General features: G+C 37.0%; 5 protein-coding genes and 1 long non-coding RNA gene across 6 annotated transcripts in view; 2 read left to right on the top strand and 4 right to left on the bottom strand.

The window, feature by feature from the left end:
• Window positions 1-64355: 64355 nt before the first annotated feature.
• On the top strand, window positions 64356-90650 carry LOC113106838 (potassium voltage-gated channel subfamily D member 3-like). Its single transcript, XM_026268854.1, has 8 exons — window positions 64356-64366; window positions 64459-64497; window positions 70030-70198; window positions 85780-85878; window positions 87652-87687; window positions 87794-87886; window positions 89301-89545; window positions 90446-90650. The coding sequence occupies exons 1-8, from the start codon at window positions 64356-64358 to the stop codon at window positions 90648-90650; spliced, it is 897 nt and encodes a 298-aa protein (XP_026124639.1).
• Window positions 90651-101542: 10892 nt separating this feature from the next.
• Window positions 101543-111050, bottom strand: LOC113107755 (probable ATP-dependent RNA helicase DDX20). Its single transcript, XM_026270453.1, has 11 exons — window positions 110858-111050; window positions 110549-110643; window positions 110180-110348; window positions 109769-109892; window positions 109541-109683; window positions 109310-109448; window positions 109088-109146; window positions 107919-108001; window positions 107716-107821; window positions 107256-107357; window positions 101543-102726 (listed from the first exon to the last, which is right to left on the bottom strand). The coding sequence occupies exons 1-11, from the start codon at window positions 111048-111050 to the stop codon at window positions 101636-101638; spliced, it is 2304 nt and encodes a 767-aa protein (XP_026126238.1). The 3' UTR covers window positions 101543-101635.
• A 4746-nt stretch (window positions 111051-115796) lies between these two features.
• Window positions 115797-120717, top strand: LOC113107753 (PAK4-inhibitor INKA2-like). The gene is made up of 2 exons (XM_026270451.1): window positions 115797-116119; window positions 118725-120717. Exons 1-2 carry the CDS (start codon window positions 116111-116113, stop codon window positions 119637-119639), a joined length of 924 nt encoding a protein of 307 aa, XP_026126236.1. The 5' UTR covers window positions 115797-116110; the 3' UTR covers window positions 119640-120717.
• A 791-nt stretch (window positions 120718-121508) lies between these two features.
• Window positions 121509-127374, bottom strand: LOC113107754 (ras-related protein Rap-1A). Its single transcript, XM_026270452.1, has 8 exons — window positions 127302-127374; window positions 125352-125429; window positions 125145-125213; window positions 124977-125033; window positions 124745-124885; window positions 122616-122759; window positions 122400-122522; window positions 121509-121811 (listed from the first exon to the last, which is right to left on the bottom strand). Exons 2-7 carry the CDS (start codon window positions 125406-125408, stop codon window positions 122433-122435), a joined length of 558 nt encoding a protein of 185 aa, XP_026126237.1. The 5' UTR covers window positions 125409-125429; window positions 127302-127374; the 3' UTR covers window positions 121509-121811; window positions 122400-122432.
• Window positions 127375-134720: 7346 nt separating this feature from the next.
• On the bottom strand, window positions 134721-135259 carry LOC113106789 (uncharacterized). The gene is made up of 2 exons (XR_003292576.1): window positions 135204-135259; window positions 134721-134986 (listed from the first exon to the last, which is right to left on the bottom strand). It is a non-coding gene; the product is annotated as an uncharacterized LOC113106789 (long non-coding RNA).
• A 6610-nt stretch (window positions 135260-141869) lies between these two features.
• The window catches only part of LOC113106788 (leiomodin-1-like), a 4111-nt gene continuing 1801 nt past the window's right edge, over window positions 141870-144179 (bottom strand). Inside the window, exon 2 of the mRNA XM_026268812.1 lies at window positions 141870-143702. Coding sequence (XP_026124597.1) covers window positions 141987-143702 — 1716 coding nt within the window. The 3' untranslated portion in view covers window positions 141870-141986. The remainder of the gene's footprint in view (window positions 143703-144179) is intronic.

Here is a 144179-nt window from a genome sequence, read left to right as displayed (position 1 = left end):
CAGGCTTGACTTTATTCATCCCTATTATGCACCAATTAATATTTAAGCGTGTGTGAAGCAAGCAGAAGAACATCCTTCAGCATTTCTCCCACACATTAACAACAGAAGGCAACTGCAGAGCTGTACAGCCCCATTTACTTCAACCCTGCCCCTCATAAATCACAGACCATTTATTTGTGTGTTCAAGACTGATGCGAATAGACGTTTGACACAGTTGGTTTTAAGAAAATGTGGAGGATTAATTTAGGTGACTATTTTGAGTGATTATAGTGTATGACTTGAGTAATCAGCTATATATATATGCTGCTACAGCTACTATCGTATTTACTATATGTAGCTGCTGTGTCACTGTGGCTTTGAAAGCATAGCTGAAGTCAAAACAGTCTTTGACTTTCTGTTTAGATGGATGATCATTGGCTGAAGCACCTGTGTGTGAGGTCGGTGAGCCCTGTGACCCCAAAACAACAAGATTAAGGACTTCACTTATTGTGGACAGTAACTCATGAATGTTACATTGCCAAATGGTTTGGTCATTGATGAATACAGTTGGGTCTGTGTTCAGGTGACTGTCTTTTTCTGAGGTGGAATTACAAATGGTTAGACACATAATTACTTATTTAGGCTTTCGTTTGAGAGCTATCTGTGTATATGTGCATGACCGAATCTCTTAACAGGTCATTGTGGGCATTATGTTGAACTATAACCCTATATATTGTCCTTATTGTTGTGTTAATGTGTTGGCTATTTTTACATGGATTTCAGGATAGCGCAGATCTCATTACACAATACTACATTCACACCAGAGATCCAGTCTCCACCCGCATCTGAGACTTGACCTGAGATGAGAGCGAGAGAGACTCTTCTCATCAATAAAACACGCTGCAGAAGTGTGTGTCAGTGTGACTAATGTTCTCAGGTACATGTGCTGAACAATGTAAACCACTATGACATTTCCAACCCCACTGACGTCATGTGTTCTCACTGCCTGTGTGTGGGAGTGTTTCCCATTCAGCTCAATCCAAATATGAGGGTTCATTTTCACATCCCAGCAGTTTTGCATAGTTGATTGTGCCAGCAGGTTCAGGTTTGTATCCCATCATAACACACCTGTTGATTCTGAGGCATCCTGTCTGTGCTCTTGACCAATGCGGTAGTGTTTTTTTCACGCCTGGTGCTTCTTTTATTCATTGATTCTTTCACACTGATGTGCACATTATTGCAGTCTCCAACTCACTCAGTCAGAGTGAAATACAGCACTGCAATTGAGCTTCTCTGGTTAGACTGAGACATTGCATTACCATATAAAACACGGACCTGCTGCCCTATGAACACTTAGCATGTCAGCTAGGAGAACTATTCCTCATCAGAGCAATAATCAAATCAGTTAATGAGAAATATCCAGCATATATTGTGAGTGAATGGTTAACTGTTCTTCTCTGTCCTGTTATCTGAAGTGTTTTCCTCCTCCTCTGTATTGTTTACACCAGTAACATTTCATTTAGCTGTTCTACTGTTGAATTTCATGGCTCTGTGTTTTCTCATTGCAAGACGGCTGGATAAGACTTGAAGTAAAACAAAAGAGTGCAAGAGAGAAGAGAGGGTGAAAGAAAATTGTATTGCTTGGACATTGCTCTTACTTATTTTAGGGATGCACGATAAGCTATATTTGAACCATATTGTTTATTAGTCAATTATTTAATGTGTATTTTATTTATTTAAAGAGGTCATATGATGTGATTTTAATTTTCCCCTTCTCTCTGGAGTGTTACAAGCTCTTGGTGCATGAAAAAGATCTGTAAAGTTGCAAAGACTAAAGTTTTTTTTATCAAAGTTAAGACTTGCCTAGCCATGCCCCTCTAAAACGGCTCATTCTGACACGCCCCCATATGTCTACATCACTATGTGGAAATATTTGCTTACACGCTGATAAGGCCCCGTCCACACGGAGACGCGTTTCTGTGAATACGCACACATTTTTTATCTGATAGGCGTTTCGTCCACACGGATCCAGCGTTTTCGCAAGGTGAAACCGCTATTTTTTGAAACCGGGTCCCAGAGTGGATAAATTTGAAAACGCCGTCTTTGCGTTTTCGTCTGGACGGCTAATCCGTATATTTTCTGAAACGATGATGTCATCAGCCCACGTCTCCCCCTAGTCAGACAGCTCTACATCACGTAACAGCAATAAAAACATGAACAAACACTGAACGATTGTCTTTTTATTAACTAACATTAACACTGATTAATAAATGTATTGTTCCATGTTTGTTTGTGTACCACGCGCAAGGTTTATGAGCATAGTCCAAGTCTTCTTCTCTGTTTTTAGTGTATCTCTGTGGCAGAATTACAGCGCCACATACTGGTCTGGCATGTATACTACATCATTTTGCGGTTTCGTGTGGACACGGATATTTCTTGAGACGAGGAAAAAAAAATAGATCGGATTGGGGTAAGCTCCGTCTCCGTGTGGACGGGGCCTAAATCTGCCCAAATGTTCACGCAAAGAAAGAAGGCGTGGTTTCAGTACCGCAGTTAGTGTTAAAGCACCCATGTCAGGGAGATGCTGTGTGTATCTAGGCAAAAGCAAAATCACTTTATTTAGCCTTCCTAAAGTATATGCATTTAGGAATCTTTAAGATTACTAACAACAGAACAGCAACGAATGTTATGGACGGCCATTTTGTGAACCTAGGAGAGGAGGTAATAAAATGACACATTTGAGAGAGGCGGGGCATAGAGGACATACAATAATGTACAGTATTTACAAACATTAATTTTGAACATTAAATAATGTCATCAAACTTATTATTTTAAACCAAATACACAAAATAATGATCTTTAAAAAAGCATCATATGACCCATTTAATGGTATATTGGATATTTAAAGGGTTAGGTAAAATTAGATTACCTTTGCTGACTAACACTCATGTAAAGTTAATCTTTAAAACACTAATAATTTAATAACACTGTTAAATGTTAAATAAATCTTTTACAAATATAAAAAAATAATTTCATACTGTGAATTATAATGTTGTGATGCCTAGATTGATGTTAAACCATTGATTTTAGTGTTTTTGTTTTTACTAGATGACACTGTATAGCATTTTACATTTGCATTTACGGGTTATCAACTATAACGTAAATAATTATAAGTTTAGTAATTATTAGCGAGAAGTATCAGTGCATCCCTAGGAAGTTTAGGGGAAACAAAGACAAAGCTGATATTTAAACACAAGCATTACTGAAAAATCAATTAAGTCTCTTAAAATTCCATAGAAGAAATTTTGAAAAAGTACAGTAAAGAGACTGTTGACATAGAATGAGAGTCCAGTGCAATAAAAATCAACGTGAAGTCTAATTCAAACAAACATGAAGAATTTGATAAATATTTGAAATCTTCATCTTGTTGATTGCAAACTTTGTTTGCCGATAACTAAGTTTTTTTTTTTTTTTTTTTTATAAAATACATTTCTACAGCAGGGGACTCTTGGCTCCATTTGCTCACCATATAATCACATTGCTATCCAAGAGAAACAACTGAGATATTAATGTCATCTCTTTTGTGATTTTTCTTTGCTACGGGATTAACCTTTGGCATATGAGTGAATGAGACCGAATGACTGCGAACCCTATATTGCGTGTCCTACAGTGAAACATTAGATTTTGTGTTGCATAAATTGTCCAAGCACTGATTCTGTTGCATCATGGTCCATTTGTTAATCTGGCCCTGAACACAGTGCTGGAACATCCACGTCAGATCCAGGCAGGGTTTTATCTGTGTTTTAATGCCGTTAAAGAGAGAGAGATTTGGACCGTATGAGGGCAGAGTCTGTTTTGAAATTACTTTGAGGTTTTACACTTGTGTTTCTTCTGTAAAAACAGGAGGCTGCTGGGGGATTGGGGATTTACAGAGAATGGATGTTTGTTTATTTATTTATTTATTTGTTTGTGTTAATAAGATGGTTTTGACCTTTAGGTGGAGTAGCATATTCAAAATGACCTTTAAAGAGAAACACAAATCTCTAGTGTGCTTTACAACACAACAGCTTATAAGAGATGCACCTGAAATATCATTTTCATTCCCCCTCTCTCTCTAATTCTGTGTATTGGTACCTTATTAGCCTTTTGCCTTGCAGTAGTAGTTTTTTTTTTTAGATATGCTCCCTATGTTACGGACCTATGCATTCTGCACGCTAATGTTGCTGTGAAGAAAATCACCCTGCTAATGAGGGCTTTCAGTTGTTACCACAAGCTGTAATTAACATGACACTCAAAATTCACGCCCTCGTTTGAATAGATCCAGACTCACCATTCTGCCCCAATACATGGTTGACTCTCTCGTGATTCAACATCGCTTCTCTTGCTCTGTTAGTAGGTGAACATGCTCTGTGGATACTGATCAGAAACATTGATTAAAGTGAACAAAGGATGAGGGAGAAGAGGATAAGGGACAGAAAGAGGAATGAGGTTAAATCCATTAGCCAGGGTGAATGATGATAATCACCCACAGCTGCAGGGTGTCAAACCGAAGTGTTTCGGATCGGTAAGGCAACATATGTCTCTGTGTGTGCGTGGGGGGTCACTGAGTTCAGAATAGCTGTTTCTCTCATGATGTTTGCTGTCAGGGGTTGTGTAGGAGCAGCAGAGTACAAAAATCAGTAGAAATCGACTTCCAGTCACACGAAGGAGACTTTTGTGTTGCTAATGCTCTTGATCTGCTGTGCAGTACATCGAGATGTGAAATTCTCAACATCATGCTCTGAAGCAGATACCGTGTGAGTGTGTTTAAATGGAAATATAGCCTATATATGTATGTATATGTATATGTAAAATTACTTCAGGGTCTTATAATCCCCCCCCCCCCAAAAAAAAAAATGAGACAGTACGATTTCTATGCATAGGCAAGCTACAGTAGGTGGTTGCCTAGGGTGCCACCAGATGGAGGGGGCACCAATGAGCGTGAATACTGGCGCTACATTTTAGCATTGTTGTGATAAAGAGTGGCACAGCCATCCTGAAAAATTATTGCTGACCCACTGAATCCCCCAACATCATTGGGCTAAAGTATTGTCAATCTGACGATGCCTTTATGCCATTGGATTAGAGTGCTGAAGAATATCAGTAAAGTAGCATAGACTAAAGTCTCAAATCCAAATAGATATTCTTTATAATTAAAAATTAATAATCAAGGTTGAACTGATGGTAAAACTATGGACAGAGAAGCGGGGCATAGAGGACGTACAATAATGTACAGTATTTTAAAAAAATAAAGTATTTTTTGAAAATTAAAGCATGTTATGATATTCTGTTACACCAAATACACAAAATAATGATCTTTAAAAAAAGCATCATATGACCCCTTTAGAACATTTGTACAGTAAAAAGTGCACAAAATTTGTATTTTGTTTAGGCAGTATTTGTGGCAATCGAGAAATCATGTTGTGCATTTGGTCCAAAAGGTGTGCAACCAATGCATTGTTAAAGAATCAGTGTGTCATTTAATATTCACATTTAAAAAAAATAAAAAATAAAAATTGGTGTGGTAAAATTTGCCATTTTAAAACATAGTTCCGGTCCTTGAATCTGATTGGCTGAGCCGAGTTCAAAGCGGTTGTAAATTACACTACAAACATACACCTGTGTGTTGCTTGGCAACCACTTCGTTGGAACTACACCATTTCGGAGGAACTACATTGTTTATTGGAAGAATACTGTTTTTATTTATATAATTACACTTTATTTGCTCTGTTTTACTCTGTGAAACCTTACTACTTCGATGGCATATGGAATAACCGTTTTATAAATACATTAAGCCATGTGAAGCCGTAATTTACAGTGATTTTATAACAGCTAAGAGAGTTTTAGGCACTCCCCTTTCATGCCGATAAATTCACTGTAAACCACAGCTTCTTGGGGCTTTTTGATTTAATTCACAAGATCAATACATCCTTTATTAAACCGCTTTGTCTAATTTAATGCATCCTTATGAAAGTGTTGAAATGATGAATTGATTATTTCGCTTCCAGTAGCACTTGATGGGAACAGCATCTTACACATAGAGGGCAGATCGTCATGTTATTTAAAGGGGAAGTTCACATGCTAATGAGTAACAAAGGAACAAGTAGCTGCATTCTGATTACTTTTATGCCACTGATCAGGCTTTTAAATGTACAGTAGTTTGAGGTAAAGAGTTTTATAGGTTTGACTCAAATAATAAAACAATAACTGACACAAGAACAACAAAACAATTGAACAAAAACAGATAAAGACAGCCATTGATGATATCTAAACATATCCAAATCTAAATGTAATAAAATAAATGTATGTGTGATGACAATTTCTTAGCAATACAGGCATCCAGTGGCTATAATTGTATTACATATAACAAATTGTGCAAAATGTATATCTTAACAGTCAATTTGCAAATAATGCGTTTCGATTTGTTGAACTCACAATGTGCTTAATCTCCACAAATTTCCATTTTACTTGTTTTTTTATCAAATAAATGCAGCCTAGTTGAACATAACTAACTTCATAAACATTAAAATAGTGCTTCTTTTTAAGAGCAATGTTGAATTAATCAATCATCAAATACTCATTACAAAATGAAAATCAATACTTAGGTCTTTTTTAGGTATCAGTATTTGTTTAATTTATCTATGATCAGTCATATCAATTACAGTTAATTTAATGAAAAAACAGGTTGCATCTTCTACACTACATATTGCAATACTTAATGACAAATCAGACAGTAGAAGACTTGCAATAGAGCGCACAAGTAGTATAAACCACTTTTATGATATTTTCATGTTGTTTCAAGTTTCTTGTTGTTCGTGTTTCATGTTTTTGAAGCTTCAGAGTTCCAGTGCCCATTGTAACTCCATGGGGGGGAACAATTTTTGCACAATTTTTCAGAAGGTATTCCATAGAAAAAAGAAAATCATATGGGTTTATGAAAATAATGACAGAAGTTTCATTTTTGGGAAAACTAATCCTTTAAAGCAGTAACAAATGGAAAAAAAAACTCAAGTATCCAATCAGTTCTCTCTAGCTGTTCTTCCCCCACGCATAGTGAATTCTAACCTTGAGCTCTCTTGATGCTACATTCATATCCCTATATCCATCTCTAAAAAGAAATAAATAAAATTAAGTCAATAGCAGCCTCTCTTTATCTGTACAATTTTCATGTGGTGCATTTCATCATGCAGCACAGAGAGAATCTATGAAATTCAAATGAGTAAAAAGAAAGATAAAGATTCATTTGTTTGTTTGGGCTTTTGCCTCTCTTCATTCAAAGGCTCTGTGTTCCGGGAGGTTTAGAGTTTCTATGATGGCCAAATTGCTGCCGTTTCATCCCATCAGCCTTCCATAAACACACACTTCCCCCATTAGCGATCAGATCTGATGACATGTAATGGGAGCATCAATGAAGGAAAGTATTGTTACCCTGCATCCAGTAAAAAGAGAATTAAATCCATTACCCGTGCATTTATTTCAACAAGCTTTCAACCCAATGTCAATTTCAGTTGATCTAGTGGTCACCGGTCATAGATGTCTGGATTTCGGAGGGTTTTATACCGATTTGCCGTGCCTTTGTTTGTGCTTTCTGCTCGTTTAAAGCTGTCGACAGAAGGTACGAGGAAAGATTACAGGTGTTAGGTCAAGCTCTCCACTTTAATGAAAGGTCTTGGGAGGAAAGTGACAGTCAAAGGAACATCTGACCTTTGAAATCTCAAAGAAATACCACTCAAAAAAATCCAAGTATGCTATCAACTCTGATGATCAACTCTGAGTTCAGAGATGTGAAAATATAAATGATACTGTGCTGTAAAATGTACACAGAGTTGGGATCCAAAAATAAAAACCCTACACATATATTTCTTCATTTTCTTTATATTATTTTGTTGTATTTTGAGCCTAAGCTTCATCTAAAATTAATATGTTTCTGTTGTGCTAGCTAAATACATAGGAATAAGATTAATAAATGCAATTAGAAATGTAAAAAATCCAAAGGATTATCAATAAAGTCACATTGATTCTTGCTGATACAGTGGTGTGAATGTCACTACAGACTGATAAAGGTTTCAAGTACCATTTCCTTTTTGTCGGGAAACAAGTTTGTGATAACCTTGACCTGTACTATATGCCGCTTTTATCATCTCTCTTCCATTTTAGGCTTCTAGCAGGTAAAGAGGCTTTTTTTTTCATGAGCACTTATCCTATTTCTATGGAACAGACACATAGCAGCCGAAGTAAGGGGGCAGTGAACTAAAGCCTAGGGAGCTGCTCAGAGAAAGATACCCACTAGGACACAATTCATTTTCAGTCCTGTCAAACTGCCCGAATATTTATCTCAAAGCTGTATGTGTGCACCCCTCGTCACCCTAGAGAACGCTACTGCTCTAGGTCACTCTGTACAGTATATCGCATATGCCAGGATCCGCCACTGCTCAAAGCAAATTCTTGCACAAATAATTTACTGATGCATTCATTTTGTAGAGGAGTCGCACACTGTGGCTATTAAATAGAGTAAAATGCATTGAGAAAGACATAATAGTTTGGTCAAATATGACATTTTGGATGGTATGGCTGAGGGAGCAATGCCTCTGGATGCCCTCCTGTAGCGCCGACCCTGATTGTATGCTGTATATAGAGTGCTTATGACAGGTATACAAATTGACATCCTTTTTCTCAGCACGGGAAATGATCATTGTTTCCTGCGGAAATTCCCATAAGCTGATATATCGAGGCTCTTGGAAGTCATATATGAGAGTATTCATTAACCCATAATGTATGTATGGAGAGAATCTATGTGTTCATTGTCATAAAAAGCTCATTAAAACTACATAGAGAATGAATGAATGATGCTGCTGCTGATGTTTTTTTGTGCCACTATGTGCAAATGACCGTGCTAAAGTTACACAGCTGTGTGATCATCTTAAATATGACAATAACAGTATTGTCCCGCTTTCATACAGACACTCACATTTTCCCCTGAGAGCCTTTCTGTGTGTGCTGTAAACGTATGATTTTGCTCTCTCCTGTGCTATTTTCGACTGTAATCTCTTCGCGTCTGGGTCTCTGTCTCTCTAGCTGATCTACACACTGAATCGCGAAGGTTTCAGAAGGTTATTTCTCACTCAAACACATAGAGTAGTTAAGAGCAGATGTCTGACAGATTAGTCTCACGACATGGAAAGACAGCATAGTGAATACATTTCAAAACTTCATTCATTGCCGGAAAAAGTGAATTTACAGAATACAGGTACTGTTTTTTTTATTGTATCCAAGTAAAATAACAACGAACTAAAAGTTTGTATATAGCACCTCTTAAAATATTGTTTTAAGGCTTTTATAAGGAATCAAGCTCCCCTTTATCCATGTGTGATGTTTAATACCTTTTTCAGACTCTCTGATGCCACAAAATCCCAAAATATGATGATCCCTTTGCAAGAGACCTCCTTCCTAAAATATAAAGACAGCTATATAATTTAATAAAATTGTAATACAAGTCTTTTTGTGATTTACTACATAAAATCTTATTTCATAAGGCAAAGACATTCTATGAAAATGTAACCTTAATATCTTTAATATAAGTAAGACCATATCAAAGACTGAAATCATAGTGAAATTAATGGTTGAAATCACACTTTGATGCTTGTTTTCTCATAATTAGGTTTTGAGACTTGAGCTTGGATTTCACAGATAGGATCACATTGTCTGGAAAGATTTTACTTTCAGATCACACTACGATTAAATATACATTTAAAAACCTGAATACCTAACAAGATAAATCTACAGCTGTCAGTAGATTGAAATAATTGTCTTAGTCTTATGATCCATTAACTATTTAGAATGAAACAAAAATAAATGTCAAATTTGGTAAATTTAGCTTATTTTAGAATAATAATTATTATAACAATAACAACAATGATAGTAATATTAACCCGCATGGGCCGACAGGGCGTGGCTGTGAATTTTAATAATATTTTATGCATTTAACTATTATTGTTATTGTTATTATTATTATTATTACATTCAGTTATTTGACATTTTTCTGGATCTTTGACATTTTGGTCTGAAGTGTAGGTGAGGCAACTTTTCTGATTAGGACAGATATTTGTATTAATAAAGAATAAGGATGAACAGCTAGGATAGCTTTTCTATTCAAATCTAAAAGAGAGTAAGAAGAAATGCACAGAGGAAGAGGAAGAGTCTGTGACTGACAGAAATAAACGTCTCTTCCTCTCAATGTTTCTGTTTAATGCACTTGGTCATTGACCACTGTCATCTTAACTGCTGGTAATGAATCTGCTACTGTCACACTGAATAATGATTTCACTCCAAACCACCACCAGCTGCTGCTGCTCGGGGCTGTGCATATGTTTCTGTGTGTGTGTGTGTGTGTGTGTGTGTGTGCGTGTGTGTGTGTGTGTGTGTGTGTGTGTGTTTTGTATGTGCATATGTGTGTGACAGGATCAAAACTTTGCTTGTGCTGCATTGAATAAACTGGGATAAATGTCTGTTGTTTTTGTCTTTGGGCTTCAGTTTAATCATCATTAGTGACTCGTTCAGAGACATGAAATGGATGGTTTGACAGTCACATGACTGCAGCAGCAGCAACACTTCATACATACTGATGCAGACGCACAAGCCAACACACACTCGCAGACACACATGCAAGCACACACATGTAGCTATACTTCTGTCTCCTGTGGATCCTTTTCGGCCCCAGCTGGTTGATGCTTGTGCTAGTGTCACTAAACAATCATCACTTCTGTGTGGTGTTTATGTTTACTCCTGATATTAGTTGCCCATGGCAACAAATTAATTAATGACTCTGCAGTGATAGCTCCTGCTGCTCTGAACTAGTGCTCATTAAAACAAATATCTAGTTTTAAACAGATGGACTCCACAGTGAAAATGCGGTTTGTTGCACCTACCAACCCTTTAGAGATCTTTAGAGAACATGGTAAAAAAAAAAAAGCTGAATATATCTTGAATTAAAGGGTTAGTTTAGTCAGAAATTATATTAAGCCATAAATGACTCCCCATGAAGTCATCCTAGGTGTATATGACTTTCTTTTTTCAGACGAATTCGGTAAGAGTTATTAAAAAATTGTCTTTGATCTTTCAAGCCGTTTGATGGAACTTATCAAGTGTTGCACTCCATCGGTCCATGAGAAGTTTAATATAATTAGAAGTACAGAACGAGGATTTGTAAAGAAGAATATCGGAGGATTTCTAGATATGCCAAGAGAAGACTGTTTTTTCTTTACTAAAATAAAGGAAACTGTGTTTCCTTTGCTCCTGTTAACAAACAGACTCACCGACGCATGCACAACACTGGCCTCACACGTCATTCCCCCGGAACTGCTTCCGTTTTACAAAAGTGAGTGCAAGCTAGATTAAAGTGATTATTACGTTTTTAATATGGACATTTTTCTTACAAAAACGCCTCAGTTTGCTACAAAAGGCCCTTGGTCACCGCCCGGAGTAGTGTGAGACACTTTTTTATTCCATAGATCCGCTAAATATTAAACTTATATATTAAAGGGTTGGTTTAAGATATTTTAGATTTACTCCAAGAGTTTTCAGTCCCTCCATTGAAACTGTGTGTACGGTATACTGTCCATGAAATTCTAACTGACCCTCTGATGTCACATGGACTAATTTAAAGATGTTTTTCTTACCTTTCTGGACATGGACAGTATACCGAACACACAGTTTCAATGGGTCAAAAGGGACTGAGATCTCTCGGACTAAATCTAAAATATCTTAAACTGTGTTCCGAAGAAAAATTTTACTGGTTTGGAATTTTACTGGTTTGGAACGACATGAAGGTGAGTTATTAATGACATAATTTTCATTTTTGGGTGAACTAACGCTTTAAACACCTGCTAAGTTGCATCAAACGGCTTGAAAGATCAAAGACAATTTTTTAAATAACTCCAGCCGAATTCGTCTGAAAGAAGAAAGTCATATACACCAAGGATGACTTCAGGGTGAGTAATTTATGAATTAATTTTCATTTTTGGCTGAACTAACCCTTTAAGTTTATTTTTATTACCCCACTGTCAAGTATAAATCTAAAAACCTTTAGTGTTCACAGCTAAATTTTGTATGCTGGAACATGTAGGTTGCTGCGAGTGTCATCTAGAGGACATATCTTTACTTATCGTCACCTTCATCTGAATGTGACAAAAATAAAGAGAGAGAGAGAGAGAGAGAGAGAAAGAGTATGTCAATACATCTAGTATGAAATACTAGCTGACTGTATTTTTAAACTAACGTTCAAAAATTTGGGGTTGGTAAGATTTTTTCATGTTTTTGAAAGAAATCTCAACTAGGCAGCATTTATTTTATACAAAAATACACTAAAAACTGCAAAATTGTGAAATATTATTAAAGTTTAAAATTTCTGTTTTATATTTTAATTTAATGCACAGCTGAGTTTAAAAAAATCTATTTCATATGCTCATAACAGTGCAATGCAAATTTTGCAAATGTAGTAGGTTATCCATACAGTCTATGCACACCAAATTCATTTGACTTTGTTTCATGCTACAGTATATATTGCAGAAACAGTAAGATAGTATGCAGAGTTTGGTAGTAAAATAAATATTTGAATAATGAAACATCACATTTGCATGTTCATGGTGCTCTGACCTTGGTTATGGTCACATGACATGCACGTAAACAAAGTTTAAGTGAGTTTCAGTAAGCGCTTTAATTTGATTCATTTTAGAACGATTTGTTTTACTTTGTTTTAAATTAGTTAACCTTTTTATGATTTAATTTATTATTAGCATTTCATTGAACTCATAACCCCCCTGCAGTTCCTACACAGACCCAGTCTGGGAAACTATGACATAATACATGTTTAATGCACTTCATGTTGTTAAAAACAAATGGAATATATTTTTTACTATTTGTATTCTTATATCAGTACGGTACAATATTATCCTATTTAAATTAATGTGAAAAATGAGATAGGTCAAAAGTAATCTAAAAGAATTACCTAAAATGTGTAATATAATGGATTCCCTTACTTACTACAATTTTGTCACGTAATTAGGAATCAGTAACAGATTGCAATTTGCTTTTGAGTTTATGAGATTGTGACTTTATGTAAGTGGTTTTATTTATTACTAAAACTGAGAGCAGTAAACACCAGTGTACTTCTCTCTCACCTGTGTTATTTTCCACAGTTTTTATCTTTATTTAAGCATTACGCAATTACACCACAGGACATCTGCACACAACATCCTGTTCTTTTTAACTGCATCTGTATCCATTGACCATGTTTTACACATTTATACTCCTTCTGTACAATCATCCTGTTCTCTCTCTCCATCAGTACAGTATCAGTAGCTGGACTGCGGTGAGTCAAGGTGAATCTGGTCAAACAAACTGAACATCAGTACCCCGGTGGGACCTCATCTCTCTGCGGTCACACCGCTGTCCTCTCAGGTGTCCCTGCTTCACACAAACGTGGTTAAACAGCTTGAAACAAACACACAAGGCCGGTCAGAATGCAGCCAATTCCACTGACACCTTCAGCAGAACCGCAACATCATCCCTGACGCACAGAGCTCGATCCAATCAAATGCACTCATGACACATCATCAGTCACGTGATGTTTTTGTTTTAGGTAAACGCTTGTTCAGAAACATTTAGGAAGGTTTCAGCACTCTGTCTTTCATCTCAGCCTCCCCAGAAATCTGTGATCACGGATTGGGAGTTAGGTATGCTGAAAACAGTTGCTACAATCATTAATAATACTATAGTTTGTTAAAGAAAAGGGTGGTTCACCCAAAAATGAAAATTAGTCTGTTTTACTCGCCCTCAAGGTATTCTATGTATATATGATTTTATTCTTTCAGAGAAATCCAGTCGGAGTAATATTTAAAAATAATAATAATAATTCCTTGCTCTTACAAGCTTTATAATGGCATGGGGGGGGGGGGGGGTTGTACAACAGTCCAAAATTAGTCAACAAATTGCATCCATCCATATTAAAACGTGCCTCACATGGTTCTGGGGGGTGAATAAAGGGGAGGGAATACATCCTACGTCATCCACCGGAAATTACATAAAACTTTTTATATTGTTTTAAATATGGATACTTTTTTTCTTTTTTTTTTACAAAAATGCATTAATTCGCTATTGGAGGCCTTATATATATATATATATATATATATATATATATATATATATATATATATATATATATATATATATATATATATATATATATATAACAACTAATAAAAATGGCAAATGCACATAATATAATAAAAAAATGTAACTAAATTTTAAAAATAAAAGCTAATTTAAAATACTATAGTAAAACTCTATAATAATATATAAATAATTCCAAGCACTGATCTGCTTCAGTGAAATCACAATTTAAAAGCAACCAAATTTGCTACCATTACTGATTCATCTACTGGCAAACAGATGCTTCTTTTAAATGTTTATTTAAAAAAATGTTGTCAGTTGAGCAAGTTTCAAGCCCTGCATTGACCTCACTGCAAAACAGCACACACACACATCCACATCCACAGAATGCACATTATAAACTCACTCTTGCCAAACTACAGATACTCAAATCACTCTCTCAGCCAAGCTGCTGCTATTTTAGCAGCCAAACTCATTCACAAACATGCACGTTCACTTACATAAACTTACAAACACACACACTCCAGGGCACCGAATGCGTTTGTAAACAGGCAGATGGGCCGCTTCTGCTCCTGATCTCGTGTCCATCTCCACAGCCAAAAACTGCTGATCCGGGTCACACACTCAAGGATAAATACTGAACAATCAAAGCAGATGCAGCACATCTGATCTCAGACCAGATTAATAATAATAAGTTTACACGCACTGTTATAATCTGTCTGTATACATGACACATAAGTATTTAAATATATGAAGGATTAAATACACATCGCTTGTAACATCGGTCTTTCAGAACACACAGACAAGGCCAATTTTTGTCTAATTAATAGCTATACATGCTGGACGAAGAATTGTCTTGGACCATAGTCTAACTTTACAAAAACCAGACTGGAATGATTTCAGTCAGACTGATTAAATAATTGATTTTTAGTTTGATTGATTTTAAACTTTTAAAGTGCATGTAAATGCACTTAATGGCCATCTGTTTGCATTTTTATTAGCAGGATATGTATTAGCAGGATATTTATTGCTGTGATAAAATAATATTATAATTTTAAAATGTTTGGGCTGTTGCTACACATCCTCTGAATGGACTTATATGCCTCAACTTCCACTTTTTTTCACTCACTTGTGGAAACATCTCTGACATCACTGGTTAACCCTTGATTGATTTTTTTTCTCCCTATTTATCTCTGCTTTAATCTCTGTAAACGCTTTTCCATTGACTCAAACTGATTAGATTTGACTGTCAGAATTAAATGTTGGTCTGCAGGAAATGGCGAGATGCTGAACATGTTAATCAATAGAAAATATATAACAACTTTCTCAAGGTAATATGCAGACCCTGTTTAGCAACATCAAATAAGGAGTTGAACCAGTAACATGTCCTATTAGTGTTAATCGCATTAAGTAGATTGCAAATGCATCGTAACATTGCAAATGTACAATATACTGAATAACAAACAGACGAATGATGAATTCTAGCCTAGTCAAATCCACAGACTATGGATTCTGAATGCAGGTTCCCAAACCACAGACTTCTCTTACTAATTGAGTTCGACTTCTGCTGGATAGTTCAGTAGCTGCAAGGTCAGATTTATTGACAAAACTTCAGTTATCTGACGCAGGTAAAACAAGTCTGGTGGATTTGAGATAGACTTCAGAATGACCATGCTTCTGGTTGAAGTTTTGTTAGTGATCAACACAGTCAACCGGCAACTTCTATACTAAAATATATTTGAAATATATTTATTTCATGCCAGGTACACTACAATTACATTTACATATTTATATAATTAAAAATACCCTGCAACACTTTTCGTATACTAAATTGGTATACTTAAAGTGTGGAAATAGTGCTGAAGTCCAACTAAAGATACATTATACTACTTAAATATATCTGATTGTGCTAAAGTGGAACTATTGCAAGTATACGTCAGGTACACTTTAAATATCTTGCATTTAAAGACCAATATTTTGCAAATATCATATAATCCTTATTAAAAGTGACATTAAAAGACGCTTTAGACTTAATATTAAGAAACTGTTCACAAGTAAAACTATACTTAGTATGAACATTTTACTTTTTTACTAGGGATGCTAAATCATGTCAGTTTTTTGGTTGCATGTTATGTCAACTTGCATTATTTTACTTAGGTATTTTTTTAAGGATGTATACATACTCAGACTGGAAATCAAGACAAAAAAACTGTGACAAAAATAATGATTTTTAACTGAAATAAAGCTGAAACAAAGTAGATTATAAATATTAGATCTATAAATATTAAAACTTAAAAACAAAAATAAAGCTACATAGAAATATATAAACTAATAAAAATGAGAAAAGCAGATAAAATTACTAATACTTGCAGTAAAATTATAAAACTATATATATAATAGCACTTCCCCAGCATAACAGCTAATGAATAATGCTGTGAGGTAAAGTAGCACACAGCCAATAATGAGTATGTGATGACAGAACACTTGCTTATGTTACCTTACACGACTGTGTAATTTAAAGGGACAGTTCGCTCAAAATATAAAATTCTGTCATTTACCCATGACGTAACTAACCTGAATGACTTAAGATATTTTGAAAATGTAGTTTCCATTCAGTGACAGTCGATTTAAACACTGAACACACATTCACAAATCTTCATAATAATTACACTCGGCTACATGCAGTCATACATCACTCTTACACATTTACTATGAACCAGCCGTTTGTGTTCGTGAGAGGGAAAGAGAATGAAAGGTGCTGCAACACAGAGAAGCAAAGAATAAACTCAATGCACCCAAACCCACTCGTCTCTCTTTGTGCCTCTCTTGCTCTCTCTATCGCTCCCTCTCTCTTTTTTCATCTCTTCTTGCCTGTGTGTCTCTAAGAGAGAGAGAGAAAGTGTGGGTAATCCAAACCCGGCTGTCAGTATTTAATTAGAAGAGGTCTGTGATAACATTGCAGCAGTCACAGCAAAGAGGACTGTGTGTGTGTGCGTGTGTGGACAGATACTTTGGCTAAGACGACGGCTGTTTTATACTATCATCTCACTGCTCTCTATTAAACATGGCAAAGTGAGGGCAGCACTGACAGGCGACTAAAATACACATACACTCGCTTGTATAAATACATACATACATAATCAGTTTTTTAGTATTCTAAATAGAAGGTCATTATGAATATGTTATAATTATTATTTTAGCCCTCTTATTTTGATTTAATAAATGATCTGGCCATGTTCGGTCAAAGTTAAGTTACAATAAATCCCAGCTGCAATAAATGGGGCTTTTAAATGAGGCTTTTAAGATTTAAAAGGATGTAAAGGCACCATAAAAGTATCTGAAAGTAGTCCACATGTCTTGTACAGTGTATTTGTGTCTTTTATTATTTTAATTATTTAATGTTATTAAAGGAAAGTAGAGTTTACTGACCATTAAATGTGTAAATTACACTTTGTTCAAGTTACATTTAAATTCTACAATAATGGTGCAGTGGCGACTGGAGGCTCTGTCATTGTTTTTCCCCCCATCGTTGCCTTGTTTTATATTATATAAATAAGAGATTAAAAAAGAACTTGATCAAGGCGGTAAAACATCTCCTGATTTTCCTCATAGAATATTCCAGAGAGATAAAACAGTCACCTGCAGCATAAAATGGTCATCAAATCAGCTTTGCAGTTTTTAATCTTTTTCATGGTGAGTCTCTAGTGCACACTTACACCTGGACCTAGTCTTATTAGCCTAATTACATTATCTTGAATGTATTATTTTTTCCTTTTTAAGTCTTTTATGGAATACTCACTGCATCGCATTCACATTTTTTCTTGCCTATTCTCTCTGTTTCATTCTCATCTCTCTTTCACTCTCACAGACACACACATTAGATGAGATCCAAGTAGGTTGGAGGTCCCTTTTTTGTCTCTATCTCCATCTCGCTGATTCTCTATCTCTCTTTTGCACACATGCTCTCGGCTCAGAATGATTGTTCTTTAGATGCTAAAAATAGTGTGGCAACCTCAGGCTTCACACGCAGCCGAGGTTAAAGGTCACATGCTGCTTTCATCAGCCCTGAAGATTCTATCTGCTCAATCTTCTGTCCATCACCTTCTCACCAGCCACCACACACACACACACACAAACATACATACATACTCAGAATCACCGCAAATATATTCAGACTCAGATAAAACAGAGAATTTGAAGGAAATTCTACTTCAGAGGATTTAGCACCTGGTGAAGCTGTATTGCAGATGCTAAATAAAATAATACTGCACTGCATACTGATATCTGTATATAATATTTAATTATTTGCTAATTTTCCACCTTTTCTACATTTAGATTACTTTTGCCATCTAATTCTCACTTAATCTTTAAAAACACTGCTAATTTAACAACACTGCTAAAATGTAAATTGATCAAATCTCAAAATAATTTCAGATTTAAAAATGTACAAATTAGTAAAAATGTTTTTATAATGTACAGTATAGCAATGCATAAATAGCATTTAAAATGACTGATCGTATAGTGTCTCTTTTTTGACAAATTATTCTAGAATTTTAATATCAGCCATTTATCAGTTATTGGCCATAAAATTTGAATAATTAATATCTTATCTTTCAGAATATTAAATGCAGCAATGCCTAAATTCACTTGTAGTAATTAAAATGACCGATTTAAAATTTTGTAGTGTTTTATTTTTTATACTATTATAGAATTTTTTCAGTTATTGGCCATAACTATGGCTCATATTTATGAGTTTATCAGACAATATCACATTTTTATATAAATTGTTGCAGTGCCTGAATTCCCTTGTAGCATCTAAAATTATCTATTTAATGTTTCATTTAAATTGTAAACATTATTACAAAGTTTTCATATGAACCATATGTTGTCCATAATATGAAAAGGAGAAAAAAAATCGGTTTATTGGTCAGATTTTTTATATCAGTGCATTGGTTTATTCACCCGTATGGAGTATGCCATAGATATTGAATATAATAGTAAATTTTTATATTGAAGCCATCTGTCCGAGCACTGGCCTGTCCTCCACTCTGAGCTAAATCCACCTTGGCTCTTTCCCAGTATTGATTTGTCCTGGCCTATTTCTCTTTTCCTCATTTAGACACCTGTATTCTTCTGTTAGGTCTCTGTTCTCTCTCTCCCTCACAGTGTCTCTCTCTTTGTCTTCTGAGTGTCTTAATTAATGTGTGTTAAAGACTCGGCGCATACACAGTGAAAGTTCACTGCTGTCGGTGCTTGTGCGTAACCTCTCATTCATATTCAATTAGAAACATTTTTAATATGAATATTAAATATCACAGTCAGCGGCGTAATTTGTGGTGGTGGAAGTTTCATCGTAATGTTTGAGGCAGGATTTCTTTTTAATTACATCAGCTGTACAAACGTCCTGCAAATACAGTGCGAATGTTATATTGCTACATAATCCTCTGCATATTTCATCAGACAGGAGAAACATCCTTACATTCATGACTTTGTCATAGTGTCACGCGCACAATAATAATGATGGATTATCCTGTCGTTCACTCTTGTTTTTCTCTCTCTCTCCCTCACTGAGAAAACGGACCAAGGGGACTCGTTTTTCTGTCTTCGCTGCGTTCATTGGAATGGGCAGGGTTTGCATTATTCAGTGCCTGATATACGGTTCACAGAGTGATGTAATACTCCTATCAAGCTCTGGCGAATTGGTCGGGTACCCTGAGGCTCCTGCGCTCTGATTGGTCAAACACCTTAATTTCCCAGAGCTCTGACTGGCTAAACACCCATGGGCTTCGTGATCTGATTCGATATCGCACAGCCTTCTGCATTTATATGCAGGGACTCAAACACTTGTAAAGTTTGGAGTGTGTATTCGTATGTACAGTCAGCTCAACTATGGCTGTCTGAGAGTTACTGCTCCACTTTTGTAAGTCTTCTCCAGTTAGAGGGAAAACAAGCAAGTGGCAAAGATGACAAGTCGTCACACTGCAACACACACGCCGTTCCTGCCAGCTCACATCATGACACATTATTCAGCACTGATTGAAAACACAAGAACTAGAGTATTTTTCCTATGCAATTCTTAGTTCTGTAGTTCTTTCGTAGTTTTAGTATTGTTTAGTAACATTTGGGAAAATTTGATAGAGTTTTGTTAACTATAATAATGCTGATAAAGTAATTTGTTTTAGTAGTTTGAGCTGATAATTCAGGCAAAAATTGAACTAATTAAAAAAGTAATTATTTTTACACTCTCTTTTACTTTCCTCTGTTAAACACATAAGGAGATGTTTAACAGGGTGTTCATGCTGTTCTCTTCCATATAATGAAAGTTAATGGTGAGTGACCAGGCCCATTAAGCTTCAAACATAATAAAAAAGCCACAAAAAAGTGTCATAAAAGTCATCAACCTTACTCAAGTAAATACAATAAAACAATAAAACTAAATGTAAGTATGTGCAAGCACAAAGTATGTTTATAAATATTCAAAGCAGAAATCCAACAAACTTTTTCCCACTAGACATTAGATGATCTATAAGAAAATATTCATGTTTTATTATAAAATATCATTCACATGAATATTAGGCCTAAACTTGATTCGCCTCATCAGAATCATTCAGTGTCTTTGAATGTGACAAAGGCTGAATGTAGGAAAGATGTTGAAAATGCACCTCATTGCTGCATTTTGCCTTGTGATGTTCTTGTTCCTTTGTGTTTCTTCACAGCCAAATAATAGAGTGTAATTTTTATCCACTAAAGTCTGACTTTTCCATTTCCCTAAGCATGCATCTTTAATGGGTTCCCATCTACTACAACCTGACACAAAGAGAGAGTCAGTATGATGAGAATCAGCCTGGTAAAATCAGCCACCTCCAACAATGAAGCACCTGGCAGAGGTAGAGTATCTGCAAAGACTTTTACCAACTGCATCAGAAATTGCTATATTAGATGCATTAGATTTATCAAGCTTACTTGCATTGTCCTAGTGAAATTCCCAGCCCAGCAAAAACATCCCTGTGATGACATATCTGAAAAAGGACATTGTGTTGCTTCTTGAATGTTTTATGACATTTTCAAAGTAAAATGTCCAGTGAGTGGTCCTAAAATGTGTTCAAGTTCACCAGCAGATGAACATGGAACTGACATCTTCTAGTGCATTTGTTGTGGTGCATATCATGTTGTTTAAAAATCAACTGTCCAGTGAATGGCTCTAAAAGGTTCATGCATTTCTTCTATAAGCATTTGAGCTCTTTAATCGAGACTTGTGTTTCACGGGACTCATGCACTGCAAGTGCAGTGCTGTACCAGGTGAACTATCAAGCAAGTTTACCATGTCAAAAAAAGTCAAGCTGGTTATGTGATGCAGTTAATAAATCATGCACTAGGAAATACTAAAACTGTTTTGAGTTCATAAAATAGCATTGTGCAAGGAACTGTGTAAAAATAGTCTTTATTAGTCGATAATCTGGCCCTGAAGTCATCATTTTACTGCCTCTAGTGTCCATTTTAGCTGGAAACTGTACTGAACTGTATGTTTAAATACATTTTTGGAGTTTTGCAGAAATGTAGATGCATGTTTTTTTCCAATGAGCCTATTATATAAAATAAAATTACACTCCACCCTTTCTCCTTAGCAACACTTGTCTGCGAGTAAGACAAAGAGACATATAAAGGGGATAATAGAAGCCAGTCCAGGATTTAACCATCACTGAACATTGTGGAGGGCATCACCTCTGAGTAAAGACCAGATCTATCTTCCCTAATACTGTCAGGGTAACAGCAAAACTAGTCTAATATCATTAGCAAAAGCACTCATCAAGCTAGCAGCAAAAAATATCTCTACTGCAGTGTCGGGGAGGTTTAGTTGAAAGTTGTAGCTTGCCAAGATGGCCTTAAGCCTCAGTGTCTTGGTCAGCTAGCCTGCTCTAAACTCGTTGTTTCAGGGCATAATTACATTTGACTCAATTCTGATATGGAACACCCAGTTCTCATGATTCAAACCATTTACACTTGATAAAATCCAACCCTGCCAATTTTTCCCCATTTAATATCCTGTTTCACTTGAAAATTCATCATATTACAGACATAAAATGGATGGTAACAATGTTTTATGTCGACTTTAAAGAATCAGCAGAGTATTTATCAGATACAAGGATTTTCTAAATTAGGGCGCCATCATCGAACCTGAACTAATAAAACTGAAGTCACCCAGTTTACATAAACAATGAGAAAACATAGTGGACAAAAATAACCATTTACCAAAGCACTTATTGGTGTATTTGTACATTTTGTAATTTTATACATTTGGGTATAGATGCTGAAATGTACAATACCTACCTGATCTTATGATAAAAACGTACCTGTGGGAACTTTCGCAAGACATGAAATATGTACCAATAGATACATATCACTGCAGTTTCCAACAAAAATTAACTCTAGAAGAGTTAAAACAGTGAGCACTTGTTATGATTACAACTACATACATTTCACTTTCCAAACGTAACAAGCTTTCGCAATGAAAGAGCTGCAAGATGAGAGATTTAAAAATAGGCAAAAATGATATGCTTGCGATTGCGTTTTTATGTCACATTTGCTTTTGCTCATACCATTGGATATGTTTAGGTTTAATGCAGATGGTACATTATTTTTAAACGTCACGGAGCATTACACATATAGCACCACTCAATGGACATTTCAACGTACAAAACCAACGTCGCATAAAACACACCACATGTATGTTCATCTGTTCCAGGGAAAAAACAAACACTCTTTTAGCACCAGTCAGTGGACATTTCACATCGAATATGGCGTGAAACTTACATGTAGCTACGTATTTCACGTCTTGTGATAAAGTTCCCACAGATAAATTGTTTGGTGATGAGATCAGGTTGTACAATACAAATATACTGACATCATCTAAACATAAGCAGTCTTAAATTTTTACAGATACTGGAACATAGAATATTAAATTATATCATAAATATATTTATTTACTTTTTTTACCATTTTTTATATATATATATATATATATACCTTTTACTTATTTATACATTCCTTAACCTTATCCTTAAATCTAAATATAACCTTTTTCCAATATAAAAAATAAAAAAAGGATGCAGAAAAAAATGTACAGCAACGATATGTTACAATGTACCATTATATAGATATTTTGGAGTCACTAATCCCTGTACTATCAATAACATAAACAATAACAATTTCATAAGAAGTATATACAGTATAAAGAAAAACAACTCAATACACTTATTTGACTTACTAAAAAAAATACTGGAGAAGCAGTATTTTACTACTGCCAAAAGAATCTCTACCTTTAGTTATTTATCATCAGCACTGCTTCACTTAATTGTTGATTAACTCCATTAATTTCCAGTCAAATTCAAGCCTTTTCTCTCAAAAACTCCACTCTCAGACTGACCTTCCAAGGGATACTATATTTAGAATCAGTACTTAAGAATCTGGCTACTGTGAGCGCAGGCTGAGTCCAAAGGCCCTAAAGGTTAATACTGACCTAAATGACTGAGTACAGGTTCATACAGCACAGCAAGCTTTTGGCAGGAAAGACTAAGACAGATGGTTCACAGACTTGATAGAAAAAGGAGACGGATAGGGAGATGAGAATAGTCATAGACAGTGAGGTCAACTGCTGTGTGAAACAGCATGAATAGAATTGAATCCCACTGATTGTAATAACGGGCTTGGAATGATCACAGAGTGTCACGCACAGAACAACACACTCAAACCGGGAGGAGTCGGGGGTCAGAGAGGAACAGATGGAAAGAAATGAGGTTCCGGGGGCTGATGTCACAAGGTTGATATGTTTAGAGGCTGTATTTGAGGCATCTAGTCGTCAACAGAGGACACTCAGCTGTGATGGAATATTTTGGTGGTTACATATGTAGCAGCAGCCCATGATGCCTTCTAGAGATGAGACATACCACTTATTTTCATGTCACCTACTTGCATTACTCTTAACATTTTAAACCTTAATTTAAAGTGTTAATTTCTGAAATCAATCAAAGAAAATAAGAATGATGTGAGGATATCAGCATTAAAGGGTGATCTGCTTACTGGCTTTTTGTTAGTGGCTGGGGTTCCTCGGAGGGGAATCCTGAACTCTTTTTAAGCTATGGGCAGCAATTACTTCTCTGCTTTTGTCACTTTATCCCAGTTTTGCTCTTTGGTACTAGAACATGACCCAATTCGCCTTAGGACTGCCTTGAGAAAGAGCAAAGACCTTAGGTGTGTGTGTGTGTGTGTGTGTGTGTGTGTGTGTGTCATTGAAGACTAGAGTTATGGCTGCTGAAAATTCAGGTTTGTCATCACAGGAATACATAACTTTTTTTAAAATATGCAATGCAATAATTAATTTTGAATATATTTTGATCAAATAAATGCAGCCTTAGTGAGCACTTTTTAAACTTTTGAGTGGAATCAATAAATAATCAATCAATAAATAATGAGAAAATTGTTCTGCTTTATTCCCGAAGCACTGTGCTGTAAACTCCTCTTCTTCCTTCATTCTATTCTGGTGATGGAGTAGCGAGTTCCAGAAGACTGCAGATTGTGTTCCTAATTCAGAGGAACTGTGAGGAATTGTGACTCCCTTCAGAGTTGCTACTTGGAAAGATGTATCGCTTTGTAGGAACTGTACCCATATATGTTCTGCCACCATGCCATTTGTTATAGCGGCGTGAGTTCTGGAGACATCTGGAGCTGAATTAAGTTCTGTGATGAGAGACCGAAGATCTTGCTGAGCTTTAGATGTTAGGTGTTAGGTGAGGCTTAGTGTATTGAGATGCTGCCGAGTGGAGCTGAACCACTGGTCCACCATTACGAGAAGATAAAGATACGCATTTCAGCCATGACTATTACTTTTCATTAAGCTTACCAGGTCTTTCACTCTCACCGTCTTCAGTGCATTCATGCAAGTCAGTCCATTGTCATTAAACACACGAAGGAACAGGGTGCCGCTTCAAGCAGTGCTGCAACAGACGCGTTTCATGTGTTGCACTGATCATCTTTAATTCTCTATTAACAGAGACAAGCTTGCCTCAGCCTTCATTAAAAATAGATAGAGACAAGCTCTCGAGCTAATGACACCTACCCTCTTGCGCGCACACACACACACACACACACACACACACACTATCGCTGAAGACCACTCTACTCTTTCAGTCTGTTTTTCCCTAAAAGAACAGAAATGTATTCATGTTCAGCACAGTTCTCTGCTCTTACTGTACAAGCATTGTGGTTAGAATATTTGAGGACACATTTAAAGAAATGCAACAGAAACAAAGAGACATAAAAAATCCCTTTAGGGCCCCAGAAGCTCAAGCCGATGTCACTGGCCACTGGACGCTCTGATTAATTACCAAACAATGCAGGTAATTACTGCCTGCGAGAGGACAGACAGAAATATGATCAGATTGTGTGTGTGTGTGTTTGTGTGCAGTGAGTATATATAGCTAGTCTTGAGTTCAAAATAATAAGCAAATATGATAACAGTTTTGATTGAATACTTCAGTTTACACTCTTAAAAGTAAAAGTAACTGGAACTAGTAATCTAAACAACTTCTAGGAAACTAGAATTTTTTTTTTTTTTTCCAAACCAAGACAAACTTTATTTTAAGAACTGTTTACTGAAAGGTTCTTTGAGGAACCCAAAATGGTTCTTTTATGGACATCCGCCTTTTCAATCCATACAGATCTGAGCTTTCTACACCTTTAAACCACCTTAAATGGATAGTATCCAAAAAACAATTTTCTGTCATTTTCTCATTTTTCTTTATTTTAAGAATGTGGTATAATAATGTAAGTGTTCAGTTTGCTTTGCACATGAAGCATCATGTTCCTCTACACCACATCTTTAAGATCTAAGCGGGGCTGAGTCCCCCTAAGGCTAAAATCTAGTGAAGCCTCTTGTATAGTGTGATTCATAAAGCAAATGCCACAATTCTCTCTCTCTCTTGCTGTAAATATGTACAATGAGTTTAATATCTTTGAGATGAACATTACGTTAATCCAAGTTGAAAATGAGTTGTTAAGAATACCTATTTATAATATTAAGCACTAACCCTGTCAACTAAGGTCAGCTAGGGGTCTAAGAAATTTGACTTGAATTTGTCAGATTGGAGAGTGCTCTTTTCATCTTATATTAAGGTTATCAAAATGTTCTGTTTTCATGTTTTTGTAGCAGCAGTTGATCAAAGTAACCAATCATAAGCATGCCGGTTTGTGTGCATTAATGCAAGGACCGATCTGAGGCTTCTGAACTAATTTTAGGCCTACCACTAAAGATAAACAAGTACTACTGATCCACAGATGCTTTATATTTCACATCCTTTTTCAGTGACACACAAACAGCAGTGCTGAAGAAATGTCACCTGTGGATTCACCAGCTGCCGTTCCATTCGCTTGCAGTGTAGACATTGTAACACCCAACAGACATGACAAGTGACACAGCAAAACTAAAACACTCCCATTATCTTACCAGGAAACAGTGTAAATATGACATTAGCTGTGAATTATTCACCGAACATTTGAAAGATCACTGAACTGAAGGCTCAAACTGTCATGTAAAACCGCTTCATTAATAACAATGGGATGGGATTCTAAAATAAAAATACCAAATGAAACACAGTATGTTTTTAAATAATGTTAAAGATTTTTTAATGTTATAATCGAACAACGTTTTTAATTTATTTTTATTTACACAATTAATAATTACAATAATAAAAAAATAGTGCTGCCATTATTACCTTTTTTTACTTAATAATAAAAACAATTATTGTGCAGTCATACCTCATAGTTTGAAAGAATACAACAAATTCCATGACCATAACACACAAATACACAGGGCAAAATCTGTTGTTTGTGAATGTGCGTGCGTGTCTGTTTGGGGTGTGTAAATGAGGTCAGAAAAATGACAGGGTTCCAGAAAAGAATCGTCATCTTTACCTGTGTGTTGTTGTCTTGTGGTCACCACCACAGGACCCGCAGGGAAGAGCGCTCTGCTGCTCAGCAGCATGTGTTTGCACAATCTGGACCCTTATGTTCAGACTGACATGTACAACAGCGAAGAAATGCTCTCACACTGGGCAGCTTCCGCTGGTGACTGTAAACCACCATCACCGTCTGATGCCACAGTGTCTGGCGCCATGCCCAACCACCCGGCAGCCATCCCAGAGTGGACACGACTAATTTATTACTGGATCACTGAGTCCCGCCCAGTGCATTAGAGAGTAATAAGAAATCAAGAGTGGACTGGAGCACATCCAGCTAATGTGCCATCGGGGTAACACTTAAACGCTAATGCTAGGTCTTCAATGCGCTTAACTACTGAAGCAATGTGCAGACACCAGCCTTTAGTTCTTCTTCTGTGTTTTCTCACTGTGAAAAGTTCATCCCTGCCTTTCTGACAACATCAGTGCCGGATATACAGGTATTTTTAGCAGATGTTTGCCATTAATTAGCACCTAATTAGCACTTAAATGTTTACAGACGCTGAGCTAACACAGTTACAATCAAAGTTCAAACTACTTTCAATCAAGCTGTTGAAGATTTGTTAAACAGAATGCTGTTAGAACGAAAATCCCAGGTGAGAAGAGTGTTGTTGTATTTATCTAATCTGAGCGGCCAATGAGGTTAAAAGGTTAAAAACACTCCAAAAAACACACCCACACGACTGTATCCCAAAATGCCTTGCAAGTCCACAAAAGGTTAATGAGGGAGAGCTGACTTTTGTCCTCAATCTCGCCTCCACACGACAAACAGGCTGAGGCTATCAGATCACACATGTGTGGGGGAGTGTGGGGTAAGCTGTGCCACTTTTTACAAGTTTCACTATTTGTACTTTATGAAAGGAAAAAGGGCAAGGTTTAAATTAATACATTATAGTTCAGAATGTCTCCTAGCCAGAGTTTAAAGAAAGCATGTTTATGTATAAAAACTGTCATGCCGAAAAACAAGTTGGGGGACTAGATGAATGAATCTGAAATAAAATTGTGAATATAAAATTATAATAATAATAAGTGTCTAAAGTATCAATCTAACAGAAAAAAAAATTGCTATATTAAATTATTATTTCATATAAAATAATCTCACTTTATTTTAAGGTCCAATTCTCACTTACAAACCATTAACAAAGACTTTTTATCTAATTTGCTGCATATTAATAGTTAGTAAGGTAGTTGCTAAGTTTATGTATTGGGTATGATTAGGGATGTTAAATATGGTCATGCAGAAGATGTGTTTTATAAGAACTAATAGACAGCCAATCTGTTTATAATAGGCATACTAATGAGCAACTAGTTAGTGAGAGTTGGTCTCTATACTAAAGTGTTACCAAAAGATTATAGATAGATAGATAGATAGATAGATAGATAATTTATTTAGTGAAATGTAATAAAAAAAGAATAAAAGAACAAGAAGTCATTATTATTCCACATTACAACATCAAAGATGAAGAAAAATATGAAAAATACTCCTTTCCTTACACTTTCTCCAACTTTATGAGTCTGAAGTAGTTTCAGACAAAACTTCATAGGAAAAGTCCTTGATCATTTTCTTTTAAAGTTTAGTTTTTCTTTGCCATTCCTATCTCTGATTCTTCAAAGAAATCTGGCACTCAAAATTATAGATCTATATTTTGTGTGTGTGTTATATGTGACCCTGGATCACAAAGTCTTAAAGTCGCTGGGGTATATTTTTAGCAATAGCCCAATTTAGTACATTTCCTACCATAAATATATCAAAACCTAATTTTTGATTCGTAATATGCATTGCTAAGAATTCATTTGGACAACTTCAAAGGCGATTATCTCAGATTCCAGATTTTCCAATAGTTGTATCTCTGCAAAATATTGTCTGATCCTAAAAACCATACATCAATAGAAAACGTATTTATTCGGCTTTCAGATGATGTATAAATCTCAATTTTGAAAATAATTTACACTTGTTTTGTGGTCCAGGGACACATATATTTAATAGAGCTGAAATATTTAAATAAATAAATATACCGGGATAACATGGAACCTTGGATAATTCTTTTTGATGCATCAAAACGAGATATAAGAATAACAAGTTGTTATCACTTGTCATGTGCAGCTCATGGTCGAAATTGGTGTATTTTTCTATATTAAGGTGCGACAGTTCACTAGCTGACACATCTTCCCCCAGTCTCCTTCTACACAGAGGCACACACATGCACACAGAGCCACATCTTGTTTTATGCATGAGCTTTTGTGCTAAAAGGCAGCCAAGGCATGTCCTGTGGTTTGTGCGGTCAGCATACTAAAGCCTGACCCCTGTGTTGAGACCCCTCACGGCGGGCGGGCATGGGCTTTTTGTGCCCTCATTCAAACCACTTCACCTCGGTTTCATGTTGTGAGCATAAATGACTGAACTGCCTTTCATTTTGTTTTATGTAGATTCAACATGACAGATACGAACATGGCATTATATCCTCTACTGCACATTAGCTCAGACATTGACTGCAGTACCATATGGCTCAAGTCAGAGGTTATAGTTGTTTGTGTTGGTTTTCTCTCTGATTATGGTATCATTCACTGAGTGGAGCTATTAGTTACAAGAGTCACATAATGATTGCTTTGTTTGGACACAAATGGCTGGTGTTATTTACTAATGCCAGATTGCGCTTATCTCAAGGGATTATATTCATGTGTGCTAAATTAATGCAGCTCAGCCACTGCCACACATTTAGAAATGTTATAAATATAGCAATATATGCAGCCAAGGATCATACAGTAGTAGCAATGTGCACAGACATCACATCACAACTATGACTAGTCTTAGACTCAACACCTACAGACCACCTACAGTTCGTCTGATGCATATTGCCAAGTGATCTGAGTGAATCTGAATCATTCACTCATCTAATGAATTCAAAACCATATTCAGGAATGAAAAAAAAAACCAACTTTGGCTGCATCCAAATGTGTACTACCCTTCTGTACAGTAGGTGAGGAACAGTATGTGAAAAGTGAATTCACATTATTTAAAAAATAATAGGCATAAATTGACTTACTGCTTCAAGCGAGTTTCTAAAGTGCTCATCTGTTGTATTTTGTTATCCCATGAGGCCATATGATAGGATTGGTAGGTCACATGACAATGACAACATGATGGATGAGTTTTGTCTGAGTTCTATTCATACAGTATATTCAAGTGATATAAAGTAATTCCTTACTCAAAAGAAGCACCCACTCAGAGAGTATGTGATTTTGGACACAACCTTTGTGTTTTTGTGGAGACGTGCACAGGTTATTTCTATTGTGGAACTATTTCTATTTTGTTAGGTAAGGTGCAGTGTGTTCACAGCTAACGAATGAAATGGCTACTGCACTAAAAATTCAAATGTTTTTCACAGTCATGTCTATCGAGGGTGTGGACACATTGGCCAATCAGCAGTGTTTGATAATCCGCTCAAAAGACTCAAATTCTAGCAGGAAATTTGTTTTTTCTTATTATTATTATTTCAGTATTGATTGGTACCAACGTCTGTAATTTTGAAAACAATACCTTTTGTTATTTTAGATTTAGTCACATGTTAATATGCCTCTGGTCATAGAGCTTTTTAGGTTGGGTAGAATTTGCGATCTCTAACACAGTTTGTTTTCTGACTTCCATGGCTACAATATACTGTTTTCCACAACCAGGCAACCTGGAGAGTTGAAATACTATTGTTTAAATTGGGAGTGGCAGGAATCATACAGTCTAAAACAGACATTCTGATACAAAGCAAACATTTCAAAGTCGAATTACTAGCTGTAACATTGTTTTCTGGAGAAGTATGTGAACTTTTGAAAATATCTGCAGACTTTTATTGTTTTCATATTACAAATGAAATTGCAAACAGCACCTTTAACTGACAATATTTTGTCTAAAATATACTTTTCTCAATATTAACTTCTTATTTATTATTAAGTTGTTGTATAATAGCAACATCACACTCACAATTGTTACATCAAAGAAGTTGTTAGATCCAGTAGAGAAACTAAGTAGTAGGATTTGATGCGTTTCTGCACCATTTCCAGTCTTTCCATGTCCTCTCATCATGATTATGAAGAACTCCACAGATTATAAGGCCAGAAAGATCACGTTGAGTGCCTGCATACACACGCACACTTTTTTTATTTGTCCCTCTTTTTCCATCAGGTCTCTGATATTTTGATGTACCCTTCAGATTTAAAGGGCACAGCAAGCTTAGTGCCATCTCTTCATCTCTCTGCTCCCGCCCATCATCTCCCATCTCTCTCTGTTTATTTTGTCCCTCTCTGTCTACTATTGCGCTTGTTTACTCCACATGAACTTTAGAGCCTGTATATTAGTGTGTACATGTGTGTACACTTGTTTTGTGTCCTCTTTTCTGTTTAACTGCTTTCAGCTTATTTATCTCCCCCTCATTTTGTATATTGCGTGCTCTGCCTTTATGGTTGCCAAGCAACCAATTCAATGTTGTACCAAGACGAGATGCAGTAGGTGTTAAAGCAGGGTGTTGTATTCTTCTTTTTTAGCACAGACACACTAGAGAAACAGTATTGTAAAATGCATATTCATGTTTGTGTATATTTCTGGGCTAGGGCTCTTCAGGATCTGATCCACCACTCATGTTTACTTAAATGAAGACATACATTAGACTTATTTTGTTTTACAAAGACTATAATAATAATACAAAAGCATATAAAATATGCAATAATACAAAAAATATATATGTATTTGCCAACCCAGTCTCATAAAAATACATACTCTGGGTAAGTTTCTGCAAGACCGTTTTTACGTACCTCACTGCACGTTTCGCAACATTTTCAAAGAGAAATATACACTGAGTGGCGCAAAAACACAGGTTTAATACGTGAACCCTGCCACATTTTGATTAAGTTAATCTAGTTGTGTTTTGCTATGTTTTTATTATGTTGCATCTGGTACATATTACGGCGGTTCAGAATTCAGATACCGGTGACCAGAGGGGGATACACAGGGTAGCAAAGGGTAGCAGCTGCCAGCCTTGGGATACAGTCTTGCCACCTCTGTTGCTCCCCCCCCCCCCCCCCCCGTTTATAAAACAGATAATATTTTTTTAAGTATATTTTATGTTCATAGCCTACACGTTGAAGGCCAAGGAGACCCGCACCAAACTCTTCTCAAACAGATATCGCCGATTTAGAATCCCCTCCCCCTCACAGTCACAATGGTTTCACCCATCACCAGCACAGCAGCAACCCCCGCGAAATTTCACCAGTCAATGGCAGCAGGGCAGCCCAGGCAGACTGCACAGTACATCTGTCTGCAGTAAACAGTGTCTCTGAGAAGACAGATTGATAAGCAGTTAGAGTTTAGAGGTAAGTTTGACACCAAGTCGAAAAAGTCCATAAGCAGACAGTTAACCCTGCCACAACCACATTGTTACGTTATTTACATCCGCAATACTTTATTGTCTCATCAAATTTTTCTATGATCGTCAGATAAGTGTCTAACGTTAGTCTAGCTCTTTGTGTGTAGTGTAGAGAACAAAACACATTCAATGAAAATTAAAACATTTTAACCCTTTTTAACGCGTACAATCGCACCGGTGTGATCGGTCTTGGCTGGTCCCTGAAGCGTACGATCACGCCGGTGTGATCAGTCTTGGCTGGTCCCTGAAGCGTACGATCACGCCGGTGTGATCAGTCTTGGCTGGTCCCTGAAGCGTACGATCACGCCGGTGTGATCAGTCTTGGCTGGTCCCTGAAGCGTACGATCACGCCGGTGTGATCAATCTTGGCTGGTCCCTGAAGCGTACGATCACGCCGGTGTGATCAATCTTGGCTGGTCCCTGAAGCGTACGATCACGCCGGTGGGATCAGTCTTGGCTGGTCCTTGAAGCATATGATCTTAGAACTTTCAGTGCGTCACAACATCAACTGCTGAATTCAAAACCGCTTTCGCGCTTTGACTGACGCAGAGCCAGATCGGACGCGCTAAGCACAGGTGATGATATCACAGATATTCAGTGTTTTCAACCATTTAATGCTTATTTAAATTTTAAGCCATTTAAATACACATGAGTAGCCTACTCGCAAAAACACATTTACAGTTTGTAAAATATTAGCAGATGTCTGTGGAAACGGCAATAATGTATAGCTGTAATCGAGCCATAAAAGTTAGGCCCGACAAAACACGAGCCCGACAACTACAGGCCAGAGCCTGTCAACTACATTTTGATTGACAGCTTTTTAAAAGCCCGAACCCATTCACAGCCCGACATTTGTTCAAATGTACGCACACACACATCTCTTTTGCCTTTTGTCAAGAATGAGTCATTTATACATGTTTTAAAATAATTTATTCAGAACTAACGTAAACTAGACCACTTGGAATTTGTAATAAAGAAATAAAATAAGTCCTCTGTGACATCTTAACATCTCGGCACTCTAAATCGACATGGGCTCATTTAGCCTATGAATAGACCAACGCACCAATAAAACGAGTCTCTTTAACAAATTAAATTAAGATAAATTTTGAATTAAGATGGGTATTTGGCAAATAACGAAATTAAGATAAAGGATCCGCCGGATTTGCTTCGCCACTAGCAGCTGACATTTAATAAAAGAATAATGCTAACATTAGTGTAAATACTTTGTCCACATTATGCATTTAAGACTTTTTCAAATTAGTTATAATTTGAAAAACCTTTACTCACAGAGATTAGGCTAAACCTACGTTTTTTTGAGGAAAATGATTGAATCCACTGTAGATGGCTTCAGAGCGTTCCTGCTCTCACTGATGGTGCGTCATTATTCACTCATTATTCTCATTATAAACATGGTCAAAACTTTTCCACACCTCAGACTTTGCTTTAGTTGCTGGTCCAACCTAAATGTAATCGTCAGAGGCAAGCCTCCATTACACCTACTCAAGCATCCATTTTCGCATATTTCTCGCGCTAATCGAAACACATCACATGACCACTCGTTTACTTCGCAAACCAGAGCGCAAGCCGAGCCCGTGTAAGATGATATAAATTAAGCCCGAACCCGTCGGGTCCCATCAGGTCCCGTCGGGTTCGGGCAAATATCTTCAGCTCTACAATAATGATCCTTACAAATATAATCTGACAATATGTTTTCATTGATATCATATACAGATTGTGTAGGTAACTAAAGTTTACTCTGCCCTTCTCTCAGTTTACGGCCGACTTCTTTTATGCATTTTCGGTAGGAGAGGATGAATGTGCGTGTTGAAAATCCCACAGCTCGGATTCAGCTACCAAATATATTTACTTGCACATATTTCAGAATTGGAATATCAGATATTTCATAATATAGTGAGCATGTTTTGAGAAACTTTTTAATAAAACAGGAAAAACGAAATAAAAGTGATTCATGCGTCATACAGATATATTGCGGCTGTGTTGTTATGTCGTCTAAAAAACTCACACCGGGGTCTCAGCTAGAATATTTTAAACTCGAAATATTAAATTATGGGTTAAATTATGAATAATGTCCATGCCCCCCCTCCTGAAACCTCATGCCACCCCTTTGCCACTCCAGGAAAAAATCTCTAGATCCGCCACTGCCGAGGACCGTCGCAAAAGTTATGCCCTACACCAAACCCAACCCCAAACCTACCCGATAGTGTTAACGGATGCAAAACTGATATAAAAACGCATTTGTTGATATAGTTTCAACTAACTTATATGCAGATTTGAACTGCTTTGTCTAACCGTAGTTACATGGGATTCGAAACAGAGCTCCTTGCCTCTGAAGTCTGACTCCGAACTCCGTGAGCTACCAAAAAAACCTACCGCCCCTGAAAACCCATAGATGTGAAGCTGGATATGTGTGATATTAATGTTCAAAGCATCAGTTTTCAAATCTCCCAGCATATTAATATTGTTTTGAAGTCACAACATGATATTCTTTCTTTGTCCAGAAGACAATCATTGACTCCCTTCAAAAGGAGGGTAAGCTAAAAAAAACATTCATTGCCAAAGAAGATGGCTGTTCACAGAGTGCTATATCCAAGTATGTTAACAGAAAGGAAGGAAAAAGTGTGGAAGAAAAAGATGCACAACCAACCGAGAGAAACTGCAGGATTGTCAAGCAAAATCAATTCAAGAATTTGAGTGAACTTCACAAGGAATGGACTGAGGCTGGGGTTAAGGCATCAAGAGCCACCACACACAGACATGTCAAGGAATTTGCTGAACCACAGACAACATCAGAGGCATCTTACCTGGGCTAAGGAGAAGAAGAACTGGACTGTTGCCCAATGGTCCAGAGTCCTCTTTTCAGATGAAAGCAAGTTTTGTATTTCATTTGAAAACCAAGGTCCTAGAGTCTGGAGGAAGGATGGAGAAGCTCATAGCCAAGTAGCTTGAAGTCCAGTGTTAAGTTTACACAGTCTGTGATGATTTGGGGTGCAATGTTATCTGCTGGTGTTGGTCCATTGTGAGAATGAGAAACAAGAGGCCAAAAAATGCAGATGAGCTGAAGGCCACTGTCAAAGAAACATGGGCTTCCAGACCACCTCAGCAGTGCCACAAACTGATCACCTCCATACCACGCTGAATTGAGGCAGTAATTAAAGCAAATGGAGCCCCTACCAAGTATTGAGTACATGTACAGTAAATGAACATACTTTCCAGAAAGCCAACAATTCACTAAAATGTTTTTTTTTTTTTTTTTTTTTTTTTTTTTTTTGATCTTATGAAGAATTCAAATTTGTTGAGATAGTGAATTTGTGGGGTTTTGTTAAATGTGAGACAAAATCATCACAATTAAAAGAACCAAAGACTTAAACTACTTCAGTCTGTGTGCATTGAATATATTTAATACACAAGTTTCACAATTTTAGTTAAATTACTGAAATAAATAAACTTTTTCACGACATGAAGCACCTGTAAATGCACACACAGCAATTGCGGCATGTCTGAAATAAAACTTCTTTAATATACTGTAACATGCAATACAGAAATGTCAAGAAAATGCATGAAAAATGCTGTTGTTCTTGACTAAGCAGTGTTCTTGGCTAGTCTTGATTTATTATCACAACACTTATGCATAAATACATATGCTTGAATGTGTTTACAGTACAATCTACTATAACACACTGAGTCAGATTCTTTTAGTTCACTGAAGTTCAGTATTTCTTATTTTTTTTATGCTGTATGAGTAACAAGTACATTTCCTCCTTGATTTAGTGATTTGGAAGACAGCCATTTGTAGTCAGGCCATAGCACTTCTTCTAGTCTGATGATTTAAAATGCTGTTAAATATCACCCCCAGACAGGCACTCGCACAAACGCCTGTTTCCAAAGATTTAACTTTCCTTATATGATTTGGAGTAATGAGCTTTTAGCTTCAGATGTGAGGAAACCAGCCAGAACCTAGAATGCTTTCAGGACAGCAATCTTTTTGCCATTTATAAGATTTTAGATCTCTTGAAGGTGTTTGAGTGAGTCCTACTTTTGGTCTTTTAATAATTTACTTATATAATTATTATTTAATTATATAATAATTTATTAATAATTTACAGTGTTTTGTGATTTTCTTTTTTATTTATTTATTTATTTAGAATTTTTGAAAGTCTTTTGCAAGTTTTGCGAATTTTAAAGAACAGTTCACCCAAATATGAAACTATGTCATCAATTACTCATCATCATGTTGTTTCAAATCAGTCTCAAACATAAATATTGGGGATTGGAGATTTAAAAAGGACACAAAGGTTGGAGGCAAATGCCTCATTGCACTTCAGGTGTTCCATGTTCAAATCCTAGCTCTCTCACCCACTTCGCTTCCTGTCTACAGTGTCCTATCCTATAATAAAGGCAAACAATAAATTGCTAAAGGGGTCATGTGATGCTTTTTTAAAGATCATTATTTTGTGTTTCTGTAACAGAATATGTTAATATGCTTTAATGTTGAAAAAAAAACACACTATTTTTCTAAATGAGTTTCTGTGGATCAAATAGTAGAGCATTGCGTTAGCAGCATAAGGTTGTGGGTTTGATTCCCGTGAACATATGTTAGGTAAAAAATGTTAGCCTGAATGCACTGTAAGTTGCTTTGGATAAAAGCGTCTGCTAAATGCATAAATTAAATTTTAATTTAAAATACTGTACATTATTGTATGTCCTCTGTGTCCCGCCTTTCTCAAATGTGTAGTTTTCTACAAAATCTCTCCTTCCGACAAGTGCAGCCTGTGCTGATTGGCCAACTGACCCAGTGCATTGTGATTAATTAAGTAATCTTAAAGATTCCTAAATGCATCTACTTTCGGAAGGCCAAATAAAGTGATTTTGCTTTCACCGAAATACACACAGCATCTCCCTGACATGGGTGCTTCAAGACTAACTGCGGATACTGAGACCACACTTTCTTTCTTTGCGTGAACATTTGAGCGGCATTATGCAAATATTTCCACATAGTGATGCAGACATGTGGGGCCGTGTTTGAATTAGCCATATTGGGGGGGGGGCAGGCAGAGTCTTAACTTTAATAAAGAATATCTTTTTGGGTTTGAGTCTTTGCAACTTTACAGATCTTCTTCATGCACCAAGAGCTTGTACCACTCCAGAAAGAAAGGGAAAATTGCAAACGCATCATATGACTCCTTTTAAAAGGACACAAAGGCACCATAAAAATATCATAAAAGCAGTCTATAAAACTTCAAGTCTTCTGAAGTCAAGTGAGGTGCGTGAGCAACAGAATACAATATAATTTAAGTCAAAGAATTTAAATAGTCATTGTTCATTGATCATCTTACAATTATGACTAATTGTGTCTAATTAACATCAAGTGCATTTAATTTCATCTCAACTTGTTTGTTTCTGTAAACTGTTTGATATAATTGTAAATGTCTCCTCCAGGCAGCTGTTAACAGCTGTCAACCTTGAGCTGAACTTGAGAACTGGATCAGCCTGATTTTCAGAAAAGTTTTGTGATTCAACTGATTCGTTGAAAAGATGTGAATCAAAAGAATGATTCTCTCCTGGAAAAGGGAAATAGCAAGGTGGATGTCCAAATGTTCAGTGAATAACAAATTAAACTGTGCCAATTTTTTTTTTTTTTTTTTTGCTTTCAAGCTTTAGTTCCCGTTTACTGTAACTGCATGATGAAGAAACACCAGTGCCTCGATCTTTGAGAAAAATGTGTTTTCATTTTCGGATGAACCATCCCTTTAATATGTTCTTACCTGGCATTTGAAATAGTCTCATTTTGTTACTAAATTATTATTATTATTATTTTGGACAGTTAAAGCTAGTTTCTTTCTCACTCACTTATTATGTTAATTTCCGAATGGCTGCTTATGAAGCTTGCATTGGCACTTGTGTATTGGTGTATGGCTATCTGGGTTCATTCAGACTGTTTGTGCATCAGGGATTAGATCATCTGATCCCAAGAAACTAGTAAGAACTGAAGCTCCCCAAAGGGTCTCGGCTGATCCTTTGATAATCGCGTGGAGACCTATATCAGCTCAGACTGGTGCCTAAACTCGTGGGGCTGTAGAGGATGTGTGAGGTATGATTGTCATCCTGTGGGTTTACAAGCTCTGACGGAGATCCATCTCATGCATTGCATCTTCTCTTAATAGCAAATCTCCCTCAAGACAGACAAATTGTCGTTTTTTTCCTCTCCCTGTCCCGCTCTCTCCGTCTCCTTTTATGTTTTTTTCTCCGCCATAAAGCTATTATGTCATTTTGTAAATCTGATTGCTTGGTAATCTCTCATGTCCTAGCAACAGGTGTTCCCAGAGGAGCTTTGGTCGTTTCCCGTGCTCTCCGAGAGGTGAGAAGTGTCTCTGTGTGTGTGTGTGTGTGTGTGTGTGTGTGTGTGTGTGCGGATCACATGCGTATACCTGTCTTTGTGCACGTCTGTCTGTGGTCTCGTAATGACTGGAGCCCTGCCGAGATCACATACCTCTGAGAAAAGATGTTGATCAAATGCCAAACGCTGCTTATTTATAGAGCGCACATTAACCCTGACCGCCAGACAGCTGCAGGGATCATACAGCTGGAGTACGTCTTGAAGCACTGATCCAGGGTCAGCCTCCTCTCTCCTGGCTTTGTGCTCCAGCATTATGAAGAGACATGTCACGCCACCCGCAGATCTGGAGCAATAACACTGTCTCTTTTTATCCATCTGTTTGCCGGATTCTCTTCCTTCATCCCTTTCTCATCTCTTCTTCTTATTGCCCTGGCTGCAAACTCTTTATCCCTGATTTCTCGGTTCATCTTCCCTACTGTTTTGTCATTATCTTCCACTCTCTAAAATATGATTGTAAACACGTGCCGCACATACATGAACACAAAACGGACGCACATAATGCACCCAACCAATGTGAGAACTGGTTGACACTCTTTGGATGGTTAACATGGACACCTCAGAAACATCACAAGTGCTTTCTCACTTTCTTTTATGCATTAAATCATTTTAAATAAATGAATATTAATTAATACAATTGATTATTTATATAAAAATAAAAAAAATAAAAATAAAAATAAACTCATGCATGGGTTTGTTTGTTTATTAAGTTTTTTACGCCATGTTAGCATCATGGCTATTTACGTGGCAAACAGGTTCAGTATCATCCATAAGATTTACATTATATAAAACATTTCAACTTGACATAAGATAGAAAATCTCAAATACATTTAGGTGGTACATTTTCAAATATTCCATACAAGCAAGTTTCTGAATAAAAGCATTTTCTAGCAGCATCATAAAAATTACAGTTCAACAAAATATGCTTGATAGTCAAAGGAACTTTACATGAAAGACATAAAGGAGGAACTTCGCCTATTAATAAAACCCATGGGTAATTCTTGAATGCCCCAGTCTACACCTAGTAAAGACAACTTGATCATGTCTTGATTTAAAATTGAACTAATATAGTTGAGCCACCAGAAGGTCGATGTATGTTTGGCATTAACAAACTTTTTCAAAGACAAAGGACTCTCTGGTGACAAATGAGTTTCTTGGAGGAAAAAGGCAAAAGGGTTGAGAATCATAACTAGTCGTTGGAAGTTCTGCAAAATTTGCCTTTGCTCCACGACAGTTCCACTGAATAATACTGGTATTAATTATGTTGGTAAAACCAGTATTTGGCCTTTACTTCTACTTTTAGGAGAGGAGCCCTGACTGCAGGAACTTGTGGGTTCCGCCATGTTTACATCCTTAAGGGAGTCAGCTTTCTGTAATCTATTCTCCTGGTTAAACTTTTGTTGTTGAGCTTCTTATGCATGGGTAATTCATACTGAAAATAATATAATTTACTAAAACTGAATTAATAATATAATAATATAATTTACTTCAACTTTGGATTTCATTCCATTTTACTTTTATAAATGTTTGAACAATACAGCCTATATGCTACCTGAATTCATATAAGTTAAATCAGGCTGTCAAACAATTAATTGCAGTTAATCGCATCCAAAATAACTAAAAAATAAATAAATAAACACACACACACATTTATTTTTAAATATGCATGTATGTGTGTGTATTTCTATGTATATATGACAAATAGACACAGTGCACACTCATTTATGTTAACACAGACTTTTCTTTTGGATGTGATTACTTGCAATTAAGCTTTTGAAAGCCTTATACCCAAACCTGTTTGACTTTCTTTAGTGGAACAAAAAAGAAGATATTTTGAAGAATGTTTAAACCGAAACCTTTTTGTTTAACATTGACCTCCATTTTAAGCCAATTTAAGTCAATGACAATGAGACATTTCTCAAAACATCTTTTATACTCCACAGAAGAAGTCACGCAGACTTGAAGAGATGTGAGGGTGAGTAAATGATGACAGGCTTTTAATTTTAGGGTAACTATTCCTTTAATTCAGTTTCTATATGGTGCACAGCCCTGTAAAAGAGGTCGGTCACATTGAAAAAAGTCATTTGGGCAGCATGTCCTCGGCTCTCCCTCTTGAGAAGCACTTGTGTCCCACCCCATAGCCTCTCAAACCGTGTGTCCCGCTACAGATTGATCTCTCTTCTAAGAGCTCAATAAGGTTGTATCATGTTATTTAATGCTGCTATTAGAAATGACATCTCATTTCTTCTTGCTCTGTTGATGTTCCTCAGCCAGCGCGCGTTTGCACAGTTGTAACATCGTGCTGTTTCTTGCTCATTTGTTCAGCAGAGATTCACAGAGGGGCTCACGTTTTTTCTCCATAGACGATTTCCTCTGCCTGTGTGTGTTTTCAGGGATGTTGATACTGCTGTTGCTAACAGTGATTTATGTTGTAAGGAAATGTAATAACTTTCTTATTAGATTATGGTAAATTCATTCTGCTCAAGGCAACTCCGGCTGTTTCAATGTCAGACACTGTGCTGTCTGATGGTGCACTTGACACGATTAGAACGAATCACATGTCTGTACTGCAGGAGGCTTATTTTTGACATTAACACAGATATCAAGGCCATTTTGCTTATTCCAAACACCCCAGAGAGGAGCCTATTACATAAATGTGTTTTCATTACAGTGATATAGATCTATAATTAAATTACACAATTTAGATTCATTAGCCACTGGCATTCAGTCATTTCTGACATACTGTCAAGCTACATTTTGACCTTTGACACAACAAAACAGGTACAAAAGGAAAAAAGTAGAAACATAAACAAGAGTCAATAGTAATAGAAATATGGACATTTCAAAGTGACTTTGAAAAATAGTACTGCTAGAAGGGGGGGAAACAGCAAAAAAGGTGTTTTATTTTCAGCCAATGTGTTATTCTTTTCTACTAAGGTGTGCAGCTCACGTATAAGACATGAAAGATGGATTGCACTGCAAACAAATATCTGAATTTTGCCAGATTTAGTGGAACAAATGTTAAAAATATGCAATTTTTAAATGTCATATTTTATGCTTTTAGAGCATTTCCTACACCTTTAAAAAAAAGTTAGGTTATAAGAACCTGCAAAACCAAAAATCGAAAAGTTTCATTTAAACTTTAAATATTAAATATAAAGGTTAAATCTGAATGCAAAACGACACATTTAGCAACATACTGTGCAACTGATGGTGCATGAAGTTGAATCAAGCTCTGACACAGCCAGCCATTCAGGAGACATTAGCATCATTAAAAGCTGCTTAACATGGATTCAGATGCAGACTGTTGAATTATTCCTGCAAGCTGTAGAACCTGAAAGAGGTTGACTGATGCTGGGTTATATTGTAGATATATTTTTTCCATAAATCGACCTACATGTAGTGCTAATTATTATTTTGTATTTAGTTTATTTTATAAATAATATTTAAATCATACTTTATTTTAAGGTCCAATTCTCGTTATATTAACAAACCATTAACTACGATTTTTTTCCTCAATAAGCTAACTTACTAACTATTAATAAGCAGCAAATCAGTAGTTGTTAAATTTAGGAATTGGGTAGGTTCAGGGAAAATAGTAAAGACGTTTACATTGTTGCTAGATAATTTCATTTAATAAATGCTGTTTATTTGATCTTTCTATTCATCAAATTAAGTGTTACAATTTGTGTTTTATATTTTTGTAATCACTGATAATATGAAATATTTTGAGTACCGAAAGAGAATAAATTACATTTTAAAATATATTAAAACAAATCAGTTCAATTGTAATAGTATTTTACAATTTTACAATACAACCGTTTATATTGTATTCTTGATTAAATAAATGCCTTGGTGAACTTTGTTTTATTTTTTATTTTACCGACCCCAAACTTCTGAGTGTACAGTCTATATATATATATATATATATATATATATATATATATATATATATATATATATAATTTAAATAATTTAAATACAATTCAAAACTCTACATTTATGTGCTGATGTGCAGTATTATGTATTTACCTTTAAGTAGTGATATCTGAAAACTGCGACACGATTTTTCATGTTTGCCGAAGCTTGTTGATGCAGCAGGATTTTTACATTCAATTCCCTATGTAGTACTGCAGGTTGCATGAAATCAGCTAAAAACTTCAGCACATTTAATCCTCTAAACCACTCATCCTTTCATCAGTCTCTGGGTTTGTTTGGTGTTTGGCCCCATTAAACAGCTCAGAGCAAACATACAGCACCTCTGTTACCAGTGTTGCAATATTCTTTGACTCCTCTGAACTTCCAAATTTCAAACCTCTCACTGTCACTCTCAGTCTTTATTCATAACAGAGCTCTTGATCTGCAGCAGAACCTGTCTGACTTCAAAACATTAGAAACTCCAATGTAGGATGATTGTTATTGAAAACCATAATGCACATTCAAAAGTTTTTATCGACAGCCAGTAGCAAAAGCGCAGAAAAGCATTTAATTGCACAGGCTGAACATAACAGAAAGCTCATCCATCCTACATGCACCATACGATGCTTTCACATATTGATCATGTTTTCCAAATGTTCTTGAGTTTAATCAGAAAAATCAGCAGACCATAAATGTCCTCTTTGACCAAGACACTGACTTTTTGTTTTCTATTCAAAGAAAAAAATTTCCACCAAGGCTTGCTTGGATTCACATGGTACCATTTCAGTTTCATGAGTAAATTAGGTTGTCTGTTACATGACACAATTGATCGCCCAGCCGACGGTGTCAATCGTGACCAAGGCCCTAAGATGTATATCGTACAGTCTGACACAATAGAGTATTAATGCGCAATAGTCTGCCTTGGCTCAGGTCATATCCTACAATCTGACAAGCGACATCCAGAAAAAGAAAGGGGGTGGGGGTGCACAGCGGACTTAGCTGAGGTCTTTTTTCTTTTTCTGTGAAGTATCTGATCTCCAGAGGGAGCTGGTAAGGTTTTGAGATGTTTATTTCAGACTCATGCTCTTTGAGAGTTAAGAACATGCTAATGATAGGGGAAGCTAAAAATAGCACACAGCTAGCCTGTTTCCCTTTTATATACCTCTTTCTTTCTTTCTTAGGAAAAAGGGAGGAGTGCTTCGCTAATACTTCTGACCTATTGTATATTTAGCTCCAAGCATTTTTACTAGATATTCATCTTTAAAATGAGGCTTGGGCACAGACAAAAGCTGAAAATGAAATGTGTCCTGGTAGACGGACGGATACATGCGACTATTATCGCAGCCTGACAGAGATCAGCACATACAACGCTTCATATTCACTAGCAGTAGGCCCGTGGGAGAAGATGGGTTCAGGAAATGGCACAGTCTGGAATTGTATTAACCTCATACTCAATACAAAGATAACTGTGTCTCATCCTATTTTCACTCCAAATACAGTTCTGTCTGGCAACGTTGTTAACATTAACATGGCTGGGATCAGATGCGTTCAGTCACAGTACTGAATTGGAGACGTGGCATTCTGTGTTCCTGTTTAGTATGTACACATACAGAGACACACTGAGTTCTAGTGTCATGATTGCGTCAAAACAGAAAACTCACACACATTCTGATTCATAATCGCTGTGTAAACATCTGCTCAACGCCATTCTCCCATCAACTGGGAGTGTCGTAGTGACGTATTGCAGATGAGAACATGCTCTAAAAATAGCATCTTTCAGATGAAAATGCACACTTCAGATAGACGTCTTTGTGTTTTTACGAGTGCTATCGGCGCTATTGACGCTCGTAACAGAGGTCTTTCAAGATGCCGGGTGTGTCTCAATCAACTCCCTAGTTCAATGGCAATTGCCCTGCCTGGGGAGTAGGCCATTTCTAGGGTCAAAAAGGTTTGTAGAAATTCCCAGAATGCACTATAAAAGCCAGTGAGTATCAGCTGCTCCCTGGATTCACTTACTGGAAATGTTGTCATGCCCTCTCAAGTCTCTCAAGTGCCCTGGAGGACGAGCTCAAGTTTGAATACATAAAGACCAAGTGTTTTCTTTCACATTATTCAGTTTTTAATGATCCTTTCTTATGTGCATAAAATGGAAACAATAGTGCAAGCTTTTAATTATTAAAGAGCAATTTGAGATTACAAGAAAATGTAAATAAATAAATAAATGTATTATTTCATATATGAATTGTATAATATAACATAATATAACATTTGTTTTGTAAGCAGTTTATTTCTTACTTAATTAATAGTAATATTTTTCTACTGTCTGAATCATTTTTACCCCAATATGTATGCAAACACAATCTTGCTAGTTTTTTTTTTTTTAAGAAGTAGATGAATTTGCAAGTATACCTGTATGTATGTTAATAATATAATATGATAATTACACTCATATAATGTCATCAGTGTCCCAGAATGTAGTAAATTAAAATCCACTAAATGGAGAGTTGTAAGAGGTATTAGCATGTTAGCGCTAGTTCTGTCTGTAGCATTCTCTTTTGGGAGGGCTAAAGAAATTCATTTTATTACTGAAATGGACAGCTTATGGTCTTAATAATCTGCAATTTAGCATACACTGCATGCAACTGAGACAAACTATTTCCCAGATCTGATTTTGATACAAAATACATAGATTTTAAGAGGGTCAAACAGGGTAAAACTCTTATGTCTTATGCAAAATCCACTCTGCCGCGTTAGAGGCTTTCCAGTTCTGATAAAAGCTTAGAAGAGACGAGAAGTGAATTTTAGCTGAATGTTATCTTTCACTTAATGCCAGGCTGTTACGAATATTCACAGAATTGTTTTTATAATGGGTACGTAGAATTAGGGGAAAAGTTTGTGTTTATTTATCTTTCATTAGAAAAAGTTAAGTCAGTTATGCTGAAGTGATTTCTCAGGATATTAGTCAAGCAGACAGCAAATGCCATAATCACATACTCAGACCTTCAGAATCTCTCTCATTTTTGTCCCAGACTTTTTCTGAGGATGTATTAAAAATCAGCTTGTGCTTGCATTGCTGGTACAAACTTCAGTGTGTGTGTGTGTGTGTGTGTGTAGTTCTGTAATGTGGGATAAGTCCAGTGTAAGTTATGTAACAGTGGGGATCAGAGGTATGTGTGGGATGAACACATACTTTCTGGATTTAAAGGAATATTGCAGGCTATACACAAGTTAAGCTCTATAATTCAATCTATATAATCATTTTGACTCTCTCAGTCCATAAAAAAGAACAATTCTCCTGTACCGTAATTGCACTTAAAATAGACATCCAAGACCACAAAAAGATCACTTGAAAGACCCAGCTTGAACACATTTTTTTATTCACACTTATAATTGTAAATAATGGATGAAAAATATTGATGACTCATCCTGCACCACTGTCCAATCAACTGCTTCTAAAATGATAATGTCCCTCACCTGCAACTCACTTGAAAATGATAGTTAATGACTGTGATGTAACTAAAAGCCTAAAAAAGGTACAGCGTCCCAATTCACATACTATCCGCCCTAAATAGTATCCGAGATTAGAATTACTGTGTCCCAAATGATAGTATGTTGAAATGAGTATTCCAAAGATACTCAGATGGTCTTCTTTTTCTGGTGGAGTTTCGGAGCGCAGATCCATGCACACTTACGGCTAATATTGGCCAAAACCCAATGCTTTGAAGGAGGATTCGGTTCAAAACCACAAACGTGAGAAAGTTCAAACCTGCCGTGTATTGTGGAATGTGTATATGAGGATGTTAACTGTGACAAGATGATTGACAGGCCAGTTTACTGTGACAGGATGCCTGTAATAATTCATCCTGTTTAAAAAAAAGTATAAATAGACGAATTGGGAAGCATCATGGGACAAGCCCTCCCCAAACCTAGTGTTTTTAAAATGAAATGCATCAACAGAGGGCAGGAATAATATTAAACTGTCAAAAATAACTGGTGTGATTGCCGGACTGTATGTTAAAAAATAGGAAGCTAAAAACTAGCAAAGCAGAAACGCATAACCAAATGTTTATCAAGCTAGAAAGATGGTCCCTCCTCAAAAGAACGAGTTCTAAAACTTTACAGAGCACTTACTTCCATTTGCCGGATGAAACCTTACAGTCTCTGTATTCTTTCTATGCTGTGTTTCATCTGAACCTCCATCCAGGTAAGTGCCGCTCTCACATTGTGCTAACAGCAGTGGTTCATTCAGAAAAGGAAGCAACACTTCTCTCTAAACAGAGAGAGAGTGTTTGAACCCATCATTTCATGTGCTTTTCCACAGCTGAACCTGAGAGTAGAAAGATCTTTGACAGTGTGGGTTTTGTTCACATAATCTTCCATGCTGAATCATCCTCTGGCCAGAGAGTCATACTTGAGGCTTGAACTGAACAGATGCCTGTAAAACGAATCCATCAGCCATTTACTGCCATCAGAAGAGTCATCATCATCTCCACTCTGTTCTTTCCCAGAGCCATTTTAATATTTTCAGGAAACTTCTCATGGGTGCTGTTTAGTTATAACTCGATTTCGAAGTCTGGGATATTAACTAAAGGTTCAACAGCTTATTGGAGTGCGCAGCCTCCTGGTTGGAGAGTATGTAGTACTGTCATACCGTAGGGCCATTGATTTGATTTACAGTGGCCTCAAAAATTATGTGGACACTTTCAGGCACTCAAGTCAAATTTAAAATGTATGAATTTCATTACATTACATAACAAAATATCAAGTGGCATCTGCAAATGAGTTATTCTAGACCTTTTCTGAGAATTAACATTCTTAGCCACTTTTAATGACTTTACACCAGCTTGTGGATGTCTACCTAACACGATGTAACTCAACATAACAATATATAGTTCTGGTTTCACAGACAGGGCTTAGACTAATCCAGGATTAGGACATAATTCAATGAGGACATTTAAGTCATTATTATTAACATGCCTTAAAAAAAGCACCACTGGTGTAATGCATCTTGAGACAAAAAAACAACTGATATACAGTATTTTAAAAATCAGTCAGTGCAAGTTTCTTTTAATTGAAATCGTTCAGAATTACATTTTAGTCAGGACTAGGCTTAAGAGATTGTCTATGGAACCAGGGCAAAATGTATTGGTTTTATCTAAAAAAAAAAAAAAAAAATGTATGTAAAATGTTTTATATTGGCAACTGATCTTTCGTGAAAAAGAAGTATACATACTTTCATATAATATAATATAATATTATTTGGTAAAACACTTTATTTTAAGGACCTATTCTTGCTATTACGGACGTTGCTACTAATCATTCATATTGCTAGCACATTGGCTGTTTATAAGTTTTTTATAAACCACATATTAATGCCTTAATTTGCATGACCATATTTTAGATCCCTTAGTCCTACCCCATACTTAAACTTAACAGCTACCTTACTAACTATTAATAATCAGCAAAAAAAAAGGAGTTTATTGAGGGGAAAGTCATAGTTAATAGTGAACATGTGTTCCCTATTCTAAAGTATTACCTATTATTTAAATAAAAGGCCACTTAAGTGTACCCAGACAAAAAAAATATATATATATATATATATATATAATAATTATTATTATTATTATTATTTCCATTAATGTGCTTAAAGTGCTCTATGTTTGTACACAAATTTTGTACTTAATATAATACAATTAATTATTTAGTACTTGTTAAGATAAAATTAAGATCATCTAAGTGTACTCAACTGCTATGCTGGGACACCATGATAATAAACTAAAATGAGCTTTTAACATACTCTCTTTGTATTTTAAAACATGTATTTAGTCACCACTTGTTGTAAACTTGAGTGTGAAAGATGGTTCAAGTGTACTACATGTAACTAAATAAAAAATTTTAAATACGGAGATAATACTATGTTAAAAGTACACTTGGGTGATCTTAAGTTTATTTTAAGAAGTAATCATTTTATGTATGTTAAGTTCAAAATTAGAGCGCAAAAATAGAGAACTTTAATAATGCTTTCCCTTAAAACAAAAGATTCTCTCTCTTTGCCTGTCTGAACACACACACACAAACGCACACGCACAAACATACATACATATACTATATCTATATATATATATATAGACACTCATAGCTGAGAATAATGATGTCATCTTGCTGATATTTCAGGCTGATCTCGTACCCACACCTGTAGACTCTCACATCTCTAACAAACATGATCTTCATTACGCATTTCTCACACGTACACAGCTCTCGCACGCATCGCTAATTTAAGTAATGTCTTGAGGAAAGGTGTGTTTTACTGTAATCTTCTGATCTGATAGAAAGTAAAAACCTTTTGGTGCGCAAATAAGAAGAAAAATCTAACGGAAACGCACTAACAGGCTAGAAACCGAAACTGTGAAATTCTCTCTCCCGTAGTGATTATCCTGACTTAAACCCTCCACCTGTTTTTGGCAGCTGTAAGCGGCGTGTGATTTATTTCAGTTCAGATTCTGTGCTTTGGTCCTCCCACACACACACACACTCCATTCATACAGCTAAAACAGGAAAATGCAGGGTCGCTCGAGTGTTTTCATCTGTTGGATTAATATTGAGCCATAGGCCATGATTTCCTACACAGCCACACACATTACTAGAGTGGTACAGCACTAAAAATAAAAAATAATCATACACGCCACAGAACAGCTCAGAGTTAAAGCCAAATTCAGAGAGAGAGAGGGAGATATGGATGAATAAAAAGGGTCAAAAAAAAAAAGTCAGTGCGGTCTAATCAAGATAAAAGAGCTGAGTGCTCAATTTGAAACTCAAACAGGGATTACTTTACTTTCATGCTAAATGCATGGTAGAAACAGTCAGAAAGAAAGAAACAGTCATCTGTAGGTTAGACAGAGAGAGCAGAGGTTATAGTGGCAATACTAATTAAAAGAAATCGGAGAAAGTTCAGAATCTCTATTAGCCTTATATTGCTCTCTATTATCTTGTCTGTCAGAGCAACGCAATCTCATTTGCATGCATAGGTACAGTATTTGCACATTAAGTGTTTTATTAGCATACATGCATTTTTATACATTTGGATAAACATTGAAACCTAGAATACCAAGGTATTAAAGGCATCTACAACAAATAGAACTGTATAAATGTTACAAGTTTTCTGAGGATCACAGAATGTTGATTTTGTTTTATTTACAGTAAATTACAGTAAATGTTTTATATTGCATTTATTTAATGCTGCTCACACATTTGCCCAATTCAACATTATAAAGATTTAATCTGTTCTGTATGATTGGCAAAAAAGTTGAAGCCACTGTGACAACACACAGAAATCAGTAAATGAGGGTGTGTTCACACTGTCATTTTTAACAACAAACCTAAATATACTAAACAACAGGCATAAGGGTAATATATTTTTATCATAATATAAATTGTTTGGAAGTGGACCAAGGCTCACCTTTTCAGGGGATCTTACATATAACAGAGCAATCACACCAAACCTGAGTAAAACAAGCTAAATTCAGCCATACAAAATAAAAAAAAATGCAAATGACTTCACTTTTATTAGTGCAATTTGGATTTCATTTAGAAAGTAATTTGGTCCTTTTTCTCTGTCACTGATAAATGAGAGTTGTGCTATGGGGATTGAGTGAGCACCTTAAATTTAAACCGAAGTATTCATAGGTATTAAAGTACATATAGCCATAAACGTTCTAAATGGAGGTAACTTTTCTAAAACTTGCCAGTAACTTTTTAAACTATGCAAAATAGAAAAATTCCCTTACTGTATTAAAAATACCCACACTGCGTACATAATCTCAAAGAGTGCATTCATAGTTTGTTTTCTAAACATATTAATTTTTCTGTCTTTAATGTTATTTCTTTTCATGCTTGTGAATATATTTATATGTACTTTATTTATTAAATTATTTCTGCTGTTTAATTCATAGATTACGCTACAGTGCTTTGCACTGCTGCGGTTTGACAGTCATACAAATAAAGCAGGATTGGACTTGAAAAAACTCAACCTGAGAGCTACAAAGAGAAAAAAAGCATTGAATGTGAATGTGTTTGTGTGTGTACCATCAGAGAACTATTTCTTGAAAACAGAGTTGCAGATAAACAGGTCTGCAGAATGCCCATCACTCAGAAAAGTACATGTTTGTTTACTTCAAACACTTTGACTTATTTAACTATGTTCAGCTGCAAATATATGTGCAAATTCTGACAAAAAAAAAGGTCCTATTGAAATTAATATAAACTGAAATTAATCTTTAAGAAGTCATATTTGTCAAAAAGATAAAAGAAAATAAAAAAACATTACCATTGAAATTCAAAATCATACATTATTAGTATATGGAATTAAATATGTACTTTAATAAAGTAGATATTTAAGTATAATTTATTTTAATTGCTATGCACAGATTATGTCTGAGTAATACAGAATCAGAGCACAACAATAAAAACAAAACTAAAAAAGAGCAGCAAAGAGCTAAAGATCATAAAGAATAATAAAGAATAATAAATAACAAACAGCAAGATTGATGAATGATTCAGAAGTGGGAGTCTGCTCATGGAAAAAAGAGAGAGAGAAAGAGAGAGACTGCTGAAAGGTCATGGCTTCCAGCAGAGAGACAGAGAGAAAGACTGTAACCGTAGTTCTGCTTTAGATTTCCTTTTTCATTCTGAGCTTATACTTTTGGACACTGGGCTTGTGTTGGATCTGACATTTTTCTCAGTCTGTTATCCAAGCATCTCTCTCTTACATTCTCTTTCTTTTTACATGCATAGGACATGTTGCTTTATTTCTCACATTTCTTCTTGTTTTTGTTTGCTATTTTGTTTTAATGCAAATATATAATTTAGATATAATTTTCCTATGATGTCATACATCTGCCTGTTGGTTGGAATGAATAAAAGGGATTTGTAAGACTTGTAGGAAAGTCAAAAACAAGACCAGAAATTGTATAATGACATAATGACATCAGTATTTATTATAGTTTTACTTGATAGACTGTAACCTCAAGCAAATGAAGATGACTGAATTCAGGCCACGCATACCTGTATGAAAACTTTTCAACTATTTTAAGATTCAAAGCGTCCGTGCCCTATGCAGATAACCTCTTACTGCTAAACCTCTCCAGCACTGGTCAGATTTATCAAAGCGAATCCGCTCCCTGACTGTTAATCTCCAGTGTAATCAGAAGATCACTGAGAAACTTTTACCCATAATTCATCGGTGGCCGGCAAGCAGATTTTTTTCATGAAAATCCTGGAAAACATCTTCCACTGCTCCCTTTCAGCTGCTGGGTTAATAAGGACAGGTTCTATCAGATTCTCTTAATGTCCCGATCTGTCTCGGCTCTGCGGTCCTGTGTGAGTCTGGTCCTCTGCCAGGCCCGTCTGGCCTCTCTAAAGCCCTTGACTGAATTAGCCAACACATTCTGGTTAAATGTCAGCAGTAATCTATTCTGAGCCGGCTGAAATCGTTTCATAGAAATATCACCTGGATGCAGCTGCTCACAAAATATATAAAAAGGATTAAACAGATTAAAAACCTGAGAGTGAGTAAAATTGTTTCTTGGTGTTTTTGAAGACCATTGAAATGGCCAGTATTTTGAGTTTCCAGCCGATGATACTGTGCTTTGCTTTCAGACCTTTTTCCTCTTGCAGGAAACATTAAACTTCCTCTGCTCCAAACACATCAGTTAAAGACCAGCGAGATGTGGAGTTTTGACACACATTTGTCTCATTTCTCTGTAAAGAGCCGAATCCGAACAGTGTTTTAGTTCCCACCTGGGCCTCATGAACCTTAAGAGCTGCTAGTTTTAGCTTCAGACTCTCACTTCAATGTCATTACATTCCACAGGAACATTCTGCTCTTTGTCCCGCATGTTAATGGATCTCTCAAAAGAAGGTTGAGAGGAGAGAGAGAAGGAGAGCAAGAGAGATGGAGGAAGAAAGATATAGATAGAAAGAGGAAATGGCAAAGTTATTTACAGCTGCTGGTATTGACTCCCTGTCACTAGATTTCCAACCTCTTGACATAAAGCGAACGTGCTGGAAGTGTTGCTGGACTCTTCTTTTTTCCCCTTTCCTCTCACCTTTCACCATGAAATAAGCTTCGTTTTTCCAGGGCTCCTCTCTAGTACAAGAACATTATAGGGGGGGTGAAATGCTCGTTTTCACTCAATATCCTGTTAATCTTGAGTACCCATAGAGTAGTATTGCATCCTTCATAACTCCAAAAAGTCTTTAGTTTTATTATATTCATAAGAGAAAGATAGTCTGTACCGATTTTTCGTTGGGACTGCATTATCCTTAAGAAATAAACGATGTGCAAATCCGGCGTCAAACTGGGCCTTGTTTGTAAAACAAGCATCTTCGAAATGCAGGGAACAAACACAAACACTTGCACAACTCCGTTGATGCTCTGTAAAAATAAACTCCATCCACTGGTCCCTTAATGCGGTTTCTCTTTTGGTAATCTGTGCAGGGTTGTCTTGCCCTGGCAACCAAAAACACACTTCTTTTGTGACATTTCGCGACGCTCTCGCTCTGATCAGTGATTGTCTCTGCTCTCAGTGCTCTGCTATACGGGAGCGCGCGCTCTTCCGTCAGAAGTGCCCTTAGGACCCATATAGGGAAATTCCGCTCCATCTAATGTCACACAGAGCCATACTTTGGGAACAAAAATACTCCTTCAAACGTACAACTTAATTTTTGAAACTTTGTCCATGTTAAGCATGGGAATCCAACTCTTTAACAGTGTAAAAAACTCAGTATGCATGAAATAGCATTTCACCCCCCCTTTAAGGGGAAATTCTGTGAATAAACTGAACCCACTGATAGTGTTGTACATTTGCACATGCTGTCTATGATGTTTTAATATTGTAAATGATTCACATTAATTATATACCAATGACTTATTTGGTGCAGAAACCAGTTTCTGGGTTATGGTTGGTAAGATATAAGAGCAAGATGCTGTTTTTGGGGGGCACAAAATCATAACAACAAAAAAGTAAGGATTTTCTTTTAAATAATTGAATTTTTTTATTATTCTATATAATTCTTAATATTTCTAAATTTTTATATAATAAAATACTGAAGTGACACACCCCAGCTTGTTACAACTTTAGGATGATCCCAGTATATTTTTGTGTTACGTTAAACTGTAGGATTTACTAAAACAAATATTATTAATTATATATGTATATACACATACATACAGTATACATACATTATTTTAAGTATTTTAAATATATTACTTTGGGACATGCTGAATTACATTTTAAATTTGAAGTAGAAAGACTGAAATACTATTTTCTTGTAAAAAATACTGAAATAATATGTTTATTATTATTACTTACAACTTCAAAAAAATATTTTTTACAGTTACAGTTGGAGTTTGAGTTTCATTTAGATGCTAGTGAACAACATAACAGAAAAAGTGAGCTAACTATTGCAATTTTTTAAAGAAGACTAACTTAAAAATGCTGCCTCACTCTCATCTTTTGATGTTTGCTGTTCATACGCCCTGATTCTCAGAGAAGACAGTGGCTAAATTATTTACTGCTCGCTGCACTTTCCATAGACGGTCAATATCCAGACAGAAAGAGAGCGAGAAAGAAAGTTCACACTGACACCTTTCTGAATGCACCACACCAGACAGACACAGAGACGGGACAAACACACTCACACAGTCAGTCTCTTGGGTTTCAAGGCGTAATGCTGAAATGTTTTGACAGCAGGTTGCTGTTTAATTACAGAGCTGTCCTCTCAATAGCTGTCTACAGTCAGGTTGTGTATATTTTTATGTTTTCCATCTATATAGTTTATAGTTTGTTAAGGGCTCAGGCTGTAGAATGTGCGTTGAATACATCATGGGTCAGGTTTGGTGATCTTTGTGGGAACCAGATTTCCCCACAATGATAGTCTGAAATAATCTACTGTGAAATGATCTACAATGACAAAATTGTGTTTTCTTTCCTTATACACATTACTGGTCTTAAATAACTCTCCTCTGTACGTTATTCGAAATATAAAAAGTTTATCAAAGTGAAATAAAATCACAAAAATATATATTTTTCAACTGCTCCCTTCCAATAACCATAACATAGACACAAAATAAATGTTGGCTTTAATAAAGAGACTAAATTATGGCTTCATTAAAATAAAATAAAAATGTTTCAAATTGGGCTACTGTAGCTGTGTTGTTAAAAAATTTAAAAATAAATAAAATTTTGCAATAATAATTAGCTTAATATGAAAAAAAAAACATCAATGAAAGCCCTTACCATTATATAACAACAAATGCATCTGTGTTTTTCTTCGGCACTTACATTGTCATACTAGAACACTGCAGATGAGATCAACTGCTGGACTAGTACAGTGTGAAGAGCTGTAGTCAGTGATAGAGGACTGATGGAACACTAATGGCACTAGATATTTTTCATATTTTCACATTACACTTAACACAAATCTGTCTGGGTCACATCCCACCCAGTCATCAGAATCAACATTTCTTGTCCATTATTGGTGTAGTATCATTTCTAAAGCATTAGTGTCATCAAGCAAACCTGCAGTAATAATGACCATTTCAAACAGCCGAGGTAGACAATGTAAAAAATGTAATGCATACTCTTGTATACACTATAGTTCACATTCATTGTAACATTCATTGTTGGTTTATATGCTAATGCAAGTAATGTTAATGAATGGGACTTTACTGTAATGTGTTACTTATGATTGTACAGTATAGCACCAGCTAACTGTGTTTGCTTTTGACGTCTCAGTTCTGTGTTCTGCTGGGCTTCTGAAGGACAGTTTTATGAGGGAGGAGATTTACATTTTTCACACAAAGGAGAGTTTCTCCTCACCGGGCTCTGATCCCGCTTTGGCCTCTATGCCACAGTTGTGGATGCTCTTTGTTGCATTATTAAAACCACATTCGTGCTCCCTCTTTTTCTTTCTTTCTTCCTGTCTCTCTCTATCAGTTGAGATCACAGACAGGGACATCAATGAACAGAGGGCAGAGAGGGGAGAAAGTGAAGGTGTTTGTGTGTTCAAGAGACTCCTTGTCCCATTGATTAGCTTTCAGTAACACACAAGCCTGGAAGAGGAATTGGAACAGAAAAATTACATTGTGAATGATCTGTAAAAGGGTGAACAGAGACAGATTTTCTCTCCCTTCATCACAGACTCACAGGGTCTCATACATGAAACATGTGGTTATTGGTGATTAGTATGAGAAATGTCTCTAGGTTACGAATGTAACCCTAGTTCCTCGAAGGAATGAGATGCTGCGTCGAGCTCTTTGGGGAAACGCCTTTGGCAAGATCAACTCTTAATATTGTGTGCAATCTGTTCAATGGAAGGGCGTGACATCACGGGCGGGGTGACGTAGCAACCAGGAAGCTATAAAGGCACCTGCCATGCAGCTGACTTCAGCTTCGAGTAAGGAAGCAAGCACTGGCAGGGGTGCCGGGAGTATGGCTCTGCGATGCATCATCTCATTCCTTCGAGGAACTAGGGTTACATTAGTAACCTAGAGACGTTCCTCTTCAGGAACTTGAGCTGTGTCGAGCACTTTGGGGAACGATGTGCCAATGCTGCCAGACTACCAAGAATCTGCCTAGCGTGTATCCAAGGAGCACAGCTAAGGCAAGAGAACAGAAGAGCCAGGAGCGGCATGCATATCAAGATTGTAAAATCTGGCAAATGTAGAGGACGTAGATCATCCCGCAGCGTAGCAGATGTCCAAGAGGGACACACCTTCTAAAAAGGCCTTAGAGGCAGCCATACCCCGAGTGGAGTGAGCCTTGGCTCCCAAAGGAAGGGGAAGACCAGAGGACTCATAGGAGACGTTGATAGCCTCAACTATCCAACGACTAAGGGTCTGCTTAGAGGCAGGAAAACCCTTTTTAGGAGGACAATAGCAAACAAGCAATTGGTCAGATTTTCTCCACAGGGCAGCTCTGTGGACGTATGCGTCCAGCGCTCGAACTGGACACATACAGTTTAGCTTCTCCTGGTCTGGCTCCCGAAAGGGAGGAGGGCAGAAGGCCTGCAGTACTATGGGTTGTGGCGTAACAGAGGGAACTTTAGGAACATAACCCACTCGAGGGTATAAGAATGCTTTGGCCATACCAGGGGCAAAGTCTAAGTAGGTAGGGGTCACCGAGAGGGCCTGAAGATCTCCAACTCTCTTTAGCAAAGTAATAGCCAGTAACAGGGCAATCTTAAGGGTCAGATGTCTATCTAAGATATCTTGTACTGGCTCAAATGGAGCTTTACAAAGAGCCTCTAACACCACAACCAAGTCCCACGGGGGAATATGGGTAGGGTGACCATATGCGCCGTTCATACGGGACACGTCTCAGCCGGGATTTTAATAATGCCTAAAACATCCAGAGCAGTTTTACCAATAACATGCAGGTATTGTACATAATCGACCAATCGTGGGGCTGCGTGTGAGGAGGTGAGATCAAGACAGGAAAGATCAAAGCGATGCAAATATGCGCACATGTTTGTTCGTTCGTTCGATAGACTTGAAGCGTCGCTGCGCACAAATCCAAAAAAAAAAAAAAAAGTGCGCCACAATGCTTCAAGTCAAACAAACGAACAAACACATGAAAGTGATTCGAAAGCATAAGTAGCCATCTGCTCTGCTCTTTATAGCTCTCATGAATGTTACACAACGATCAACCTGCACAGTGCAAATAGCCAAAACTTGGATATTTTAGGCAATATTAAAATCCCGTTGAAAGGGACGTGGTAAGCAGCTATGGCCGCCACGTACACCTTTAAGGTGGAGTGAGTTAACCCTGCAGAGATCCTAGCTTGGAGAAACTCGAGAACTGTACCAACTGGGCAGTTAACAGGGTCAAGCTGGCAGTCTCTGCACCATGAGGAGAAGAGTTTCTACCACAGGGTGTACAGTTTCCTCATAGAGGGAGCTCTGGATTGGAGGGGGGGTCTCAACAACATCGGATGAGAGACCGGAAGCTATGAGCAGTGCCCCCTCAGGGGCCACACTCACAACTTCCACAACTCTGGGCGAGGGTGAATTATTTTGCCCTGCACCTGAGAGAGTAGATCTGTCCTGATCGGAATCTCCCATGGAGAGCCGTCGAGGAGAGAGATCAGATCTGCGAGCCAAACTGTGCCCGGTCAGAACGGGGCTACTAATAGAAGATGGACCCTGTCCCGGTGTACTCTCGCCAGAACTCCCGGGAGCAGAGCGATAGGGAGAAAGGCATACAGATGAAGCCTGGTCTGTACTATAGCGTCCAGTCCCAGAGGAGCTGGATTAACTAGAGAGAAACAGAGGGGAAATTGCGATATCTCTTGAGTCACAAAGATGTCCAAAAACTCTCCATATCTACCTCACCACCTCGGGGTGAAGCATCTCTAGACAACTGGTATGCCATGTCAGATGGCAACCGCTCCTCAGACCGCGGGCAGGGTGGCCACTCATGACCGCACCCCAACTGGTGAGGGACGCATCTGTCGCTAGCATTACACGGCGACCAAGAGCTCCCAGCACCGGGCCCTGATTCAAGAACCAAGGTTTCTTCCACATGTCTAAGGCATGAAGGCATCGCCGCGTGACCTTGTTAGTACATAATGGATTCCCCCTCTGGGAAAATCCCTTGGTCTTGAGCCACCACTGTAGGGGTCTCACGTTGGATGCAATGGCCATAAGCCCAAACAGTCTCTGAAACTGCTTGACAGTGAGTGACTGGCCTTCTCTGACTCTCTTGACTGAAGCAAGGATTGACTCGATCCGAGCAGGAGAAATACGTGCCTGCATCATGGTCGAATCCCACACTACGCCTAGATAGGTGGTTCTCTGAACTGGAGAAAGTACACTCTTCTTGGCATTCAGTCTCAAACCAGACAAGTAAACATGGTCTGGACTGTGATACAATACACACTGAAGTGATATTGAACTTCTCAAAGTTAGATAACAGTATTAATCAGAATTTAATGCAATCCAACAATCAGACAATTAAACACGGTCTGGATTGTGAACAATACACATTGAAGTGATATATTAACTTCTCAAAGTCATTACATTTCTCAGAATTTAATGTAATCAAACAATCAGACAAGTAAACACGGTCTAGATTGTGATAAAGTACACAGTGAAGTGAAGTGATAAACTCCTCCTTTTTAAATGGAGTTTAAATAACCAGACAAGTGGTCGGGTATGGAAAAATTCTGTAATGAAAATGCTGTAATACACGCGTTGCCTCGACAGCGTGCGAATAGCTTAGTCACACAAACAATATTAATCCCCTCGGAGATTAAATAGCTGCTCATTAACGCTGCCCGTATAATGTTAGGCATAACACTGTATGTTGTATAGTAATAGATTAAAAAAAAGGTACTTGCAACTTTCTCACAGTTCTGACTTTTCCCTGCAATTGCAAGTTCTTTTTAAATTCTGACTTTTTTCTCAGAATTGCATGATATAAAAAAATTGTGATAAAAACTCAACTTTTTTCTCACAAATGCAGTTGCGAATTGTAAAGTCTTATTTTGAGGAGGAAAAAACTGCTATGTTCTCAGAATTGTGAGTTTATATCTCACAGTTCTGACAAAGAAGTCACAATTTTATTTCTCATTTTTGAGTTTATATAACACAACACCAGCTTTATAACTTATAACAACAGTGAGTTTAAATCATGCAATTCAAAAAAAAGTCAGACTTGCCCATTTATAATCTGCAATTCTGACTTTGCAATTGCAAGTTTATGCCTCACAATTCTGAGGGGAAATTGTCTAAATTACAATATGTGAACTAGGAATGGCCTTTTTTCTTTTTTGTTCAGTGGTGGAAACAGGCTTCCACGCATAAGTACTTTGGTAAATAAAAATAAAAAATGATATATATATAATTATAGAATTTCATAATTAGCTTATGGTAAATATTTTAGTAAATTGGGCAACTTGACCCAAGAGTTGTCTGTCTACACTATTATTAGATAAATTATTTTTTTAAGATTAAAAAATAAGGGGAAAAAAGAAAGAAAAAGCACAGATAGATAGATAGACAGACAGACAGATAGAATATTTCTTATGAATGTGAAAAAGAAATTTCACTTGGTGCCATTTTGCACCATAATTGCTGTTAAATATGTAAAACTGTCAATAGCAGCCTTTCACTTCTGACTGAAAAGTGCATTTCTGAGGCATTCATGACACTAAAATGCAGACACCAGTAAGTTGGCTGCATGGACATTCTCAAGTCGAGTTTGTTTTAAATAAATCCTAAGATGTATGTCGGAAATGGTGTATACACCCTTCACAGCCCTTTTTTATGTGTCCTCAATGTTACAGTATTCATAAAGCCCCATGATTCATTTAGATCAACACCTTCCGCTTAATGTAGTCATTATAGAAGTAGAAAGACAAAAAACACACACGTACGGAGACAGTTCATCCCGAGCGAAGTAAACCCAGTGAGTAGGCTGACTAGACGTGAGCTGAAAGGGAGAGAGACAGACAGACTTGGATAAGAATGAGGAGAAAGACAGACACAGATAAAGGACATCAGGTGCCAGCTTGCGGTGAAGTTGGAACGTTTTCCGTTCCGATCGATGAGAATCCATTAACAGGGCATCTGCTGTACCTTCGACTACTTTAAACACATATGTGCAGGCGAGCGCTTGTGGACACAGACACAAAGTAAGAATGGGTGAACGATAGAGGCCATCATTGATTATGGATGATGGTCGGCATAATAAGATGAAAGAGCAGGTTTCAGCTGAGGCCCCTGCTGTTTAAGTCACCATGGAGACACGTATTGATTGGCCCCGGTGTTTGAGACCCTGGGTATCGGAGTCATGGTAATGATTCCAGATGTCAAGAGGAATTGTCTTTAAGGAAACGGCAGACGGAGAGCGTTCCTCTGCCCCCGTTTCTTTCACGGTTAATGTCTCAAGCAGAGGTAGAAGATCAAAGAGAGAGACAAATGTTTCTAATATACTGCCGCTTCTGAAAGCATAACACAGCAGTCTTCCTTCAGTCTTATTCTGTCACCTTGGCAACTAATTGCATTGTTAAAAATTAACATATTCATTCACCAAATGTATCATGCCACATTGAGAGGCTGCGACACCATGTAAGTGGGATATGTATCTTGCAGTACACCACCAAAAGGCACCTCTCCTCTACAAACTCCCTTTATGGAGCACATAAAAGGGCATTCCTCAGACATCCTGGTTTGAGGTTTGAAGTTAAAAGGTGCTCCAAGTATGTTTTTCCTCATTAAGACAGTCTGATGCAAAAAGAAATGAAAAGTACTCTTTTAAAACTTTCAAATTATGAAAACTTGCCCACAATAAAACTTTCAAGACAGATCTACCATGCGCTCCAAGGTTAAGCAGTATGAAAGTGGATTCAAGCAGAAATATTATCATTAACTTAAAGTAGTTCAATATATATTTTAAATAACTAAAGAAAATGACAATCACAGAACATTAAAAATTACACAAGCAAAAAAAAATTATGAAAAGTAGTAGTAGTAGTAGTAGTAATAATAATAATAATAATAAAATTATTATTATTAAAATGATAAGTCCCAACAAAGGTTAGCAGCTACCGTCCTTCCCATAAATCATTGTGATTCGTGTCAGTTTCTTTACTCTTCTCTAAACAACGTATTTACTTGTATATATTTACACATGTTGCAATAAGCTTCAGATATATTGTATTATAAACTATGGGTCAACAGTTTTGTATTATACCAATGATTGTGTACCATTTGATTCCGTTACATCTTTCGCAATGCTCCATAGAATTTCACTGCCTCAAAAAAAGTCAAAGTGCACAGAACTGTACCTTTCTCAGATTTTTTTATACTTTTTTTTTTTTTTTGCTTCAAATCAAAGTTTGCAATGTTGTGATTCATCCCAGAGCTGGTAAAAAGACCTGTTTAAACCCCCTGTGGAGAAAATGAATGGAAAATACTTCCTGAACCAAGCGTTGGTCTGTTTTCAGCCTTGCAAACAGTATTTTCTTCAGGAAAAACACATCTAGTTTATTCATGTTCTCAGGTCATTTTGATTGCTGTACGGGACAGGAACAGGACAACTGCGGTGCTAAAACCTTCTGCCATGACATCATCAGCCTCGGACACATTTAATTCTGTGGGCCTGGCCGATTTTGGATCGTGTTATTGAGACCCGGTGTTCGTTCCATTGAGCCTGCCAGTTTTTCAAATATGCATGAAGGTGCACAATGTCTTAAATGGCCAACCCTGCTGTGAATAAGTGCAATCTGACTGACTGCTGATAAGATTTTGGCAGATGACAGGTGGCTGTCCTCACCAATTACATGCCAGTTTAAGAGTGCTGAAATCTGCTGCGAAACAAACAGAGGCATCAGGTGTGCGCCAGTGCACTAACTGCATATCTGTAGCTGTAACTGAAGCTGCTTTGATTAGGATCGATGACTGCCTGTGGTTTCATTAAAAGCCAATCAGTAAATTCGATCACTGTCTTAGAGCCGGGTTATGCTGCGCTCCTGCCTGGGTCAAAGATCAATTAGCGCTGCACATCTCTCTGGTGATTCCTGCGTTAACCCACATTTCCATTCTGAATGGCCCGAAAATGCATGTCCTAGGATATAAGCTTCCTTTCCAGCGTTTGCTGGACTGTGTATCATTTTACTGAGACCTGCATGTGTAACCGATCCTTCGCCAAAAAGAAACAGCACAGGTTCAGAGGGCAGCATTATTTAGCTGAGTGAAAGAAGACGGATGAATTAGTCATGATACTGCAGATCGGGACTGTGACGCAACTGCATTTGATAAGACACAGACGCTGCTGTCAGGACAGGGGGTGGTAGCCTTGATTATATTGACCATTGGAGATGAGTATTGATGATATGGATGAGGTTCTCACCTCAGACCTGGAATGGGACAAAAGATGACACAAACGATGGAGAAAATGTGTTTTCAGGCATTCATACAGCAAAAGAAGAAACAACTGCCACAAATTTCACAAGAAAAAAACTTCACAAGCAATGCAATGAAACTGAAAGTTGAAATTGTGAAGACGACCAAATGAAATAGCTGTTACTGTCTTGTAAACGTACTCCAATAACCTTTATATAAACCTTTACATCCTTATCCTTAATATTTCTTGAGTTATAGTTATGCAAACTTTGGAGAAGAATTTTTAAAAAAACTTGAAGATTCCCCTTAAAAAATAGTTGACTACTCCGTAAATATTAATATTTTATATTTAATATTATATATATTAATTTAATATTTTGTCTTTCCTCACTATACATGTTTTTCTTTATCTTAAGAAAAAAAATCTGAAATTTGAATTAAGGACCTCAGGTTGAGTTGACACGGAATGACCCGCTTACTTTTTTTTTTTTTACTATTATTGAACTAAACTTAAATCAACACTGAACTAACTTGAGCTGAAAATGTCAATATTATCTTCTTTTGAGCTGCTTTATAGTTGAACTGTGTTTGCTTCATAACTAATAAACTTTGCAATATTCATTAAATTAACAATCACTAACTAAAATGAGCTAGATAATGAAACTACTGTCTTTTTAGAGCTGCTTTACAGCTAAAATTTTATTCATTTAAGCATTCATACTGCTATTTTCTTGTTTATTATGTGAAGCTTCTATTGTATAAAGCACTATATAAATGTGATTTGACTTAAAATTGGGGTGGGGGGGTAATAAAATCAATATAATATAATATGAAAAATAAATAAATAGTTATTTTTACTGGGAAATTAAGCAAAATACTGATAAAGAAGATACAGGGTTGAGCAACAGGTCAAAGTTTCAGGTGGAATGTGTATTCAGATGTGTACAGGTGATTTTTTTTCTCTCATCCTGTATTGCAGGCATTTTCCATTTTCCAGGATGTCACATCTAAAGTAGATTGAGAGTGTTTATGTGTGTATTTGTGTAATGGGGTGAATAAAAACTGGGGTGGTAGGTCTCCTCGACGGAGGACACAGAAGGAAGAAAAATTGCGTCTGGAGCGCGGTGGTGGAGGAGGAGTGGCCTAGTTTCTTCAGCAACCTACTTACAAACTTCAAAACTTAAGCGGGCGGTGGAATTCAGATGAGCTGACGAGTCCTTTAGGAATGTTTGTGGCTGAATCTATGCCAAATGTTAGAGTGTGTGTATATGTGTGCATGTCTGAAATGAAGCCAATCGCCCCAGAAACTGACACTTTACTGGATCTGAGCAGGTGGCAAGTTTACATTTCTGGTGTGTGAGCTACCTTAGGGTTTAGATCCCTTTAGCCAGAGTATCAACATGATGAGTCTGTCAGGCCTGAGCCCAATCTTTCAGTTAATACTGAGCACTGACAGAATTCAGTATCTGTGCAGGAAATTTTTTCAAACTTTCTGATGCCAAGGATCCTCAAACATGGTCCCATTGTAAGGGGAAATAATATTATAAATGAAGCGGAATAATTAAGCATAATATTATAAAGACAGAGATATATTTTTGAGATAAACATTGTTTCTAGACAGTCTAACAAGGGTTTCAGTTGTCTGAAAGAGGCAAGGTAATGTGTCTGAAGTGAATGCAAACAAGCGAAACACAAAAATCCAATACATGTCAAAATATTAGATCTGTGCAACAAGTCTTGCAGTGTAAATGTAGCTTATTGACCTGCTACTGCCCGTTATGTTGTTTACATTAATCAAGAAAAATATCGATGAGAGAAAGAGAAAACCACTCACGCATGAGTCCAGATCACAACATTTAGGCCTAAAGAAAATAAAAGCAGCCTCTGAAAACACAGGAAATCATAAAATTTCACTGTTTTTGGTATGAACTGCTGAAATATTAGTACCGTGACAACAACCCTACTACAGACTCTTGCTAAAAAAGCTCAATAATGCATGTGAAGCCCCGCAGCCGGTCCAATTCCTCACAAAAGCGGAGGTTGTTTACATAGAGGCGATTGGTATGACTTCAGTTTATTCACTGGAATCCTTCTGTGCTCATACAGCAGATCTGCTGGTGAATGAACTGAGCTAATCTGCTGTCGAATTGTTGTTTCAGACATCACTGGGGCTCATGAATTTCGGATGGAATTGTGGCTCCAAGCGGGTCACACCGACTCACCGTGGGAGGCGGATCTGAAAGCGTGAGGGGGTGGGAAGAGGGAAAGAAAGGATTGAGGAGGATGGGACAGAGCTTGAGATGTGTGTGGGACGAGAGTTTGGGTTTTGGGAGTTTGCGTGTTGTGTAACAGCAGTCAGGCTGTAACGCACCGCTCGCTAACTGTGAGTCTGTGGCCCGCAGCGCTAAAAGGCTAACGACATCCCTCTCCTCATTACCACACCAGTGGAATCGCAGCGGCAATAAAAGCAGTCAAATCAAGCAGTCGTCAAGCATAACAGAAACTGTATGCGACTGCGTGTGTTAAAGAGAAGCTAACTCCATGTGACGTTCAGATTCTGTCCTTTATGACAACTGCATCAGATCCTGCGAGGTTTTGTAAAGCTAAAAGACTCATGAGACTCTAAAACCGAGAGTTTGGCATCAGATTTGTTTCACAATCCTCTGGTTTCTCCTTTGATATGCTATGCAGCTTCATGGACTGACTGTTTCAAGGGCAAGGAATGAATTTATAGATATGAACAGCTTGTGCAAGGGTTCAGCATTATATGTTTTTTTTTTGTTTTTTTTGGTTCTAAATCTGTCCTTTTTGCTGCACTATCATTGGTTTCAGTTCAAAATCATGAATAATGTGGCTGCTGTAACTTTGTTATAGAGAAACTGTCCTTCACCTGGGTGTTTAAATGCTGATTCCTGCATCTTAAACACTGTAATGCACACAGGGAGACCAAGGAGGTCTATAATAGCTGGAGGGAGCTGTCCTTGACTGTTACTCAGCAGGAAATATGAAGATAACTTTGCAAACTTTTTTTTAATAGTACAGGTGGGAGGTGCAGGTGTTTTTTTTTACCTGTAAATGCCATTTGATTATTCACCAGCAAGATAAAGATCAATAAATACCATATCCAAGTTCAAAAGTTAAGCTTTTAACCTTTTTACAACTATAAAGCTGTATATCTTCAAGAAAGTTGCACCTAGCCTGATTTCTATTTTTAAATAAATGCTATTCTTTCTATTCGTCAAAGAAAAATAACAGTTTTCACAAAAAAGCAGCACAACTGCACAACATGTTAATTATGTAAAATATATTAAAATAGAAAACAGCTTTTTTTTTTACATAATTTCATAATATTACTTTAACTGTATTTTTCATCAAATAAATGCAGCCTTGGTGAGCATTAGAGAGAAAAAGAGCTTGCCGACTGCAGGTTTTTTTTAACAGTAGTGTTTTTATATATCTACTACAACATAATCTTTACAATTTATATATTGCCTACAAAAAAAATTCCATCAGTGTACACCGTAACCTTTATGCCCCCATAATGGTGTAGTTATGGCATCTACCAGCTGGAGTCTGCACCAAACCCCATATTGTCTTTATACAGACACAATAAGCTATAATGTGAGCTACTTCTCTTCTGAATCAGTCCCCTGATGTCAAGAGGAGCGGAGCTCCTTATTAGCTCTATAAATGAAAGAAAACTTCAGTGAAATCTCTGAACAAACATCTAGCTCAGTGTAGCATGTGGATAACTTTGCTCTGACAGTCAAAACAACCAACACTCATTTGTTTCTCTCTTTTGTTTTCACTCTTCCATTAATATTCCACTTTCAGTCAGATCCAAAGCAGATAGGAAGGTGTAGAATAAATGGATAATATGGCATAAACCTCAGTAGGCTGATACACTTCAGGATCAGAGAAGAATGTAGAGAAAGCAGAGAAGAGAAAAAAAAAGATTACATGTGATGAGTTTTTTCTATGTGCACGAGCTAGTATTCTGCATACTGCATTTTGATTACAATCAATACATGGCTGAGGATCTAATCGTCTAATTCATCCATTTAAGATTCAGCTGAATGAATAAAGGTCAAAGCCTTGATTACAAACACCATTAAATCTCTTGCAACGGCCTAATCAGAAACCTCAAATACTTGAACCGTCTCTGCGTATGTATTAAGCGAGACATGGAAGGAACGGCGTACACAAGCGCATCAGCCGCCAGAGCCTGCACGTCTATTTTTCACATCAAAGCGCATTTGCTTTGAGCATATGCACTCCTACACAATGGCTTGCAAATGCATTGAAACCCTTAACCAATTTTCTCATTTAGCTGAATTACAAATGCCTCTTTGAAATGCAGTTCTCTGTGATATTATTTCTGAGCAATGGAATTCAAAATTAACGTTCAAAATATGACATTTATTTATGTTAGAAAATATGCCACTGAAATAAAAACTGAATTTTGCTGTCTGTGTTAACGTATCCAATCCCAGCTTCTGAATATTTCACACAGACACCATTTCAAACAATTACAGCTTTTGTCTTTTGGGGTAAACACACCGTTCAGGTGCGATTCTTCTCTCAAACTGTGATTCGCTCCAGGTTGTTCAGGTCCAAAATACACTTCCTGATAATTTGGAAAAGTGCTAGGCACACAGATACACACACATTTGCCTTCTTAGATCAAAGCAGAATGAGAATAGAATACATGGGGTTATTTAGAAGTAAGCCGTAATCCTTAACTCAGTCCAGAGGGAGCTTGTGTTGGGCGTCTAGTTGTGTAGTCTGGCCTGTTAAGCATTCAGTCCTGCTGGGTGTTTAGTTGTGTTTTTTTGTGTGTGTATCATCTTTGTGTCCCATATTGTATTGTCTTCATCGATGCTGCATGTGTAAAGTGTAAATTAGTTTAGATTCTATAACACACTATCACACGCTCAGATCTCTCACTCAGAAATATTCCCACATGGGCACGATCCAGTCCTGTTAGAAAGACACTCTAATCGACTTTTGAAATGAGTTTGGGAAAGTGTTAAATGAGTCTCCAAAAATAAGACAAATAATAGCACAGATTTGTGAATAAGCCCTTTCTTTGTCCTAGAGTTCTTTGAATTATCCCTCATCGGCCTACGGTGATTAACTTGTGTTCAACTGTCAGACTGGAGGGCTTTTATGTGAATGTGAACAGTAGCACCCTTATGTCAAGTGATATTCCAGGTTCAATTCGAGTTAAATTCAATCAGCATCACTTGTGGCATAATGTTGAATACCACAAAAATTCATTTAGACTTACCCCTCATTTTCTTTAAAAAAGCAGAATATCTGGGTTACAGTAAGTCAATTACAGTGGAAGTAAATGGGGCCAATATGTGAGGTTAAAATATTGTTTTAATAGTAAATCCACATAATGCTATTTTGTATAAATGTTTACTTTACAACTTGCTAATGGCAGCATGACTTCTAAAATGACCATAAAAATGCCAAGAATGTCTCTACAGGTCAAATACAGAAGAATAATTTCTATAACCTAAAACAATCTTGATGTTAGCATTTACCAAATTGTAAGCTTCACATTTCTGCCTTTAAAATCCTCCAAAAATGCCCTTAATTCATTCCCATTTGACTATAACCTTGATATTGTATGTCATTTGAGCTTAACTTGTACTGAACCCAGAATATTTCTTTCACTACTTTAATGACCCACAACAGCATTGCTTCCTAATGAGCTATTCTTATTATTTGAGACATTTAAAATCCAACTTTAGTGTCTCTTTACAAATTCTCGGCTGGCTGCATGTTTACTGATTGTGTTCGTTTGAAATGTGCCTCACTTGCACCAAGTTAATTTAATGAAGGAACAGGATTATCCATTGTTAATTAAATCCTCACTGGAAGTCACTGCATGGACTTGGATTAGCTGAAAAGAAAACTGTTTCAGTTCTAAGCATCTGTACATATGTATTTAAAACAATGCATATGTGTAAATTATGGTTGTTTACATTGTTTCCGTTCCACCAGGTGTCTGTCTTTTATTTTCTTGTTCGCTTTTTGCTAGTATTCTGTCAGTATCCAGTCTGTAGCTTTTTGAATTAATGTGTTCCTTTTTGCTAAAGCCACCTTGAACCAAATTTGTTTGAATAGACATTTGGTTAACCACTTTTTTATCTTAAAAAAAAACTCCTTCCACTTCTCACTGCCTTAATTCAGATGGTAAGCCAGAGGAAGATCTACAGTGGTGCGTGTAATTATAACTGTATCGAATTGTATTTGATGTCCTTGAAGTAGCCAGAGCACTGGATTGAGGGATTTAAATGCTCTAATTTAAACATCTTAAATGACTTTGTCATTCTCTGCTGGCTTTTGCTCCTGTTCTGTTCAGTTCATCCCATTTTTAAAAGATGTTCACAGCATGGTGATAGTATTGGCCTCATCTTGAGGGACATGTTATCCATCTATACTCCTCTCTCATTAGACAAAGATTTTGTTTGTAAAAAAAAATGGCTCTGGGACAGAGAACAAACAAATGACTCTGCAAACAAACAGCTTTCAAATGAAATAACTTTCCAAACAAATAGCTTTTGAAATAAAACACTTTGATCTCTAAAAAAAAAAAAAAAAACTAATTGATCTCTAAATAAAACAACTTTCCAAACAATGGCTTACTAACAAAACAAAAAATATCAAAACATTCTCCAGACAAACTGTTTTCAATACTCTCCAAACAAATTGTTTAGTAAATAAAAGACTTTCCAAATTCGCTGTCAAAATAAAGGACTTTCCAAACAAACAGCTTTGCAGACTAATGTCTCTTTAAACAAATGGATATTCCAATAAAAGTGTCGTCCCACGGATGCCTCTGTCACCTCCTGTTTCAATAATAATTCATTGCATTTAATATCTGGCACCTCTAATGTAAGTATCACACTAATTCTTCTGCTTTGTCTACAGGGTGGCATGTGGAAGTGCAAATTGTCAGTAAAACCATAGTCAGAGTTGGTGATAATTCATTACATTTGGAACGTAATAATAAAAACAGATGGAATATAATTAGTATGAGGAGCTACAGTTGTGTAGGTGTGATATAATGTATCTGTCTGCTTTTTATTGCTGCTAGCCTGAAAGAACATGTGTAAAAGCAGCTTGTGCATATTTTAGTTACTAATGTCTCTATTTCTTGCTATTTCTCTGCAGATACGGAGACATGGTCCCTAAGACCATAGCAGGAAAGATCTTTGGCTCCATCTGTTCTCTCAGTGGGGTGCTGGTCATCGCTCTGCCTGTTCCCGTCATCGTTTCCAACTTCAGCCGCATCTACCATCAGAACCAGAGAGCTGACAAGCGCCGGGCTCAGAAAGTTCAGGTTAGTGGTGCTCAAAACTTCCTGAGGGGGAATTGACTCCTCTGACCGAAACTGCTTTGGCTGAGAAGCAGGTCACTAATATTTACCTCTGTGTAATGCTCCTTTTAAATTACATTATATAATTTTCCATTTTATGATTAAATAAAGATAAGTGATTGCCTTAGAGTCCCAAGAGCAGTTTTGAAAGCTGCTAGTCCAGGGTGGAGAAATGACATGAGGTTTGTGGGTAAAATCAGGTGACAGATGTCATTTCCCTGTGGCGGCATTGGTAAAGTGATAGATAGACGGTATCAGACGGCACTCTAAAATACACTACCATTCAAAAGTTTGGGGTTACCAAGGATAGATAGATTAAATCAATCAAAGTGACATTAAAAACATTTATTTCTATTCATCAAAGAATCTCCACAAAAACCACCTGCTTTCAACACTGAAAGCAATAAGAAGCAAATCAGCATATTATAATGATTTTTGAAGGAGCATGTGACACTGAAGGCTGCAGTAATTGCTGCTGAAAATTCAGCTTTGCCATCACAGAATTAATTGCATTATAAAAGATATTACAATAGATTTTTTATTTTAAATTGTAATAATATTTCACATCAACGATTTAAATGCAGGAGACCTCTTCCAAAAACTTTTTTTTTAACAAACATTTTGAACGCTATTGTATATCCCATGGTAGTTAATGATGACCATATTCATTTGCCATGGTATTTATCAAGGTGAATCAAAAAATATAATGGTACTACCATGGCTTTTTTTTTATTGTTGCCAGGGCACTGATGATCTTATACCTGCTTCACAATAAAATACATAGTGCCTTGCAGAAAATCCCAAATCTACTTTTAGCTTGATAGTCTGAGCAGCTGAGGTGGGTTGAGGGAAATGTCTTCTCTTGCAATCGCCTTGTCTTACCACCAGTGTTTTATAGCTCTTTATTTCTTTTCTCAGTTGATATTCACTCAGCCATATTGCTGCTCTTTACCCTTGTCTGATGAATAAGGTTATTAAACTTGTTTGTTTCCGGGTGCATGAAGGATAATAGTACTACTCTGCCATCCTTTTCCGTCCTCATACGAAATAACACCTCAAACAAACAGCCTTAATGTTAAATTAAGCCTTTCTCTTCTCCCCTGGGGAATGAAGGGATGACCTGTCACTTGTTTAATGGCAGCATAGCGTCAAAAGATTGAGTCTAGACTCTGAATGAGATCCCAGCAGGGTTACATGCCCTGCATCTATCCATCTATCACTCCATCCCTCCCTGTCCTCCTCCGAAATGTCTCTATATCTCTCTCTGAAGGTTATTTAGTTTGGGCGTAATTATCTGTTAAATCACCACGGGCCTCTCAGCTTGCTTTTGCTATGCTAATAATTGCGAATGTTACTGGAGATTAGCTTGATCACAGAAAAACAACACCAAGCCAACTCCTATGACATCCCGCGTGTGCAAAGAGAGAGACGTCAGCTCCTGCACTCAGTGGTATGTTATGCTCGCAGTCATGGATTTAATATATGCAAATGAGGAATTAATGTATGCTAAGGTTTTGGGTGGGCTTAAAGGGCTGCCTTGTCTCCGCAGGCAAGATTCCCAGTGGCTTTAGCATTTTACTTAGTGTTAATTTAAACTTTATCCAGTATAGCAGATTATTACCCAGGATTCTTTGCTTTCACATTGCAGGAGTGCCAGGTCTGCACATTATCTCAACTTGGATCAGCCTAAACCGTGTTTTGAAGTGAAATATCCATCGCCAAACATTTCCTGTCCTTACTCTGCACAGCCGCAGGGGATGCGAGTTCAGTTTCAAGTCCAAACTAAAGCTGCCAGATGCGACCAAACCTCTTAGGACCATCTTCAAAAATGTGTTCTGTGTGTGTGGGTCGGTGTTTAAACACATCCCATGGTTAACTAATAAAAGAGTGGCCTAAGTGCACGAACCTGCCTCGAGCCCCGTGTTAACCTCCACCACAGGAACAGCTGTGCTTACTGTCCAAAGGGGATGTGAGAGAGACAGAGGAAGACATGGAGAGGGAAAGAGAGCCAGTAGGGATGTTCATCCTAATGACAGTCCTTCCACAAATAGCTCGCCCAGACGAGACCTGTGGGGAGGGGTTTGTTTATTTCAGCAGTCACTTTTGGGAGGTGACCTTCATCCTTCTCACCTGTCGCCCAGAAGCCAAAAAACAGCATGATACTGCACCAAAACCATGTATCTGTATTAATAAACCAAGTCAATAGACCATTATTACTGAAACATCCTCAAACTTTAATACTACAGATCCCATATTACTGGATGCACTATAGATTCATCCCAATCCGTATGTGATGAACTGAAGAACTGAATTAGCTCTCCTAATCATGTGCAGTTAAACAAAATATGCATATGTGGGGTTGTTAGAAGAAGTGCATTTATATGTATATGTGGGTGTGTTTACTATTACCATCTACTAATTGTTGTTATGGCAGCACTAAAACATTTACTGACCTATAATAGCATCACAATAATAACAACAACAACAGTTAAATATTTGGGTCACAATCTAGGCCAGATTTAAACCCATAAGGCTCCAAATGTTAAGCAACAGTCCAAATTACAATTCAAACGACTATGTGTCTACAAAGGAAAGTCAGCCATATTGGTTTGGAATGACTTGAAGGTGAGTAAATGATGTCAAAATATCATTGCATATTAGTACCTGTTGAAAGGGTACTGCCCCAGTGACCAGTGGTGTCAAAAGTACTGGCATTCATTACTCAAGTAGAAGTATAGATACTAGGGTTTAAAAAGACTTTTGTAGAAGTTGAAGTATCAACTCAAGCTTTTTACTCAAGTAAAAGTGCAAAAGTACTGGTTTAAAAAACTACTTAAAGTATAAAAGTAAAAGTAATGTAAGGGGAAAAAAATGCCATTAAGAACAAAAGCTTAGGCCGCACCACAGGGGCCTATTGTACACTACCCCACCTCCTCAAAAAGACATTTTTCTAAAGGCCATAGGCCATAATGACTATAATGTTATATTAAAATGTTCATGTTGAAAAATTTGGGATGCACTAGGCTTCCTGTTTCAGCCGCATATATGAAAATACAAAAATGGTGTGCACATCCCAAACATCCAATTAGGACACAGGTGCAAGACAACTGAATGATATAGGCTGTGTCCAAATTCAGGGTCTACATCCTTCGGAGTACTCATTTGAAGGATGTTACGTCATAGCGCCGCGACGAAGGCTGTCCAAATTCGTAGGATCCTTCAAATGTGGCCCACAAATACGTCCTCCTTTTCCCCGAATTGGAAGGATGGGTGTGGTGGATCCTTTCCCGTCCTACCTATCCCATAATACTTTTCGGTAGAGCATAATGGCGGACGAAGCGAGCGGAAGCGGAGTGGGAGAGGAGTATGCTTTTCGATGTTTCGAAGTTTTTTAAAAACTGGCTTTTCAAAAAAATATATTTTCAGTGGTTGTCTACTTAGGCATTTTGTTTTAGCGTTAAGCATTTTTTTTACATTTGTACGTTTATATGTAAAAAAAAAAAAAACTTTTACTTTTCGTAAACTAGTAAACTTACTTTCCTTACTGCCTGTGTGAATATCCCCTTACACACAGCTAATTTGTTAGTGATTGAAGTTGTTTTTAACGCTTCTAAGGACGAAAGAGCAGACAGAAGTGTTTATAAAGCTCCGGGGAGAGAACGATCAGCTCTTCACCCGCGTCTTGCTTAGCGCTGTCACGGTTGCTAGGCGACAGGATATGAGCAACGGCTAAGGGAGGGAACTGAAAGAAGGGTAGGCTTTCCCAATTCACAAACACCGACTTCCGGTTTTTGCGTTCGTCGGAGGACCCCTCCTCCTTCAACCGGGTAGGAAGGATCCTAAGGAGGATGCAGACCCTGAATTTGGAAACAGCCATAGACAAATAAACAAGTGAAGTCTGAACACTGAAAACTACTGCTCCAGAGGAATTTAATCAAGCAACGTTTCGACCTTCAGGTCTTCATCAGCCGCATATATGCCCATTTAAAATGAACGCACTTTAGTACAATGCAAATACATTAAAGGACTAGAGATATGATGACTAGTTGCGAATAAGTATTGTTATGGTGCAAAAAGTCAAACTTCAGAGGCATGTCATCAATAACCTTTAATGGAATGTAAATGTACATCCAAGATTAGCTGCAGGAATCTGTGATGGCAATGGACAAGAACATTGGTGCAGGCTTAGTAACAATTACTCTTGTATGGTTGTCTTACAATAAACATTATAGTGCTGTCAAAATGAATGATTAATCCAAGTGATTAATCAAAAACTAAAACTGAAAAAGAAGTCATAATCCTGATACCTTCTTGATTGATAGCCTCTTGTATTCGGTACATACATCTGCTATGTCCAGTATTTGGGGGGTAACGAGTTACAAAGTTGGTATAGCCTAGTTATCACAACATTGTCAATCGCATCGTCAATCGAAAACGCTAATTTATTCAAACGTCTCGCTACCGAACTACCTACAGTAGCTTAATTTGTGGAGGACGAAGAAAAAGCACTCATTTGGTAAACGTGAGAAATAATAACTTTTAAGTATGGTCCAGTGCCTTTTTAATACTTTTAAAACGGTCTTTTATCAGTTCTGTGAATTACTGTATGGTCATTCTTTATAAAGTAGCAACAATGTTGTTTTTAAAATACAGTACTGTGCAAAAGTCTTATGGAAAAATTTTTATTTTCACCCCAAAAAGGGTTTTAAGCCAGTTATTTATGTCTTTTGCTGTAGTTTGTCAGTAGGAAATATCAGTTTGCCATTAATTTTAATAATAATCTAGTGCGATTGTGAATGCACAAGCAGTTTGACAACAGGAAAATGAATGTTTGGAAATGTAAACTGATATTTTATACTGACACACTACAGCAAAATATATTTAAAATAACTGGCCGAACACCATTCTTTTAAGTGAAAATACTAACGTGTCTAAGACTTTTGCACAGTAGTGTACGTATAAAGTACGTATGATTAAATTAAGTATATTTAAATAAGTGTAATTAAAGTATGTGTTCGTTCATATGTGTTAAAGGCTAGATTTTCGCTGGAGGAAACGGCTGTGGTGTGACGAGCGAAAACTTTACAGATGAGAAACCGACTGCTACCTCGTGACCTTTTGCAAACTGTATTTATGACAAAGAACTGCACAGATATGGATATTCTAACAATCTATCGATAAACACATACCTTGTGTCCGCTGTTTGTTTAAGAGCGCATGCGCTGCTCCGCTCGCGGTCTGCGCCTCTGCGGATTGAAGAGCGCGCTGAAAGACGGGAGGAGACCGGTCTGACGCTGGTTTCATGTGAAATTTAAGGGGATTGACTCTGAGACGATCGGATACTGGTTCCATACCCAACCCTACTTTTAAGAAATATATCATTTTGATAAACGAACCCAAAACTGTCTATGTCCTGGCTGGAGTGTGATGTGATTTGTGTCATGTGCAGGTGCGATGGATCGCGTTCCAACCCTATTGGTGTCGGAATGGTATATGTTTATACTCATCCAACCACAATCAAATTCACTCCATCCGGATGGCGCGATTTATCTGGATAGGTTTTTTTTTTTTTTTTTTTTATTATGACAAGCCGGAATGAAAACAAGCCGAAATGAAATTCGAAGCTATTTTTAAAATGTAAGGAGTAAAAAGTACAGATACTTGCCTGAAAATGTAAGGAGTAGAAGTAAAAAGTCGGCTGAAAAATAATTACTCAAGTAAAGTATAGATACCCCAAATTTCTACTTAAGTACAGTAACGAAGTATTTGTACTTCGTTACTTGACACCTCTGCCAGTGACTGCGTTTGTCATTTTTTTTCAAACTTTGTCCAAATTTACTCACCATAATGTCATTCCAAAACTTTTTTCATACTGTCATTTTTTGGTGAACTACCTCTTTAACTATTTTTCCAGTGTTGCATAGACACCTGTTAGAGCGCAACATCATCGGTTTCTGCCCCATCTGTACTAGCCTGATGAGATTTGTTCAGTTCAAGGGCTTTAGCCTACTTCTAGAGTGCCCCAAGGCTTTCCAGAAGACTCTGAATTAAGAACACTGCAGACATGACAGCTGGGTTTGATGCAGAACCATCGAAGTGAGCATCAGCTTAATGAAACTTTGATCAAAGTGGGAAAGCTTCAGATTTGATACGCTGATTTAGTGTTCCTCTGGCTGATTGTGTCTCACCTCACGAACATGCTGCAGGTTTTTTTTTTTTTTAGGGACTACAGAAATCTACATATACCGGGGCAGCTTATTAATAACTAATGCAAAATTGCCCAGCCAGCAAACTAAAAAGAACAGACCATTTCCTAGACATCACACAATTCTTTCATGACTGATCACTCAATGGTCTCATTATGCTCAAACTCTCATGCTTGATACAAAGGTCTGAGTTTTGATCAAAGTTGGTCTAGTAATTGGGGCTGAATTATTAGTCCTGAGAATGGAAGTGTTAGCTGTGCTACTTCACTGCATGTTAATGACTTATTATTAATTCAGTACTTGCTTTACATGCACACACAGTGCAAATTATCTGTGATTTCATTTTAACAGCATTACATAGTGGTGAATGTTATGGCAAGGTTTTTCCACTCTTAATATTAAGCTTTGATTGACACGAAACTCGCCATGCTCTGTTTGAGCTACGGACATGAACAATGCTTCAAATCATTCTGCTTGTTAAGGAGAAGTGCTTTTGCTTCTCTAAGCCATCTTAAAACAGACAAAAAAATCCCACAGACTTGCACTAAAAAAAGAACCCAAGCAGTCTACAAAATAATCTAAACACTTTAGCAAGCACAACAACCCTCTCACAATATAATTTTCTTCAAAATTGTATTTACAGCACTGACATCTAACATATCTGCTCTTTGTTGTGGACTGAAATGCACTGAGCAAACACTGAGAGAGCATGGAGGGATTTTGTTTAATTGACATAAATAATCCACTTAAGCTTCCTGAGCTACCATTTCTGTCAATGTTCTTGTTCCACGGCTGTAGAAACTACGGTAAAGCAAAAGGATGTAGGTATTATGGACGTCATTGAACTGATTAATAGATTTGTTCAGGTCCTGCAGTTTTGTAATTATATTGCAGCTCTGGGTATCGTTCTTTTTGTAATATTTTTTAAGAACCTGCATGAGGTTGCCTAATTTCAAAAATGTGATTTTCTAGACTTGGTAAAGCCATGTAAATGCAATCATAATAATTAATTTATATTTTTCTAGTTATGCCAAGTCTTAAAATATTCTACTGTGAATACAACTTTTACAGAAGCTTATCCTTAAACCTTATCTAGAAAAGTCATGTTCACTCTTGTCTGGAAAAGTCAAATTAACTGGTTAAAAAACGTTTGAACCTTGAAGAACATTGAAGTTCTTAAATCTTTTGGAATGCTCACACGTAATTTACAGGAACTAGAAGTGTTGCATCATTGAATAATGTTGTGGGGGCTTTGGAGTCAAAAAGGTTGAGAACCAATTCCTCGCCCCAGTGACAAGCTAGAAGCATTTTATTTTTTAACATTTAAAAAAAATTGTTTCCTGACATTTATAGCAATAAAGTATTTGGTCACTACCTTCAACAGCGAAGTAAAATTATTAAAATAAAATTATACTCTTCACTGTATTCCCTATACTGTAAAAAATGAATAATAATAATAAATAAATGCCATTTAATTTTATATTTAAGTTGAAAGCATCTTGAGACTCTTGCAAATTGTGCAGAAAAACATATATGCTTAAGTACAGCATATAGAAATGGAGACACACTAGGCCCAGCGTGACTGTATAGGGTACAGCAAATGTACAGTTCGACAAGCACCGGCTTCTCACTCACTGTTGTTATTTCTCTACACTGCTGCCTGTCGTTTCACAGAATAGTGCAATGAAGGAAGCGCCTCTCAGCACCAGTCTTTGGTGGTTTGTACTAGAGCCAATGCTTCAGGCATAAACAACTTGTGCATGGCGCATGCTAGACAGCATCCCTAGTAACAATTTCATTTATAAAGGGAATTAAATACTGTGACACATGATCAAACCATCCAATCACAATCCAAGGTGTAAGATTCTGAAATCTGCCCTATTCACAGTGACGTCTATGTGTTTCAATTGTGTACACTCTTCCACTCCACAGAAATCTGATCCTGTGGGACTAAACAGCAACACTTGAGCACAAACTTTAATGAAAAACTCGGCTAATTCTGCTGGAGGGTAGAGATTGAATGTATACAGACAAAGTAACCCTTGTGAAGAAGAAGTGCACTTAAAATGATAGATCACCAAGGGCTAGATCTCTCACCCTTAAGGTTGTCCCAAACCTGTATGAGTTTCTTTTTCTGCTGAACACACACACAACTCTTTGACTTCCATAGTATTTTTTTTCCATATTATGAAAGTCAATGGGAACCAGCAATGGTTTTATTACCCACTCTTTTGTCCTCAGCAGAAGAAAGAAACAATGTGACGATGCGTATGGTGCACTGTATTTTATGAATTGCACTATTTTATGCACTCCAATTTTATTGCACTTATTCTTTAGTTTAATTCTCATTTAATGCACAAATCTAATATAAATGCACTGTTGTGTTGACGAAGATGCAATGCGGGCAGTGGAATAGGAAAAACATGCTAGAAGGTGGAACTTTTTTAACTTGAGTGCCACATTTTTAGAATGTCGTCTCATGTATGAGACACTACAAGAGATGCGAGCACAACAAAAAAACAATGGAAAAGTAGCACAATCAAATACAAAACCTGTGAAGAACTACTACTGTATGTCTGATATTTCATGTTTGCATCATGGTGACAGGCTGAAAGCTGCTGTTGTTTTTACAGAACATTTATTGTTATTGTTTTTTTAAGTATTTTCCTCACATTATTTCTGAACATATAATATAACAAGCTTGTACAAGATGTACAGGTCCTTCTAAAAAAAATAGCATATTGTGAAAAGGTTCATTATTTTCCATAATGTAATGATAAAAATTAAACTTTCATATATTTTAGATTAATTGCACACCAACTGAAATATTTCAAGTCTTTTATTGTTTTAATACTGATGATTTTGGCATACAGCTCATGAAAACCCAAAATTCCTATCTCAAAATATTAGCATATTTCATCCGACCAATAAAAGAAAAGTCTTTTTAAAACAAAAAAATGTCAACCTTCAGGTGCCAGGTCGTGCTGAAAAACAAAATCTTCATCTCCATAAAGCTTTTCAGCAGATGGAAGCATGAAGTGCTCCAAAATCTCCTGATAACTAGCTGCATTGACCCTGCCCTTGATAAAACACAGTGGACCAACACCAGCAGCTGACATGGCACCCCAGACCATCACTGACTGTGGGTACTTGACACTGGACTTCAGGCATTTTGGTATTTCCTTCTCCCTAGTCTTCCTCCAGACTCTGGCACCATGATTTCCAAATGACATGCAAAATTTGCTTTCATCCGAAAAAAGTACTTTGGACCACTGAGCAACAGTCCAGTGCTACTTCTCTGTAGCCCATTTCCTGCACACGCCTGTGCACGGTGGCTCTGGATGTTTCTACTCCAGACTCAGTCCACTGCTTCCGCAGGTCCCCCAAGGTCTGGAATCGGTCCTTCTCCACAATCTTCCTCAGGGTCCGGTCACCTCTTCTCGTTTTGCAGCGTTTTTTGCCACACTTTTTCCTTCCCACAGACTTCCCACTGAGGTGCCTTGATACAGCACTCTGGGAACAGCCTATTCGTTCAGAAATTTCTTTCTGTGTCTTAGCCTCTCGCTTGAGGGTGTCAATGATGGCCTTCTGGACAGCAGTCAGGTCGGCAGTCTTACCCATGATTGCGGTTTTGAGTAATGAACCAGGCTGGGAGTTTTTAAAAGCCTCAGGAATCTTTTGCAGGTGTTTAGAGTTAATTAATTGATTCAGATGATTAGGTTAATAGCTCGTTTAGAGAACCTTTTCATGATATGCTAATTCTTTGAGATAGGAATTTGGGGTTTTCATGAGCTGTATGCCAAAATCATCAGTATTAAAACAATAAAAGACCTGAAATATTTCAGTTGGTGTGCAATGAATCTAAAATATATGAAGGTTTAATTTTTATCATTACATTATGGAAAATAATGAACTTTTTCACAATATGCTAATTTTTTTAGAAGGACCTGTAGTTGTAGTTTATGCATCCTTTCTGCAAAGATATTTAACAAGTGATTGGTTTAAAGAGCCGCACAGATGGGAAATCAAAAATTACCTGTATTACTGTGTATGATGTAGCTGTCCATCAGTGTAAACAATGTGCAAAGTAATTAAACCAAAAAGTACACGATTTATAAAGTTATTGGCTTCTAAAGTAAGGAGTCGACTCTGAATCGCTGAAACGAGTCGTTATAGATTTCAAATCTTTTGCCCATCTCTATGTACGTCACTAGGAGCACTTTGCATAATAATCTCCGCCTACCGTCTTGGGAGAAACAAAACTATGACCTGCCCCACCCGCCCACACAGACGCTCTGGTTGGTGTGATAGCATCATGTCGAGGAGACGGTGTGTTTTTAATTTTAAAGGCAAGTTTGTTTTATTTTCACTGCCAAAGAATGAAGATCAGAAGAACCAATGGTTAAAATTCATTTTTACCACAATACCAGAGCAGTACAACAAATCCTTGTTGTATTCACAACATTTCACTGATGACTGCTTTTCTAATCTCGGTGAGTACAGCGGGATTTTCAAAGCGTTTGGCCATAAAACGCTTTGAACCCCCCCACCCGTTGAACGCGCTATTCAGATTCAAACTGAAGTGCGCGGTTTGAATACACCCACACAGAAGAAAAAACAGCAAGACTGTTCAAGTTTTTTATTTTACTGTTTGCTTCACGATGAGAGGAATAAGACATAATTCACCCCAAACAGATGCTAACGCATAGTTTACCGTGGAGGTGTGTGCGGAACAACCAATCAAACCTGATTATGTTAGTTGACCAATCAGAACACAGATCTCTGAGAATTGAGGTAATTTTAAAATGATATTTTGACAAAATGACAATGTTTTTTAACCTTGGATGGATTTAAACCTAATGTACAGGACTTACAAACAGTGATAGGAAGCTTAGAATTTTCATCTTACTGGCTCTTTAACATTTGCATCATGTTGACATCATGAGTAGTGTACTTGGAACAGAATTTTCTTTAATAAAGAAAACGTTACTCATATTGTAGTTACATTTTCAAGTTGACTATATAAAAAAATCTTAAAAAAAAAAGAGAGAGAGAGAATCGATCAGACATACAGTAAAAATTGATAATTACATTTTTTGCCATATTGCCCAGCCCTATTATAATCAAAACCAAACAGGTTTTTGGTGGAGTGTCTGACTTAAAAGCTGTAAAGACAGCCCTATTCTAGAAAAGGGGGCGAGTAGCAGCATCTCATTTGCATTTAAAGAGACATGCACGAAAACAGCATCCACTCAAAACAGCCATTTTCAAAATGCTATAATAAATGATCTGTGGGACATTTTGTGCTGAAAATTCACAAACACATTCTGGAGACTTATATTGACTTATATAGAGACTTATATCTTGAAAAAAAGGCCATAATAGTTGTCATTTAAATTAATTTAAAGTGTCTGAAAACACACAAGTATATTATTTAAAGCATATTAAAAGTAATTTAAAAGTGTGCTAAACAGGGCCCTTATTTTTCAAAAGGGAAGGAACACCATCTACCTGGACAAAAGTATTGTCTACCCAATCAAATCTACCCAAAAAACAATAGCTTGAAAATAAAATTAAGCTGCCTTTTATGGCCTTTTTATGTTTCTGTTGAATACATAGTGTGAAAATGTATTTTTAATTCAACAGGAACACTTTGATATGATTAGAGTGAATTGAAATTGGTCACAGGCCACAAATTTGCCTCATAAAGCCATTCACTTCAAAATATTCCTGATGAAATCAGAGAGAAGACTTCTGGCCTCACCACTGCCATGAGGTGTGCCACAGAGGGCCTTATGTGTATGACTGAAATGTAATCTGTGAATTTGCTGCATTGTTTGGCCTATCTGATCTCAGCACAGTGCGGGTAGCTTCAGCCTAGTCCTGAACAACATGCTAGTTCTCAGCAGCAATATTCTGTGTCACACTGATAAAGAACCTCAGCATTACTACGGCCGTCCCCCTTCTCACGTTCTGCAGGGGCAGATCCCCAGGAAAAATGTCCCTCATTTTTTTCCGCGATAGCCGAAAATTGTTGCAGCATTTGTTGGAAACACAAACGGTCTCAGAGGCCCAAACTGATTCCATTATGTGATGGCAATCTCTTGTGAAAAGAGCAGAGTTGGCACTCCACTCACCCACAGGGACTCGCGTGTGTGTTTGCGTGTGAGGGTTTTAATGATGGTGTATGCTCTTTCAATCCGTGTTCAAGTGTGTGTGAGAAATTAATGAACATCAGAATACCAGTTTGATCTCGGCGAGGTCTCTGATGCAATTGAGACACAATTTGTTCCTCTTCAATAATTTAAAAATGCACACAAGCATACAAACCCTCTTTGGGATGAAATGCATTTGTGTAACCGCATTCGAGAAAGAGCATCCAATTGGCCTAGAACAGTTGTGGTGGGTAAACCGATGACACCTAAGGGTGGACAAGAGGTGGTGTTGTTCACAACGTACTGTGACTATAGGTGTGCAAAACACTCGCAGTGTTTTGCTGTTATACCCATGAAGCTGAAATCCAGCATTTAGCTGTGCTATTAACAGTCCATGCCATGAACACTTAACACCTTTTTGTGAAGATGACAAGCTTCATGAACAAGAAAATCAAGCTACATGGTCGTATTACACACCTGATGGGGGCCACACAAAAGCGTCTTTGTGCTTGAGAGAATGAAAACACAGCTAGATTATTAAAACACTAATACCACCCTGCAGGAAATAAGAAAATCATTTTTATCATCTTCTCCGAGACATTCTTAAAGGAATAGTTCACCCAAAAATTACAATTCTGTCACCATTCACTCACCCTCATGTTGTTTCAAATCGATAGGAGTTTCTTTCTTCAGATGAACACTGAAGAAGATATATTTTGAAAAATAAACATATATAAGCAACATTCTTCTAAATATATTTTGAGTCCAGCAAAAGAAGGAAATTCAGCCTTGGAATAACCTAAAGGTGAGTAAATGATGACAGAATTTTCATTTTTGGGTGTACTATTCCTTTAAAACAATATATATTTGTATTTACATATAAGATATATTTACATATAAGATATTTATTTATATTTATACATAAGAATAAATCATATCTCAGATTACATGTAATATTCTATTTTGTCCTTCATAATTTAGCTTTAAATCAAGTTTTCTTTTTTCATTTCCTTTTAAGAATGATTTGATATTTCGATAATTATTCTTGCCTGACAAATGATAGCAAGATTTCTTTTTTTAGCTGCACATTTTTTTTTCTTGCTTTAGTTATAAACCTTGCTTAAGTTTTTTAGATTTATTTAAAAAATAATAATCTTAAAGATATCAAATTAATTACATTTATTATACTTTATATTATTGTGCATCATTCTGCTTGAAGTTAATTTAGTTAATTTTCTCTTTATTTAAATATAAGAATGTTTGAATACTTTTACTAATTATTCCTGCCTGGAGCCTGGATTACTGGCAGCAGCAATAAACGCTATTTACACTATGTAAAAATAGCAAATTTTCTTTGCAACATTAGGCCATACCTTCATGAAGCCAGAGCTTTCCCGATCCAACCTTTTTTGACTCGCCTCAAGAAATATCTGCATAAACACGAAACTGACTCAAAACAAAGTAGTATACATGCCAGACCAGTATGGGTACTGTTATTCTGCCACTGAGATACAATAAAAATGGAGAAGACGACAACTTGGAGCATGCGCATAAACCTTGCGCTCTGTATACAAACCCAACACAACAACAAGAAGATGAACATGGAACAATACATTAATTAATGTTAGTTCATAAAAAGACAATCGTTCAGTTTTTTTTTTTTTTTTTTCATGTTGTTGCTGCTGTTACGTGATGTAAAATATACTGATTGGCTGTACAGATGAAAACTCAAGGGTGTCTTTTTAAAAACGAATCCACTCTAGGACCCCGTTTAAAAAAACAGCAGTTTCAGGTTCCCAAAACACTGGATCGTTCTGGATAAAACACCATTACGAAACAAAAAAAAAAAAAAGTATACAGCTAAGCGCTTCTCCCTGTGGACAGGGCTTTAGTTCGATTAGTTAGACTTGACCTTGAACTTGTTTATACTATTTAGTACAAGAGGTAGATATTTGCACCTCAGTATTGTAGTGCATTAAAAAATAATAACGTATTGAGTATAAATTATCATTTTTATTAAACTTATTAAATGGATGCCTTCTTCTTTGGACAATAAAGCCCTCCCTATACCTACCCCTTACCCATAAACTCCTGCAAGGCACTTTATTTTCCACTTTTCAATTACTTCCTTCATTTTATTGAAAATAAATGCCTTTCTGATCTGATATGTGATGTGAAAAGGGAGAAGAATTATTTCGGAAAAAGGTGGATTCGTACTGTGTCGATCACATCAAAAAGTCTCTACTACGCATCTCTCCCAAAGCTAGTGTAAATAGTGTAAATATTAAGGAGCAACACAATCCACTAGAACGAGAATAAATTAAAGATTTAAATGGGCTCTTTTAAATTAACCTATAAATACCCAAGAAACTAACCACATTAATCTAGAAACTGCAAATTAATTCACTAAAATCCAGTCAGAAATCCTTAGTGACCACAAATAAACACCCTGACAATTAACAACCAGCCACAACACCCTAAAACATTCACACACACACAAAATCTAGTGTATACATCATATTTATTAATGCTTTGCCAACGTAAACCCTTTTTATCATGTCAATAAAGCTTCTTACATCTTAAGGGAGCCAAAATGAAAGAGAGGATCAGTTTTCTATGAGATGACGAGAGAATGAGAGTGCAAATCAGATCATCTGATGCCTCTGGATCTGAGGAGATTAAAATACTCTCATTCATTGTAAATATTAAAATTTGATGTTCTGCGGAGGATTTGACTGCTGGTTTCCACCCATCATCCATGCTGTGCCTATAAAAATGACATAGACTGAGGGAATGCGCACCGCTGCTCTATCATTTATCGTTACACAGCTGCTCTAACCGTAATTCAGCATTACACAAGACGTTTACTGTAATTAACCATTACACAGCTGCGTTTCTCAAAATTACCATTCTTTTATGCTTTGTAGAGCGAGCAAGCAACCGCTTTCTTCTCCCCTGATATGTGCACATTTCCACTGCATGGCTGTCAGGAATTGGTTCAGTAGTTTTTTGAAGCCACTTAAATTTTTCATCATCTCATGACGGACAGCAATCTATGTGAAAATCCATTTTGCTTCTTCAAGTACTTTGATCTGAATGGCTCTTTCGTCAGGGATCAGATTGAAACGCAGACCTTTGTGATGTGGACTGAGTTGTAACTTCCTTTGTGTATGTGTGTTGACAGAAAGCCCGACTGTCCCGAATGAGAATTACCAAGAGTGGCAGCTCTAGCGCCTTCCCGCATAGCAAACGGAATGGGCTCAACCAATCACTGGAGCTAACGGTAAGAAACACACACTCACACACATTGTTTCACAAATACAAACACACACACATTCATACTCATTTTTTCCCATATTTTGTTTCTGTTTGACTTCTTTTTTGTTTTCCATAAATTATGCATGGTTTTCAACAAGAACTCTTGCAGACAGTGCTTTAGTGCAGAGATAAAAGTGTCAGGTTGTTTTGCTTTAAAGATGTGTAAAAGCTAGAGATTCACATGGGGTGATCCAATTTTCAGCACTTAAGAGTGATTATGAGATTTCGTGTTTGTATATTTGCACAAGCATCAGCTAAATTAACTCAATGACATCCAATTTTATCAGGACAGAATGAAGAACTGATGTGAAAATGTCTTAATGTGTTGCTAAACACAGTCATCAGTGAGTAGGCTGTGAGCATGTGTGAGAGAAAGGGAGATCTGGTCTTTATTACTGCGGTTGTTTGAAGCTGTCCAGCTCCTATAAAATGCCTTCCTGGAAAAAGAAGGCAGCGATTCTATGAATGCGTTGAATTCATTTGAGGAGCGAGGAACATGCTGAGATTGAACAGCGAGTACGGAGACAGATTGCAGGCCGCTCCAAAGAGAGCTAACCAGTTTCACAGAACACCCTCAGAGAGGTCCAGAGAGAGAAGCACAAGGGAACCTGACAAAATTTAGCTTCATTATTGAGTCTGAAAGTCCTCCAAACTGTTATATATGTATAAATGCTTAATACTGGATGTAATTATATAAAAAAAAGATTTTTATGCAATTTATCCAACAACAAATTAGACATTTAATAATGCAATTAATATTAGACTAGTAATAGTCTACTGAGGCTGGATCAGATCAAGGGAACATATAAAAAAAAGAGAAAGGGCAATAATCAATCAAATTTTACACACATAACATAGTCTCCAAATATTTAAACAGAAAAATTGTTCCTTTCCTTTTCAGTAAATTTTTCAACAACAAAAAAAATAGGGTTCAAAATACACATCAGGATTTTCCTGTCCAAAAAAACGGGCTCTTGTGGGTGAATCACACAAGAACACTCAAAATGGTGGAAAATGTGCTTAACTGTCATGAAAATAATGTCACAATGGAAAAATTAGAAACGGCCCTAAAATAGGCTTTGTCTTCCTGATTTCTTGAAGTCCATTGATTTTGGGGTTAAATTGAGATTTCTTAATGTGATTCACACAAGACTGGTCTGACTTTGCACTAGCCTGAAGAAGCTGCTTCTAGGTTAGCCTGTCTGAATCGCTCATAAATACCACGCAGATCACATGCAAACACGCAGACTGCTCAGAATAAGAGTACTCGGGGTGTGTTACTGTAAGACGCCTAATTTTGCTCTCTCATTTCTATCAATATCTTTCCTATATTTTTCCTTGTGTCTCTCTCTCCTCCCACACATCACTCACTGACTCACTCACGTTATTTTGGTGCTCGCGTCGTGTTAAGATGTTGTGGAAGTGGTGAAAATGTGGAGCAGTGTATGTGCGTTCAGCCGGAGGGCCCAGTAAGCGAGCACAAGCTCCCAGGCAAAAGCTCTACAATAAAAGAGACAGATATGTGGAGTTTTAGTAACCGTACCAATGGATTTGTGAAACAGAAAAGTGGAATCACTCTGATTCCCCCAATCCTCTGAGGCCCCTCGTCCTTCCTTTCTCTCAAGCTTTGTTTATTTAAATTATGGATGATATATTGTGCTGCTCTGTTATGGATTAAGTTCCTTCCAAAAGCAGTAAACCACTCTCCATGTCTTTCCCTCCCACTCTTACACAACAGCAGCTCCCCTATTACAAGATGAAACTTTCACCACAGGTACTGAGCCAAACAACACACACTCTGTCCCTCTCTCCTCATTATTCACGCATGAAATGTGCTGATTCCTTCAAAATTTTGTGAATGTCTGTGTGTGTTTCTGCAGGGCTCCTTGGAGGAGGACCAACAACTGAAGAAGACCACATCTCTGCTGGAGAGTCAACATCACCATCTTCTGCACTGCCTGGAGAAGACCACGGTCAGTCAGAAGTAGTGTGTTTAAAACAGCGTTTCGTGAAATTTTACAAATCTTTTGCTTCGAATCAGTGGTTCAGAATGTGTTCAAACTCACCATGCCACAAAGTTTCAACAAACAAGGCTTCATAATATTGTTTTGACACTTGGTTTCAAATCATTTCAAAATTCATAGACTTCACACTAGATGCCATTGTGTTGGTGAACCCATTAGCAAGCATCTGGCTGATGTCAGGTCAGTTTTATAATGTAGTCTAGGTGTTTTTTTTTTATTACTTTAATGAATTTTATACTTAAGTGTGTATAATACTAAAAGGAGAAATATAGTTAATTGATTCGAATTGTCCTAGTTTTTTTTGTGTGTGTGTGTGTACAATCCAGTGTTTGTCAACTCGTGTGGGCCGGTATTTTCATCGCAACGCAGCAGAAGTGATGTACAAGCGGCTAAATAAACGAACGAACAAATGAATGAATAATAAACCTTTTCAAAAAAACAAACAGGCATTATAATTTTATGATAATCTAATAAATCCAAGCATCATACATTGAAAAAGACATAATAGCCTATAGAAAATAGCCTCTCACAAAAAAAAAAAAAAAATATATATATATATATATATATATATATATATATATATATATATATATATATATATATATATATATTATTATAAATAATAAATGAAACAAGTAAACGCAAATTATAGATAATTAAATAGGGATGAATTTTAGAGACTACTTTTTTCAGTAGCTTTAAGATTTGAAATAAATTTGTAACATTTTAAATGACACAGTACTTGGAGTTGAATTAATGTAAAGGTTAAATTAAAACCATGTCAATAAAACTATTTATAAATATTATTTATAAATAAAATATCTTTACACAAAACACAAGGTTGATATTTAAAGGTAGGTACGACATACAAAATGTAGCTAGGTGTTGCTCTAGAGACTATGCTTTATTGCGTCATGTCTAAGACAATAGAAAAAAGTTTGTTTTAATAATCTTTCATCAAAATGTAATAATTTTCTCTTCCTCTGCAATTCCCTTCATGTGGACATGAAAAAATATATGAACCAATATTATATCTAGTAGTTTCACACTTTGCCAATTCAATCAAATCAAGTCCCACCCTACAATAATAACCACTGAATATTCTCTTTAGAGATGCTTTTAATAATACATCCACAAACTCCTCTTATGTAACTGACATAAAAATGAATTGATTTGATTCTGATTTGTTCTCATTTGTTATGCAACACTGAAGTAAAAATGCATCAATGCTGTTTCATATTCTCTTTCTATTTAAGCGTTTAACATGCTTGCAAAGTCTTTGAATTAAAGGGAAAAAGAGAAAAATGCTTTTGACAGTAAATAAAACATCAGAAACCAATAATCTTTGTGTTTCTGTGAACAGAATCATGAGTTTGTGGACGAGCGGCTGTATGAACAAGGGTACCTGCAGACAGCACTACAGAACTTCCCATCGCAGAGTCCATCTCTCTCCAGTGAAGAGGGCATCACTGGCACCTGCTGCTCTCGGAGAACCAAGAAGAGCATGCAGCCTCTCAGTGCCACACACACACACTCACACACACACAACCTGCAGGAGCTCAGCGCATTACACATCCAGTGTGGGGAACAGCAACCACTAAACACCAGGTTAGAACTCATTTTATGCACAACATTGTTCAAATGATGGATGTTTATTAGAGCTAAAAGACTTCCATTTTTTTATATTTTCCACCTTGTTATTAGGTTTTTTTGTTTTCACATTAGATCAGATGTAGCCATTTGTGACTGCTGTACAAAAAACTGTTTGTTATTGCGGCTTAATGTTACAAACTGGTATTTGTTATCATATAATTTTAATGTATTATCATAATCATAAACACACAGTAATAAACAGAAGTCTCACTCATTCACAGAAGATATCTTACTTTTGCATTACAAAATAAGGTGACTATAAATGTCACATCACGTCTGTTATAAATAATAAAAACAAATAACTATGCCTTCATCATTTTTCTCCTTCCAAAATGCTTTTTAATGTATAATTGTAATTGCTTGCCATTTTCACAGATCCAGACTTTACATCTTACTTAAACTATGTGAAAATATTAATTTCTAAATGTAAAAAACTAGGACAGTCTAAACAGTGTAAAATAAACATAAACCATTTTAATATTATTATTAGGGTCTCATAGGGCCCAAAGCATAACATGTAAAGTCAGTCTCAACAGAAGGTGAGGGTTAAAATGTATATAACTGCATATTTGATGCATCATTTCCAATCAAGCTCAAATTTCTGTCAAATAAGGCAAAACGTGTGTTTATTATTGTTTATGATGAAATGCTACCTTTGAAATTAACCTTAGCAAATCTAAGGAATCTGCCATTTTATCAACGTTTCAAAATGTATAATTTACACCCACATTTTCAAATAACAATAATAATAAAATAGATAGTTTAATAAACAGTTAGCAGCCACATTAAATAAACAATAGAGAATGAAAAGAGTTTTAAGACCTCTGTCTCTTTCTTTCTCTCTCTCTGTCTCAGTCGTTCCAGTCTCAATCTGATGTCGGATGAATCAGGGAGTCTGAACTGCAAGAGCAGTGGACTGGTTACCACGGCAATCATCAGTATCCCAACCCCTCCCTCGAACAACTATCGAGCCAGTCCCGACGCCCCGCCCCCTCCCAACCCCGACGCTCCGCCTCTTCCGAACCCTGGCACTGATGTGGTGAAAATCTCTGCGCTGTAGGAGAAAACAGAACTCAGGAAGAGAAACTGATGAGTAGCCTGCCCCCTAGTGGGAGAAGGAGTGCACGGACTCGGACTCTGAAAAGAAATAGAAGATCAACAACGATGCGTCTGTGTAAATGAGAGAGAGACGGCGAAAGCAAAGCAGGACAGCCATGAGTATTCGATCACTCTCCATCAGGACTGATATAGATGAGGGTGTCACTGTGCATAAAACATTTTTTCTTCTTTTTCCTCTTAGTTTTCTGTTGGGTCATATAGCCTACTGTTTTTTTAATTATTATTTTGAATGTTTTCATCCGCGAGTACTGTTTGTTTATTATCAGTCCGTTAATCTGTTCCAACATCGCAGACAGCCTCTCAAAGCCTCAGCTTTCTTTATCCCAACTGAGTTGTATTTTGATCTAGAGTAAATTCCTAAAGGATAAGAGAAAATCTTCTTAGGTTGGAGACCGTATGAGTGTGACAGCATTTCTTAGACTGTGCTAAGTTTTTATTTTGGGAATATGTGTGATTGGTCAGAATAAGGTCTAACTTGAATGTTTCTGCCCCGTGTGTGTGTGTGTGAGCGTGTGTGTAAGAATTACTGAATTGTCCCTCAAACTCTCAGCCTCTCACACAGTTCGTGCCTCTCAGAGGAAGGAGAGTTTCCTTCTTCTTTAAGCCACTGTCTCTCCCTGAGTCCAAAACGTTGAGCCGACTTTGTAACGTTAGTTGTGACCTATCAGACATTACTATGTAATATAGAACCAAAAAAGAGAGAGAGAGAGAAGAAGAAACATGAGTGTTTTTCAAAACTCTGTGACTACAAGCACAAGGCATCGCTGAGATTTTGTGATTACAATGTGTATCAAGCCTTGGTTTAACTGTGAATATTGTTGATAGAATATTTTGTAACATTTAGCCATTGTTTGGCGAAACCAGAGCAGCTGCCTACCCCGCCCCCTTTTGGCCCGCCCCGCCCCTTTATGTCTGCCCCGCCCCTTTCCTCTGTCCACTGCTGGCCTGCTTCCTGTAGTTGTTCTGATCTAAGTGTTATTGTCATTATCGCTCAATGGGTATTTAAAAATGTGTCTAGTTTGCGTAAAACTACATGGGTAGGAAACTTTTGATGTTTGTGTTTTTCATTAACAGTGAATGTTTTTGTTATCTAGATTTCCAGTCATACGTTGCTGTTAGAGGAGAAACTGTCAACCGTGCGAATCAATTAGAGATATTCTCCACCTCTTTTCTCTCCCTCCTTTACTGTCTTTGTCCTTATTTGTCAGCCATGTTCACAAGAATGGCATTGCCAATGAGAAAACTTGTGGTTGTCAGTGGAAAATCCCTGTTTCATCTGTCGTTTACAACTCACTGCCAGCAAACCGCATGATCCCCAGAGCTCCACTTTCTGTACCATAACCCCCATCCCAGGACTTTAAACCCCACCCATCTCCTTCAACCCCACTCACTTGTGCCTCTTACACCAGCATACATAGAAAGTGCCCCCTCCATCCCTCCCTCCCCTCAGGACGTTATTGCTCCAGGGCCAGAGTTTTAGTGTTCAGTGCAATGAAACACACACTAGACCTCATATCCATATATTTAATCTTGTTTTGGCCCTTTTTAGATAGAATAAGCCATATTTTCCAGAAAGAAACATACGATTAAATAATTGCATAACAGATGCATATCCTATACTTGAATATTAAAGCCGAAGTGGAAGTCCAGTTACACAAACACGAGTTGGACATGACACCAGTATTACAGGGAAAAGCACATTGTGACGTTTAGGAATATCAGGGTATCCGGCCCACACCGTTCTTACCGAAATCTTCTTTGATGGCCCATGTGTTCATATGATGATTATCTTCCTGTTTGTTGTACATACAATCCATAGCAAATCTCTAATGATCTGATTTTATGGTCCAAATGATGTTTGGTCCCTTTGTGATTTACTGATTTCCATGTGTACATAATAGATAAAAAAATGATCTAATGTTTAATTAATGGGGGGAGAAGGCGTGGCCAATATATTCTAAATTTTAAGATAATAAATGTTGAGTATTGGATCACCTGTGGTCATTGGCGAGCAGTAATGTGTTGGAGTTTTTCTTTTGCTTTGTCTTTACTTCCAGCCCAGCAGGGGACACTACAGAACCATCGTGTAATAGAAGTGACTCTAGAATCCTAACGGCTTTGTAATAATTCATTTGTGCAGTTCCTTCAGATGAATTGGTTGTTTTAAATATATTAGCCTACCAAGTGGAGATCTGTATGTGCGCATCTACATACCTGTTGAGGGTCTTCTTTCTTCCTCTGTGTGTCTGTGCTTGTTTAACTCTTTTGCTTCCTTTTTTTTTTTTTTAGATAGTCTTGTTGTTCTATTCAGCAGATTCCTGTTCACTGTCAGATGTTAAATATTATTTATGATCTTGTCTTGTGTCACAGTTGTGAAACGCCTGATAAATGAATTGTATCTGCCACAAATACATCTGCTGTTTATTTCGTTCCTTCGACAATGCTGAACCACAAGCTAACAACAGTGATGAAATCATTCACTCATAACAATATTATGGAGATGAAATAAAGTTTAGATATAACATCACAGCAAATAGATAAGTTGGGGGACTGGGCCTTTCAGACTCCGTCATAAACATGAATTTATCTCAGCATCTCATATATATAAACCATTCCATATCAAAGCATAATTTGAAAACATTATTTGCCACAATACCATTTTGTCACTTTGGGTTTTGTATTATTAACATTAGCCACATGCAGCTCTGGTGGCATTAATATGAGGGTTTTAGATAGATTTTTTGTTATTTAGGGGGAAAAAAACATTTTTAACAATTACCCTCCATTCCGGACCTACGCTATGGGTAGGAAAAACCATTAGGAAAACCTCTTAGGCTTTATTCAACTGATATTTTCATCTAAATCTGTTTAAATTACTTTATATGCTGATAAAACTGTTGTAATGCAGTTTAAAGTTTATAGATTCACAGAAGATTGATATTTGTTTACTTAAAATTTAAATGATTGTGTTCTTAAAGTTACCAAGCCTTGTGAATCAGAAACTTCACCCAAAAATGACATTTCTGTCATCATTTACACACCCTCATGTCACTCCAAACCTGTATGACTTTCCTTCTTCTGTGGAAAAATAAGATATTTTGAAGATTATGTTGGTATCCAAACATTTTTGATTACCATTAACCTACATTCTTACAGGGAAAAAAACAGTGAAGGCATTTCTCTAAATATTTTATCCATGGGGTGAGCTGATGATAAAATTTTCATTTTCGGGTCATCTGTCCATTTATAACCTACATGTTTCATTTATCTTGCCCTTAAGTGACACATATTAAAAATTAATAAAGTTGACAAAGTAGTCAGATTATGTGGTGCTTAAGATATAAGTAGTATGTACATTCAATTATAGCCTATATTAATTTTACACATGTGACCATAACATTACAAATGAATTACCTGTATCACAAAAAAATAACATGTTTACAGGTGCCCACTGCTCAGGGTGTGTTCACTGTTTGTTTGTGTGTGTGTGTGCTTGTGTGTACACTTTGGATGGGTAAATGCAGAGCATGAATTCTGAGTATGGGTCACCATACTTGGCTGAATTTCACGTCAGTTTGTGGAGTTGAAGCAGCGTGTAAATGGCCTTTCCTTGGTTTTTTTATTGTTGTATTTTTGTTTTAACATAAATGGTTATTGTAGCTAGCTACTTTGTTTTACTAAATCTCTTGTATTTTTATAGTTTCTTCGCACATGTATCTCTCTGTAAAATAGGCTTTCCAAAAATATTTTAAGATCAGATTTCAAAGTTGAATCTGTAATTTCTTTACAATTTAATACTACTTAGTCATAATATTAGAAATGAATCAGGTGTTTGGATGTTTTGTAAACAACATTTAACCTTTAAACCCTTCTGAACAATTTATCTAAACAAACAAAAAAGCATATTATTCTCAAAACTAAAGTGGTCATATAGGCCTATATATATTGTGTACTTGGATTGATATAGTGGGGGGGGGGGTAAATTGCACTATTCCCTAAACCTATACTTAAGATTTGGAGACCAAATATATGACTATAACGAAATTTTCGTATTTGCCATAACATTACTACATTATATTATATGGGTTTAATACATTTGCAGACAATGTTAAATATCTATCATATCACTGTAGCCATTGAAGTGCCTTTGAATGTATTTCTAATATTAAGTGGATTTTCATTAACCTGTTAAATGTCACCCCGTCCCGTATACGGGACGCCTACGTTGACTATACTATATTACAATCAAATTTAATCTAATCTTGACAAACTATATATCGTTGGAAAGGTATAAGACTCCCAAATATATATTATACCAATATTTTTAGTTAAAAATTATGTAGGAAAAGTAATAGATCAATTTATGACAAGAGTGCACCCTCAGAAATATACATTACAAAAGGAGCTTTGACCTTTGTTTAAAAAAAAGACTTCCTCATTGCCTTTTTCTCTATCACATTTTAGAAATCATCAGAAGTTATATATCACTTGAAAACATAAAATCTACATTGCATTACCATGTAAATGGCACATCAAAATCATGTTACAAAATGTTTTCAGTCAAGAATTATATAAATTTAGGTTTGTATCATGCACATTCAAGTCTATCTTCAAAAACGTGAGTGACAGTTAACAGGTTAAAGGAAATCAGAACTGAAAACAAACACCAGATTAAAAATGTATAAAAAAAATTAAACAGCAAAGCTATTAGAGCATTTATTGTTATATCTTGCATCATTTACATATATTTGGTTTTGATTTGAGGAGTTTCTACTTATTATTGCCAACATACCAACTGAGAATTTGTTGCTATGATTTTAAATTAATTTGAGGTATCTATCTGACATGTTATGACATTACATTGATGTTTTATATAAATTGTTTTGGTTATTTTGTTTTTAGATAAACTGCTCAGAGACCAACCAGTTGGATGTTATGTACATGTTATGTACAAACCATCCAAGCACCCAATTCCTGGCCATTTCTATTTCATTAACATTGCTAAATTTGATAAATCTTGAAAGAAATTTAAGATCCATCTTTGACTGTCAAAAGAGGTTCAGTTCACTCAGCCAATAATATTTCACGTAGCATTTGCATTGGTCAGTTGTGGAGGTGTGATTGGTTAAAGCTTTATTTATAGTACCTTTTAAAACAGGGTTAACAAAGCAGCCTATTTTTACAGAGAGATGCATATCTCAGAGAGATATAGTAAAACAAAGTAGCTACAATAACCATTTTATGTTAAAACTAAAATACAACGATAAAAAAAAACAAGGAAAGGCCCTGCACAAATCTGTTTTGAGACTAAGTGCATAATGATAACCTTTGACAACATTTAATTCAGGTGGGAAAATAATTAACATCTAAAGCGCATGAGCCCCGATGATTTGAGCCTGCACAGGACCTAGTTTGAGTGAGAGGAGACACGTTTTAGGTGCGCGCAATCTCTCCAGGCGAGAACAGCATATATCTGAGTGGCGTGTCAGGTTTTGTGCTAGCAAAGGAAATACGTGCTCGAGCGGAGGGATTCACGCTGACGTATTGTATTAATGTGCTTTCGCACTACAATAACATATAAAAAACATAAAAATAAAAATAAGCCTAGTTTTGTCGTGAGAAAAAAAAAAGGATTAAATGATTAAAACATTTACTTAAAATGAATTTAAAAACAGTTATAAAGTGATTTTAATTTTTTTTTTTTTAAGTGAAAATATAGTGCAATCAGTTCAAACATAGCACAGTGCAATAAACAATAAATGCACAGCTAAACAGATGAGTTTTGAGTCTAGATTTAAATGTGACTAGTGTTTTAGCACATCTGATCTCTTCTGGAAGCTGATTCCAACTGCGGGCAGCATAGTAACTAAAGGAGGACTTCCCTTGTTTTGTGTGAACCCTTGGTATTTCTAACTGACTCGATCCTAGTGATCTGAGTGCTCTGTTAGGTTTATATTCAGTGAACATATCTGCAATATATTTCTGTCCTAGGTCATTTAGTGACTTATATACAAGTAAAAGTACTTTAAAATCAATCCTAAATGTAACTGGAAACCAGTGTAAGGACCTGAGGACTGGTGTGATATGCTAAGATTTTCTGGTTCTAGTCAGAATCCTGGCAGCAGAGTTCTGGATGAGCTGCAGCTGTCTAATGATCTTTTTGGTAAGGCCGGTGAGGAGCCCATTACAATAGTCCACCCTGCTGGTGATAAAGGCATGAACAAGTTTCTCTAAGTCTTGGCTGGAAACAAAACATCTAATTCTTGCAATGTTTTTTAAATGACGTTTTTATTAACAATATTCGGGAGGAGCGCATCAGATACTTAGCCTCCACACAGGTGGACCATAATCAAGTAATCAATCCCATAGTATAAATATCGCTGACTTACCTCTATCCATTGACAGTTTATCAGCATTTTGATCCGCACGTATAGCACCATGTCCCAAAACCGAGATTCCTCGTCCGAAGACCCATCTAGCTCTTCTCCAGCCCCATCACCGCAGCCAGCTGACTCCAAAGCCACCCCTTCCCGGCGTGACAACCAAATCGAGCCCCAGGCTCCAACCCGCGGGCGCGGTACGACGCGAGCAGCCACTCGCCTCCCAAGACGCCTAGGCCTACCTTCGCCGCCTCCGGCAAGAACTGCGGCTGACTTCCCCGCGTCCTCCTACCGCTCGGCCAGGCCTACGATTTCGCCAATCGAGAAAAGGACGGTGTCGAGTCTGAGGCAGACCCTGTCTAAAACCGACGTGATACTTTCAAGCAAGTTGAATAAGTCCGAACTTTACGACTTGTACACAAACTTTCTAAATAATAACATTTCTTCTCAAAAAACACCAATCCCAAAGAAAGGAAAAAAGTAAGGAGTACCTCGAAATACACCTCAAAGCACCCCACCATCCTCCGCCGCAAGGCCTAGCTCCCAGCGCCTATCAAGCCGCAGCAACAGGCCTTCAGCAAAGCCTGGGCCGCGCCCCGATTCCGACCGCTTTCATCTTGATTACTTTCCTTCTCCGAATTCACCATCGAATTCAACCGTTTCACAGAGATAATCTGTTCAGCCTTCGCCCACAGGTGATGCGAACTCAACAACTATTTGTCTATAATAGCCGAGCTCTCGTTGTCCTATGGAGGGGGGCACTTTTACACATACCACAAGCTTTTTTCCGCTAAGTGCGCTATCCGAATTGCTCAGTGGAACCAGTGCCCTTATTGGGGAGCCCTCGACTCAGACTTGCACAGCCGCGTATTTCTAGGCTGTAGGAGCATTTATTGCGCAGTCTGCAGATCATATTTGTTCCCCTTGCTGGGAGTGGTCTACTGATGAACGACTGAACTTTGAGTCTTCTAAGTGTTTTAAAGAGTTCACTTCTTAAGTCCTTCTTAAGGAGTTCTGACTGCTCTTTCCGAATATCATTCTTTCCCACATGGATGATGATTCGATTTGCAGTCCTGTGCTTCATCAGAATGTTCTTAATTTCCTTGTTGACATCAGAGACCATTGCTTGAGGAAGGCAGCATGTTGTTGTAGTCCTGCTATGGATGTTTCTGATAACGGAGTCACCCACTATCAGAGTCCTGGGCTCGGCTGCGCTCTTAGCTGAATGCCACTGTCTGCTCGTCCTTTAGAGCCTGTTAGTAGCGGTGTTAGCTGTTGGCTGATCTGATCCATGTTGAATCACATTTGGGGGTTCCTCACCCGCATTCATAAATGCTTGAAATCTGTTCTCAAGATGTATAGGGGGTGGTAGAATACCAGTATTTACAAGCCTTGTCATAGTCGAATCTGGGGTAGAGGAAGCTATGGCAGCAATACGAGAAACTCGTGACAATCTGATGTCTCGTGTTCCTTTGGGTCTCGCTCCCTGTTTGAGCCATCGATTAGTGTGGCAATCAGTTTTGGCTTGTTCCTCTACACTTGGTATAAAGTGTTGAGATTCAGAAGATTCATGGGACTCACCAGCTGTATGCTGAGGGGGTCCATGATGATGATCTGCTGAGTGCTCTGTCTGTTTTGGAAGTCCAGAAAGTAACTTTGGCTACATTCACACTGCAGGGCTTAATGCTCAATTCCGATTTTTTTTTTAAATTCGAAATTCACATTTCCAATTAAATGCAACCTTTTGGAATCTCCTGTGTGAACGTGAAATGACCCAGAAGTGACCCCCATGCGCAGAAGAGTACTCAATGGTGAACGACGTCACTCGTTGTTTGCGGAAGTAGCTAACATTAAACATGGATGTCAACAACAGTGTAGTCAACAGCGGAGCTCTTTTTGCAATATTAAAGTTATTTTCCCAACAGAGCCAGCACAATTACAATCTTCTTGTTTTAAGAAAATTAAAAAGAAGTTTTTTGGCCATGGCGTTTTGTGGAGCAGTGTTAGCAACGTCGGTACAGAGAAACATGTGGGTGCGGAGTCGCAGGCAGGAGTGGTGAGATACTGATGTGAGTGGCACTTCTCGTTCCCGCCTACTTCAACGCAGAATTATGACGTTTGTAGCGTATCAATGACGTACGGGTTCGCATTTCAAAAGATCGGATACGTATTGGATTCAGGACCACATACCCAAGTGGCCTGGGTCACATTTGAAAAGATCGGATCTGTGTCGTTCAGACTGTCATGAAAAGATCAGATACAGGTCGCATTGGCAAAAAAATCGGAATTGGGTCGTTTCAGCCTGCTTCAAGAATCACAATCCTTTGTAGAAGTTTGCAGCAGTTCATGCAACAAATAGATCCAACAGGAGGCATTTTCTTTCTCTTCTGTTTGAATGTAGGCAGTTGTTATCCCGTCTCAGGAATGTAAGCTGTTAGCACTGGGAGACAAAGTCTTCTTTTTGTAGTATTATTCCAGTCCCAATGTTTTTAGTTTTAGCGTTTGTGCCAAAAATCTGTTGTTTGAGCACTGTGCTGATCTGCTGAAGTAATAATCTTAGAAAAATCAGAGAAAAGTACAGAAATAAAAAGCAAAGTCTTGTATTGAGTTAATTTCTTTAGCAAAAATGGCGGGTTCACATCATTAGGGTGAATTGCCCTAAAGTGGGACACTGCCTTATGTGGGACACTTAAGGTTTCTTGTCTGTATCTCCCCCATAAATACATTAATTCCAGTGAAAGTCTGGGTTACCAAAGCTGTGGTGATCAAAATCACATCACCTCTCAAATGAGGGTGGAGGAATAATCAAACTGGAAGCACATTGTGTGAAGACCGCCCAAAGTTCAGTGACATAGAGTTTTGACAACAGTGAGTACATTCATTTTAAACAAAACAATCCTGCAACTTTTTGGCCTAATGTGCTTATTAAATGGTTGTCCTTCAAAAAATAGCATAAATTTGTAATTACACAATAAAGTATGTATTTTATATTTTAATCAAATTTACTGACCCATTTTAGGAAATATGGTTTCGACAAGTGGGACAGTACTTCAGTCAGTCAAAAATATGTGGAGGGGCATGGTTTGTGGGGCAAAAATGATTATTTACAGGGTTTTAGTGTTGTTATACAACATTAGAATGCTGGTTATGCAGATGGGATTATAGATGGTATTGTCTCGACATGCAAAGGACTGTTGTGTTTGATCTAGACTAAAATTAAACTTAACCTAAAGCCTCAACTGTGGCTGTATATTTTGCCTTCAAATTGCCTTAGTTTATGCCTGCTGTGGTTGTATGTGTTTGTTGAATAGAGAACAGTCCAGAATTCTATCTACATAACATAACAGTATATGATAACAGTTGCTTAATGTCTTAATAATAAATGCATCAAAACAATAATATCGTATTATTTGTCTGACGATGTTTGATTATTTTATCCATCCATAACTAAGAGAAATACTAACATTTAAGATTTGACTATTCTACATGAAAGGTGATTTTGGTAAATATCGACTTGCACGAAGAGCACTAATAGGTCTATAATTTATTTTATGAATGTCTTATCTGCATTTTCTCTTTTGATTTATTTAGGACACATCCTGGGGTTTTTGAAATGGTATTAGGTGGGGATTTAATGTTTTGGCTACACATCGCAATGTCACAGAAATCTGAAATGTCCAGCAATTCACCCCTACGTTTATTACACTGCTACTTGCTAAAAAATACATACATACAATATATATTTATAAGTGTATATATATAAACTCTTAATTTGAGCTGAAATTATGTGAGAAGAAAACACTTCTTCCAAAAAAATGCTTAAATAACCCTAATGTCGAAAACTGACAATGACTGAATGACAAATGATCTGCTTACCAAATAAATAAATGAACATAAAAGACTAACTTGATTTGACTCTATTATTTTATAAGTTGACAAAAGAGACCACACTGAGTCAGAACACAAACACATATATATTTGGGAAAACTATGCCTAAGAGGACTACTTTGGTCATTATTTTTTCAAACATTATTTATTATACATAACATTTTTATTAATATATAACAAATTGTATATAATTATCATTACAGAAATGATGGGCTTCCGTAATTGACCAGTCAGTATCAAATATTGCAGAGAGCCATGCACTATCAACAGCTCAAAGACCCTTGTCTTTTCGTGAACTGGTATAGAAAGGCCACCTAGCCTTTATTCTTGTTATTACTAGAAGATAATTAGGAGAGCACTGATTTATTTCTACTTATCAGTGCTATTATGCAACAGGATGTTCAGATGGCTGGGCTTGGTTTCTCTGACTGCAAAAAAACACTGAAGGTTTTGTTTCCATATGAGATGTTTATGTAAAATGTTCATTATGTTCTCATAATTATAGTTACAGATATTTTGATAAAACTCCAGTTAGATGTAACAAAATATTTCCAATGACTGCAAGTAACATCTTAAGAATTATTTTTATTAGAGAACATCACATGCACAATGCAAACGAGAACATTACCAAACTCAAGTCATATACATGGCAACTTTTTTAGTGCTTCATCATTTCTTTTATGTAGACAGAATTCATATAAAACGCAGTCATCCAGTTATAGGGTGAGCGATGATAATATGAATTGTAATATTCAACCCAGGCTCTGTATGAACTCCAATAATCCTGCCCGGCCACTTCCTCTTCCAGTTCATCAGTCTCTCTTTTTCCCCTTTTCTGTCCTGCCGAGGCAGCCTTCCTGCTGGAAGCAGGCTGATGTTTCTGGGAATGGCTATGGTGGTTAGCAGGATTCTGGCATTGAAGTTTACTAGGCCTTTGCTTGTTTCTGCTAGTCTGTTGTGATACTCTGCCTGAAGATAAAGAGGATTCTTTCAATTCTGAGACTCTTCTGTCTGGAGGAGCCGGTGTGTGATGTGAAGACTGAGCAGGGACAGAAGAGCTTGATTGACTCTCCTCCTCCATCTCACACTCTGAAGAATCTTCATCAGATAACACCGAACGAGTCTTCTGCTCAGAGGACAACTCTGAAACCTCCTGTGGTGGAGGAAGATCTTGATGGGAGTGCGATTCTTCACGAGCATATGATTTATAAGCCTTAACATTATCTTCCCCATCATCATGAACATTATGCAATCCATTAACTGCATCTCGACTCCTGTTGAATCCTTCATATTGGCGAATGATTTCGACAGATCTTCCTGGACCTTCTGTTATGAAATTCTCATAATCTGCCACAGCCTCACTGAAAGTCATAGGTTTCCGCGCATGCAACTTAAAAGACGATAGTGGAGGAATTCTGGGAAGGGTGTCATTCTGTTCATTTGGAGTAAGAGTTGAGTCATGCTGGAGGTTTGTAGTTGACTGTATTGGTTTTTGCCTTGCAGGTTTGGTTGAGTGCTTTTTAACTTTGGTTTCAGCTCCACTGTAGGATTCATCACCTGTTGTCCTTTCTGGGATGACTTTCGAGATGTGAGGCTCCCTGGAGGGTTTCAATGTCGGCTTTTCAGATTTAGCTTGTTTCTTCTTCTCTGGTTTGGGAATGTCAGGAATTTTCTGAGTGGGTTTTGAAGGTGGTTCAATTATCACATCCCAGTCACAAGCCTCTTCCATGATCCCTGGAGGGATTGGATCTGTAACACAAGGTAAGAAAACCCGCATAACATCCTTCAGGTCAAGTTAAAGGAACATTATAGGTTCACTGAAAGTTCAACCAGAACTTTATTCATTTTTACAGCCATTTTAGGGTTCACAGTATTGTGTTGCCAAGGCAACAAAGTTAAATTCAGAGGAAAAAGTCAAGGCCAGGATACATTTCTTTTCTGGGCATCCGGGGATATTCCTGATGATGAACATGAAATCACAAGGACAGCGCACAGACCGTCCCAGAACACAGGCAGCCAATTAATACTTTGGGTGTCAGGACATAATAAAAAAAAAAAAAAAAAAATTATATATATATATATATATATATATATATATATATATATATATATATATACAGTATTGTTCAAAATAATAGCAGTACAATGTGACTAACCAGAATAATCAAGGTTTTTAGTATATTTTTTATTGCTACGTGGCAAACAAGTTACCAGTAGGTTCAGTAGATTGTCAGAAAACAAACAAGACCCAGCATTCATGATATGCACGCTCTTAAGGCTGTGCAATTGGGCAATTAGTTGAAAGGGGTGTGTTCAAAAAAATAGCAGTGTCTACCTTTGACTGTACAAACTCAAAACTATTTTGTACAAACATTTTTTTTTTCTGGGATTTAGCAATCCTGTGAATCACTAAACTAATATTTAGTTGTATGACCACAGTTTTTTAAAACTGCTTGACATCTGTGTGGCATGGAGTCAACCAACTTGTGGCACCTCTCAGCTGTTATTCCACTCCATGATTCTTTAACAACATTCCACAATTCATTCACATTTCTTGGTTTTGCTTCAGAAACAGCATTTTTGATATCACCCCACAAGTTCTCAATTGGATTAAGGTCTGGAGATTGGGCTGGCCACTCCATAACATTAATTTTGTTGGTTTGGAACCAAGACTTTGCCCGTTTACTAGTGTGTTTTGGGTCATTGTCTTGTTGAAACAACCATTTCAAGGGCATGTCCTCTTCAGCATAGGGCAACATGACCTCTTCAAGTATTTTAACATATGCAAACTGATCCATGATCCCTGGTATGCGATAAATAGGCCCAACACCATAGTAGGAGAAACATGCCCATATCATGATGCTTGCACCTCCATGCTTCACTGTCTTCACTGTGTACTGTGGCTTGAATTCAGAGTTTGGGGGTCGTCTCACAAACTGCCTGTGGCCCTTGGACCCAAAAAGAACAATTTTACTCTCATCAGTCCACAAAATGTTCCTCCATTTCTCTTTAGGCCAGTTGATGTGTTCTTTGGCAAATTGTAACCTCTTCTGCACATGCCTTTTTTTTAACAGAGGGACTTTGCGGGGGATTCTTGAAAATAGATTAGCTTCACACAGACGTCTTCTAACTGTCACAGTACTTACAGGTAACTCCAGACTGTCTTTGATCATCCTGGAGGTGATCATTGGCTGAGCCTTTGCCATTCTGGTTATTCTTCTATCCATTTTGATGGTTGTCTTCCGTTTTCTTCCACGTCTCTCTGGTTTTGCTCTCCATTTTAAGGCATTGGAGATCATTTTAGCTGAACAGCCTATCATTTTTTGCACCTCTTTATAGGTTTTCCCCTCTCTAATCAACTTTTTAATCAAAGTACGCTGTTCTTCTGAACAATGTCTTGAACGACCCATTTTCCTCAGCTTTCAAATGCATGTTCAACAAGTGTTGGCTTCATCCTTAAATAGGGGCCACCTGATTCACACCTGTTTCTTCACAAAATTGATGACCTCAGTGATTGAATGCCACACTGCTATTTTTTTGAACACACACCTTTTAACTAATTCAACTAATTGCCCAATTGCACAGCCTCAAGAGCGTGCTTATCATGAATGCTGGGTCTCATTTGTTTTCTGAGAATCTACTGAACCTACTGGTAACTTGTTTGCCACGTAGCAATAAAAAATATACGAAAAACCTTGATTATTCTGGTTAGTCACATTGTACTGCTATTATTTTGAACAAGACTGTATATATATATATATATATATATATATATATATATATATATATATATATATATATATATATTGTATTTACTAGCCAAAGTTCATCTGAGAAACTTTGCATTCTAGCAAAAGTTTTGTGTTTATTCGCAAAAGCACTGAAACATAGTTTTCCCCCTACCTCATTCTTCAAAATCAAAAAGGTGTTGTGTGGAAACAAGGTTCTTGGGGGATGCAAAAGTGAACGCAAATTATTTGTGAGAGACTGCAAGCTTTAAAATATAATTTTTCCTCCCATCTCATTTTGTTTACCTTCACCATGGCTCTTGAAGGACTCTGCAAGTAATTGTTTTTTTTTTTCAAGTTTAACCAACACGTCTTGTGACTATGTTTAAGTTAGTATTTGAGTGTATATTTATTTTATTTACACCTTTTATATAGAAACTTGGATATATTTATATACATTATTTTTTTAAAGAGGTCTTTGGATGCAAAATTAACTTTTACATGTTGTTTGAACTGAAATGTGTTGGCAGTATGTGTTCACAACCACCCTATCATGATAAAAATCCACACAGTGCCTGTTTTTAATTCCCATAAATAATAATCCCTTTCTCAGATCAAGGCATTCAGATTCTTCACTGACATTTCAGCACAGACTGTCATCAACAGCCCACCTTTGTTTCGACGCTGGAGCAGGTGTAGACAAGAATGTCTCCTAAGTGACTGAAGTGATCTGTTGTTGGATGTAATAAAGAACACAGCAGTTGTCATTTACTCCTCACATCTTAGCTGCTGAAGACTATTGGATTGTGTTTGGTTTTGAAGGGAATGTGCCCCTGATCTACCTAAATGTCTATGTTTGTGCAAATCATTCGTGATCCTGCTTCACCTACAGAAATAGTGAATATATTTTTTTTTTATATGAATCTTTGTAAAATGCCTTTCCAAATAATATGCGATTTAGAAAGATCTACAATGAATGTGGCTAAAGTAAACAGCTGTTAACAGAAAAGTTCACATCGCCCCCTCCCCAAGTACGCTAATTCCACTCACACCCCCCATACTGTATTCACACCGGGCTACTTTATTAACATTAATATAAATGCAAATTACTTACATAAGAAGTGCATGGATCCGTTATACTGATGTACATTTGATATTTTCTTTACGGTTTGGATTCACATAAAACAACTGACTGTGCAATGCAAGTATATTTGTCAAGACAGCCATATTCACTGGCAGTCTGAGAAGGTTATCGGTTTGTACACTTCAGGTGTGCAGTGGCACGCATAGAGACGCTCTATAAGAGCACGTAAGTACCGCATCTTGGGCTTTAATGGCTTAAAAATTCTTTCATGTTTAAAACGACAAGACTTAAAACACGTGAAAATGATAAAAGCACTGGCCTGATCATTAATACAGTTTTGGGGATAAGGTGACAGATGGGGGGCTGAAACCCACCTAAAAAGGGTTTAGAAGCCCCCCTGGTATAGCGTGCGTAATTATATGGAAAATAAATATATAACCATTTTACCTCATACAATGTGATGTCTGAGCCTGTTTCTGAGATAACAAAATGCCAAATCCATGGTTGGATTTCAGACACGACTAACAATAAATCATCTTACACGGTCAAAAAACTAATACTGTAGCCAACTCAGATTGTCAGATTGCCCCCCAGTGGATGGCTAAATATTTGCTAACTCAGATTCATAAAACCTCAAAGGAATATCTCTGAATTAACTGATGCCCCCCTTTCTTCAGACTTTTGTTCTATTTGAACGCAAGTGCCCTGTGAAGTGGACATCACAGGATATTTCTCCATGATTCCAGTTCGAAGCGAACGTACTTGTTCCATACAAAGTGCATTGAAGTGTGCAAGACGTGTATTTAAATTGTATTTATTTACCGTGGTATATGATGTCACACTTGTCTGTGTGTGAAAATGTTGTGCAGCACAAATCCATGAATTAATGTTCCAAAGTGAGGTAAACTTCAACAGAATTCCCCTGCTCAGGGAGTAGGGAGCAATAAACACCATGTAGGGACCATGTCAAGGGAACACAGTTCATGCACGGAGCTCACTTCTAATGAGCTGATTATCTGAATCAGGTGTGTTAACAAAGAGAGACATACAAAATGTTAAGAGCATGGTGTCATGAGGACTGGAATTGAGAAGCGCTGGTCTGTACTCTAGAGAACTCCTTGTCAAGAGGGGGTGAGGTGAGCAGAGCTCATTAGCATTTAAAGAGACAGGCATCGAAACGGGTCACTGTGAAGGTAAAAAGGGTGCTGTTTTACACAACCACTGAGAAGTAATTTTAACCAAAATGTTATAGACTTTTTATTTATTAAATGGGCATTCGATGAACCCTTTAATTGATATTTGTATTATGATTTAATGCCTTTACAGACCCTTCTCGCTTCCATTGTGAGTGCATCACTGTTTTCCTAAATTTAAGATTAAATTTTTTCACCATTATGCCACAAACACTGTCGATTCAGTTTAACTGGCACAGAACCCAGGAATATCCTTCGACTTTTTAGAAGTACCTGGTAAATGAATGAGATTCAGAGAACATTTCTGAGCGATGGCCATCATTTTGTTCTCCTCTTCTCCATGGCAACAGTAGGTCACAGCTACCCCCAGAGTGCCTGAAACACAACAGACAGAGGTCACGGTCAGAGGAAAGACACTGCTGATCGCATCCATTACTAGAATTCTAATGAGAATGAAGATTAAATTCGTCCACAACAACATCATGCTCAAGTTCCAATTATGAATTCTGATTTTGGAGTGCGGCGGTCATTAAAAAGCTCTTGATGAGTTTGTGTTTAGCAGCCAATTATGAAACTGATTACTGTAGTCTCCCTATCAGACTCTGACCTGTCTCAGAGCAGATGATCTCTGATTAAGTACTCTCATTTAAATGCCCAAGACACACATTAATTAAAACCATAGAGTAGAGGCTTCACATATATTGGTGCTTAATTGTTTTCTAATTGGACACACCAAATCGTCCAGCACGACCAATACGGTGCATGTAGGTCTCCCAGTCCTTAGGAACATCCAGATTGATCACCAAGTTCACCTTCTCAGCATCAATACCACGTGAGGTCTGTGGAAGAGAGAGATTTAACACAAATGAAATGTTATTTGGTATTAAACGGTGGGTATTTTCCCGTGTAGGTGTTATAATGGGTTCAGAGACTCACCAGATCAGTGGATATTAAAACTCGACACTGATACTGTTTCAGCTTCCACATCGCCTCTAACCTCTGATCCTGACTTAAACCACCTACATGCAAAACAAACATTAAGGGGTTTAAACATAATAACCATTAATAAGGGCTTTCATATATGTTGGGCCTTCATTTAAATGCCCAGTTCTAAATTATATCCTTTTTATCTAAAACCTTGTGAGCTGCTAACAGTTACAGTTGCATTGTAAGGTATTATATGCACACACACACAGTATCAAAAGATGGCATAGATCTTCCATGATGAGATGCCTTCTTTTATTTGAAGTCAAGCAGCACTGCATATATCTTTCATGGAGAAGGCCATTCTAGACTGCAATGCATGGAGTTGTGAAATGTTACCTGATGTAATTTACTGGATTCATGCTTTGATAAATGTACTGAATATTTTCCAGATGTAGTTTTTCATAAAAATTAGATTTTCTCAACTTTTTAGGAAACAAACCTATATTCAAGGGTTTGCTTTTTTGTTTAAAAGTAGAAGCTTTGATCTTTATTTTGGTGTATTGCATAATCAAGTATTCATACAGCAAAATATACTGTAGGCAATTACATTTTTGTGAAAATCATCAAAATAGCTGGCGGTGGCCATCATCTTTTTTCTAAAATGCTTGCGGGGAAAGAGTTAAGTTTAACTTTTTAAAAACATCAAGACTTTGCAGGGGATTTTCTTTCAATCTACATGTTCTGTGTGAATGCCCTTATGCAATCTATTACTTGGTTACAGTTCTTTTCCTTTTTTTTTAAGGACAGAATTAAGAAAAAAAAAAATTGTAATCTTATTTTTGAAGAACATATTTGTAAAAATTAAAGAAAAAAAATTCTAGTGACCTTTAACTTAAAAGATATCATTGAGATCAGTTACAACAATACATTTAATACTCTTTCATTCACTTGAGACCAAACCCACAGAATCAGGCCGCTGACATTTTACAAAGTTTCAAAAGTATGATGCAGAAAAGCACTCATAGGAAACAAAGGATTAGTAAATGTTTCTGAGTGACAAAGCAGAGTTTTTTTAATATGCTCATCATTACAAATAATTTACTTACCATTAGAAAGGTGTCAAATTAATAGTCTGTTCACTATACAGCAATATATAAGAGATCTAAGGTGACGCTTACCTGAGATGCAGACCGCAGGTAAACCTGTAGAGGAGAGGATATCAGCCAGGTGCTGAGCTCTGCAGAACAACAGATCAACTCAGTTCTTCGTTACTTTCAATAAACATCACAATTATTTTCTTGAAAGCCTATGAATAATAATAACAGTATCTGTTTTCTAACTGCACACATCAGCATGTTTTCAGAATAATGAAAGTAGTTGAAAAGTGTGTCAGCTCTTGCCTTGTATGGAGATTTGAGAATACCAGCGCTTGGTTAAATGGGATTTTGCTGAAGAGTTCAAAGAGACTCTGAACCTTCTCCTCAAAGACTTTATGAGGTAATGAATGAGACGGCACAATTTTATAGTATTGCTTTAGCCCTGGAAGAGAGAACATATCATTTCAACTCAGATTTGAAAGGGTATTCACATAGAACAAATACATCACCAAACAGACAGGACTGCAGACTGACCGAGGAGTCCAGGGTCTGTCGGGTTCAGTCGCACAAACGTCGGCTCTCTCATGTATCTCGACAGATATTGTGCTAAAGATTCTGGGTAGGTGGCAGAGAGGGCCAACATTTGTTTGTTTGCTGGTAGAGAGGAGAAGATCCAGCTAAGACAGACAGAGAGAAAATAAACTCAAACCTGCTGAATTACAATACAGAAGTCTGAATCTAAATCACCCATTCAGCTCTTACTTGATCTGCTCCTGAAAGCTGCTGCTGCTATCATCCTCCAGCAGCTTATCGGCCTCATCCAAGACAAACAAGCGAACGGAGGATGTAGTCAGGACTCCCATCTCAATTAGCTGCTTAATACGACCTAGAAATACAACAAAACCAGAAGTCTGTCATTTCTCCTGGAAGACAGAATCTAGACATTTTGTGTTCAGTGAAAAAAGTTTTATTATCACTTCCAGTTGGTGACGGTAATGGTAAAAAAAAAAAAACACAAATCAACTTTAAATATGTATTAATAAAGCCAAAAGATTATCAAGCCTACACATGAAGACATCTAAACATGTAATTTTAGCAAACCTAAACTAAGTTACAGTTATAAATATAATCCGTCTAACATTTCGGTCTAAACAAATTTTAACTAGCTCATACCTGGTGAACCAATGGCAATGTGGCATTTCTTCAGGTGCAGTTTGTCTTGACTGACAGGTGTGCCACCGATGAACACGTGACACTCCAAGCCCTCCATAGCGCTGCCTATTGCCATGACAACAGCATGAATCTGCACCGCAATCTCCCGAGTTGGGGCCAGAACCAGCACCTGATGGGACAGGAGAAGGGCACATCACTGTCAAAACAGGCACACACTCGTGTTTAAGGTGCTTATATGTAACATCAAAAGATAAACAAGTCTTTCAAACCTTCATAGTTCATTTATTCCGTTTTACAATTATTATAAATTATGACATTATTTAGTAAACCATTACATTGCATTCCGTTGCATATCGGAAAAAGTAATACCTGTGTGGTTGTGTTTTCCAATATAAGAGAGTCCAAAGCGATGGTGGTGAACACGCAGGTTTTTCCTGTACCAGACTTGGCTTGAACAATAAGATCTGGACAGAAGAAAACGACAATAAAATAATTTCCTTCTAACGGAGCATGAAGTACAGGCACAACGTTTTCACTCATGCACTATAATTATGAATGTCACAGCACACTCCTTTCATTAAAAAGCAGTCGGTTTTGTTATGTGAATAATGTCAAGACTGTTGGTTTAGGTTTGTTTTGGTGCTGCTCTCGAGTACTTGAGGATTTCGGGTCTCGTACCGAGTCCACATCTTCCCAGCGGGATTGCCTTCAGCTGGATGGGGGACGGTCTCTGAAAGCCAGAGGCAGATAACCCCTCAAGCACAGGTTTTGACAGGAGTAACGAGCTGAAGTCGACACCCCCGTTATTTAGAACATCTTCTGTCCGGGTTCTGGATTGCAGCTCATGTGCTCCTTTCACGGATGCCGCCATATTTCTATTACGACTTAGTTCAGTTCTTCGACGATGAATAAATGAGTCACGCAGTGACTCACGTCGCCCTCTTGCGCACAGACATAGAAACGCCGCTTGAAATATCAGCAATATCCTACAGAGGGCGATAAACACACTTGGTTGACGCAAGCGATTCAATTTAAATGGAAATTGCAAACATGTTGGCATAAAAAAATACGTTCGGCTTCAGTAGGGTTGAAATTAAAGCCAACTTTGAACCATGAACTCATGCATTCTTGATGGTTGGTGGTTTTCCCTGTTGGGAAGAGGTATAATTTGTAATTTTTATGGTTGATCAGGTGCGACCATTAAACCCTTTAGATAGGCCTGTGCAAAAAAATCTTAATTTCTGACTTGTACTGTATATGGAGCTATATGGAGTATAACAGCATATTATATAGTGTGTGTGCGTGAGATAAAGAAAGAGTGTGTGAGAGAGACCTACGCGCACTTACCTTGATGTATTTGAGAAAATCAAAATGTACACCTCAGCTCTCAGTAACCTAGAGGAAACAAAAACAAAGTGTATTTATGCACCTACTGCCTTTTAATGGTGGTGACAAGTACAGACTAAACAAAAACAAGGTACGTGGATTTAAACACTTGCAAGAGCAGCAAGCAACACAAGAAAGGGCTTGACTTGTACCAAAGTTTTAGAAATGAATTTGCAGCTTGACCCCTCTAGTGAGCTACAGTTTATTTTAAGTTGGTGTTGCATTTTGGTTCATGATAAATTATATTCATAAATCTGATGCAAAGTAGATTTGTTTACAGAAAGTCTAAAAATTTTGGCTTTACCATCAAGAAAAGATAAGCAATTCACACATAGGCCATCCGTACTTCTCAACATCAAAAGGCAGCAGGTTCATAAAACACTGTTTACTCCATGTAGTTCTGAGAGCTGAGGTGCACGTTTAGATTTTTCAGTTACATAATTTCCCTCTCTCTCTCTCTCTCTCACACACACACACACACACACACACACACACACTTCTGGACCCTTGCGATGGCATAACGAGTCGTACCCGAAGTCACGCCTCTGGCAGGCTGAAGGAAGTGAGTTGTCTCCATGTTGGTGGAAAAACACACTTTACCGTTTCTCCCAATCCACCCTGATACAGGATCCTCTGAATCCTCCTCGCCTTCAGTGGATGCTTGAGAGGATGATAAGGGTGCCACAACAAAATCAGGATCTGACTCTCCTCAGTCTGTGGTGTCAGAGGGAGAAGACAATACATCCTGCAGCTCGCTGGAGGGGTCAAGCTGTACGATCATTTCTAAAAATTCAGTACAAGTCATGCCCTTTCTCATGTTGCTTGCTGCTGTTCTCACCATCAAATGACCTGCAGGATGGCATGCAAGTGTTTAAATCCACTTGTTTTTCTTTGGTCTGTACTTTTTACCATCAAAAGGCAGCATTGTGCATGAACACACTTCTTTTTTTATTGTTTACTTCATTTAGTTCTGAGAGCTGAGGTGCTTATTTTGATTTTTTCAGATACATCAAGGTAAGTGTGCAAAGATCTCTCTCACACACTCTCTCTCTCTCTCTCTCTCTCTCACACACACACACACACACACACACTATAATTTGCTGTTATACTCCATATAACTCCATAAACAAGCCAGAAACTAAGCTTTTTTTATTTTTTGCACAGGCCTATCTAAAGGGTTTAATGGTCACACCTAGTGATCAACCATAAAAATTACAAATTTTACCTCTTCCCAACAGGGAAAACCCCCAACAATCAAGAGTCTCTCACGCACACACCCTATAATTTGCTGTATGTGTCAAAATAAGATTTGTCACCAAAAACCATTCCATTTGCTCAAACACAAAGTTGTGGCCAAAATAAGACTCAACTTTACCCCCTAGTGGTGAAAAAGTCCCCAACAACGCAAAACGGTTAAAGGGATAGTTCACGCAAAAAAATAATTATGTCATTAATAACTCACCCTCATGTCGTTCCAAACTAGTAAGACCTCCATTTATCTTCGGAACACAGTTTAAGATATTTTAGATTTAGTTGAAAATGTGTGTACGGTATCCTCTCCATGTCCAGAAAGGTAAGAAAAACATCATCAAAGTAGTCCATGTGACATCAGAGGGTCAGTTAGAATTTTTTGAAGCAGCGAAAATACATTTTGGTCCAAAAATAGCTAAAACTATGACTTTATTCAGCATTGTCTTCTCTTCCGTGTCTGTTGTGAGAGAGTTCAAATCAAAGCAGTTTGTCATATCCGGTTCGCGAACGAATCATTCGATGTAACCGGATCTTTTTGAACCAGTTCACCAAATCGAACTGAATCGTTTTAAACGGTTCGCGTCTCCAATACGCATTAATCCACAAATGACTTAAAGGTCCCGTTTTTCGCGTTTTTTTGAAGCTTTGATTGTGTTTACAGTGTGCAATATAACATGTGTTCATGTTTCGCGTGTAAAAAAACACAGTATTTTTCACACAATTCACCTATCTGTATACCGCTGTTTTCACTGTCACAAAAACGGGCTGATGTCTTCCTTGTTTTATAAAGTCCTTCCTTCAGAAATACGTAACGAGTTCTGATTGGGCCAGCTGTTCCTGTGTTGTGATTCGACACCAGCGTAGAGCAGGTTGCCCTCCTGGTAACGTGATTGGACTAGTTTTGAGAAGCAAATAGGCAGGAGCATGTACTGCAGATGTACTTATAATCACAGGAGCGTTTTTTACTAACGAGATGCGCATGAAAATCGCATTCATTTTTTTGCACAGCCCTACCATCTAGTTAACAAAGCTAAACAGTGTTGCCCTTTGTGTTGTAAGTAACAGAAACTGTTAAACGCACCAACTTAAATAATAAAATACACTTACTGGTTGTGGTCCATAAACAACGCCTTCTCCAGACAAAGAGAGAACTGCTCCATCTTTCAAGAATAATCTTTTTGCGAATCCGGCATTAAACTGATTGAGATTGAGGAAGTTGTCCTCAGCAAGCTGTCCTCAGCAAAATGTGCAGCACATAGTTTTACATGTGGATAATAATTTTCGGGAACCGAGTTAAACATAAATTGTAACCATTAATCTCCAAGTACAGTGTTCCTGGGAAGCCCAAACAAAGACGACTGGACTCCGAGATGAAAATAACAGCATTTCGATGACATGGCAAACACAAATGCAGCTCTTCTTTCTTCTCCGTCGAAGCACAAAAAGACCACTCCCCCCTTTTTGTGAATTCATGTGGGCGGAGGTTAGTCAAAAAACTGTTTTAGTGACGTCATTACTGCAGGAATTAGAGGGCTGTAGTCCAAATGGGTCGTTTTTTGTAGGCGAATTCTGTTAAATAAAATATCTCGCTTGGCACTGAACTTTGAGCTTTTGAATTTTACAGATATTATTTATACTCTAACAACAACATTACACACTAACTAAAGTTTAAAACATGGGATCACGAAGAAGGGGTCCTTTAAGCTGTTAACTTTTTAAATTTGGCTGACACTCCCTCTGAGTTAAAACAAACCAATATCCTGGAGTAATTCATTTACTCAAACAGTACACTGACTGAACTGATGTGAAGAGAGAGATGAACATCGAGCCGAGCCAGATAATGACTCGTTCACGAGTCAAGAACCGGTTGCATCGGTTTTCGGATCACCAGTAGTTCTTGCGTCATTGGATGATGAATGCCTTTGATTCAAGCCTTTGGTTTATTAGCACAGAATCAGTTCAGAATCAATCACCAAAAGAATCAGTTCGGTTCAGATGCTCTGTGTGTCGGTCTGCTTCATGCTTAATCACACATGCGCAGTATCCTCGGTTCTCGAATCGGACGCGTCCGACAGAAACGGTTCTTGACTCGTGAACGAGTCATTATCTGGCTCGGCTCGGTGTTCATCTTCAGTTCTCTCTTCACAGCAGTTCAGTCAGTTTACAGTTTGAGTATATGAATTACTCCTGGATATTGGTTTTTTTGAACTCGGAGGGAGTGTTAGCCACATTAAAAAAGTTAACAGCTTAAGTCTTTTGTGGATTAATGCGTATTGTAGACGCAAACCGTATAAAATGATTCAGTTCGATTTGGTGAACTGGATGTGACAAACTGCTTTGTTTTGAACTCTCTCACAACAGACACGGAAGAGAAGACAATGCTGAATAAAGTCGCAGTTTTTGCTATTTTTGGACCAAAATGTATTTTCGATGCTTCAAAATATTCTAACTGACCCTCTGGTGATGTCACATGGACTACTTTAAAAGTTGCTAGTACTTTGACTACTTTTTTCTTACCGTTCTAGACATGGAGAGCATACACACAGTTTCAATTGAGGGACTGAGAGCTCTCGGACTAAATCTTAAATATCTTAAACTGTGTACCGAAGATAAATGGAGGTCTTACTGGTTTGGAATGACATGAGGGTGAGTTATTAATAACATAATTATGATTTTTGGGTGAACTATCCCTTTAAGACGATTTAACATGTGCCCAGTAATTAAATTGTATATTATTGTTAAATGGACTAAGGCTCTCCCTTTTCTAATATCCAATCAGAGTGAATCTTTAAATCTGAGTTAAAGCTTTACAATTGTAGCTCTGTTGTTATGCATGAAGCCTCCATTCATTGATGAACTGACCACTGGTGTGAAAGCGTGACGCTTTTGTTGACGATCAGCCGTTAGTAAATCCTATTCAGGAACTTTCCCTTCAAATCAACGTGAATTAAGCCACATGACACCACACACTTCAGTGGCTTGGCAGTACTTCCTCGCCTGTGCTGAGCTGTATGTCATCTGAATATCTAACCAGCAGTGTTTCAGAGGCGAGAGGAATATTATATTTATATTATATTATATATATTATAGCAAACACCGCTGGTCCTACCTCACGAATGAGCATTAAACACCAAGGCGGAAAAAACAAATAACACAGCGGACAGCGACATCTCAGGAACTAAAGTCTTCACGAATTAACCTGCGTTTAGTATTTTAATTTTGTAATTTAGCAGTTGTTGAGGGAAGACCAAACGGAGCTCAGTGACATGGACAGCAACCTTCGGCGTCTAAAACATGGAACTGGTGAGATTTTCCTGCTCTTTTTTTTTTCTCTTCACCTACATTTACAAGACATGTGTGTTTCTTATCGCAAGAATATTCTTATATTTTTACAGTTAATAATTAGTTTTTCACGGAATTATAATGTTTTCATCAACCATTTTAATGTCTCGGCTTTCTCAAGTGAAGTGTGTTGTTGATGTTTATCCAGTTGTCGTTTGGGCGCTGGAGAAAAGGTGCAACCTGATTGGCAGCGCATTTTTTGAAAAGGAGGCCGCTGATTGGCCGATACTCGCCCTTCTGTAATGATTTAAAATTTAAGTGCAGCTTGTGATCATCATATTAAAACACTTTAACTGATCTACATAATAGATAAATATATATGTAATATACATTATACAGTCAGACAAAAAACATTTCAGACACCAGATATAATTTTTGATACGTTTAAACTAGTTGGCGAGGATAGCAGAATAAAGTAAATTGTGACTCAATTATACCCGAAAATTATTCATACAGTGGACTATCAGTTAAACTGATTTGGGACCAAAAATAATTCAGACACTTTGACTTGACCACATTTTGCTTAAGTGTTTTTTCTTTAATTGCCATTAAGAACTTTTTACACCACAGACTGAACAAAACTAAGCATTGCTTGGTAACTGGTTTGCCATAAATTGGTATTTTCTAATTGTGTACTTAAATTGCACAGCTGACAGCTATTCAGCTTAATTTATTACATATCTTTCTTTCAAAGTTATCTGACATTATCAAGGTGAATTTGTTCTGACACAGTTAAACTCCGAGTTCTTGTCATATTTATTACTATTTTCTTAACTATAGCGAATAAACTGTAATAAAGTGAAAAATGTTGAAGGTTTCTGAATCATTTTTGAGTTGACTGTATGATCAGTGAACACATCCCACACTGCAGTAGAAGAAACCTGCAATAAACCCTTATGACAGAAAATTGTATTTATATATATTTATTTATATTTAAATAACCCTTATTTGTATGGTTTAGACTGAAAATGAATGAGTGAGCGAAAAAAGAGGCTTGCCAAATGAGGAAACAGGGCCACAAGGATGTTACTCCACAACATCAATCACTTGTTGGTGGGGTCAGTGATGTCTGATTAATACTGCTGCCCGTCTGGGCACATCCCACCGGAAACTGACACGGGAGAAGTCAGTGACATCACAAAATGAGAAATAGGACCTACGGGTGAATCTGATGAAATAGCAAACACGGAACATGCCATAAACTAGCAAACAGGGCAAGTTATAGACAGACGTTATTGATAACTTGCTAATTTGCCTCTTTAAACTGAATTCTCATTGTAAAAGATGACCTTATGGCTCTACTGCCTACATAAGCAGCCAATATAACATCCTATTTGAATATCAAATTCAGAGTGAATGAAATGTGTTAGGTAAAGTACAAGCTAAGCGCTACGTTTCCCTACACCTGCATTTATGACCAACCCAGTAAAATACATGCCTCAGCTGTTCGCCCATGACTCACAGTCTAGTCATTTCACCCACATGCCCATGACCTCCTACATCTCCCATCATGCCTTGAGACACAACACTACGGTAGAAAAGCATCAGTGGTGTGCTGCTGTGCACAGACTGGCTGCTGATCAATCACACTGGTAAGGAAAGGGAAGGAACAGAAACAAGGAGTGAAACGAGAAAATAAAAAGATAGGGAAACAGAGAGACTGCAGGGTGAAAGAAGGTAAGATGACAGTGGTTTTATTCGGTAATAGAAGAAAAAGGGCATTTATTTGTAGTGTACAGAGATGGAATTTGCTTGAATGTATTCATTTATAGTAAATACTAATAAATACAACTAATTATTTAATATAATAAATAATAAATACAAATAATACTCAAATACTCCATACAGCATGGGATATCAAAAGTTGATATAAAGATTTTGGCTCATAACCATGTATAAAGACATTCATTGTGTTTTTCTGTCTAGGCCATGTTTTCTGTCTACAACATTTAAATGTTTTAACAACCTTTTTTACAATTTGTAGGTATGCTTACAACTTTGTATATTCATAATCGTCAAAAAAAATAACATTAATAAACATGCAATAAAACATGATCCCTTGGAAATAATTATAATATGCTGGTTTGATGCTCGGTAAACATTTTTTATTATTATTAATAATGTTGAAAACAGTTGTGCTGCTCAATGTGTAAAACGTGATCAAAGGACAGCATTTATTTTAAAATTTATAGTAGTTAAACAAATGTCTAGATTGTCACTTCTGATCAATGTAATGCATCCTTGCTTACTAAAAATCTCAATACCCCCAGTTTTTTTAAGTGGTTTCAAATCAGCTTTAAAGAAAATCATGCCTTAATCCTCCAAGTAAGCAATTAATTGGAGTCTGTGACAAGAACAAAAAAATCTGCATTCTCTTGAAGCAGATGCTGAGCCAGGTGTCTGTGATGACACAGTGGGCAGAAAATGCAGACTATTTGGTGTAATATTGATTTTTGATAATTACTGTGAAGTGAGTGTGAGATAAGCGTTACTCATCAGTCACAACAGATTTCACTGATGATAGCTTCGTGTCATAGTTATTGCTCTCTTGCTTTTCCCATTATAGGATTCTTTGTGGCAGTCGGATGAGGGTCTCCAAGCTCAGATGAATTCTGTTATCGGTGCCCTCCAGGAGCTCAAACTCTTGCAGGTCCAGACTGCGCTGGAGGAGCTGGAGTTCTCCAGTAAAACAAGCCAGGCCTCTTCATACACTGGCAAAATGCTCGATCAGATAAACTACAGTTCGAGAATAACCCACTTGAACCAAACACAGAATCCAGAAAAAAGTATTTCACAAGAAAGTTTCAGGACTGAGCTTACCATTGAACCATCTTTGTTCCTCACTAGTTCTCCAGCAGAGAACCGCCATATTCCCAGGAGGGTTTACGGAGGAAGTCTAAGCACTTCTTCCTCTTTTTCCTCTCAGGAAGACTCAACTGACAACAGTTTCTCCTCATACGATATTGATGACTCTACTGACTGGACAGCCTCATTGATGAACCATAGTAGAAACAGACAGCCATTGGTATTGGGCGACAATGTTTTTGCTGATTTGGTTGGAAACTGGCTGGACCTGCCTGATGTTGGAGGCCAGGCGGCAGGTGAGGATCAGAATGACTCGAGTCTTAAAGAAACGCTTTCAGAGTCATCAACTAGCGGTCACTCTCAGGATCTCTCCAGGAAACTCTCACTAACAGCTAACATCTTCAAGCGAGTCCTACGCCGCGTTCGGCCACGGCATCACCAAGAAAGTGAAGGAATGGATGTGTGTAAACAACCAAAAATCACATGCAGAAAGCCAAAGTCAGATATCAGCAAGCCATTCTGGGTGAGAACAAGAGGAATGAAGAAGAAAACCACACCCACCAAACAAAAGGGCATGACTTATCAGGGCTCAGAGGGTTTGACTGACAGAGGATGGGTGGAGATTATAGAGAAACGTCCATCTGTGTTTGATTACAGCTCAGCTGTGTGGGTCTAATATAATTATTAACGAAAGACACCGTTACACATGTTGTTAGACATAATTAGTGGACTTTATGATCAAAATTGTTGTAACAAGATGCTGAAGTGCACCTAGTTGGCAATTCGTTATTCCAATATTTCATATTCAAGTCAAAAACATACAGTAATATGGAAGTAGTCTAAACAAAATAATTCAGAACGATGAAATACATTAATTTATATCACTTCATCGTGGTATCACAACTAAATATGAAGCAAACCCATAAAAGTTAAGCAATAAACACCATTCACTACAGATTGCGATGTTGAGGTAATATCGTCCTTCTTTCTCAAGTGAGAGGAGTAGCACTACAGAAGCTATTAATTCCAAAGTTATGTTAGGTAAACATCTCTGGAATGCATTTTGTATGTATGTTTTTTGTTATTTAGTTTTTTGAGATGTGTGCATGGTAGAGTGATGCTAACAGGAAAAAAATATGAGCCTAATGCGGTTTCTGCTGATATCCATCTGTTTAGGTTTAGGCCTAACTGTCAATCATTCTATCAAAAAGTCCTGACTTGTGCTTTTTCACAAATGTCTTACTCATTTCTTAGCTTTGCAAGCATAAACCTGCTTTGTATTGGTCAGAAAATCTATGCAATGATGCTAAACTCTTATGCAAAAAATGAAAACTGAGCAAATGCAAATGCCTGTCTTTTTTATTAGCACCTTCATGTTATCTGTAATAAATAAATGCCTGTGGGTGCTGCTATAGTCTGTATACCCGAGCTATGGTAATTACAAAAAAAATCTACTTTAAGTTCCTGCAAACCTATAGGAGTACATTTTGTAAAAGGGATATTCCATTCAAGTCTTGTGCATCATGAAAATCTGCTTTTGTCACACCTAATCAATGAATGTTTATGAATTAAGAGACACTGTTTGCATTTAATGCACCATGTAATCTGGTGTGCAACAAAAATAAATTTGTAACGTTTATGTTTGTTGCATTCCATGTCTGCAAAAAGCTTTGTAGAAAAATGTAAGAGAAGTGAAATTATATGGCTTTGTCCCATATTTGTAACTACAGTACATAAAGTGAGCCACACTGAAACACTGTATCTGTATAATGGTCTATGTTGGTGAGGAATGGTAATCTATAAATACACAAAAGAACACATCAATATGAAATACATTTATTTAAATCTATGTCCAAAAAACAAAAAAAAACAAATCAAAGCACACATTACTTTAAAAACAAATCAAAAAGCCAGCCAGTGTTTGAAATGCTCAACAAAACCATGGAGCAGAACAATGAAAAAAAAATAAAAAAATATGACACATCAAGACCGATTTAACATGGCAAATGAAGTGTCAAGGACTGACTATTGATTATTGGTTTAGCGCTTATCGGAGGAGAAGTCATCTCTGCATTTTAGATCTGATTTCATCCTTCTCCTGCTCAGGCACAAAACGGTTGATATTTATCCCAGGCTGAGCTACAGCCTACCGCAAAATACAACCAAGGGAAAAAAGGAAGAAAATACTAAAATGTAATTACCTTTAAAAGCTGGAAAAATTGATCTAATTTTGATTGTGAAAAAACAAATGCATTGACTTCAGTACAATATATCTTAATCTTCAAGATAGACAGATCCACATTTCTTATTTTAACCTTACCACCAAAAGAAATTTTCACAGTTTGTTTAGATAAAAGGAAATAAGAACCTAAGCATATTATGGGGAACATGAAAAGAGTGAGTGTTCCAAGTCACTCAGAAAATGTTTTGATGAATAAAGGACACAGCTTTTTCTCTGTACAAATGATAGTCCAAACATTATGAGGAAAAAAATGAAACATTTCTGATCGTTTTACAAACATGAGCATGTTTTTGAAATGTCCCCATTCTCTCTGTAGGACACATGGAGAAAGCCCTGAACCCTCTCCCAGACTGTCTAACCCCCACTTTACTATGTCACAGACGGAGCTTCATCTCCAGACTCAGATCCTTAGTGAGGAAAAGATGGGGGCAGAAAAATGTCAAGACTGCTCTGGAAGAAAAGACAGAGGCTGCATCTCTCTTTTTCTGTCAAGTCTGTGTATTAGTTGAGGAGTCTGGTGTTCAGCCTTATTAATTGTTTGGCCAATCACTGTAGAGAGGAACAGGAATGTTGGCCAGCTGGGCAACAGTTCTTCATTTCGGCAATCTGAAAAGAATGGGGGGAGAGGGTTGTCATGAAATCCATCTCAAGTTAGTCTTGTCCTAAAAGCAAAATGCTAAAGCTCCAAGTGGTGCTGTTTTAATGATACAACAAGATGCAAATAATGTCATTACGATGACTGGGAATGCTTATTAACAGCTTTCTCCGGGTATTACTGATATCAAATAGGTCATGATATGACAAATTTATTTTTAAAGATACAGGTGTTCTCTGTAACAATTAAAACAATTAGAAAGAGACTTTTAACCATTTAATCATACATGCATCATTTAATAAACTGTATTTTGTGGATCCCCTAGTAAAAAAAAAAAAAACAGGGTGAAATCTTTATCATTGGTCATGCATGAAAGGAGTTCTTAAAGGGGTCATGTGATGTCTAACACAGTACTAGTGAGTAATAGTCATTATAATCAATAATTATGTCCCCACTGGATGCAGCAAACACTTCATTTGTAAACACACTCCATTACACCAAATACACTAAATAATGTTCTGTTTAGCCGCATCATATGACCCCTTTAATAGGGCATGTACTGATTCCTAATGTATTTCTGAGTACTTCTGGTCGACTACCTGGCTCAGAGCTGCTGCAGTGATGCAGTTGTGTTACAGCAGGATGCAGTTTGACTTCTTTTTAGCTCTCTTCTTCTCCACCGGTGTCTTTCTGTTTATCTGTCTTACCAGATCATAAAAGATCTGACACACACAGACAATAACACAAAGGACTTCCATTAGAGGACTGTCTTTATGTGACCTGGTGCATGTGTTTTTTTTAAAACTGTGACTCACCTCATTGACGTTGATCTTTGATTTGGCAGAAGATTCTAGAAAGGCACAATTACTCCACTGACGAGCGAGATTCTGGCCCTGCTCCTTCCCAACCACCCTCTCATCTTCTAAATCACACTTATTCCCAACCAAGATCATTGGCACCTATACAAACAGAGAGAGACATCTGATGAGTGTGTTTACTATGTTTGAATCTGCCTTAAATTAGAAACCACACTCACTGAGAGTTCAAAGAAACATGGTTTTGTTATAGGCTAGACTGATTTTTAAAAGATCAGCGTCTTATTTAGACGCACAAAATATATCCTGTGCTCATGTAACATGGATTCATATACACATTACTGATCAAATATTTGTGGTCAACACAATAAAAAAAAATAGTTAATGATTTTATTCAGCAAGGATGCATTAAATTGTCAATAATTATCCATGTGTGTGTGTGTATGTTTAATGCTTAGAGCAGCGTTCTTAATTCCAGTCCTCGCGCCCCACTGCTCTGCACATTTTGAACGTTTCTCTTAGCGCTTCAGACATTTGTTCTATTCGAACATAAATCAGTGAATGAATGTTTCGATGTGAGGTAAACTTCAACAGATTTCCCCTGCTCAGGGAGTAGGGAGCAATGAACAATTGGAACAAAGTTCATGCACGGAGTTCATCTCTAACGAGCTGGTTATCTGAGTGTGGTTAACTAAGAGAAAGGTGCAAAATATGCAGAGCAGTAGGGCGCGAGGACTGGAATTGAGAACCGCTGGCTTAGAGAACTAAGGCCCCATCCACACTGAGATGCGTTTTGCTGTATAGACGGTTTCATCAGGCGAACGCGCCTGGACCTAAGTTAACTTCCGGTCTGTGTTGTGTATATCGGTCTGGCTGCGGTGCCATCTACAAACGCAGTTAAAGTCAAGGTGCTGAGTAGACTGAAGTTGGGCTCAGGTGGTTGTGCTGCGGGATGTTTTTCCCATACATTTATTTATTTTTGGAGACTCGCCACAATTTTAAAACTGATCGCTTTTCAAAAAGGTTTCATTAAATAAACATGAGTAACGTAACGTTACGTACTGCACGTTTAATAATAATAATTCCTTACATTTATATGTTTAAATATCAAAACGAGGCACGGGTGTTTTTATATCGCTGTATTTCTGAAAGAGGACTTGCATGTTATTTGCCTGATAAGCAGCGTGTGAGCGTACCAGCTCTGCTTTGTTTACAGCTGTTATTGGGGAAACCTCTATTTCTCGCGCTTTATGTCTATGCTTTAAAACATCTCCTGCTGCAAAGAATGAATTAGCATTTTCATTAAGTCCGCCTGATCCACGCTGCAAACATATTTTGTTTGTTATCAAAAAATATCTACTCTAGAGGGACTTGGCTGTTGTTATTGATTCTATTTAGAGTCTACCGGAAGTTAAGTTAGGTCCACAAAAGCGCGTACGCGCAGTAACGTTTGTTTATGTTGATGCCGTTGAAACCATCTATACGCATAAATTTTGTATTATATAGGTGTTTCGTCAACACTGTCAGGTAATAGGTAAAACAAAAACATGAACAAACACTGAACGATTGTCTTTTTATTAACTAACATTAACAGATTAATAAATGTATTGTTCCATGTTCGTTTGTATTCCGCACACAAGGTTTATGTGACAAGTCTTCATCTCCGTTTTAAGTGCATCTCTGTGGCAGAACTACAGCGCCATGTACTAGTCTGGCATGTATACTACATCATTTGAGTGATGCGGTTTTGTGGTTTCGTGTAGATGCAGACATTTCTTGAGACTAGAAAAAAAAAAAAAGGATTTGATAGGGAAAGCTCTGGCTTCGTATGGACGTAGCCTGAAACTGAAATGCCTGAGGAACTGTACATAAGAGCAGTAAAAAAAGAGAGTGGATAATCTGGTCATCAGTGTGGTGTGCCAAAGTGTGAATACAGCTTCTGCTAATTTGTCTCAAAGCTCTTGCTTCAGTAAAATCAAATACGTTTTGTGCTTTATTTGTTTTGCCTTTGCTGGTTTAAACTTGCTAGAGCTGCTGACAGATAATAAAAATAAAAATAATGATTTGCCAAGGCAGACACCACTAATAATAATAATGTATCTCATGAATTATTATTCAAAGCGACTCACATCCTCTGTGTCCTTCACTCTCAGAATCTGCTCCCGTAGGTCCTGCAGATCATTAAAGGTGGACTGTGCTGTGATGGAGTAAACCAGAGCAAAACCCTGCCCGTTCTTCATGTACAGGTCCCGCATCGCTGTGAACTGCTCCTGTAGGCAAACAATCAATAATCTATTGAGTTCACACTGAAGACTAATTAACTAATTTGCCAGTTGAGTCTATGCATCATATTAAACTCACTGTGCCTGCAGTGTCTAGGATCTCTAGCATACATTGCTGCCCATCAACCTCAACTTGCTTTAAAAAAAAAAAAAAAAAAAAAAAAAACAGAGAGAGGGTGTCAGTACTGCATTAAAGCATTGCCCTATATTTTGTATTAATTCAGCTATAACAAAGTGGTTTACTTACCTTTCTATAGGAGTCTTCTATTGTGGGATCATATTTTTCAACAAATATTCCCTGTACAAACTGAACAGTCTGTAAAAGACCAGAATATCATTCAATACAAATAAAGACCTGAATAAATATTACAGTAGAGAAAAACACTATAAATACTGTATACAATGCCCATTTTATAATACAATAAAGTGTGGACTTTAAAAATGCTGAAGTTACCAGTGCAGACTTCCCCACGCCTCCAGAGCCCAGGACCACAAGCTTATATTCACGCATGATAGGTCTCTCTGTTGAGGCCTGTAAGATTCAATCACAGCACGCACACACACACTTATCATTCATCAGTGCAAGGTTTGAAGCTTAAAACAGGTTTCTGGTTTTCTGAGGAAGTGGTTAGCACACTAAGGATTCCAGAAAAAAAAAATAATAGCATATTTATACCACTTTTTCAAAGATTTTCATGACTTACTAGGTACGCAGCGGCCTGTCACCTACATTAATTTAAATCTAGAATTTTTTAAGTGTTTCTCTGAAGCTACTTTAAAATCTAAATCCTTTTCGCTGATTACATTATGTCAGCATGATGGGGGTGATCCTCCCGCCTCTTCCAGAAAATGTCAAGACCCACCCTCATCATACTAAAGAAAAGACTTCTGCACCTTTCGTTTCACGTAGAGTTAGCATGCTTTAATTATAAAGTTTGCACGGTAAAAAAAAACAACTCTGAGTTTTCTTTAAAGCACCGTCATTACAGCTGTGCTGTCCACATTCCCAACAAATGTTTACAGGGCTATCTGAGGTCATTCAGAGTGCACTTTAAATTCCACAGTGATCAAGAATGCAAATGCATCCAAATGACCAAACAAACAGCTTATCTACTGCATGCAGATCCAACTGATGCCATGCTAATGCACCAGTTCATTTAGCCTGAAGCAACTAAATCTAGAAAAAAGTGGCTCAAGTAAAACATTCTGAACACTAAGGAAAGTCAAAGTTAGCATGAAATGAAAATTTTGATTGTTAAACCTCTTTCCTCTTCTCCGGTGATGCATATCAGATAAAAAAACAGCTTCTTGAATGAGGAAAATGTGAGGCAGAACTTGATTTTGTATATCTGGAATAGCTTGAATCGTTGCCTTTTCCTAATTGCTGCAATCTCATATGAGTGGCAGGTCGCTGGAAGAGAAGAATGACTGCCTTGTCATCCTATCCGAACCTCCTCAGATCCCATTTTGTTAAGTAAATAAGCAAATCAGTTAATGGTATGTACAGCAATATTTTCAGTGGTTGTGATTAACTTATAAACCTAATTATATATATATATATATATATATATATATATATATATATATATATATATATATATATATATATATAAATAAGGAAATAAATACCCATGAGTAAATTAAGAAGAATTTCACCATTTAATGTCAATCACTGTAAGCAATAAAGGCACAGACAAAACTTTGTCATTCTCCAAACCAGTTTTTGTTATTAATCTATTCGTTTTTTCCTGATCACACCTTTGAATGTCTTCAGACTAAACTAAATATCACAAATACAGATTAAACTCATTGCAACAATTGTATAGATGACCACGGTCTCCCCTAAACGGTTCAATAACATTATGGTGTCACCAGGACTGTAATCATAACGTAACACAAGACTAACGTGTATTCAGTCTGGACGAAGCATTCCTCTATACTACCAGCTGTAATCTAATTTTTTGTCACTTGTCGAGTAAGGCTGTAAGTGTGGACATTGGGAGTTCATATATGAATCAAAACGCAGGTTAATACAAACACACAAGAGTTTAACCAGCACATAGTAATCCGATTTAACGCGCACAGATCAAATATTTCACCCTTAACAAGCGGACATGTGTTTGTTTTCGTCTGCTCGCAGGAGAGACCGTGGCCTGTAAACGCACCGGTGTTTCCTGTGAACTCCGAAAGAAAGCAGAGCTGCTGTGCGGGATAATTCTGCTCAGTCAGCCGCCCTGCTGCTCGTTAGCTCGAGTTAGCATTAGCATGTTCGTTACGTCAAGTTTTATGGAGCGACATTAACCCAAACCCGGCGCTCGCTGTATAGTGCGCGAGCTGGTGAGTGTAACTGTGAACTACCGTGCCGGGTCGCGGTGGTTCGAGGATTCGTTAACAGTTTACTCACCGTATCCCGCCGCTCCGCCGCGCGCTCAGACTCCGGTCACTCTCGCGGATGCAAACGTCACTGAAGCGCGCGGAAGGCTGGCCTGACACAATACAGTCACGAACGGGTTAAAGAGACATAATAAATAAGTGCTTCCATTTATTTGTGATATATAAATCTAAAATATGTAAACTTCTACAAATTATTTTTTTTCTTATTTATTAATAAATTTGAATACGTGATATAAAGTTACACATACATAAATTTTACTTTGTTGCATATAAAGAAGAAAGCGTTCACACAAACACACACACACACATACACAAACATTTCACAATATTAGTAGTCTGACAATAACAAGTCATCAAAAATTTAACTTTTTTGCTAATCCTGTAATCGAGGTCAGGCAGCTGTGAAATTTACCGGACCGGAAAAAAATGTTATGTTCAACATAATAATAATAATAATAATAATAAATGTATGAAAAAATACGTAATTTAAGTTGCCAAGTGGTCAAGTGCAAAGTCCGCAAGTCTTGGACAAGGCTAGAGTTCTGAGCGAGTGCGAGGGCAAAGCTTATTTGTTGCCAGATCCAACTATTACTCCTATACTCCTTTTGGACCTGCCTTTATCACTTAATTTGAAACTTTAGAAAGTTAATATAGTAGGAGGTTTCCGTTTAGGGTCAGCAATATTTTTTTCGTATCATATTTGCAAAGGATTTGAAACATTTGTTTCTTTTTTTATTTTTGTGTTTTGTTTTTATTTGTTTTTATAGCAATATCCTGCAACACCGCATCGCCTGCATTTGAACTGACGAAAATCAAGAAAAGCCCATGACAGGATAACACAATTGGTATGGGGAACACAAAATCATGATAAACAAGTGCTGGTCATATAATTAGAATATCATCAAAAAGTTGATTTATTTCACTAAGTCCATTCATAAAGTGAATTCAATATTCATAAAGTGAAATCAAATTCATTACACACAGACTGATATATTTCAAATGTTTATTAGAAATTATTAGCTAATTAACTGAAATCACCTGCAAAGGCCTTTAAATTGTCTCATTGGGAAGACTGCTGACTTGACAGTTGTCCGAAAGACGACCATTGACACCTTGCACAAGGAGGGTAAGACACAAAAGGTAATTGCAAAAGAGGCAGGCTGTTCACAGAGCTCTGTGTCCAAGCACATTAATAGAGAGGTGAAGGGAAGGAAAAGATGTGGTAGAAAAAAGTGTACAAGCAATAGGGATAACCGCACCCTGGAGAGGATTGTGAAACAAAACCCATTCAAAAATGTGGGGGAGATTCACAAAGAGTGGACTGCAACTGGAATCAGTGCTTCAAAAACCACTACGCACAGACGTATGCAAGACATGGGTTTCAGCTGTCGCATTCCTTGTGTCAAGCCCCTCTTGAACAACAGACAGTGTCAGAAGCGTCTAAAGATGAAAAGGACTGGACTGCTGCTGAGTAGTCCAAAGTTATGTTCTCTTATGAAAGTAAATTTTGCATTTTCTTTGGAAATCAGGGTCCCAGAGTCTGGAGGAAGAGAAGAGAGGCACACAATCCACGTTGCTTGAGGTCCAGTGTAAAGTTTCCACAATCAGTGATGGCTTGGGGTGCCATGTCATCTGCTGGTGTTGGTCTACTGTGTTTTCTGAGGTCCAAGGTCAATGCAGTCGTATACCAGGAAGTTTTAGAGAACTTCATGCTTCCTGCTGCTGATAAAGTTTATGGAGATGCAGATTATATTTTCCAACAGGACTTGGCACCTGCACACAGTGACAAAGCTACCAGTACCTGGTTTAAGGACTATCCCTGTTCTTAATTGGTCAGCAAACTCGCCTGACCTTAACCCCATAGAAAATCTATGGGGTATTGTGAAGAGGAAGATGCGTTATGCCAGACCCAATAATGCAGAAGGGCTGAAGGACACTATCAGATTAACCTGGGCTCTCATAAAACATGAGCAGTGCCACAGACTGATCGACTCCATGCCACGCCACATTGCTGCAGTAATTCAGGCAAAAGGAGCCCCAACGAAGTATTGAGTGCAGTAGATGCTCATACTTTTCATGTTCATACTTTTCATTTGGCCAAGATTTCTAAAAATCCTTTCTTTGTATTTATCTTAAGTTATATTCTAATTTTCTGACATACTGAATTTGGGATTTTCCTTTGTTGCCAGTTATAATCATCAAAAGTAAAAGAAGTAAACATTTGAAATATATCAGTCTGTGTGTAATGAATTAATATACTATACAAGTTTCACTTTTTGAATGAAATTGGTGAAATAAATCAACCTTTTGATGATATTCTAATTATATGACCAGCAAGCATATTAGATTCAATAATAATTCACACAAAAGACACAATGCACATGCGTATCCCAATTCACATGCATGAAACCCAATTCATGTGCACAAAAAAATACATATTCGCAAAAGAACTATTCACATGCACATAATAAGAATAGGCTATACATTCAAGATTTTTATTTGTCACGTACATAGTTATATGGAGAGTATATCACCAGCAGTGAAATGTAAGACAGGTCCGCTCAATGAACGGTGCAATTATTAAAGAATACAAACACAAGAAAAATTATACAAAAAATTAAATATGGAAAAAGATAAGAATAAATATAATAAAAATAAGAATAAAATAAAAAACTTGTAAAATAAATTGGCAAGACAGTATACTCTACACTTAATAAATATTAAGATGAGCAGGAATGTTCAAGTGGAGAATGTGCAAACAGGTTGTACAGGGTATTTACATTACAGCAATAGAGATAAAAAAGTAAATAAATAAAAATTATAGAAATTGCTGTTCGCAAGTGTCAATGTCAGTATATTCAGTAAGTATCTTACTGATAATTAAGTCATGTATAGGTTAAGAGACTGAGTTTGAGTTTAGGATCCTGATGGCCTGGGGGAAGAAGCTTCCCTGGCAGTGATCAGAGGTTTGTGCAGTTGATCGTTTAATTTCATTTAACTATAGGGTTGCCACCCATCCCTTAAAACGTTTTTTTTTTGCCATTTAAAATGGTTTGTTTACGAGAAATGCATTCCCTCAATATACTGTAGGCCACCTTGAGGCCATGACATAATGTCGTTACCTCAACAAAATGATCTTGTGGCCACAACATGTTACCACCAGTTAATACGATGTTCCCACAAATTAAAATGTTGTGGCCACTACAAAACTAAGTCAACCAACCATGTCACCAAAGTGAACTGGGTTTTGCATTTGTGAAACGTATGAATACTTATTCTTATTTTGTGTACGTGAATTGGTTTTTGTTATTCATTCATTCATTCATTTTTTTTTGTGCATGTGGAATGGGTTTCATGCATGTGGACTGGGATACGCAAGTGTGCATCATGTCTTTTGCATTAATTATTAGTATAATCTGCTTTCATATGATAATATCTGTCAGAAACATTATCAACATTGCCAAAATACTAGATCTGTGGAACAAGCAGGTTACATAATTAAATTAAATAGCCTACCCAAACACTAAGAAATATATGCTGTGTCATTAGTACAATTTTTACAAATCATGCTAAAACATTCATAAGAGTACTAGACAAAGTTATCATCTATATAGCAATGATTATTAATGAAAACTATAACAGTAATATTGCATGATTACATTACATTAGGCTACATTTAGTCATTTAGCAGACACTTTTTTTCTAAATCCACTTTTATACAAATGAGGAAATAAACAACTGATAACATGATCCAATATAGATGTTAACAAATATTAACAAATGTTGATGCATTCATTTTACAGTGTTCATCCCTCTAAAACAGAAAAATTATCTTTCACAAACATCTAGATTTCTGTCTCTTAAATGTTAGTATTGAGTTGTATTTGTGGGGGTTATTATAGCACATTCCCTCCACCCCAGACCTCCCTAATTTTCCAACCCTTGCTATGGCCATGAGTTTAGAGCTCATAATAATTCAACACAGGATATAACAATGGCCACAGGATATGAGCAACCAAACACATCAAAGCTAAGGGGCATTTCCTTATTTTGTTTGCAACAGACATTGCAAAATGTTCAATTCTTTGACCACATACAACCACAAATGCTCTGCAACAGTGTAAAAATAGAATGCAGCACAGAGACTGATCTGCCATACAGGAAATGATGAACTAAAGTTAATTGGGTCATCCGACTGATGGATGATAGCTAAAGTTACTCTGCAAACAATATCCTTTATTTTTTTTTACTTATTACAGAAATTGTGTTATCATAGAGATAAAAAGAGAGATGCTGCTGCTGCTGCTGCTGCTCATGATGATGATGAGATTATGATAAGGTCTAAATATGGAGTAATTATTATAGTAAATAATTTGTTCCACATTCCAGAATGACTCTTCTCCTAAGTCACGTGCAGTAATATACTGTATAGTATATATATTGAATAGTTTAGACAAGAACAGTCTTCTTTTGGTGGGTCCAAACTATACTACCATTGTACAGACATCGTCCACAGCCTGACAGAGAGCAAAACAGAATGACTGTTCAACTACTCAAGCATTCATTGATGATCATTTTTATATTTTTTTTTATACTACTACATTTTTTAGATAAGTTTGGTGCAAAATGTTCCTGCTGGCACACAGAAAGGTTTCCATACCTGGTGGATCTTGAGTGGACCTTAAGCTGTATCTTCAGTATAAGGTTTTTAAAGCATCAATAGCCTATGTGAATAATATAAACAATGTTAGATTTAATTTATCATTTAAGGTCAGAATTAATTTGAAGAAATTAAGACCTGAGTAATATGAGACTTGATTGAAGATGACATTTGGAAGCATCATGCTAGTGTAAAAGAGTACATTGATGTTCATGATCTTATATCTGGACTTTGCATCTGATCTTCTGCTGTAGATACACAGTAAAGCCACAGTGATCCCGAAAACCAGGAATAACACAACAAAAGGCACAAACAACCATCACACTGACTGGAATAAAAATAAGTACAAATACAATAAATAAATGCTACAATAAATGCAAATAAATGAATTACCAATTACAGTTATTGTAAGTATTCTAATACAGCAACATAAACAAACAAATGGGTAAAAAAAAAGAGGTGTCACCAGAGGAGCTGATGACTGGAGGAGTGGAACCTTGGACTGTTGATGGTAGTTCATATGAGTGAGAATTATCTGGGAAAGACGGAATCACAGTGCTACTTGTATTATTATTCAAGAAAAAAAAAAACTTTACTTTTTTTCAGCTGGTCAAAATTATCCCAATAATAAAGATATAGAATTACATACTGCACTGTAAATAATTTAGGGTGAAATGTCTTGATGGGCCAATAGAAACTATTTTGTTAAATGGATGAACTTACCAGCCGAGGTGAGAGTTATTGTCCATGTAGATGTTATATGTGTGTTTTCAGGAACTGGTGAGGATAAAACATTTTTGTGAAATATTTAAATGGGAAGATGACTTGAAGATGAAACTGTTTTCATACCTAACTTGATGGACAGATAGATGAACTTTCTTCAGTGTGTCAGTGAACCACTGATCAAGTCCACAGTAATAAACACCAGAGTCTGTGAGTCTGAGATGATTGATGGTTACAGTAAAGGTCCGTTCACTTATATTATCAATCAAAGAGTATCTTCCATCTGAGACGACCTGATCAGATTTGCAGTTTTAATCAAAACATGCTCGTATTTACAGGGATGATGGCAAAAGTACTTGGGTGTATATATATATGGAAATCTAGATATGGACAGCTGATGTCCACCGTTTCACCCACTGTTCTCACATAAACATTTCCAGACTTCATCAACACTGGGCAAAACTAGAGAAAACACAGTCAAACCAGTTGAATTAAACAGAGACATACATACTGTAAGAATTGTAAATTATATATTTTGACATTTCAAAAATAGAAACAATAGAGCAATGAAAGAGGTTCTCAAAAAATCTTCAAACACATAATTTACAGAATTTCATCATATTATGATTTCAAATAAATCTAAAATAATCAACAGAGAATATTATGGAAATTAATTGAAAATGTAAAGAAATGGAAAAATAAAAGAATTAACTATGAAATGACACAGAATCTTCACAAGAGTATTAATTCTCTGTGATATCACCTCCACCTTATAAAATTCGTATAGGATTTATAAAGAAACTATGACAATAAAACCAAAATTAAACTGTGTAGCTCTGTAAAAGTTTTCTGCTTACTATTTCTCACATTGCAGTTGGCAGATGAACTTACTTCCAAGAGAGAGAGAGACTTGTACTTAAAATGGACAAACCAATGACAGTTAAACAGTGGTACAAATGAAAGAATTTGAACTTTAAATCTCTCTTTTTTTAAGAAGCTCATTGTATGTTGTTAAAATCAAGAAAGAGTGACAATAAGTACAAACAGAAATAGATATTTTCTGCTCAGTTTTCAAAAAAATGAAAAAAACAGATGTAGTCAAACGTAATATTGCACAGTACTACACGTTTGAAATCAACCCATATCAGGCTTAAAGGAGCTGTGTATTCTGAGATTAATTTTAATTTCTTCCAGAGATGCGGTTATTAAAACCCTGTGAAGAGAAAAGGCCTCATTATTGCCACACACCTAAGCTATTTCAGAGTGTTAAAAGAAAACAACACAGTCAGAGTCCCACTAACACCCAACACTTCTCTAATTTAAATGGGAAGCCTTTGTTTAGAACATCATTTTTATTGCAAAATGAGCAGTCATCAAGCCATTCTTAAAAAAAAGAAAGAAACAGGCTTTAATTTAAGAGATTGTATGAGTACATTAGACAAAAGAAAGTCTAATAATATTGCACACCATCTCTACTCAAACTCAAATCACAAATTCATTCACTTTTCATTCATTTATTCACAGAGCATATTTAACCACACGTATACATTATGTTATGGGTATATTTCCCCACCCATATTGCATATTTTGTGGACAGGGTTGCCTTGACACTGATATATACTGTATGCTATGAGACTGTCCAGATATGCAAAAATTTTGGGACAATGTGCTTGATGTTTTATATAAGGTTATAAAGATTCATTTTCACAAAGATCCTGTTTTTTACTGTTGAATGATAATTCTAAATTTTCTGTAAGTGGGAAAGAACAGAAATTTTGTCTAGCAGCTTTGACTGCAGCAAAGAAATGACTTGTTCAATGCTGGAAACCCCCTCATGACCTTTCTGCTAAGCACAGGTTCCATTACTTATTGGAAATACTATATCTATATCTATATACAAAACCTGCTACTTTATCAATTTGGAAGAACTGGATTTTGAAGATTTTGATCATTTGAACTAGTGATGTCATTCTGTTGTTAATATTATTACCCATTCTGTTTGTATATATTATATATATATATATATTAGATTTTATGACAGCAGGATTTTTTTTTTTTAGCAAACTGACCATATGCACCATTTCATGTCAACAGGGTTTTAAGAGTTACATTTTCGGGGGAAAGAAGGCCACTGATCTAGTCTTTTATCCTCAGTATTTCATGATAAATGAATACAAAGTGTTCTCATCATTCTGAGGTGCAGGATCACAATGCTCCACAGTAGAATCACCATATCTAGCCAGACCAACCATACTGTACTCAGTTACAGTTTCATCATAGAGGTGGCTGCCATTATCTACAGTCTGAGAGACCTGATGAAAGAGAAAGAGACATAACGGTTGACTTACCAAAACATAAGTTCAGTGTACATTCAACATGTTTACAATAATCATATTAAACTTAACTAGCTTTACTACAACAAAGCAAATGTATTCATGTCTATAATGTTGATCAGACGGTTTGTACTGTAATTAGATGCTGGAAACTTTTTAGGGTAAAATTGTGTATAAAGAGTAAATGTTTTTATACCAGGTTGAGATTTGGTGAATTTTGAACTGGATTTTCAGGGACGGGTGGTCTCAGACCTGAAAAAATGGCCATAAATATACTGTAGAACTAAGTCACAGTAAATTAAGTGTCAATAGTGATCCGAAGGAAATAAGACATGATCTCAAAACTTAATATCCATCAGTCACACAAGCCCTCTATTTCATTTTTTAAAACAGATGCAATAGGGCTTTTTATATTTATTATTATTATTCGTGAGTCTTTCATGAAACTGTCAATTCATTATTGGGTGTTATGTGTGTGTGGTCTTACATCTGGACTTGAAATCTGATCTTTTCCTGCAGAGAGACACTAATGCCACAAGAACCCCAAACACCAGCATCACCAGAAGACCTGCACAAGCTACAGTAATACTGGCTGAAATAAAAAGAGAAAGGAATAGTCATTAAATATTTTACATTTTATAATAAATTCTAATAAGATATATGCAATTTACATTTATGCATTTGGCAGACGCTTTTATCAAAAGCGACTTACAGTGCATTCATGCTATGCTATTTTTTATTATCAGTATGTGTTATATGTGTATGTTTATGTTATACAATGTTGCAAACAAATAAGAATTTCATCTTAAAATACATGCAAAAAAAAAAAAAAAAACACTGTTACCAGAGTTACCGAGTAGTGTAGATCCCTTTGATTGGACAGCTGGCGATGCTGAAAAGTATTGCTCATATGAACTAAGCAGGCCTAAGCAGACTTGACTGATTATAATTTCCTAAATTGTAAATAATCAAAGCATTGTTGTAAAACTGATCATTAGTTTGCTGACTGGATGTACCTGCCGAGGTGAGCGTTGTTGTCCATGTGGATGTTATATGTGTGTTTTCAGGAGTGTGTGTAGATCTGCTCACAGGAACTGCTGAGGATAAAACAGAAAAGGAGGAGTTTTACTATAATAAACTAAAATATTCAGTTGGGAAGAAAAATGTACACATTATATTCACAAACTGTTTGCATGAATACCTACCTTGATGAACAGATAGATTAACTTTATTCAGTGTGTCAGTCAACCATCGATCAAGTCCACAGTAATAAACACCAGAGTCTGTGATACTGAGATGTTTGATGATTACAGTAAAGGTCTGTTCACCTATATTATCAATCAAAGAGTATCTTCCATCTGAGATGACCTGATCAGGCTTTGCAGCTTTAATCAAAACATGCTCATATTTACAGGGATGACGGCAAAAGTACTTGGGTGTATATTTATGGTAATCTGGATATGTACATCTGATGTCCACCGTTTCACCCACTGTTCTCACATAAACATTTCCAGACGTCATCAACACACTGTGCAAAACTAGAGAAAACACAATTAAAAATGTCATTATTTTATACAGATAGACAGTATACAGACAGGTGTCAGACAACTGAAACAGTTTAAAACCTCTAATTACCAAAGTGACCGTCTTAAATTATTTTTGAGTTGCTCACATCAGTCAGGCAAGATAAGTTTACACACACACATACACCAAACATTATGGATTTATTACAGAAGTTTGTTTTTAAAACACTTTAGTGATATTATCATTAGGATAGTTTACTTCAGAGGTGACCAAGTTCATGTATTCCCTGGTTTAACATAACACACGACTGCAATACACGATTATTGATTATATATCAAGCAGGGAAAAAGTACTTACCTATAAAAACAGAGAGAATCTTAAGATGGACTTTCATTCTCCCTAATTTATCACATCTTCTTCAAGCAAGATATCCTCTTTATAAAAAAAATACAGCATAAAAGACACAGCTATAAAATCGGTTTACTGACTCTAACTTGTTTGTTCCAACAGTTACCAGAATAACAGTGTTTTTTTAAGAAGGAAAGAGAGACAGAAAGAAAGAGAGAGGCTAACATACAAAAAAGGAACCAATGACTGTCTAGCAGTGAGCCTGACATAGTCTTTGGCTCAGGAAGGAAATGAAGTCGATCAGCAGTGGTTGCAACTTTTCATCATTAATGTATTTGCAAGTATTTGTTTACGCAAGTTTAGTGTTGTTAAAACACCGTGAGAGAAAAAGAGGGAGACAGACTTTTAGCTTTTCACAGTAGGCTACTTCTGTATTTTTCTTCCAATAAAAACAGGGGCTGTGCATTTCTGTGAACATTTGTCTGCTCTAAAATACATTTACCAAGTTATTTATTTTCTCTTCCGTAAATTATGCTCCTTTATGTGCTGATTTTATTTTGTCGTAGCTATTTTTGCTTTACCGCAATATCTACATATAGACCAATTTTATCCTACAGAGAACTGACAATGAATTACTTTGAAAATGATCTCTACATATTCCATCTACTCTCTGCTTTGCATTTGGGCACCATTGTCCCCTCTGCCACCTGTAGGTAGGACACACAAATTGCTCCTTAAAATTAAAAATGAAATGATACTGTGGGACAGAGAGAGCAGTTAGATATGTCTTCTTTATCCACAAAATAAACCTCATAAAAGGGAAAACAACAAAACTGTTCCTTGTTCCATTTTTTTTTAAATGAAACTTAATCCATACCAGAACCATTTGTGGTGGTTAATTCAGCAATTTGTTATCAAGCTTCATGAAATCAAACCTAACACAATACAGTCAAAACATCTAATCAACATCAGGTAAGATGACATACACAGAGGCCTCGGGTGAGTCATATTTGCTAACTTCTTAAGTGACATCTAAATTATTTATCACAGTTAAAAGCAGGTGTGCTTGCTCTCATCTTAATTTTAAAGCTAAGAGCGATAAATATGAAATGCTGTTTATGGATCTGGTCATGTGTGCAGATGTGAGAGGGAGTGGGTTGTCTACAGTCTTTACTGTATACTACAAAATATGCTGCAGAATGCATGATGAACCTTTAGCTCAATATCTTATTAAACCCAATAATATGGTCTGCAAAGCTGTAATTTGTACAAATGGAGGATTGTTTGATGAACAATTTGATGAATAGCATTTATAATGAAACCCTGATTAATAAATTTTTTTAAACAGTATATAATTTAATGCAGAAGCTCAAAATCTCAGAATACTAGATGAAAAATCCAAACAGATCATGTAAATGAACACAATATGGGATGCATAATCAGAATATTATGTTGAATGCCCTACTATTTAACAAAAACATAACATTATTATTATTATTTTTTTTTTTTGAGATTCTTTATATGAACTCATGAACTGAACAGGTTATGAACTGCCTTTGTTTTTTATTTTGTGCTGTTCTCTGAGGTCCACTTATTATGTTATTAAGACTTTTACATAATTTATCATTATTAAGAAGCAATATAGGCTATTTCCTTTCCTGTTTTGACCACCCTCATCAGAACTCACTGTATGAATAGGCATGGCATATTGTAGATTTAAGTACAGGCCCACTGCTATGAACGGCTAACATTGTATGCTTGACACATTCCTAATAGATGTACGCTGTTGTGATTTAGGTCAAAAATTCATAAATAACAATAAATATCAAGTTATCTGTAAGAACAGACTAAGCAATAGTGATCGCATAAATCAGAGAAAATAACTTTGTCCCAGTCTTCCTGAGCAAGCTCTGGACTGCTGGAGACAAGATTCTGTAGCTGCCTCCTCAGGAGGAGACGTCCTGGTGCTTGCTGGACACTGTGGGATGTCCTGAAGACTTCTTCACTGCAGTCGAACCTCTCTCCTTGAAGTTCTTGATGATCCAGTAAATGGTCCTTTCATGTGCAATATACTTTTAACAATTCCCTTGCATGTGAGGCCATTTTGATGCATTTGAAGCGATGATGGCTGCACATGTTTATTAGTACTCATTCACACATTCACAGGTGCTGCTGATATTAGTCAATTAATGTTAGCTTGTCATTAGAAAATTGAATTAGTTTTTTTGTGAAAAGTAATTTTTTTTGGCCAATTAAGCTTTTAGCAATTATTTAAAATGCATCTGATCACTCTACACAATAATCTAGAAACAACGTGAATGAAGACCACAACAGCTTAAGCTGCAAACTTTGCAAAACACAAAATTTATGTCACTGCCAAAACTTTTGGCCATGACTGACTGGGTGAATCAGTGGGCGGAGCTGAACAGGCAGTGATGTCGATCTTCTGCGGAAGCGAGGTTTATCCAAAACATTCCAAAAGAATGTGAGAATATTATAAAGTATGTTAAAGAGTGTTAAAAATTTTGAACAAATAGTCAAAATGTATCTGATAAATTTGACAAATATTTCTCTGAGGAAACTTGAACCCCAACAGATGCTCCTCACAGCTTGAATGTTGACTGTTTAGCAATCAGTCCTCGAAAAATCACACTGTGTCCCACTCCCACCTCAAATGTTCAGATTTCAAATAATCCAAACTGTCTGTATTTCGGAGCGTCTAAGCCAGTTATGGAAGAATCTCATCTTGAGGATTCAGTGACTCCGATGGGACACTGGAGGACTGCTGGGGAATCTGAAGGTAGAAGCACATACACTGGACAGATGCTATCTCAACCGCTTAGGGATATCAACCTGAGAGGAAGATTGAAATGAAGATTAAACATTTCTAATATTGAAATATTATATGATACAAGATAACGTAACTTTGTTAGAATGTAAAAATAAGAGTGAAAATCCATTTTTCAAGCCATCTATTTACTGTACCCATATAGTCTTCTTTGATAATTTATATTTTTATTTTCAATATTAAAAATATTTTGTAATAAATGTCATATATGCACCATGCCACTTCATATCTGTACACACAGAAAAGCATCTCTGGAGGTGTGTGTCATCAGGTTTGTTGCCACAATGAACAAGAAAAATTTACCATGAATTATTTAAAATGGCAAAACTCTGGAGAACAACCATTTGTAAAAACAAAAACAACAGCACAAAAAAAAAACCTTTTTGGTCATGTTCTGTATCCCTGTGCACACCGGTGCCTCAAACCACAATCATACATGCAGAGAAGCAGATCCAAAGAAAAATTAAAACAGTGGGTCTCATCAACAGTAATTGTGTGGATTATTAATGCTTGTATGTGCAGGGGAACATCTGACAAAAAATTTCTTCCTAAGTCACAACATGTATCTACATAGATTTGTTTGGTCACACTTTATTTTAAGGTCCAATTCTCACTATTAACAAACCATTATTTACATACATACTTACAAACTACAACAATCGCCTCAAAAAACTAATTTGCTGGTCATGCAGAATATGTACTTTAATAAACAGCCAATATGTTAATAATAGGCATACTAATATATAGTTAATGGTTGCACTTTATTTTACAGTACGTGTACTAACATGTACTTATTGTGTACTTACAGTGTATTTATCTCAGAAAGTTCTGGTAAATTCTGGTAAATACAAGGGGAAGGGTTAGGGGTAGGTTCAGGGTTAGTACCTAGTTATTACATAGTTATTTTAATTACTATAATAAGTACATAGTATGTACATGAGGAACAGGACTGTAAAATAAAGTGCTACCTAGTTAATAGTAAGAATTGGTCCCTCTACTAACTTTGAACGGTGCTTTTAACCTTGATCTAATGCAACTGAAGTTGAACTGTAAATGTGCGACTGTGTGCATGAGGTTATTAATTTGCATTAATAATCTCCATATCACTTTCAGTCTCTGTCAACATTAGACGTTCTCTACAGAGGACTCTCGAGCAATACCAAGTGCAAGTGTGTCATCTTCAAACCACTTTAAACACAACAAATAACTCACAACACATTCAAATTACAGACTAATCTAACTGTACATACTTGTATCTCTGTTATTTTTAAAAGTATTAATTTAAGGCTATGTGATTTTTGTATACATGTAATTCCAGTTGTTTCTGTTTTTTTTGTAAGTTTAAGATAAATTGTAGTACAAAACTTACTGATGAGTCATGATTTGTCTGTAGAAATATTTTCACTCACAAGTATGCACAGTAAGACACAGTAAACCGAGACTGCATCCAAATTCTCAATATTCCCTAGAAAAACAGTATGTGAAAGGAGTAATATTTGTAGAATTCAGAATGTAAAAAGTACCTACTACTTACTGTGCGATACTAAAGTGATGATCCAGTTGACACTTTAATATCCCATGAGGCCATGGGAGAGGATTTTTAACGGTCTCAAACTGCTACACTGAAAACCCTAATAAGTTGACTCAACTGATTGAGTAAACTTGTTCCCTCAATTTAACTGAGTAAAGAGTGTCCTAAAACTTACTTCAAACTACCAGTTTGAAGTAAGTTTTAGGACACTCTTTACTCAGTTAAATTGAATAAAAAAACTAAACAAAAAAAGAAACAGATCTTTTTCGTTTTTTTATATACAAAATGAAGAGATATGACATGCTCTTTGCAATTGCCAATCTGCACTAGTTCTCTTGTTGCAAGGCAGAACTGCTTGAACGACCAAACACATTAAATAAAGACCAAGCTGTTTTAAGCTGTTTTAATAAATTACGATTTCGAGTTAACTACACTTGAAATCTTAAGTTTAAGATGTTAGACATATTTTCCTACATATTTTGTAGGAAAACAAATTACATGAACTTACATTCTGATTTATATGCCCAAAACTTTTAATTACTTTAAAAGTTTTAAGTAATGTTTAGTCAATATTACTTAATTAAGTAAAGACAGCATTTTGGGTTCACAGAGTGTAGAGGGCCAAACATTATAAAAGTTTAACTTGCATTAAAATATCTTAGGAATATAATGCTGTAGAAAGAAGCCTTCACATCTTCTTATTGAGATGATGGTGTTTAAATGTTTGGTCATGTACTGGCATGTGTAGAAATGAAATGTGATGTCCGTGTCACCTTTTTGAGAGCATTCATGCTGCAGTTTCTGATAGAGTCCAGTAGCTGATCTCTGGAGCTCCTGTCCGTCTGTCGGACAGCTGCACTGCCGTCTGGTTTCTTCTGAGAGATTGGGGTCAGCGACCTCCTCAGGGCCTGAACATCTAACGCTGGGCCAGGAGGGGGTGGAGGAGGAGCTTGTCGACTTCCTGTTGCCCCTTCTTTCTTCCCAGGTACCTCAGATGGGAGGGGTCTAGATGGTGACTTTGTGAGAGGAGCTTTAGGAGTTTCCTGAGCAGAAGTGAATTTTGAGAGGGCAGCAAATTTAGAGTCGTTCTTATGAGTGTTGATGGACGATATTGTCAGCTTATTCTTCTCAGGTGAGCTCTTAACGTCACATGGCCTGGACATAGTCTCCTGTCTGGTGAGTTTTTGCGTTTCTAGCCGTTGCTGCCTCTTCCTGTCCATGTTTCGGCTCAAGATGTTTGTCATGGTCATCCTGGGCCCGGCCAGCTCAAAGTGATATCCCAGCTTCAACAGTGAAGAGTTGTCCCGTAAGACTCTGGCCATCTCCATTTCCGTCTTCCCTCCACAGATGTGTCTCTGGTTATGAAACCTCAGCTCCATAAGCGTGCTGTTGTGCTGGAGAGAGTTGATGATGGCCAGGATGCCTTTGCCTGTCAAATGATTCGAGTCGAGGTTGACGCTGGTCAGGGTGGAGTTATCTCGTAGGGTTCCAGCGATGGCAAACGCAACATGATCGTCCGCTCTTGTGTTTGCAAGGCAGAAGGTTTTGATGTGAGTGTTGCTGCGAAGACCCTCTGCAAACTGTATCAGGGTGTCTCCCTTAATGGCGTCTGAATTATTGACGTTGAGCTCTGTTAGTTCAGGGTCATCGCTGCGAACCTGCTCCACAAGGTCCTCAAACATGCTGGACCCAGTGTCACTGTCCACATCTTCACTAAAAGACTCGTCCTCCTCAGTGGTAACAGAACGGTCATCCGTGCCATAAGAGTTCAATGAGGTTTTATGGCTGGAAATGGTAGATATTTTCACCTTGTTGTTTTCTTCTTTTTCTCTCTCTTTCTGTGCTCTGGTTGTATCTCTCTGTGAGTGATGTTTCTCATCCTCCTCTACCCTCTCTCTTCTGCTTATTTCTTCTATTTTTCCAGATCTGCTTTTCTTTCCCGCTGTTTCTACATCTTTAATGTTTACTCTTCCTTCTGCTCTGTTGTTCTTTGGATCTTCTATGGTTTTATTTCTGCTTTCATATTGTTTCTTGACATCTGCCTTATTGTCTTTTACTTTTAGATCTTCTGTGTCTTGTAGTTTGGAGACCAACCCTCGTATTTTAGAGTTTTCACTGACTTTTTTTCCCTCCCTTCTCCCTCTTTCTTTTTTATCATCTTTTTTCTCTTGCAGTTTAGATATGAGGTCAAGAGTTTTGCTGCTTCCTCTTTCTTTTCTAGAAAGCTCCTTTCCACTTTCTGTCTTATTACCTATCCTCTCTTTGCCTTTTTCATCTTCATTAGATACATTTTTAGAGTCATCCTCCATTTCTCTTGCTCTATCCTGATCTTTTTCGCTCTCAGTATTTCTGCTCTCCGTGTCAAGAGGATCGTCACTCGGTGACCTGGAAAACTCTCTGCTCCTCATCCTGTGGAGTCGATCTCTCCTTTTGCCATCCCCTCCCTTCAAACATTAAACACAAAAAAACATTATTAATTCAACACAGCACATTAAATCTGAGAAGCTGTTTGTCTTTAGATAGTTTAAATATCTGATTTTGGCTAATTGTTATCTGACTCTATACATTTTAATCACCACTTTCGCATTCCATATAAGTTTCCATTTGCTTAATGTGTGTAATAATTATTGATAAATATCAACATCACCGTTAAATCCATGGGGACATCAAACAAACGAAACTTATCTAGAATAATTACAGAGCCAGTGGCTTGACCCAGCTGGACTGAGTGAGTTATTTTTAGTGGTCATTAAAAGGGAACGTACCGTGCAGATTTGTAAGCTATTGTTTGAAACAGTCTTAAAACTCTCAGATGTGCCCTTATAAGGCAGCAAAGGGAGGAACATTCAGGACAGGAATTCTGTCCTTGACAGTTTCAAAGCCTCACTGAGACCAAGCTTTAAGTAAACACATTCACAAAT

The sequence above is a fragment of the Carassius auratus genome, chromosome 8 (assembly GCF_003368295.1).
Source record: "Carassius auratus strain Wakin chromosome 8, ASM336829v1, whole genome shotgun sequence".
NCBI lineage: Eukaryota > Metazoa > Chordata > Actinopteri > Cypriniformes > Cyprinidae > Carassius > Carassius auratus.
This window is presented reverse-complemented; position numbering and strand designations above follow the sequence as displayed.

What these genes read in the sequence shown, in the direction of transcription:
- LOC113107755 (XM_026270453.1), bottom strand. Translation starts at nt 111,050, where the DNA reads ATGGCGGCATCCGTGAAAGGAGCACATGAGCTGCAATCCAGAACCCGG. An exon ending in ACCTGCGGTCTGCATCTCAG is followed by an intron (nt 108,002 to 109,087) that starts GTAAGCGTCACC and finishes TTTTGCATGTAG; the next exon opens with GTGGTTTAAGTCAGGATCAG. An exon ending in GAATCTCATTCATTTACCAG is followed by an intron (nt 102,727 to 107,255) that starts GTACTTCTAAAA and finishes CTTGTGTTACAG; the next exon opens with ATCCAATCCCTCCAGGGATC.
- LOC113106838 (XM_026268854.1), top strand. An exon ending in GCCGGGCTCAGAAAGTTCAG is followed by an intron (nt 70,199 to 85,779) that starts GTTAGTGGTGCT and finishes GTGTGTTGACAG; the next exon opens with AAAGCCCGACTGTCCCGAAT. An exon ending in AGATGAAACTTTCACCACAG is followed by an intron (nt 87,688 to 87,793) that starts GTACTGAGCCAA and finishes GTGTTTCTGCAG; the next exon opens with GGCTCCTTGGAGGAGGACCA.
- LOC113107754 (XM_026270452.1), bottom strand. Translation starts at nt 125,408, where the DNA reads ATGCGTGAATATAAGCTTGTGGTCCTGGGCTCTGGAGGCGTGGGGAAG. An exon ending in GCGTGGGGAAGTCTGCACTG is followed by an intron (nt 125,214 to 125,351) that starts GTAACTTCAGCA and finishes GGTCTTTTACAG; the next exon opens with ACTGTTCAGTTTGTACAGGG. An exon ending in TAGAAGACTCCTATAGAAAG is followed by an intron (nt 125,034 to 125,144) that starts GTAAGTAAACCA and finishes TTTTTTTTAAAG; the next exon opens with CAAGTTGAGGTTGATGGGCA.